Source organism: Nannobrachium achirus (assembly GCF_963921795.1).
Source record: "Nannobrachium achirus genome assembly, chromosome: 4".
In the NCBI taxonomy this organism is placed as follows: domain Eukaryota; kingdom Metazoa; phylum Chordata; class Actinopteri; order Myctophiformes; family Myctophidae; genus Nannobrachium; species Nannobrachium achirus.
In genome coordinates, this window is record NC_137813.1 from 29,485,306 (window position 1) to 29,617,805 (window position 132,500).

The window sequence follows — 132,500 nt, forward strand, 5'->3', positions numbered from 1 at the left end:
ACACACACACACACACACACACACACACACACACACACACACACACACACACACACACACACACACACACACACGCACGCGCACACACACACACACACACACACACACACACACACACGCATACACCCAAAATAGTTAAATAGTCTGGGTTACACAAACATGCACAGTCTGGGATTTACAGACACATGCACATTCAGAAGCACTATGCCTGTGTGTGCACACACGCACACCCACACTCCAGGCTATATATCCAGTAGACCAGAACTAGCCTGTAGAGTTCAGATGAGATATAACTATGACCTCAGTTCACTTCTGATGTGCTGCGCTGATACCAACCATGCTGTTACTCACAGCAGTCTGTCTGTGCCTCTGTGCCTCTGTGCCTCTTGTGTGTGTGTGTGTGTGTGTGTGTGTGTGTGTGTGTGTGTGTGTGTGTGTGTGTGTGTGTGTGTGTGTGTGTGTGTGTGTGTGTGTGTGTGTGTGTGTGTGTGTGTGTGTGCTTCCATCTCTGTGAGGGGCCGATGTCCCCACAAAGTTAGAGGTCCCAGGACCTCGCCGTTTTCTCTACAGAGCGTTGTCGTCTGAACATGGCCTAAATCTCCGCCAGGAGGCACGACCCAATAATAATTGCGACCGAAGGTCGCAGTTTAGTTTAGTATCTGAACCATCACATCTAGACCATATCTGTATGGGTAACGCTTGTCTTTTTTGTTGATTGACTCTCATGCTCTGACATCACTGTGATCTCAACGGAACCAAATCCCCTTTATGCCCATATATGGAGATATGGAGATCCCTGTGATGCCAGGGGAACCAAATCCCCTTTATGCCCATATATGGAGATCCCTGATGCCACATTTGGAACCAAACCACTTCCACCACCCATCTGTGTGTGTCTCTCTCTCAATGTGGAACTGACTACCATCACCTGGATCTCCATGTATGTAAAAGGCCATATATGGAGATCCCTGATGTCATCAATATTAAGTCCATATGTAACAGGACTTCATATGGGAATGCCCATATATAGAGGCCACATGGGCCACATACCACACTAACAGAATCCATATATGGCCAAGACAGATGCATGGCCAAGACAGCTCATATCTTTGTGGCCTAAAAAATGCCTAAAAAGTTAAGGCATAAGAGGTAAGGCCGCGTGTACAAATCTGCCTGCATGCGTGTTTCTGTGTGTGTTGGTGCATGTATAAGGCCGCTTTCAGAACGACTCCGTGGACACGGATCCAAGGCGTATAGAAAGTAATTCTGTCCGCCACTTCCCACAGCCACACATTATACGCACAGCAGTGCTGCTTTCATTGGTTTCACGGATCTCAAGGACGGATACGATTTGAATAAAGTTGGTTGAGATAAACTTTACTCAAATTAGATCTGTCCTTGTCAGTCTGTCAGATACGGCACATCAGCGAGAACGTCGCCGTACTGTATATCGTACTAGACGGACTGTCACGCACGCCCACATTGGAAATGAATGAGATGCATGCAATCACACGTATTTCACAGAGTCTGTCTGAAAGCGCCTTAAGAGTGTGTGTTTGTCTGTGTGCAGGCATGTTTACATGCATGCGTGGCGTGCGTGTTGGCATGCATGCGTGTGTGCGTGTGTGCGTGTGTGTGTGTGTGATTGCATGTGCGCGCGCGCGCGCGCGCGCGTGTGTGTGTGTGTATGTGTGTGTGTGTGTGTGTGTGTGTGTGTGTGTGTGTGTGTGTGTGTGTGTGTGTGTGTGTGTGTGTGTGTGTGTGCGTGCGTCTGTGTGTGTCTGTGTGTGTCTGTGGTCTGTCTTGGCCCAGTGTGGCTGTGACCAGTGGAAAGAGCTGGAGGGAAACTTTGACACTTTCCTCCCATAAAAGAAGCTGTGAAACCTGGAATACTGTTAACTTATTCCTGAGGTTACTGTGTTTGTAGTTATGTAAGAGAGACAGACAGACAGACAGACAGACAGACAGACAGACAGACAGACAGACAGACAGACAGAGGGGGAGGAGGAGGGGGAGGGAGACAGACAGACAGACAGACAGACAGACAGACAGAGAAAGATGGAGCGAGAGGGAGGGAGAGATTCCATTTTTAAGTGTCTTTATTTAAAACACTAATACAAACAACTGTGTTTTCATGACATCGAAAGACTTCTGCAGTACCACTCAGATCACAATTATTTCAAGACCTACCTAGCAATAGAATTATTGTAAATGTAAATGTTAATTAAACACCTGTCACAAACTACTGCATTAAAGCACCACTTTTCAATTATTTGGGTTGTTTTCCCCACTCAGAGCAACTAATATACAAACACTTGACACACAGCATGGCAGCTTTATGTTTCTTTTTTTTCCATCGTTTTTTAATCATAATTGACTCAATCTTTAATAAGAATAAAGAAACAAGAAAAGAAACAGGAAGTGTTTGTCTTGTTCTTCCTGCTGTGGATGGACAGTTTGGCCTCCCCTCCTACTGTCCTATGTGGTCCTATGAGAGAGAGTATTGTATGTATTATTTGTATTCTCATGACACAGTATATTATGGCATTATATGCGTTTGCGTTCTTTTGTGACATTACATTTAGTTTTTACTTTATATACAGTAGACAGACTACATATGTTTGACAATATATCCTATAGTAATCTAATGTGTTATTTTTCAGTTTGTCTAGGTCTCACCTAACTTAAGGGGTGAATACATGAAGATGACACTGACTCTGACAACAGTGGGGGTTCCATTCAGCACACATATCCAGTGATCCCCTAATAACATGTAAACCTATAGAGAGACTTTCCATAGGAAAGCTTAAAATATCCCAGAAAAAGAAATGGCTACTTCATTCTGATGAGTGGCCTAATCAGTTCGGCACTTGCGCTCCAAAGATCGGATCGAATTGTAGCCCCCACAGTTAGTACCAGCCATGAACCAGTGACAACAGCCCTGCTAATTGGGCCCTGTTAGCATGACTGGTTATGCGTTGGTCTGGCGAGTGGGAGCCCTGGGTTCAATCCCCACTTCTGCGTATCACTACACATGCATTTAGACACTGGTGTGCTCCTTCAAGGTTGCCTCAGTCTCAGTGGTTCAGTGAGTTCAGCACTTGTTCAGCGAAATACATTGTTGTACACATTGAAATTCAATGACCCAGGGCTAAGCTTGCAAAGCTCTCTGACAAAATGTTGATAGGCTGTTTCTCAATCGCAGGCTTGGTAACTGGGTCCTTGGGTCCTTGGTAGTTCAGACTTGCAAGTTCGCCTTGGGAGTAAGAACTTCCAGGGACGGGAGGACGCACGTCGCTGATTCTGGGTTTGGAACAGTACTTCCTGCAGCGTACTCGGTGACGATGGGGTGAAAGGCATGCTGGGTAATTTGCTGTGGAAAGTCTCCACGAGTCAGCTCCAATGCATCCTCGGTAAAGTGGGAGGATCAAGTTCACATCCGGGAATTTGGTCTCTACTTGGTCAAATGCAGACTTGAGATTGGAAGCGTACTTGGGCAGCAACTTATGACGTATCACAAGTTCAGGAGGACTCAAGTCTAGACAAGAATCCACATTGAGAAACAGCCATAGTGTCTGTTATAGTTCTGCATACCCTTTTGGTATTAATATATAGTAGATTATCACCAAGCGCTGCCAGTGACACAAATATTAGTTTATTACATATTGTACCCATATATTTATTTAGTGGCAAAGGCAATGATAGAATAGTATTTGAGCAAGTCAGAAACTGTGACCATGTTTGACAACAGTGACAGTTCAGGCCTGACAACCTTTCAGAAACAAAAAGATGCAATTCTGGGGAATTGCAGGTGTGGTTGCCCTGACGCAGGCTCAATATTAATCCCATATCTTAGAATGGCCATATATGGACATACTGTGTCGATCTCATGAGGTGTATGACATCAGACATCTATGATGTCAGTCATCTCCATATTTGAGAAAAATTACATTTTTGCATTTTCCCATTCAAGTCAATGGAGACATTTTATTCACGAATAAATGTATATAAATTAAACTATCTAGCGTATCTCTTAGCAACATGCACCCAGACATGTCCTGATGTAAAGCTGGTCGATTTGACATATGGCAGTATAGTAGCACGGAAAAATTACGTTTATCCGGAAAGAAAGAAAGAAAGAAAGAAAGAAAGAAAGAAAGAAAGAAAGAAAGAAAGATGGACAAATACTATGGTTGCCCTGTTACTTTTGAATTTAGTTTGACTATGTAGCAGTGAGTCAGAAAACATGTTAATACAGTAGCTATCCACTGATATTATTATATGTGCTATATCTGCTTTCTCTTCATTCTCAATAACAAGCATTACATCATTTTATAACACGATATTCACCACGCCTCCTCTATTGGGGATATACATACGTATTCATATAGCATGCAGTATGAGCAACCCTACCTGTATGGTCACAGGAGTTGCCTGTGCATTACCATTAATGGTAATGCACTTCTGGATGATGGCGACATCCACCAACATCACCAATGCTGGCACTGTGAAAAATGGAGGCAAGTGCCTGTCACCATGGTGCTATAAAATGGTAAATGGTGCATTTATATAGCACTTTTATCCAAAGCGCTTTACAATGTGCATTACATAAACCCATTCACACACACATTCATACACCAGTGGAAACCATGCAAGGCACCAACTAGCTCACTGGGAGCAACTCTGGGTTCAGTGTCTTGCCCAAGGACACTTCGACATGTGGACAGGAGGAGCCAGGATTTGAACCGCCAACCCATGGGTCATTGGCCAACCTGCTCTACCTCTTGAGCTACAGCCGATACAGCCGAAATCTGTATTGTTGAATAAAGCCCACCTCCTTTACGTTCTGTTTTCGGGAACAGTGGGTGTTATAGTGCTGGCATCATGTCTCTGTGGCTGTTTAGAGTTGGTGTAGACAATTTAATGCATGGGAGGCATTTCTTGGCACGTACATTCATATTGCCTGTGACAGCCATGGGTGCATCATGTATGTTGAGGTTAAGTGGCTAATCTTCTAGCATTTTCATATTAACCTGCAGTCCTTGAGTCACAATATGTAAAAAAATAAATAAAATAAAAAACTCCTGACTGCACTCCAAAAAACCATCATGAAGTATGACGACACAACAGTGATACAGATGTGCCGCTTCAACTCTTCAGTATTTACTTCTCTTTTCCTGAAAACTTCATATAAATGCATTTTGGAGCCTATTTTTGCAGAAACTCGCAAATAGCAAGAAACCACTCCATTCCCATTGAAAAGCAGAATCCACCTTCATAGGTAGATTTCAATGTTCTGCAAATCCCCTGAAAATCAGCTGTCTTGCCAATGGCAGGACGTGTGATGTTTTGAAATGGCACATCTGTAGGTCGGATTGTCAACAATGACGAGTCTGCCTATTGAGATAAGATCATCTCAGTGGCACTCTGGTGCCTGGAGAACAACCTCATACTCATTCACTGCCAAGAACATTTAACGAAAATAACCCTCACTGCCATAGTAGTTATAGTTCACAGAATATTAAACAAAAACATATCAATGACGTCATTTCTTATGTTCTGGTTCCGGTGTGATTCCACTGGATTCACATCCTCATCGATGGAGCTGCTGTCATTAAGGGATAGCGAGTTCAAGTTCCTCAGAGTAAACATCGAGGAGGAGCTCAAATGGGAGACACACACCACACACGTGAGGAAAAAGGATTAGCACGAGTGTACTGGCTCCGCCGCCTGAAGAAGTTCGGAGTAGGACACTGCATCCTCAGGCTGTACTACAACAGCTCAGTTGAAGGCAGTTGAAGGTTGAAAAACCTACTGTACAAACCAAACTAGTGATGTGTCGTTCATCACAAGAATGAACCGCAAACGATTCGTTCATTTCCTTAAACTTTTAAGTTCAAGCTTTCGTTCTGTCCCCTCCCACTAATATCCTCCGGCACACAGGACGGGAGGGCGGGATATATGCGCGACGTAATAAAAACGCTCCCGCGATAGTGTTTTTCACAGGTTGATCGCGCTATGATTGGTGAACATGAGCGAATCGTTTGAACGGATCATTACCAGGAACGTGAACAAAATGATTTGTTAACTGAAATGAACGGGATTGCCCACCCCTACAACAAACTCCCTCAATAGGTTTGGAGAAGGACATCGCATCCTCAGGCTGTACTACAACAGCTCAGTTGAAGGCAGTTGAAGGTTGAAAGGTTGTGTGTGCGTGTGCGTGTGCGTGTGTGTGTGCGTGTGTGCGTGCGTGCGTGTGTGTGTGTGTGTGTGTGTGTGTGTGTGTGTGTGTGAGAGAGATATTACAGTAATATAAACAAAATAACAGTTTTTTTGCAGACCATCTTTATTTGTGTAGGGCTGCAGCTATTGATAATTTTCTTAGCGATTATTCTATGGATAACCTTTTGGTTAATCAAATATTCGAGAGCCATGTTTTTATTTTATTTCATCTATTCATTTTATATCAATGACTCGATGTGAGAAAACTCTACACAATCATACTTATATATGTATGATTTCTTATAATCAATTAAATTGATACGTTCGACTAACGGTTCCACCCCTTACATTTGTGGGATGTCTTTTTTCTTTCTTTGCAAAGTGCAGGTGGTTGGGAGAGTGTGGGGGGGGGGAGGTTGCATATGTGCTAATGGCCAGCTTTCAGCGTTGGCAATAACACCAACAACAACAAAGTGGGAGCGCTGGAACGGGCCCCCTCAAGCATTTCCAAATGTGGTTCCCTGGGCCCCTGGTGTAATGGTGGCTCTGTGCGATGTTGAATCGTTTGTAATTGTTGAAAGAGGAAATGGATTGTCACCGTAGCTTCCTATAGTTTACCAGCTTCCTCTGCCCACGCACTTGTGTGTGCGCGTGTGTGAACATCTGTCCCGCAAAGCTTGCCCGAGCGGTGCGTGTATATGTCTGCGTATGTACTAGATGTGTGTGTGTGTGTGTGTGTGTGTGTGTGTGTGTGTGTGTGTGTGTGTGTGTGTGTGTGTGTGTGTGTGTGTGTGTGTGTGTGTGTGTGTGTGTGACTGTTCCAACATCAGCAACACAGGAACATTTGCCTAAAATGTGTCTTGCTTTTCTGTCTGTCTGTGTTATGTAGCGAGAGTAGGGCCGTGCAGAGAATGTTAGAGAGGCAGGGGCTGACATTTCTAAAAGGGCCTTTTTATGAAAATATTGAAAATAGCAGACCTCCAAGCTCACAACGCGTCGCAGCGCGACACCTTGTGAGGTGAGGTCGGCTATTTTCGGTGCTTGATACCACACTGAACTAAGGATTATCAAGTCAATACTGGAGATGATAACAGCCAGGATTTCTACACAGAGAGGGCAATTCTTTCAACATAAGATGCTGCATTCAAGTTCAGAAGAGTGCAAGGCAATTCTCTTGAATGCTGCCTTCGGGTATGGTATGCAATTCTCTCACCATAGTAAAAACTGCATTCATGGTCTGGAGAGGGCACTTTTTACAGACGTATAAAAGGGCAGGGGCTAAAGCCCCCTTTGATGTCTATGTGTGCACGTGCCTGAGCGAGAGGTTAGCAGGGATATTTTGGACAGGGAGGGTTGGGGTCAGAAGTGACTGAAGGCATGTGTGTGAGGAGGAAGGTGTGTCTGCATGTGTGTGTGTTTGTTTGTGTGTGTGTGTGTGTGTGTGTGTGTGTGTGTGTGTGTGTGTGTGTGTGTGTGTGTGTGTGTGTGTGTGTGTGTGTGTGCACGCGCGTGCGTGCGTGTGTGTGCACGTGAGAGGGAACGCCAAGACAGAAGATGTGTAAGGACATTGATCAACGTCCCATTTACTCCCCTGTCTTCAGTTTTGGCTGTGATGACCATTACTGTAATGGAGAAATGTGACTTGATTTATTGTTGGATGTAGGAGAATAAGTGCGTGTGTTTGCGTGCGTGCAGGGATGGGACGATAAGCGATATTATTGTTTATCGTGATGAAAAACACAATTGTATCGTGGAGTTTTAATTTATCGTGATATGCACTGGGATCAATTCCCCTTTTATTTGCCAAGCTACATATCAGGTACCATTTAAACCCTCTATTGGTTAAACGGATTTATAATATACATACTTGATACAGTCTTTTTTTCACTCTCTATCAAATCTCTTTGCCAAGAAATAGCCGCGCTTGTAGATCTGCTATTATTTGGAAAATGTTCCGCCCCGGGATAATGGATGTTGGGGGTGTTTTTGATTATCGCGATAATATCGTAAATTGCGATTTCTTTGGTCACAATAATCGTGATATGAAATGTTCATAACGTCTCATCACTACGTGCGTGCATGGATGTGTGTAACTGATATACCATAGGAAGTGGACAGGCCAGTTAGGATGGGGGGCTGGCGAGGGGGAACGCAGACATTTACCCTTGAAAAACTGTAGTGTTGTAATGTTCTCCCTGAGCATGCAGGGATCTGGGCTCAGAACAATTTGCACGTCATCGTCGATCCAACATCCCTGCTGAAACAATGCTGTGCTTTCGCCTGCACTCGCCTCTTCGATACCGTGGCCCCATTATTACATATACGGTCCAAGATGAGAAACAGGATCATTTCACGCCTTTTTGCAGCTTCTCAGGGAATAATACAGACAGCACTCTTCAAACTATTTGTAAGCAAAGGCCAGATGTGTAAAACTTTCTTCAATCCTACAGCTGAAGTTACAGGGAAATTGGAAACATATATGTGTTGTTGCGACCGAAGGTTGCAGTTTACTATGAGAAACGTCACAGCTTGTCCGTGTCCGTCCGTGTAGACGTGTACACATTTTTACGGTCTGGGTTTGCCGCTCTGACATCACGCTCTTGCTTCACTGTGATGTCACACTAACAGAATCCCTTTCATGCCCATATATTGAGTTCCCTGATGTCATCATTATTAAGCCCATATCTAACAGGATTGGAGGCCACATCCGCCACATACCACACTAACAGAATCCATATATGGCCAAGACAGATGGCCAAGACAGCCCATTTCTGTGTGTCTGGTTCTACAGACAGGGATCTCCATGTATGGGCATAAAAGGGTATGATGTCAGATGTCATAAACATCATAGGACTTTCACATAATGACAGCATATCTCCATGTACAGTACATGGATGGGTACCAGGGGTCTCCATATATGGGTAACTGGTCCGATATACATCACTGGAGTTCCCTGAAGTCATTGATCTGATGTCATCCCTGATGTCAGCGCCTGATGTCAGTATACTATACTGTATGTAGAATATATTTTCCGATGGCTAAGATCTTTAAGTGTTGTGCCTGCATAAAAAGAGATCTACACCCTCCCCAGGCCAACAATGTAGGGCAGTGCCAAAGAGAACACATGAGGGGACCTTGCAATGGCTATATTGGAAGAAATATAGTATCAGGGTAAAAGTTATACTAAAAGTACATTTTTTTTGCCAGTGTGTAGTCGTTCTTGCCAATATATCTGGCATTCAGTGTTATTGGGTCTGCCGTGTGTGTGTGTGTGTGTGTGTGTGTGTGTGTGTGTGTGTGTGTGTGTGTGTGTGTGTGTGTGTGTGTGCGTGCGTGCGTGCGTGCGAGGGTGCGTGCGTGCGTGCGTGCGTGCGTGCGTGCGTGCGTGCGTGTGTGTGTGTGTGTGTGTGCGTGTGCGTGTGTGTCTGGAGATCAGCAGAGCTGCAGGTGAATGCCTTAGGCTATCATAATTAGGGGTCAAGGCCATTAACTTCCCTGTGTGTGTGTGTGTGTGTGTGTGTGTGTGTGTGTGTGTGTGTGTGTGTGTGTGTGTGTGTGTGTGTGTGTGTGTGTGTGTGTTTGTGTGAACAGGTGGTGGTCTGGTGTTCAAAGAAAAAAGGAGAGTAATGGAGAAAGAAATGGAGAAATAGAGAGGGAGACAGGAAGAGAACGCTTGTGTGGAGAGAGTGAGGGATGCAGAGAGAGAGAGAGAGAGAGAGAGAGAGAGAGAGAGAGAGAGAGAGATCACAGAGTATTGACCTTATATCAGATAAACACAGCTTTAAACATTTGAACAAGTTCAGGTGCGCTTCATTTTGGACACATGGCCGGTACGATAAGACACATCAGACACTCCCGTGTCTCTGTTATTCAGAAAGGTACCGTTCCAAGAGGCATTTTAGAATGTTACAACCCTACTTCATCCCTTATTACCTCCAACTAGAACTAGGGGTGGGCGATATGGAAAAATATGATATCACGATATTTTCCAAAGCTGTATCACGATACACGATCTTATCGCGATTCTTTTTCAAGTTGGTTTTTTAGGGTTACTTAACAGTACAACCACCTATCACGATATATATACGATATCTCTGAAAAGGCATCGTGGAGACATTGTATCGTCTCAACGATATTTATCACCTTTATCACCATATCTCCAACATTAAATGGATCCAGTATGTAAGGATTTACTTATACATTTACCATCCAGTAACTTTAAAAAGAAAAATCCATCATACTTGTTTCAATATGTTGCATTTTGTCATTTGGTTGTCACATTTTGTCTCTTCCAACCATAAATGTCTCATTTTGGAGCAGAACATGTCTTTATTTTCTCCCCAGGTTCAAGGGTGACGCTCCCATTGCCATTTCTCTCTATTTTTAGCACAGAATCTAAAATGGCTGCCTTCTGTGCATTTGTGGCCCGGAGGGTCAGGTGTCGAGGGGGTCCAAAGGTCACTGAACTGAGATGATAGTTTATTTTTAGTGCAAACAGGGCTGCTATTTCAGGCTCCACGAAGAGGTCGGTCAGATAATTACACCAGCGTTTGGTAGACTGCTGTCTATTCCACCCACCCACCCACCCCACCGGTCAATTGCAGCCATATGCAGCCAGACTAGGGGGTCTGCCACACTGCCACCATCTGTGTGTGTGTGTGTGTGTGTGTGTGTGTGTGTGTGTGTGTGTGTGTGTGTGTGTGTGTGTGTGTGTGTGTGTGTGTGTGTGTGTGTGTGGTTTCAGTATGTAAATATTAGCATAGAACTAGAGTAATGTTATAACATTATAGAATGTTGTGAACGTACACCTCGTGTACGCGCGTGTGTGTGTGTGTGTGTGTGTGTGTGTGTGTGTGTGTGTGTGTGTGTGTGTGTGTGTGTGTGTTCAAGGTTCAAGTTCAAGGTAGTCTTTATTGTTACATCTTGTTTACAGGTACGTAAGAGTGTGTGTGTGAGAGAGAGAGAGAGAGAGAGAGAGAGAACATAATTTTGTTGTACAACAACTTGGTATTTGTGTGTCTCTGTAAGTGCCACCATGTGTTTCTATGGTATATGTTTGTGAGGACACATGTATGAGAGAATGGTAGAGCATCTTTCTGTTGGTGTGTTGCATGTGTATTTGTGTTCACCCATCATATGGTTCCCTGTGTGTGTGTGTGTGTGTGTGTGTGTGTGTGTGTGTGTGTGTGTGTGTGTGTGTGTGCGTGCGTGCGTGCGTGCGTGCGTGCGTCCGTGCGTGCGTGTTGTGTTTGTGTAATTGCTGTGTTGTAGGTGTGTACCGTTATCTCTGTATGTATGTATGTGTGTGTGTGTGTGTGTGTGTGTGTGTGTGTGTGTGTGTGTGTGTGTGTGTGTGTGTGTGTGTGTGTGTGTGTGTGTGTGTGTGTGTGTGTGTGTGTGTTCATGTGTTTTCATGTGTGAGCGTGTGTGTGTGTGTGAGTGCGCGCGTGTGTGTGTGTGTGAGTGCGTGTTTTATGATCTCATTCTGATGTGTCGGCGTGTGGTTTTCTCTGTGTAAATGTTAGCGTCCCTCTGTTGATGTGTTGTAAGTACATCTTTGTGTGCGCGGGCTCTTCAATTTGGGCTCAGAGCTCATAACACGCTGTCCACACGCGTCCGCCCAGCCTCCCACAGCGAGCGCCGGAGCGTACCAAATCCAATCAGATCCAATCCCTCTGGAAGCCTGTTTACACCACTCCTCTGAAACCACCCAGATGCCATCAGTGTTGTTTTTGACAGCAACATTTTGATTTAGTTTTAGTCATAGTCTTTTTAATAAATGTCATTTAGTTTTAGTCATACTTTAGTCAACTGAAAAGGTTTAGTTTTAGTCTAATTTTAGTCGATTAAATATCATAAGATTTTAGTTGACTAAATCTACAGTTGATTTAGTCACCTAAAATGTATTTTGGCAGGCCTTGATGGCATCGTATCGTAATGACTGATTTTACATTTGGTTGCGTGATGAAAATAGCCAACTACAAGCTCACAACGCGTCGCAGATCTGCTATTTTCAGCACGCAACACCTGAGAGCAACCAAGCATAAAATTACTTTCTCCTCCACTAGTCCCTCCCTAACGTTTTAGTCTAGTTTTTGTTTTTGTTGATGAAATTGTCAGCATATTTAGTCTTAGTTTTAGTCATCACAGCTTTTATTTAGTTTTCGTCAGTGAAAAAAACGCAGTCGACAAACATTTTCCGTCATAGTTTTAGTCGACGAATTCAACACTGGATGCCATTGCATGAAGTATACTGATAATGACAAATATCCAGTAAGATGCTGTGCGTAATAACAATAACACAAACATTTATTAGTGTTATTTTACTTCAAAACAGTTACAAAGTGCTTTACGGTCGAGCTATAAACAGGTAGAATATTGTGTCATGAAATAATAAGTCATAAATAAGACATAAAGAAGTACAATAAAGTGTAATAACGTAATAGAGCATCATTCAATTAAAAGCTATAGTCTGCAAACGAATGATTTTCCAATCTTAATTGGTACAAATGAATCTGACCCTCGTGGGTCTATTTGATTTCCACACTTTGTAAAGTACAAGTGTATATCCTATGTGTCAATGAGTGAAAAGAAACCACCTTATATACAGAATCATTCTGTATATTCTGTCAGAATGTCATTGGGGAGTACATCATGGGTCCAAATCTCTTTGGTGCCAATCTACAGTAAATACACACTTGAGTACATTTACTCAAGTACTGTACAGTTTTGAGAAGATGGGGCGTGGTAGGGAAACTGAAGGACATGAATTGAGGCTCTGTGTCTGCCCTGCCAAAGTGTCCTTGAGCAGGCATTTAATTTTTAACAGGCTCCAAGAGCTGCCACTCTAGGAGCACATGAGCGGAGCTGAGCGGGGGCCCGCTCCAACGCTCCATGGGACTGTTGTCACGTCCGCCCTCCGCTCATGTTGTATCAATACTTTAGACTAGACATCACTGACCAATCAACGTAACATTTTGAGAGCCTAAGACATTCCCAGAAGTCTTAAAGGACAACTCCGCCCTAAATCACTTCTAGGCTAATTTTCCTTGGTATATTGATCCAAAATTACTGTCCATGGGGTCTATTAGGCACAAATGCCCCTGTTGTCCAGTTTCCCCAGCAGAACCCAGCAGCTCTCATAGCATAGAGTGGAGCCTATAAGCCTATCGCTTTTTACACTATTTGTTGTGGTCAAAAGTGTTTTTATTTTTCATGAATGTGGTACTAGTTGTCATTACAAACACATCCATGCCATCGTTGTCCCACAAAAGCCATCACATTCTGCTAAACAGATGATATGCTTTTATATGTTTTACCAAGTCCCGGAAAAGATTGGTCAGTACAGTCACTTTGATTGGCAGTTGTGCCGAATGCTCACTCCAAAACATGATTTATGAGATTTTGGTGGCTTGTGTGGGACAACCAAGGCATGGATATGTTTGTAATGACAAATAGTAACACATTCATGAAAAAATAAATCACTTTTGACCGCAACAAATAGTGTAAAAGCTATAGGCTTATAGGCTCCACTCTATGCTATGAGAGCTGCTGGGTTCTGCTTGGGAAACTGGACAACAGGGGCATTTGTGCCTAATAGACCCCATGGACAGTAATTTTGGATCAATATAAGTAGGAAAATTAGCCTAGAAGTGATATAGGGCGGAGTTGTCCTTTAACGTTTACCCGCCGTTGAGTGCCACAGCCCGTTAAGACACTCAGAGGAAGGCACTTGCATGGAGGGCCCTGAATGGCATGGCCAGTGTATGGAACTCCAACCTCCCCCGACAAATCAAACTCAGCTTCTACTATGCGACGGTAGAGTCTGTTCTCCTATATGGCAGTGAATGCTGGACCCTGAAGCTAACTCTGCAGAAGTCTCTAGACGGGTGCTACACCAGAATGTTACGTGTAGTGCACAACATCAGCAAGAGTACACATGTCACCAACATGAATCTGTATAAGGGTGAGCGATAAAATAGCAGCCAGGAGAATGAAACTTGCAGGACACTGCCAAAGATACCAAGAGCTGCCAGCCAGTAAACTGGTGCTGTGGTAACCAACACATGGGCAGTTGGGCACCGGTTACAACTAAGGACGTCCCATACTAACATGGATGTAGTGACGATGGAAAAGAGAGAGACGTCACCTGGTTACCATAGTAACCACGGGTAAACAGGTGCTACGACGGCCGTTTGTCAGCAAAAAAACTTCATATCCCATGATGCACCACAAAAGCCGCTGCTGCCCGACTTCCACTTCCTGCTTCCGGCGTGCACAGAGCGACCAAAAATCTGGTAAATAACATTGATTTGATTATGGCAGTCAACCGCCCTTACACGGCAGCAGACCAAGCAGACCAATCCATAACGGATACCCCTATTCCACCTGGGTTGATCCGTTTATGTTCTTTTTTTCCTGCCTAATTTTTAACCCGTTCAGTGTGTTTCCACTATAACTATGGACGATGTGAGCCCCATTGGTTTTTAGTTTACAGACCTGTTTTGAAGCCACTTCTTGGAACCGGTCCCGAAAAGCAATTGGAAACAAATGCCATTGGCTGGAAGGGCAGTGAGGGCGGGTCTTCAGTCTGTAGAACCAGTAGAAGCCCTAGTAGCACCCTACTTTATCACACATTTTAAAAGGAATGGGACCATAATGTATAAAATGCATTTCATGTTAATTGAAAGTACTTTCAATTGTCGAAAACATTGCATATTTACAGTATCATGTTTACTAAGGTAAGTCAGGACAAAACCTCATTCACTTGGAGTGTTAGAATTCCTGCAGACAGCAGGAGGGGAAATAGTGACATCTGCTGGGCCATTAATGAGAACTGCAGGGGAAGCTCTTCCTTATTGGCTTAATTTAAAACTGATGCTGAATGCCCCGCAACTGGTAAAAAAAAAAAACCTAGCCCAGCCCTACCCTCCCCTTCTTTGTATATACTTACTGTTTGTTTAGACTTACTGTTTTCTTTTTTTAGTTCTTTCATTTTATTTTCGTTACATATCTACTGCATAGTACTGTGTTCTATTCGTCTGTCATTCAATGTTATATGAGATACCGGTAATTAAATGGTTTCCTGTGGAAATAAGCGTAGTCTTTTCTAGGATCTCCTTTTAGTAGACCTTGTACCAGTGAACTGTACCGTCATGAAACTGTACCTTTTCCTATGCAAACTTCTAATAAAGTCTTCAATCAATCAATCAATGCTTGTCGCCTGGTTTCCACTGAAACTTGATTTGTTCATAACCTTAAAAGTTGTTTCAAAACTGGAACAAAAACAAATTCTTGACCTGAACTGGGAACCAATGTGGGTGTGTCAATATTCTACAGGTTGGAAGATATATAACAATATAAGCCATATATATAAACAATGGCAAAACCAACAACAGTAAGAAATGAATGGTTAACATTAATCGATTTAGATTTATATAATGTAATAAGCACTGTTCACATATATTATCTTGTCTTTGTGAATTAATAAGGCATGTGCTTTGAATGAATAATGCTTCGTGATAGACAAATTATTACTTGGCATTTGTTGTTGCATCCAACCTCGGGCACAGGCACAATTGGCGCAAGCTTGATATGCCGCCCTCAACTGGATATGCTAAGTCAATACAAAATGTCTGGGTGATCATCTATATTTAAACCCCTAGTAACTTCATGCCATGGCAAGTACAGAACAACAAATACACAAAGTGATACTACACAGCAAAATCCAGTTGATTTGATCCATTCCTAATTGTGAGCGTAAAAGGGTCCATTTGGTTACATGTGTACACTCTCTTGTGTTGAATGAACACTGATTTTACTGTCCTGTGAGGCCTGCTCCGTCAACCTTCCACGGATGAACACAGGTCAAAAGCCGTGTTGAGGGCTGGATTCAAACTGGCCATTGTTCTTATTCGGTTGGGTCACAGTGCATTTGAGTGTAATAAGACAGTGTTGCATGCTGGGTCCAGATCCCAGAGTTTCAGGCTTGCTTTGGGGCATGCCGAGGTCCTATAGGGTTGCTGGTTTGGACACTGTATTCTCTCCACGCTCCCTTGACTGTTGATGCCTATCAAACACGCAGACGGCTGGCGCTCAGTAGCCGGGGCAATTACCCCTACTCACACACACACACGCACAAACACACACACACACACACACACACACACACACACACACACACACACACACACACACACACACACACACACACACACACACACACACACACACACACACACACACACTCTTCTCTGAGAGCCAGGGAGCGACCTCATGTACAGGCAAGCAAACAGGGAGGTGAACTTCTTTGGGCGTGTATGTATAAATGTGTGTGCTTGTGTATGTGATTGAACTCTGTATATGTGTGTGTGTATCATGTATAGGAATGTTTATGTATGTTTGTAGAGACCACAGTAGTAGGTCTCATAATGAACATACAGTATGGGGAGGAGTATGCATAAGAGTTTGTGTCCTACAATATATAACTGTGTACTGTATTTGTGTGTGTGTGTGTGTACTGTATTGTGTGTGTGTGTGTGTGTGTGTGTGTGTGTGTGTGTGTGTGTGTGTGTGTGTGTGTGTGCGTGCGTGCGTACGTGCGTGCGTGCGTGCGTGCGTGCGTGCGTGCGTGGATAAGAGACAAAGTGCATGTGTCCCTGTGCAGTGTGCATACTGTATCACATGTGCATGCACGCGTGTGCACACAGTGCACGTGCTCAGCTCCAGTATGTCTTTGCCAAGAAAAAAAGAAAACTGAAACCCCCTCTCACAAAACCGAAAATACCCATAATCCCACTGTGTGCCCGCACGGGCTATTGGGTTACCCCCTGAAAAATACCCCCCCAATTGGAGCCTGAAACACGATCCACTCTGAGGTTAAGACAGTCAGACAGCAACCAGTGTCAGAAATATATGATTTGTCATAATCGTACTTTTCTTGCCTCAGCCTTCGTAGGTGGGGACTGCCTCCAGGGTTAAACATGCCCTGTGATTGGTGGATTAAGTCCTAAATTGTCCAAAGGGGTGGGTAGTCTCAGTGGTGGGGAGTGGGGGTACAAGTTGGAGTGGGAGAGTGTGTGTGTGTGTGTGTGCACGTGCACGCTTGTGAGTTATTTGGCCTCAGGCCGAGTTCTAAACACTCTGTCCGTTCTCATTCTGGATTGGAATGTTATCGGATAGACACGACTACATGCACAGTCCCACACATATGCACACATGCATGTACGGTACGCATGCACGCGCGCACACACACACACACACACACACACACACACACACACACACACACACACACACACACACACACACGTGCGCAAATGACTGTTTTGGATATTAATGTGAAAATAGAAGTGTTTGACGTATCTTGTATCACAAACTGCATGTCCACTTTAGAGATGGGATCAAACTGCATGTCCATTTTAGAGATGGGATCAAACTGCATGTCCACTCTAGAGATGGGATCAAACTGCATGTCCAAACCCCAGCATGCCTATTCTGGGGGAAACATTCGCTGTTGCAACTTGTTGTACACTTGTAGCTCGCCATCTTTGCTGAAGAGATTTGGTATAGGCTGTAGACGTAAAAAAAAAAAAAAAAAGAAAAAGAAAAAAAAAGGTCCAATTAAAGTTGTAACTCAGGTCTGTTTTACTAAGAATAAACCGTTTAAGTGGTTATAAACAGCATGTGCACTCTATGGGATCCAACAGCATACACTCTGGAGATGGGATCAAATGCACCCTAATAGCAGAACAAAGTTTGACTCATATACCTTTAGGCTACATTTGACTGATTAAAGTGGCATATTTGAGGGAAGAATAAAGAACATTTTCAATATTCAGATTAATGAACAGGTACTGCAACTACAGCAACAGATAAAGGAATCGACAGAGGGGTGGGAGCAGCACAGAAAAAAAAAACAATCTGTCCTTTATTGTTTTAGCTGTGCAGTGGATGACACTCTAATAGACTAGTGATTAATTGCATGGAGCAACTTTGAGAGTGTGTGTGTGTGTGTGTGTGTGTGTGTGTGTGTGTGTGTGTGTGTGTGTGTGTGTGTGTGCGTGCGCGCGTGTGTGTGTGTGCGTGTGTGCGTGTATGTGTAAATGTATACAGTACATGTACTGTGTGTGGATCCGTATCTATCCCTCCCTCATACACACGAACGCATGCACGCACGCACGCACACACACACACACACACACACACACACACACACACACACACACACACACACACACACACACACACACACACACACACACACACACACACTATGTCTATGTCTTTACATGTGTTTTTGCAGTTCTAATCGGAGGGAGCATTGAGCGAAGGCAAGGCTCAAGGATAAGATAACCTCCAGGCAAGGAACCCACAGAAATCAAACGCTCATGTTAGGACACAATAGAAAAAAAGCTGTAGCTCAATGCATGCTGGGATTTAATCCTGTTTCTTCTATGGATTCTTCTTGAATTGAAAGTTCTGACTGGCCGTTCCTGTGACTTTCATGACTTTCTGAAAAATCCCACATCTTAAAAAGTCTACTCTTACGCTACTCCTTTGTTAATGAGCAAATGGCAATTGTTTGCATCTTTCCATCCAGAAAAATATCATTTAAATAAAATAACATTCGTTTTGTTGATACGGGTTCTTCATCCGACAGTGCTGAGAGGAAAAAGAAAACCCATCTGGTAACACTTCTGGGTAATTGCTGCTGAGAAGCCCCGAAGATCTGAGAGGAGAAGAAAATTCCAACGTGTTTTTGCTCCGTCCCCTTTTCCTTCTTCTTTCTTGTTCGCCTCGTGTTTCAATTTCACAAGATTTTAGGTGAAAACAAAAGAGACAGGCCTGCTCTGTGTGTTTGGTGTGTGGAAGGTTTTCCAAAAGGGTCCAGAGGTGTCGGGGCCCAAACAAGCGTTTTTTGGAAAAGAATAAAAGGGGTTTCCCACGTCACACTGGAGCAACAGGTGATGTCTTTTGACGGCAAACTTTTACAGAAATCTGTACATTGTTTTGTTTTTATGTTGTTTTTCCTTGCCTTTGTTGTTCTTGGCGACAGAAGGAGGGACACGCTCTGATATTTTTTTAATCATTGTGAAGCCTCATACTGTATGTCTGCATCAATCTCACCCATACAAAACTCCTACTAGATGAGCCTAAGTGGAGTCCACAATACAATGTTCACTGAAACAAAATACCTAAGAAGGAGGAAGTCTTTGAACCATTTTCAAACCTGGCCTCCCTATTTTGGGCATGTCATTATATTACATACTATGTTATATGTTAAAAAATATCTAAATAAATATATAGAAGGTCATGCCCACAAGAGGGAATAAAATTCAGTCAACACCACAAATCATTTCTCATTTTAGTGTCAGTGGAGAGGATGTCCATGCGTCGTGAATTTGTACATGGCTAAAGAGATTTAGCGTACAAGGAAAAAAGGAGGGGACCAAGTACAGACCCCTGAGTCACACCGGTCAACGAATATAACGATTCTACAAATTCTACAAATGCCTTCTAAATCAGTAGTTCTCACACTTTCACGAGTTGAAAAAATACATCACCACCAGTGTGAAGTGAGAGGTGCTTTTTAGGAGTTAATTTCATTAAAGGAATAGTTCACCCCCAAAATGACTTTTTTCTATCGATTACTCATCCCATGGATGAGTTGGTTGGTTTTCGTTGCATTCCTAAGCCAATAATTTGAGGAGGCTCTTTGTGTCTCCATAGGGAACAAAGGAGACTCTTTGTGTCTCCATAAGGAACCACTGCTGGTCATCAAAGTAATGGCTAAGGAATGCAACAAAAACAAAACAAATATCCATGAATTCAAGTCTCTGTGGGATGAGTAAGTGAAAAAAAGGTTATTTTTTGGGTGAATTATTCCTTTAATGAAATTAATTAATGAAAGCACTGCTCACTTAACCCTTTAAGTGCCTATCCCGAACATGTTCGGGATATTCGGGATCAAAAACAATTTTTTATTTGCTATTTTACTTACCCCGAGCTGCTTGGAGCAACGTGGGTGGTCCCGGCTCGCCCAGCGCTCACCAACGAGAGACGCTAGATGCTCCGACGATTTATTCCATTGAAAATGGTTTAAAATAAAGTTTAGACCCCCCCCAATGTTCACCGAATGTTCATTGTAGGCGGCGCGACGTATTCCAGGGTGCCTATCCCGAACATGTCCGGGATATTTAATAAAATGAATTATTTTATCGGAGGCCTCAACGAAGCCCCGGTCTAGACGTCCATCCTTGGCCGGGACTTAGACTCGGCCATCCACGGGCCGTATTCACGCTAACGGCCGCATCGCGCCGCCCACTCCAATAATAAATCACATCTTTAGACAGGATTTTCTCCGGATTGTGTCCCCAGACCCAAAGAGAAAGTTTTTTGCGGCTGAAATAGCTTTAGATCGGGCTTCTAAATGGGTTAGCATTTTGGCTACGTGTCAGCTAGCTTCCTCCTCTCGACACCCATAGCATTGACTGGAGTGAAAACACAAGCCAGTTGGGAGAGGGTCGACGAAAGCTATAAAGAAGGTCTATGGAGAAATTTCTGGCACTCTAGCACCCCTTGTGGCCGGATGGCACTGTATGAGTTAAAACTGGATGTGATATTTTTTTAAACTCGTGAAAGTGTGAGAAGTACTGATTTAGAAGGCATTTGTAGAATTGGCCTCCGGTCTTAAAGGAGACATCCAGACCAAAACACATATAGGGTTAAATCTGCCTTTTATCATACCCCTTCATACCTGCTTTAGTCGATTTTTTTCATAGCTGCCCCTGTTGCTAGATTTCGGCTGCCCCTGTTGCTAGATTTCGCGGGCTCTCTCATAACTAACACAGTGGATTGTCCTTAGGCTAGTGCGGTCATTTCTTGAGCTTCAAAGTTAGTATTTTTTTATTGGATTGTGTTTACACAACGTCCTGAGACGAACCACACCGCTGTTTTGACCTCACAGGCACCCTTACTTGTCAAACAGACCCCTCCCTTTCTAGCCTCTCCTCTCCCTGCTCTGGTGCAGAGCAGAAGCCGTTTGACAAGTAAGGGTACCTGCGAGGTCAAAACAGCGGTTTGGTTGATCTCAGGACGTTGTGTAAACACAATCCAATAAAAAAATACTAACTTTGAAGCTAAAGAAATGACCGCACTAGCCTAAGGACAATCCACTGTGTTAGTTATGAGAGAGCCTGCGAAATCTAGCAACAGGGGCAGCCGAAATCTAGCAACAGGGGCAGCTATGAAAAAAATTGACTAAAGCAGGTATGAAGGGGTATGATAAAAGGCAGATTTAACCCTATATGTGTTTTGGTCTGGATGACTCCTTTAATGGGTTAAACCCTATACATCATATTCCTTGAATGGTGTGCCTCAGGGGTCTTTACTTGGTACCCTCCTTTTGTCCTTGTACGCCAAATGCGGAAAAATATCCAATGTACAAATTCACAACGCAACGCATGGAGGTGTGGGATCTACGTATATACAAAGCCAGATGTAGGAGCGGTTAGCACCGCACTGTGAGCTTTTATATCTGCTATTTTTTAATGGGCAAATCTATTCAAAAAAAAAATCTAAAATGGCACAGATGCTTTTCCGGTTTTAATGGGTTAAGTGGTCAAATTAATTTATTAAAAACAGACCATAAGTAAGGGTCAGGGAATTGACTTTTCTGTGTCGACCACGGGGGTGGCATAAGGTACTGCCGTTCCTGAAGAGTTTATGAAGCTATACAGTAGACCAGGCCAAGGACCCCTTAGTTGAGAGAGAGATGAAGCAGGGACCCCCACGACCTTTTCATAGTTTCCATATAGTTTCATTGTTTGACAACACAATTTTGTATTTTGTATTCATGACAATTTGTGTTTTCAGATATTTAACCACTTGAACTGTCAATAATAAAGTTGATCTTTCACTATGTACTTAGTCTGCTCTTTTTCCCCTCTATACCCAACTTCTTTGCCAAAAATAGCCGATCTACAAGCTCACAACACCTCGCAGCGCCAAGGAAGTTCAGATAAGGTGCATAACATTGGAGTCTATGAGAGCCGGCTGGGACAGCTCATGAACAAAAAAATAATTCTGAACGATAAAGACCTTTATAAAATACTCAGCTCAGGAATATAAAAGAAAAAATGTCAAACATTGTTTTCTGCTGTGTTGCTTTTCGACGTGTACACTGTATAACATTATAGAGGCATCTAAAGAGCACAAAGTACGTTTCTGAACTAGCTAGTATCGCGAGACTCCACCATTCCCTGTCTGGAATCCAAATCTCGCGATATCTCTGAGACAGAAACTATACTTGCCGCTGTTTAGCTGCCTCAATAACATTATGTACTGTGCACATCGAAAAGCATGTGATTGTAAAAATACCTGTGATGTGTCTTCTTTTATATTCCTGGAGCGATTATATAACAAAGGTCGCAATCGTTCAGAATCATTTTTTTGTTCATGAGCCGTCCCAGCCGGCTCTCATAGACTCCAATGTTATTCATCGAACTTCCGGTGCGAGTTTTGTCACCGAAAGTGTCATGGCGCATAGCCGTGGTCACTGAGTGTCTTCTCCTCGTAGTCTTCTTGGCAGCGCGAGGCGTTGTGAGCTTGTAGATCTGCTATTTTTGGCTAAAGTTCTCAGAATATGGACACTATAGGGTTCACGTGGTTAATATAAAAAAGGTTCTATCACACAAATATTTGGAGGACGCTCTATAGTAACGCTGAGGACGCCCTAGGGGTCCCGGTCCCCCTGTTGAAGACCCTTGCAGTAGACTGGTCTGACTGTGGAGAGTATGCAGTACGAAATCAAACACAATGGGTGGCTGGCACAGTCACTTCAACTGACATCAGTCAGGCTAACTAATGAGTTGAACTGAAACCACCATACAATGCAATAAAGTCTGCCTAACGCTGGATGCAGCATGACAGAGTGTTTATCTGTGCCGATGGCTGCTGTACTCTAATCAAGTGATCATAGGGTTGGACGGGAAGGCTAGACCTTTTTAGACCGCCTGTTTAACACACACACACACACACACACACACACACACACACACACACACACACACACACACACACACACACACACACACACACACACACACACACACACACACACACTCCCTATCACCAGAATAAATACTTCATACCCACACAGAACCACATTTCACCAACATAGTCAACCACACCAATGGGCCCACCCTGTCTCTGCAGCTCAATCTACCGACCTCATCCACTCTAATTTACCTTTTTAAGTCTCTGGTGTGCCACCAGAGTGGCAGGGTGGCACACAGAGGGTGGGGGATTTAGAGGGTGTCTCCTATGCCAAGAGGGGCATGTGCCCTCAAGCTGTCTGCCTGACAGCTTCAAAGTGGTATTTTTCCCCCTTATTTTGTTTAATTTTGTGGTAATAAAAAAGAAAGAAAAAAAAGGGGGGGGGGCAGAACTACAGGGGCCTTTGAAAAGCATCGCGTCTGACAAATGATTTTTTGCGTAAGGGTTTTTTCGTTATTGTTTGTACAGTCGTGAGAAAGAATCTACATATGATCTGATATGTGTAATTGGAAATTTGGGATATGGTAATGCATTGTGTCTAGTTATATTACAGTGAAACTGTCTGCAAGAATGCAGTTTGAGGTGTGAAATATACCAAACAATCCTAGAGGATTGCATTTCAAGTGCAGCTATCAGAGTGGAAATGGCTTGTCACGAGATGTGAGAAGGTATAGTAGCCTATAGAATCAATCAAGAATAACTCCAGTCCCTTCTCTCTTCACTGTTTAATTGTATTTATGACTAACTAATATTATTCTACGTCTAATGTGTATATTTGTGCATTGTTTTATTTTTCTGAACACTAAGAGATTCCTACATTCAAATACTTACAAATAACCTAAAATGATTCTGCCAAACGCTGTCACATATTCCTGCAGTAAATTCAAAAGAATTTCACCCATAATACCCAAGTATGTGACCTGTGTCTTTGCCCAGTCTTCATTGTAATTGAACATATGTTGTAACCTGTGTCTTTGCCCAGTCTTCATTGTAATGACCGTATGTTGTAATATATAAATTCAATTTAAAAACGCATAATATAGCAATTTTAAAACCAGAAGTTTCCAACCGTTTCTTTTTTCCATTAAATACAAATAACCAGTTATTAGAGTAGAAATGTCCTTGTCATAAGGTTACTCTATAGGTTGACAATTCAACATGATACAACCTCATTAGTTAGTAGTTGAAATATATGTATTGTTTTGCCCTACTATTATTTTAACTTCAAGGAAAAACGTTGTAAAATCAGTGTTAACTTAATTCTGAGAGTGTACAAAGGTAATAGATAAATTAACCCAGAGGATTCTAGGACAAAGTTCAATCGGAATTGGTTTCAACCAAATTTTGTTGAATTGTATGTATGACTGTATGTTTTAAGCAGCCTTTCCTAGAATCAATTTGAACTATTTTTGACTAATGTAAAGAAAAGCACACATTGTGTTTTTGTGTGTTGAAAATGTGTTATTTTTGGCAAGTGACACTGTCGTACGATACCGTATGTATATTAGGCTTGTACAGAGTCCTGCCTAGTGTCTTAAAAAAATGAGTACATTGTACTAGCGTAAAATAACACGCTGCGACACTGTTTATGGATCTGTACACACCATCTGACTTCTGTCTAATTAGACAAAGACCAGAGCTGTAATTCAACCTGTCTTCTTGTCCCTCAGATGAAGGATGGACCACAGTGTCTCACACTGACTGGCCACCCACAAAGACAGACAGGCAAGCAGACAGACAAGTGGAAAGAAAGTCAGACAAGCAGATAAAGAGGATGGTAGGCAGTAAAATCCTTAATGTAAAGCTGGAATAGATAATGTCCTACGACAGGATTTTAACCAGAGTGTCGCGCACCAAGAGAGACCAAATTTCGATCAATGTTCAATGTTTCAAAACGGAATCTCTGCTTGGTTAAGGGAGATGTTACACATATGAGCTTAAGGCAGGACTACTTGTCAGCCAGTAGCTGTCCTACCAGACATCAGGATCTAACTAAATGTCTTAATGGAAGAGTAGGGAGACCACCTCCAACCACTGCAGATGTGCTAGTTGACATACTCGGCCATACAGAATCGATAAAATAATGTTTAATTAATTCAAATAAGTTCCAGGTTGCAGGTTTAATTCTGAGTTTAGAGATCTACGCTAGTTATATTAACATACTCTGCCATACAGATTGGATAAAATAATGTTTTATTAATTCAATTAATGCAAGCTTAACTCTGAGTGTAGAGATGTAACCAAAATGGACCATGCAGTCCATTTGGTCAATTTTGTCCAATATTATGTACACTCTCTGAGTTATAAATGGAAAAATAACAGAATTTATGTAGTAGACAGATGGGCAAGCAGGTACACAAACAGAGCTAGACAGGAATAGACAGATAGTCCGGCGAACAGACAGGCAGACAGACAGACAAACAAGACAGACAGTACTAATAAGCAAACATGCATTTTCAATGTTTTCTTTTGCAGCATTTAGATTTATGGACTGGATGCATCCATTTCAAGGTCATTGATCAGCAAACATTCCCTCGGTTCTCTGTCTCTCCCCTGACTCTCTGCAAACACAGAGTGAATCATGAGACAATGGATGGTATTGTTGATTTGGGGTGCTTTGTGGTCAACGTTGGACTACTTCAGGGTACTTTGTGTTACTTCAGACTGCTTTTGACTACTTTGCGATGGCTTGCGGTACTTCAGGGTACTTTGTGGTTCTGTTTTGTGTTGGCTGATGGGATACATCAGTCGGTGTTATTCACCAATGGCAAATTGAGTTTCAGCAGATGCTAGCCTCTGATGTTAAGTATGTTGATTATAACAGTGAGTCTTGAGAAGAGGTACAGTAGATGCAACTTCAGTTCTATGACCTTCAAAAGCCAAAAAACTATAGAAATTACATGCAGTGCATGGAGTTCCTCTTTCTATATCATCTAGATGTGCATGTTGAAGTAATATTCCCTGTTTAACTGTGCTGCTCCTCTTGCGTCTACTGCCATCTACTGCTCATAATCTGAGTCAACCCTGGTACATGGAAATGAACACTTAAAGTAAATACACAAACATTGCATATTTGTATGCCTTGTGGACATCCACAAGATATTTCTTACTCACAGTCGCACTCAAGGTCAAAACAGGAAACTAATCACTCAGTAAAATTCCTAATAATAGCCATCAATAGTGCTCAAAGCTCCTATGACCAGACAATTGAAACAATAAAGTATTGCAGGCATTATATTAATAAAAGCTGCAGTAATAAGATCTATTGTACTTATCTTTTGAGCAGCCATTTTGAATACAATGCACCTACCAAGCCTATTCTATTCCAACTAGATGCTTGTTGCGACCACAGGTCGCAGTTAACTATGAAAACCGGCACATCTTGTCCGTAGAGTCGTAACGCATCAATGTCAATGTCACATTGTTGTGACATAATATTGTTGATATTGTGACATCACACTTTTGTGACGACTGGATCATCACCTAGATCTCCATTTATGGAGCTGACCTCTACAGATGATGCCCTCTTAGGGCAACCACACTAATAGAATCCCTTTTATGCCCATCAATATTAAGCCCATATCTGGGAATGCCCAGATATGGGCTTAATATGGACATATTGTGCCAGTTTAACCAGTGTGGTTGCCGCAACACAAGTCACACTTGCAAATTAGGACATCTGACATCATACATACAATCCATTTTATGCCCATATATGGAGATCCTTGATGTACAGTTGTACAACATTTTTCAGTACTAGAACCGCCGATCCAACCAATATACCCATAAAAGGAGACAGATGCTGACACGCACAGACAAATAAATGTCTGGGGTCTCACAGCACACGGTTGGTTCTACAGATAGGGATCTCCATATATGGGCATAAAAGGGATTGTATGTATGATGTCAGACGTCATAGACGTCATAGAACTTTCGAGTAACTGAGTAAGCATGTCTGGGGTCTCACAGCACACGGTTGGTTCTACAGACTCCAACTTTTGCACATGGATAGCTCAGATTTTTGCCTATGTTCTTAGCTGCTTCCCCTGCCGTTACTGTACTTGCACAATGTACAGTTGAATGAAACACATTTTTATTGTAGAACCGCTGAAAGTAGATGTGTATATACTGTGTGTGTGTGTGTGTGTGTGTGTGTGTGTGTGTGTGTGTGTGTGTGTGTGTGTGTGTGTGTGTGTGTGTGTGTGTGTGTGTGCGTGTGCGTACGCGTGTGTGTGTGCGTGTGTGTGTACTACTGGGTACAGTTAGGGAAGTTTTTAACTGCTGAATTGGTGTCTGTGGGGTAGAGACAGGCAGACAGGAGGAAGCTGTCCGTCCCTCTCACCCCGAGGCACACAGAGGGAGGAATGTTTATGCCGTCGCACAGCACACCCCCTTTGATCTAAGACCCCCTAATCACTTCCTGGAGATTATACAGTATGTGTACCTCTGCACAGCACTGCTCTCACTCTGTGTGTGTGTGTGTGTGTGTGTGTGTGTGTGTGTGTGTGTGTGTGTGTGTGTGTGTGTGTGTGTGTGTGTGTGTGCGTGCGTGCGTGCACAGTTTTCTGTGACTGTGTTTGAGAGACAGAATGACAGGGAGAATGCGTGTGTGTGTGTGTGTGTGTTCGAGGTCAGCACAAGCAGGTCCTGCTGGTGACCATCCTGATGACAGACAGAGATAGGAGAGAAACAGAGACAGACGAATGATGTCATCAAACAGTGACGGCCCAGGCAGGGTTATAAAAACACGCATCCAAGCCATTATCACACACACACACACACACACACACACACACACACACACACACACACACACACACACACACACACACACACACACACAGTGATTACATCTCCTTGCGTATACAGCAACCTAATACTTATAACAAAAAGCTAATTGTGTGGACATTTTCTGTAGCCTAAATTTATTACATGTGTACACATGTATTACATGTGTCAACAGTAGACCTACTGGCACTGAGTTCTGTTCTGATTCCAATTTTGATAAACTCCTACTGGTTGTCAACAGAATCAAACGGATTTAGGAATCCACTTAACATCAGTTTATGGCAGGTTCTGTTATTAGTTGTTACTACACACTAAAAAATGATGGGTTGTTTTGGCTGGGTTAAGCCTATTGGGTTATTTAATTGGGTTGTTTTCATGCAAATGGGTATTCTGATAACCCAATTCGCTGAGTTATTTCTGTTGGGTATGGTGTTATTAGCTGTTGGGTTGTAATTTCCATAGAATTTGTTGAGTTATTTTGGACTACCCAACACGTTGGGTAAATACGTTGGTCACCATTGCTTTGCATAACAATGCAAAGCATTTGCATAGCAATGCAAAGCATGCTGGGTAAAGCATTTCCAGTGTCATTTTAAGCTTTCAGGAGCAAAAAATGCTAAATGTGTCCATTAAGTGTCTGCCAAGGCAAGCTGACTGACATTATGTCAGAATTTGATTTGTCAGTATTTGAGCTTCAACCATAATGCTAAAGTGCTAGGGTGCTAGGTTAGGGTTGAGCTCCCTCCCCCTAAAGTTGAAATTAGATGCAGAACCTTTGAGTGCTCTTGAAGGTTTAGCCTCTGGGACCATGCTATTCTTCCAAGTAGTGTCTCATTTTGGCAATGCCAATAAATTAGTTCATGTTCTAACTTAACAGGGAAGATTTGCATAGGCTGAATCGCTTTGCCCATGCTTTGTGATAATGTGATTATTTAATTAAATTGACAACTATCAGTTGTACCGATGAAATTTCAATTTAAAAAAGGAACCACCAACATAATAGTAATATATAATAATGAGGAAATATAATACATTTTAAATAACCCAACACATTGGGTAATATGAATAACCCAACATGTTAGGTTAAATTAACCCAGCGATGGGTCGGTCCAATATTTAACCAGTGTTGGGTTGGGAAACAACCCAAATTGGGTTGTTTTTAACCCAGTGTTTTTCTGTGTGTAGGTGCTTAAGTTCTAACTCTGACTCTAACTGAAGGAACAGAATGCAGTGGACAGAAAAGATAGGGAAGGTTAGACTCCCACTGGGTCCTACAAGTTTTGTACCATCCAACCATCAAAAACTGAATTAAATGATGCTCAGTGTGTTAGAAATGAATATGAAACATCCTGACTGCGTTTAAATCATTGCACTGCATCCTTTAACAATCAAACAGCCAGCCATGCTGCAGAGCTTTGCATACCATTAATTATATTATTGTTTAGCCAATTAAGCAGAAAAACCACCAACAAACCATAGTTCCAACACGGTATGCTTACAAGAAATTAACCAATCAAGGAGGAGAAAAAAAACATCATAACCACTTATATGGCCTATATTTTGTTGACTGGGATCCCCTTGGGGTCTACACTTGGTCCCCTCCTATTTTCCCTCTACACCAAATGTGCCTAAAATAGCAGATCCACAAGCTCACATGACGTGATCCTATCAGTGTAGGGACAATAGAGTTCCTGTGTTTAAAACTCAAAATACAGATAGAATTTCCTCTATTTGGAAAACAATTTGGGCAAACACACCGCCTGCCAATCACCAACACAAGCCTGTGAAACCCACCTCCCCTTCCTATGAGTGATTGACAGGTGCACATACAGTATGTCCAGGGAGGCCTTAGCTAATGTCTCTGAGCTTAATTTCAAATATCTCATGACAGAGGGTTTTACAGAAATTTTATGAGGCTATACTGAGAGATGAATGTGTATCTTTTTCTGTATGACAGAAAAATACAATGAGCTATTTTCTAGAATGTCTGAATGTGCTTTATGTTGTAATGTTGTAATACGTTGTCATATATGGACCAGGACAGAAGAGGGCAGCACATGCATAGTTGTGTCTAATCTCCTATTCTCATCCATTACATAAAGACTAACATTTCTATAGGGCTGTCCAGGGTCATTAGGTTCTCTGATATAGCCGAGGTACCCGATGTCTCTGGTTGACATTGCCACATTTCCTGGGGCAATCTGCCCAGATCATGCATGTCATGCATGTCTTCTTCTTCTTTTTTAGTTTTTTATTCTCAAAAAAGCATCTGCAATGTAGTGCATTTGAAAATACATTGCAGTGCACATCATGGGGTGATCACTGCTTGCCTCCTGTGAATTGTTTTATTTAAATTTGTGTTTATTTTATTTTATTTTTTGTTGCCGAGTGAGGTCAGCAGACAAAGTGACATGAGTGAGATGAAAAAACCTGAGTGAAATGTGCCAATATCAACCAGAGACATCGATAGGACAAAACAATCATCAATAGGAGGTGAATTGTCCTACAGCACACAATATGCTTCTGAATGGCAAGAAGTCAATAATCGCTGATATTCCTGTAAGTAGTTCAAAATACCTGGGTTATTACCTGGACATGACAGCATCAGGTTGGGTTTTTATTAAACATTAATTATTTGTTATATTGATGTCTATTACTGAGATCCTCAATACATTGTAAATGGCCAACAATGGCTGATGAACCCAGACAAGTGGATGTATTTTTTTGTTTTTATTTTTTAAAGGTTGACTCCTTATATCTCCATATAATCTCCTTATATTATTCACACAGAAAGTGGTAAAATAACCCTTTCGGGATCCGACATACAGTATGGTTTAAGCCAGTGGTTCCCAAACTTTTAGCTCGAGACCCAAAAGAGAAATTAGGTTTGCCTGGCTGGGACCCAAACTAGTGAAAACCGCAGATCTGCAAGCTCACAATGTGTCGCTTCCCGCCGCGTTGTGAGCTTGTAGATCGGCTATTTTCACTAGTTCTTAATAATTTGTGTTCTAATTTATGGAATTTCTTAACTTCCTTTAATTATTAATGAAATGACTGGGTGAAAAATCATGAAAAAAAAATGTTTTGGGATGTTTTTGATACATATTTGTAATAATAATAACCATTAAAACAAAAAACAAGGGAGCCATAAAAATGTCAAAGATCAAAGGAGGAATTCAATATGGTTTATTTCTCTCACTTCACCAACCAAGCAGAATAGTATACAGAATTAAACAAGTGATATATTGGTAGGCACAGACAGAGCTGTATGTGCTCTGGGCATAAGTAGGCACATGCAGTAAGTCCCTCAACCTCAATCTACAGTACTCCAAAAGGTTCTCCACTTCAAATCAGAAAGCCCACCAGAAACATAAATCTGTCCCACCTCTGACCTGAAAAGGAAAACTCAAGTGTTGCCAACATGGTATACATGGGGTTTGTATGTTAGCAACTCCAGGGCAGAAATTATTGTTTATTTAGGTGAGCGGAATGTCTCTAGAGTCTAGACTGTCACCACGTCATTACACTCTGTTTACCCTCCAGATTTGACTGTGCAGTACGCACCACTTTCATTTCATACCACTTGCACCACTGCTGCATTTTGGGCTCCATTCCCAAAAAGGAGATATTTGAAAAAACAACAAATACAAATCTAGTCGAGTTAAATATGACAAAATGTCATTCTAAATGTCCAACTCTGAAAATTATCCTCTACATCACTAATGCAAGATACATGCAATACAGTGCATGAAGGTAGAAGTCTACAACAGTTAATGCATTAGAGGACTCTGAACCCTTTAATACGTAACCAATACTGAACTGATGTTGACACATGCATTGTTTTTTTAATCCCTGGAGGTCAGAAGTCAAAGAAGTTTTGATTTGCAACATACTACTTTGGTTTTACTGTGTGACTTTCAACAAAGACGTGTTTGTAGTACTAACTTTACCAACTTAAAGCAACATAGATGCAGGATTAATGCATGAAGGGGCACTTTGAAACTATGGTACATACAGTACTATACTGTACAATACAACTGTTGAGTAATCACCTTGTTATCATGCATCCTGACTCTGAGCTATCCTTCAGCAGTGTCTTCTGAAAGCCATTCTCTCTCAAACATGCAACACTGTTGAACTGAGCTTTTAAACACTATCTGAATGACATTGAGTCCTTGTGCTGTCAGAAAAGCAAGCTAAATATGCATTAATTTCCAAACAACTCACCTCAAGGGGCATTAAAGAGCAAAACCTTTGCACAAATGCGTTGGAGGAGACCACAGGGCGACCATTGCAGTAACAAGGACTCCCACACATTGTCTTCTTCACTGGCAGATACAAATATTTATTGACAACGATTGGTATGCAGGCCTTCATCAGATTATTTCAAAAGTATCCTAACCTGATGAGTCTGTGTAGCAAAACATTCACAATGCCTATTTTTATAATGTAAGTGAAGAAGATAGTGTGCGGGAGTCCTTTCCTGTACCTCAAGGGGGCACCCTAAGCAGTAAGCATGCAGTATAGTAGGTAAGTACAGCAGGACATGTACGATAGCTATTTACCAGTCACTCCATCTGGCTCATGGCTCGCTAAAAATCATTGACTGCAAAATGTCAGGTCATATCTAAATATACATCTGATATATTAAGAGTTATAGAATGTTGTAAGTCCAGTGCTTAGTCAGAAAAAACACTCTTGAGATAGGAACACCAAATGCTAAGGCAAATCTCATACACACCAAGAGAGCAATATAAAGTTCCCTTAAACCCCTTTGTATCAAAGAAGGTTCTGGAAACTGGTCGTTGCAGCGGAGATGAATTTTCAGCACACAAACATTTCCAAACAAACTTTTCATAAAAATAAAAACTTCCGATATAGAACTCCAAAAAGGTTCCATATGACCCCGGAAAAGTTGGATCTGTGTGGTGGAAATCTTTTTCAGTTCCATATAGAATCTTCTTTTGGAAGAACTAAGGTACATGATCTCAACCATAGTAATATTAACAGAACAGAGTTCTACATCAATTCCTACAAAACTACAACAAAACAAAAACTATGAACGATGTCATTGTAATACAACTTAATCCGACAAACATTTCCTCTTTATTTTTTAACACATCTACTTTTTTGACACTCAAAACCAACCACTTAATTTGACATTCTCTCACAACTTTGAATACAAATAAACTCAGGGATCTTTTTTTCTGTATAGATACACATGGAAGGTAACAGAGAATACAAAGCTTGTAGGGTACAGACTAGCTAATGTCCATCCATAAAATAAAATAAAAACGTTCCTAAAAACAGCCATGTCAACATAACCTGGTTGTCTTAGGTGTTAATGGTTAAGACTTTTCAGCTTTCTAAGGCTTTTAATTCAAACTATAGAACTGCCTGTACCCTGCAGGTCGCCAATGCCTAGTTCACACCAACAGCGATAGTGCTTTTCTGCTAAGCAGTTTTCCATTTCCACCTAAATGGGTATGGTGTCAGAAATGTGCAAAACATGCCCGGCACCTAAATGTGTATTGTTTGCCTAGTTCAGAACACAGCCACGCAGCAAGGTCACTCTTTGACAATGGTCAGAAAGTGGAAGCAGAGTTCCGCTAATGGTGTGAGCTAGGCATAAAGGTTGTTGTGTATTCATCGGTCCACACCTATAGGTAAAGTGTTTCCCTCCATCTTCCTCTCTCCTGTGTCTCTTTCCAATTAATCTCCTACGTCCCGTTTTAATCCCTCCTCCTTCATGCTTATCCATCCATCTTTTCCTCTCTCCTCTTCCTCATTCCTTCCCAGCCACCCGAGCAACCCACCCACCCATCCTCTATCCCCTCCTTCCAGACCTCCACAGTTCTGTCCTCATGTGCTGACAGTGTGTCCTGACCAGGTCTCATGCTTGCTCTCTGGGTTGAGGTGGGTGATGGTCACCTCCACCGCCTGCTTCTTTGTGTGTTTGGGGGGGATGGTACACACCTTGTAGCTGACCTCGTCTCCTTCCACAGGTACATACTCGCCCTCCACACTGCACAAACGGAGAGGAGGGCGGGGTGGGAGAAGTGAAAGAGCAAGATTAATTAAGAACAGGGTGGTGAGAGAGAAGCGAGAAGAAGTCAAGAGGAGATTTATTGATGTAGCGTGAACATGACAGTCAGTTTAACAGGCATTATGTAAACGGCAGAACAAAACTAGCATGTGTAACATACCACACTAGTCATAAAACCAGCAATAAAAATGCCGATGTCACATGCAAACTAAAGTGCACATCATGTGAGAAATGATAGGCCAGAAGATTTACTACAGTATACCATTAACAGAAACATTGATACTGAAGGTCGCTGAGTGTGTTTTGTGTTAATTTAGTTCATCTCGAACCACACACACACACACACACACACACACACACACACACACACACACACACACACACACACACACACACACACACACACACACACACACACACGTCTCAAGGATTTGCTAGTTTTTTGTTGGCAGTTAAGAGTGGAAAGGAGCTGAGTGACATGGCATTGACGCATGCAGGCGTCATAGTATTGCTCAAGAGCACTTGGCATTGTTATTGGGGGTTTGAAGAGTAGGTTTTCAGAGAAATCCCTGTAAACCTGTTTGTGTGTGTGTGTGTGTGTGTGTGTGTGTGTGTGTGTGTGTGTGTGTGTGTGTGTGTGTGTGTGTTTGTATGTGTGTGTTCTGTTGATGTCTAAGCGTTTTAAGCCAGTGGGTGATAACAGACGCCAACTAGCGAAGGTCATCAGATATTGTCCTCTTTCATACTCCTACACATGCCTGAAGCCGCCTTTCCGTGTGTGTGGTGGTGGGAGAGAGAGGGAGGGGCTGAGGCATTTAACCCACTCTACTCCTATACAAGGGCCCCCGGTCTGATGATGCGCACACACTAATAAGCGATGCTAAGCGATCGACTTTAAGAGTTTTTTTTTTTTTTTAAAGCGAATTATTTGCCCTTGGTGTGTAAAGACCTTAAAAACCATATAACAAAACATGATGTTGTGAGGAGCAGGAAAATGGTCTTCACAATGTCTCTTTCTGAAATTCTACTATACTTGTGGGGACATTTGGTCCTCAAGTATAGTAATACACCCCCCCCCCCCCACACACACACACACACACAACACACACTCACTCTGAGATATGTACAAAGATGTCCGGTCCCCCGTCAGACGGTGTGATGAAGCCGTGTCCTTTGGAGCGACAGAAGCACTTGCACACACCACTAAACACTGGTCCTTGAGCCGCACGTGCTGTCCTGCAGGGGGGGTGAGAGAGTTTGTGGAGATAATAAGAGGGGCAGCAACACAACAACAGACACTGTGTACACTACAGTATGTATTAGTCTGGAATCTATGGGTGAACCTGCATTTACGAGGGGCGGAAAAACTAGGCCCTGATTGGTGCCCCACAACTTCGGGGGCAGTAAAATCCAATCACAACTGAGCCAGACTAATCTGCACAGTGTGTGTGTGTGTGTGTGTGTGTGTGTGTGTGTGTGTGTGTGTGTGTGTGTGTGTGTGTGTGTGTACAATGACTGATCCTTTATTGCTCCCCGTTTTGTGTTTGTCACACAGAACGTGGCAGGGGGCATCTCTCTGTTTCATGTGTGTGTGTGTGCGCGTGCGTGTGCGTGGCTGTGTTTAGAGCGCAGTGCAGGAGGGCAGTAGCCTAGTTGGCTGGTCTTGGGAAACCACACTGATGATTTGCCAGTCAATGTATGCTCATAGATTAACTTTAAATATATATTGTAATATTGTGTTAATTTCATAGCCTAATAATGACAATTCATTCACTTCTTTTTGCCGGCCACGATGGCCAAATAGAATATGTATATTTAATAGCCAAATTCTAGTCGGCCAATGACTGGCATATACAGACTACTAGTACACACACACTTGCACAGTCTGTATGTATGTGTGTGTGTGTGTGTGTGTGTGTGTGTGTGTGTGTGTGTGTGTGTGTGTGTGTGTGTGTGTGTGTGTGTGTGTGTGTGTGTGTGTGTGTGTGTGTGCCTACGCTGAGCAGGTCCTGGTTCTCCGTGTGGGCAGTGGACTGGGGATGAGGAAGCCCCTCATAGGGGAGGGAGACCGGTCTCTGGCTGGCAGCCGCAGGGATCCTAAAGGGCGCACATGCAACACACACACACACACACACACACACACACACACACACACACACACACACACACACACACACACACACACACACACACACACACACACACACACACACACACACACACACACACACACACACACACACACACACACACACACACACACACACACACACACACACACACACACACACTTCGTTGCTGTGCCTGATATACAGTTATGTATAGTTTTCGCATGATATGGTCAAACTAGTCTGGTAAATTCTCCTTCTACAACACTGCCACCCAGGTGTGGAATTCCTTGACTACCTCCCTTAAAACATGTAGCTCGCTGGCATCCTTCAAAACTGCCCTGAAAACTCACGTTTCAGAAGGCCAGAGAAGGAGGTAGTTATCACTTCTCAGCCCCATCCCCTTGTTTCCCCTATCTTGTACATAGTGTTTTTATAACTGCGATATTATTCTCTGGTTTCGAGGATCGAGAAACCAGAGCAAAGAATACTTCAGAATCTGTCCTCAAGTCACGTGATCATGAAGCGCTCAAAAAAGAAGACACAAGTGCATGGGCGTTGCGGAGCAAGGCTGACATCATATGACGTGTTTATTTGTATTTGGGTGTGCGCGGCACTGCAAAGCAAAATAAACGAGTGCTGTCACTATTTTTAGCTCTGTAGTTGCTTTCGTCCCCCCATGTCTGGTCCCCCCAGCCGTTCATTCGCTAGGATCCCGTCGTCACCGTTAGCTATAGGAGGAGCTAGGAGGAGCCGCTATGGGAATGCCAGATTCTATAGGTCACCATTTGCGGTGTAACAGCCCAGCCAGTACACACACACACTTTACCACGGAAAACAACTCTTCGCTCGCGTGTGTGTGTGTGAGAGAGAGAGAGAGTGCTGCTGCAGCCCTGCTTGCCATTGGTGTAGTCTACTTTACTTTTCTTTTTCATGCTCAACAAAAACGACAACGAAACCAGAGTAATAATGATTTATCATTTCTAGTTGAATGTTTTCTTTGCTTGCTATTTATTATGTCCATGAATTAAATACCGAGGACTTCCAACGTAAAAAAGGCTGTAAAAGGTCTTATTTGGGATGTTCCTCTTAGGCAGGTTAGGTTTAACTGTACTTTTACTGTACTACATTTCTATTGTATTGACTATTCTTGTACTGTTCTCCATTTTTGTCAAATAAAACAATCAATCAATCAAACAAACAAACAAATACAGAACTATAAGTTAGATTTGGTATTTTGTCAGCCCTCACTGAGCACATTAGACAGACGAAGACACCTACATTCACCCAACATTTTTGTCCCACTTGCCCTTTTCCCTTCATTTCGATTTGCAAAAGTATATGCAATAAAGACATTATATTTGATGTGTAAAATCTTTGCTTTACTTTACCCCGTCACAGCACAGCAAACATCAGCGGCTCATACCTGGGGACACTGGCGAAGACAACACTGGAGATCTGGCAGAGGGCAGTGGAGGGGTCACGGGTCGTGACCCCTGCATGGGCTCAGAGGACATGGTGCAGCAAGGGGAGACCAGAGGGCCTAGGGAGCAGGGACGTGCAGAGAGTGTTAGAGAGGCAGGGGCTGACATTTCTTTTCAATTTTTTTTATTGAAGTACAGTGTCGCATTGAGGCAGGTATACATAGTGAAGACACCCCAAATCCCATTCCCATCACAGTAATTATTCCCCATGCCCTAGTACTATATGCTAGATCTATCCCTGCTAATCCCCATAGTAGTCATTGGGAGGGTGAAGACAACAACGGGTCTCCTCCAGCACCTGACATTTAATTATTTGATACTTTGGCTATTGAAAAATAGCAGAGCTGTGAGCTTGTATATCTGCTATTTTTGAAAAGTTGTGAAAATGTGTGCAAATCTCAAATTTTGCTTCTGGGGGGTCCCTGGAACAAAATATTTTGAGATGGGGGGTCCGTGGCCAAATACATATCATTTTGGGGGTCGTTCACATGAAAAGGTTTGAGCACCACCGACATAGAAACATAGGTTTTTCAAAAACCCTTCAAAGACTTGCACAAATCTTCACTATTTAAAAAAGAAATACGCAGTGAATCCTTGTACCCAGGCAGGGACCCAGAATTTGGTGTGACACCCCTGTTCTCAGGGCCCTCTATTTACCATGGCAACACCAATCTATCGAACAGCCCAGCACTGCAGAGAGGAGCTCTGGGAGGGGAGCGGGCAGTTAAGAGAGAGAGCCCCCCCCCCCCCTCTCTCTCTCTTTTAACTGCCCACTGTAAGTGTAAGTGAGGGAGTGGCAGAGCAAGAGAAGGAACAGACTCTGCTTTCAGATATGCCCCAGCATTACATCATCCAATTACCTCACCAGCTCTGTGGACCAATTAGAGAGAAGATGAAAAACTCCCATTCATCTTTCCCATTACTGGCTACTAGAGAGCTTGAGAGAGAGAGAGAGAGAGAGAGAGAGAGAGAGAGAGAGAGAGAGAGAGAGAGAGAGAGAGAGAGAGAGAGAGAGAGAGAGAGAGAGAGAGAGAGAGAGAGAGTGTGTGTGTGTGTGTGTGTGTGTGTGTGTGTGTGTGTGTGTGTGTGTGTGTGTGTGTGTGTGTGTGTGTGTGTGTGTGTGTGTGTGTGTGTGTGTACGTACGTGAGTGAGTGAGTGATTGTGTGTGTACGTGAGTGAGTGAGTGAGTGAGTGAGTGAGTGAGTGAGTGAGTGAGTGAGAGTATTTTTGTCATTGTATTGCTCAAGAGCATTTTGACATTTGGCCTTCGTTATTGGGGTTCTGAGAGTAGGTTTTCACACATGTCCTGGAAAGCCAGCCTTGTCTCTGTGAGCAAATGTTAAGTATTTTTTGTGGTTACAGGGTCTGCATTGCCTTGATTCAATAAAAAACGACTTAATCTGATCACAACATCTCAACGCTGGGGGGCAGGCTCTACATTGTCATGGCACACAACACACATACCAACATTATGCACACCCACACACACACACACACCCACAACCTAATTTATAAAAACACAGTACTGTACATTCAGAGTGGGACACCGTATCCTACAACCACTCAGTTGACGGTGTTTATCAGACTTCTTCTTTCACACACTTTTTAACTTATGTAAACCTGTGATGTGACAATAAAGCTGAATACGAAAATTAAAGGCTTTTAAGTGCGCCTTATAGTCCGGAAAATACGGTAATTCTGATTCTAAACATACTACATGGAAACCATGAAAAAGATCAATTGCATTATTAAGCGATTGGCAGCAGAAAGTTCTTGATGCTGCCGACAGCTTACACTGTATAGTCTTCTGCACTACTTTATTATGATCACCTGCTCTATATGCATTTGTACTATCTACATTTTTCCATAAACCTTTGTCGCACTGATAAAAGTTGAACTTTGAACTTTTTGCAAGCCAGGAGCGTTAGAAACCTGTCTTTCCTTCTGGTTTATGATGTGAAAACAATCACTCACTGTACCGTCACCAAATATTTCTGACACCAGGCTGAGATGATCAGGATATTTATAAAAACCTGTCAACTTAAAACCAGAAAGACAGTAACGGGTGCATAGGAAGATGCTTAGGAAGATAGGTAGAACTTTATTGATGCCACAGGTGAAATTCAGTCGCCAGAGGTGGCACAGCACTTAAAGAAGTACTGTAAGATACAGCAATGGTGCATATTACACAAACAGTAAATGTTTATTTTGTGTTTATTTCACTCTGATTGCATACTAAATGTAAGGGTCCATTAGGCTACTTTGTACACTCTTACACTCTTACGAGTTACAAATGGATAAATTAACGCTCAGGATTGTATGTAAGTCAATGATACTGTCTTAATGAAAACTGTATAAATGAATAGGTCATACACTCTCAGTAACAGGCGAGGCAACAGGTCAGCTTAAGTTGGTCTCAGTTCCTGTTGTTCCTACTGTAGCTCCAACAGTGATCATACAATAGTCTGGGGTGTTTAGGCGATTCATTTATATATTTGTTACTTGGGTGATTGAGGTGACAGTTTCAGGGCAGTTTGGCATATGTAACAAACGTACTGTATGCATGGCCAGCAAATCCAGTTTGTAACCAAGATGACAGAAAGTAAAAAAAAAAAATCAGTCCACTTTCTTTCATCTTGATGGTAGCCTAGATCTGTTACAGTATGCTAATGGCATACAAAAAGAAGAAACAATAAACACAGTAACGCAGTCATACGAGAGGTGTAAGAGAAAGGGAAAGGCGATAAAAGACTGTCACAGAGTGTGGAAAGAGCTGAAGATAATGAGAGAGAACATGTGTGTGTGTGTGTGTGTGTGTGTGTGTGTGTGTGTGTGTGTGTGTGTGTGTGTGTGTGTGTGTGTGTGTGTGTGTGTGTGTGTGTGTGTGTGTGTGTGTGTGTGTGTGTGTGTGTGTGTGTGTTCTAGGAGGGCTTGGCCATACAGAGCATAGAAATGGAGACCCAAATGCTGCTTCAAATAGTTTGACAGAATTTACATTTGGGTCCTGGAACGAGCCTATATTCTTTCACTAGCAGATTTCCCAATTATGCGCTGTCCAGCTGTTTTATATAAATAAATATGTAGTATAATTCTGAAGCAATCTCATATAAATACAGAAATACATAAGATCCAGCTTATTTTGAAGGGTGACGATTTCCATATTAAATATTACTTTAAAGTTATACCATGTAACTTTTTTTATAAAACAAATCTTAAAATTGTCCTAACTGTTAAATCGCTAACGTTTTAGAACCCCCACTCCGTTATTTTCAGCTTCTAAAGCCTTCTCTTTATATGTTTTCTATGATCCCTACCGGGGACCGGTTTTCGCGGCAAAATTGCGTCATCACACTACCGGCCAATCACAGCGAGGGTTATACACTGCCGGCCAATCACAGCGCATCTTGGAGTGGGGTCGCTAGGGCGGCCATATTTGTAGTCTCCCGTGTGTCTCTATACTCGGGTGCACGGTGAAGCATGGGTGAAGGAGTGTATCTCCGGAATGGATGAACGCACAGCAACCAGGGACCCCTCAAAAGATAGATCTCGGCGAGGTGGAGGCAGACGCGGGGGTGTGAGAACCGAAAAACGACGAAAGACGCGGACGCGACCGAGGTTTGCTATAGAGCTACTGACCACAAGTTGAGCAACTTACACAGTATAGCTTTAAAAGTGTCAACTTCTGATAAACTGTGCACAGCATGCCAATGGCAACATATCTGAACTGTTACTCTATCACCAGGGCTATATTGAGCTGTGACCACTTATACAATCTCTTTGGGAAAATGTACACAATCACACATGTGTACATTATACCATACATAAGTAAACCAACCCACCTATGTATTCTGTATAATAATGCATCTATGCATGTGGACACTCATCCGCAACTTAACACTTCAACCTCTGTATTTACAAATCAACATGAGTTGATTTCTTTTTCCTGGTACTTCTGGGCACATATAAAAGAATACATTTTCAGGTAAAAAAGAACCTAGGCACCTAGGTTTGAGTCAGGATCCTGACAACCTTCACTGCGTGACACACCCCGACCCGTCTCTCTCTGCCTATTTCCTGTCAGTCTAATTTATACTACCCATAAAAGACAGAAATAGACCCCCCAAAAAAATGATAAACAACGTACAATCCAGAATTTCCTGAACCGCCAGACTAACATCCTGGCCCCACCAACACACACACGCACACCTCAGTCATGAAAACACAGTTTTCTTATGTAAACTTTCATTTTGAAGAAGCTTTGTAGCTTGTGAATGTGAGAGTGAAATGTGTGTTTGGGATTAGTGGGATAATGTTTGGAAGAACAGCCAAACCAACCTCATCATCATTAGAACCTATAGCAGGTGTGGGCAACTTTGATGATGGAGAGGGCCACTATATTTTCACACTCACTCCAGGAGGGTCACAATGCATATACAGTCAAAAATAGCAAAAATAGCCGATCTACAAGGTCAAAACGCGCCACAGTGCGATACATTTTGAGCTTGAAAAAAACTACTAGCGGGTCATGTTTGCATGTTTAGAATTGTAACACCTGAAATCTATCAGTGTTCCGATATTAACCTGCGGGCCGCATTAAGTGAAGATGGGGGCCGCATGTGGCCCCCGGGCCGCCAGTTGCCCATGATATGACCTAATAGTATACATAGTGTATATAGCAATGTTTTTGTATTCAAGTGATTTTATTTTTTTTTATTAGCTACGTGAGTGCCCAACTCAAACTCCTTATTGTAATAAGAAATGTCACAGCTTGTCCGCGTGTAGACGTGTACACATTTTTACAGTCTATGGGTTTGCCACTCTGACATCATGCTCTCATGTCACTGTGATGTCCGGCACATATTGTCCACGTATCTGTGTATCTCTGAAGGTCTCGCCTGACACTGTGTTTCCCTTGACACATCACTGTGACATCACAGGTGATATCACAGGTGACATCGCCTATGTAAAAGTCCATATATGGGTATTCCCCAGAATCCCTTTTATGCCCATATATGAAGATCCCTTATGTCAATCGATATATATCACTGGCCAGATGGCAAAGACATGGCCCATATCTGTGTGGCTGGTTCAAATGGAGATCTCCATGTATGGGCATAAAATATATTGTATATTGTGATGTCATGGGAACCACTCTAACAGAATCCCTTTTATGCCCATATATGGAGATCCCTGATGTCATCAATATTAAGCCCATATCTAACAGGACTTCATATGGGAATGCCCATATATGGAGGAAGACAGCCCATATATCTGTGTGGCTGGTTCAGACAAGGATCTCCATGTATGGGCATAAAAGGGATGTACTATATACAGTGCATGGATCTCCATCACTGGCCAGATGGCCAAGAATTGGCGCGTAGGGCAAGGTCGCATGTCGCCCTGAGGCGTCTTACTAGTAATAATTAAAATAATATATACATGATGGGACGTAGAGATGCCTTTCTCATGTAGCAATACTTTAACTGTCTCTATAATCCCCTGTATCTCTATCCATCTCCTCAGTACCCACATCCCCATCTCTGCTCCGTCAGCTTTTCTACCCAATCCCAATTTACTAGATTTATTTGACAGTAATGTATAAATAAATTATGCTTATACTGTAGATGAAACTATATCCCAGATACTTTTATATGCCTGTCTCGATCTCTACGTCTCACTATCTCGTACTAAGCTAAAACCACTTGTCAATGCAGGTTCATTTAATCTCACTCACAAAACCACACACGATCTCTCACACAATACAAACATATGCTGGACCTTTGGTCTCCTCTGTCTGGAATTTTCCATGTTGGTGTTCTCCGACCAACACACTGCCCAGTAAGCCTGCTGATACAGCAAATACCCAGCCATCAGGCCACAGCACAGGCCTGTAATGGTCAACTGAAAGTGAGGATTTTGCTGTCTAGCACAGTTTTGATCATGTCCAGTGTCCACACATATCTGCAAACTTCTGTCTCTGTTTCTGTCTCTCTCTCTCTCAGCTCGGTCGCTCGCTCTCTGTCAGCTTTTCTGAAACAAGTTGTCTAGTGTTTCTCAGTGCCAACAGTGTCTCAATTCATCAGCAAAAACTAAAAATAAAATATCATCGAACACATGGGATGCCCAACACGTTCCCACACCTGTTAACGATTCCCCCCGTGAAGTGCCGCTCCGTTATCACGTTACCTGTCGTGTTAACTGGTTACCATGGTAACCGATAGCCCCCAGCTTGTCCAAAAGAAGTGCACTGACCAACAACTTTTAAAGATTGTTGCCTTTTACCTTCAGAGGATTTCTCTCACAGCTTACACATGTAAAAATTCAATGCCTACTTTTTTAAAAGGCAGACAGTGTGACTGTGAACAACATGTGCTTTCTCACCATTTCCCTCTCTCAGCTCCTTCCTGACAGGTCACTCTCACCTCAGGGAAAAAGACACGAGAGAGAGGATAACGACAGAAACACAATTAAATCGTTTATTGCAATTATTTGAGGGCCAAGCTCACAATGTGCTGTGAGTTTGTAGAGTGGCTATTTTCAACTGCACGTAACTACCGATAAGTACTGAAGAACTCAAGCTTATAAGGGTCCCAAAGGCAGTGATGTTGATCAGTTATATCCAGGCAGAAGGGCAAAAGCAACATTCTGTCCTAATTCTTTCCCAGCCATCAGGGACTAATTTGAGCACACACAGAGGTTGCACAACAAACCAAACAAATGGCACGAGACAGATCACAGATGGCACAGTACGCATGGGACCGATGCCATGTCATGATTATCCTGGCCAAAATAATTGTGATTGACAAGATTATCTAGATAATTTTTATCTAGATAATTTAGCTATTTATCTATATCTATACATATATTTCTTTTGTATCAGTTTCTGTTTAAAAAGAAAGAATGAAGAATGAAGTAAAGAAAACTTGTAAGATACTATGGATGAAATGAATAACATGTATTGTACGAACCTGCAATAAAATATTTAAAAAAAGATTATCTAGATAGATACAGTAAATAGATTTTTTGATTATAGTGTCCTGCACCACAAGATGCCCAGCCCACACGGGCTCACAAGACACTCACAACATTTACATAAATTATATACAACAAGTTATACCACACATAAAATACGTGAACATATTGATTGTTCAAGCTGTGAGTTAAGGATACAATGCTCTCCAAAGCAACTGCCATGTGTTCTCTATGAATTCTCCTAAAACAAAAACTTCCTTATTGAACAGCCAATAAGGCTACGGTAACATTCAGACATCTAAAACAAATCTGGATTCTTGTCTTGCATGAACTCAATTTAGTCAAAACAAGTACGCCAGTGGACTAGACAGATTTGTCAAGTCAGTGTCACTCATAATGTACGGATATTCATACTCATTGGAGGATATTCACAATTGTCCTGATAATGGAAATGTACCACGATAATTATATTTCATGACAACAGAGTAATCTTATATCCTCCCAACCCTATAATGCAATGTCACTCACACACACACACACACACACACACACACACACACACACACACACACACACACACACACACACACACACACACACCTGACTGTGGCAGGATGTCCTTTCCCCTCCCATCCTGTTGAGAGGTTTCTAGTGATTACTGGAAGAGGGGGGTGGGGGGCAGTGACTCAGCTAATGGTTACATGTCCATTACTGGCAAATACTAATATTGTCAACTGTTAGCAATTCTCGACTGCTGAAGTGGGCACTATGTTGTCTGTGAAACCACACGCACGCGCGCACGCACGCGCGCACGCACGCGCGCACGCACACACACACACACACACACACACACACACACACACACACACACACACACACACACACACACACACACACACACACACACACACACACACACACACACACACACACACACACACACACACACACACACACACACACACACACACACACACACACACACACACACACACACACACACACACACACACACACACACACACACACACACACACACACACACACACACACACACACACACACACACACACACACACACACACACACACACACACACACACACACACACACACACACACAGAGCTGATGATACAAACATCATTGACAAGGAACAGAGATGAACGACTGTAATTCAAACTAATATTAGTCTGTATTTTAGCCTTGCATTGTGACTAATACTTCTGCCAATATCGCCATGGCCATGTCAAATAATGAGGAAAGGAATAAGCACTAGCTTTGGTTTCTTTTTTTCCTTTTTATTTACAGAAAAGAAGGAGGCTTGTGGTGGCAGCGGGCGTGGGTGCACGGTGGCAGCTGATAAAAAGCAGTCCACATCATATCCACATTTCTCAAAAAGATTAACTATTGTCAACTTTTGAAAGCTCAGCTTGTCCAAAAGAAGTGCACTGACCAACACCTTTTAAAGATTGTCACCTTTTACCTTCAGGTAATTTCTCTCACAGCTTACACACATAAAAAGGCAATGCCTACTTTTTTTTAAAGGCAGATGGTGTGACTGTGAACAACATGTGCTTTCTCACCATTTCCCTCTCTCAGCTCCTTCCTGACAGGTCACTCTCACCTCAGGGAAAAGGACAGGAGGAGAGAGGAAAAACTGCTACAGAGAAAGAAGAGAGGCGGGGGGTTGAGAGAGGTGGTGTGGTGATGAGTGAGCTTCAGGTAATTACAGGTTGGAGGGATTCTACAACGTGTGGTTAGAACTGCGAGGCCATTACAGTGGGCGACAGCTAGGGTTGGGTGATAAGCCAAAGTTCAGCGGTTGGCGATATATTCCCAGAGAAAAGCCCTTTTCATCCCAGTTGTTATCCAACAGTATGGGGGAAACAAGAGGGTAGGCCTGCAGTACCTGCTGCAGACAGTTCTCACTCCGATTGAGTCAGTCAAGTCAATCAAATCTTGCTGTTATATCATGGCACATATCCATTCCCTTCCTTGCCGAGTGCTGACATCAATCATGTCCAGTAAACACACACACAATGCAAAGTAGATGATGATACTAGCCAATTCTACTTTTCTCTATGAACTCATTTTCGCTAAATTAAGTTTTCCATTTCGGTATTATGGGACATCTACGATCTACCGCAGATTATCTGCATTACAACTACAGTACTTGGCGTCAGTTTCATCCGAGCCGGTATTTTCTCACTCCCCTCAGAATCAAGTGTGGGAGGAGCGTTCTCAGTGTGAGTGACTGTTGAGTGAGTCAATGACAAAACAAAACAACGTTCACGCTGCCAGCTGTTATTATACCAATGAAACATGAGAATGACCTTGATTGCAAAATATATGCCTGTAGGCTGCTTGGCAGTAGCTGCAATCTATGACAATGAAACAGGAGTTTTACAGAGTGATGTAAATGACACATACTGTAGCCTACTCTGTAATCGCTCTCACAAAAAACAGACAATTTTGAAAAACATTTTAAAATACTTCAAATAGCCGATCTACATTGACACATTGTGAGCTTGTAGATCAAGTATTTGAAAGATTTAAAAATGTTTTTCAAAATAGTAATAAATGGCAAAAAGAGTTTAGGGATAAGGGATAAGGCATGGACGAAAATAAAGCCCATAGAGAGAGAGAGACTGTTGATGACGTCTGTGCCTGCATACGTATGCCTGCAAATTATATTCAGAACACAAGGCAACATGTATTGTTTTGGGCGACTGACGGGGGTGGGTGAGTGTGTGGCGTGCAAGTGTCTGGACTGGAGTGGGTGGTGGGGGGCAGATCGTACACTTGATGACTCACCCCTCCACTAGAGTGCCGCCTGCGTCAATGTGGCGATCTCTGTGATCTTTTACAAGACAAGACCATTTACAAAAGGCAGAAAGAACAGAACAGTGTGGTCCTTGCCGCTCACCGGGACCTTCTCGGCCATTTAGTTACTACTACTACTTAACTAATAAATATAAAAAAACAACTTGTATGCAGTGCATTTCATACATAGAATGTAATGAATGTAATGCCTGATAGTGTGTCGCGGGTTCGAATCCCGTACGCGACGACCTTTGCATCCATCTCTCTCTCCCCATATCCTGTCAGTCAAAAAAAAAAAATCGAACCTCTGTTCGAAGTGGAGCTGTGTGTGTGTGTGTGTGTGTGTGTGTGTGTGTGTGTGTGTGTGTGTGTGTGTGTGTGTGTGTGTGTGTGTGTGTGTGTGTATTGCAGTTGATGCTCAGGGCAGGCTAGACTCAACAGCACCTCTCTGGTCACCCAGGGTTACTACATACAGGCTACATACAGACCCACAGACCCACCCACCCACATACCCACATACCTACACACACGGCCACGTATAGGGAGCTTGTGTTCCACACAGCTCCAAAAATGAAATGACTAAGACAAGGGCCAGAATACAAAGCATGGAAACAACACAAATGCGGTTTAAAATGAATAATGCATGGGGCGCCCTGTGGAGTAAGAATGCATACCACATATATAACAGTGTGCTGTTAGTTATGTTGCCAAGTCTCTCCATGTCTCCCATGCCCTATATGGGGCGTGGATTACTTCTTGTAACATTTTAGGAGAAATAGGTAATGTAATTACTTAATTTCCCATTTAGAGTGACTAGTCTGTTATATTCATTCTTTATTAATTTATTTTAATATGTATGTTGCAAGGCACCTAAAGTATGAATTACTCAAATCTTAGTTACCCGTGATATTTTCATCACTGTTGCAGATATGACACACAGTAATGTAAAGTCTATATTTTTTGCCTAGAGCCCCCCACTCCCTTGTAAAAGAGAATTTACTTCACATGGGCAACATTTTGTACACCTAGTTTTAATGTAATGACAAAATGATTCAAAATGCAGTTTTGTTCTAGGTGTGATGTGGAGTTCAGATACTTGTTTCTATCCATCTCTTTAAAGAAAGCATTACAGTAAGTGCACTTGTGTAACCCTAGTTACGTACTAGTAACAGGAAGTACAGGTATGTAGTGTTCAATGGTGTATATCATTAACTGGACTAGTATCAGAAGTATTCTAGATTTTTAAGAGCCAGTATTGCACATCAATAATGACACAGACAACGATTAACTGAAATAGTTGAATGGCCACTTGTATTACAAACAACATGAAATTACAACAGTTACAATATAGAAAATAACAAACAAAAAGAAAAGCCGGCATAAATGTGAAACCCTTAGTTCCCAAAGTTTTAGATGTGAGTTATCGATCGATTTCGTTGGGGCCCTTTATCTGAATCGCGATATCGGTTCGAATCTCACGGTCCTACCTCACTGTCCGTGAGGGAGGGGGATCACCATCAGTGTTCAGACTCTGGGTAGCTCGCCACCCCAGTACAAACTGGGGAATCAATGGTTCTGGGGATCAATGGTGTCGCTGGGTAATGGAGACAGTCAAGCCTCACATACAGTACTGTACACCTGGCTCCTCAGTAGGTGGAATGGGAAGAGATGTCCTCTTCTCCACACAGCTCCAGGGGATCGATGGTCTGAATCTGAATCACCCAAAAAACCTGACCTATAGTAGGTCAGACAAGATCCAATTGTATGTGTTATTCACACACACCATGTAAACCATGTTTCTAAATCTTCATGAATTGGCATGAATTAATACCCTTTAACTTATATTAATTAACCCAATCATGTCTCTTCTCATGAATTTGCATGAATTGATATCTTTTAAATTATATCAATTATCCCAATCATGTCTTTTCTTGTAATCATGTACTGTAAAAGTACATTGAAAACATCAAAAATATCTAAAGCGCTTATATTCTTTTCACAGTCTTTTAAATATTCACTATATTCAATGAACTGTTTTCTTTTTTTAACCCAAAAATAATTCTACGAAATGCTCCTTTAATATTCACAATAAATTGGGGTAAATTGCATTAAAGTGCATAAAAGTATCCAAATGAGTGTTTTTGTGCAGTACTATGGGGATATTAATGGCTCAAACATCTCTCCCTGGCTAGCAACAGGTGAGAGATGCACTAATTAACTCCTCAAACACTGAACCCAAAATACACACTTCTTCAGTAACAAAAAGTACAATAATCAGTGCTTTCAGCATGTAACATGCGCACAAAATAAACTCTGCCAACTTTGTGTGGCTAATACATCATAAACATCAGCATCAGTTTCTTAAATCAACCATACAGTCATGCATTGGTCTCACTCACCGATGATCAAAGCAATCAAGGCACAGAATGCATTCACCTGGCTGGACGGTGAATTGCAACAACTCGGTCTCACACTGCTCTACAAAGTTAAAATGACACAATATTCACATCAAGAGTTGTCTTACAACATTAGAAATGTGGATGTTTCGAAATGGAAGTTTATCTTTCATTCTTACCAAGCGGATGGCAAAAGATTGTCTCTCTGTGTTTCTCTGTGTACAACAACACATGAGATGCAGCAATGTGGTTCTGGCAGGAACAGGAAGTTCTCTGCTTATTAAGGACAGGAAGTCCATCACTAAAAGGGCTGGGCATAAGAGGCTCAGAGCTCAGTGATTGGCCACTTAGGATGGCAATCACAGAGCCAGGTAATTTTAACCTTTGCTGACTCCTGCAAGACACCCTGTTTGTTTGTTTTGAAATCTTTTTCCCTTCCATGTATTCAGCTTGTTCTTCCCATTTTAACAACTTGTATAGCAATAGATCAAGGTATATCAGTATGACTTAAATGTATTAAATCAAAAAGCACTTTTAAATCGTTTTTAGCACCTTGTAAATCAACTTAAAATGAACTTATTTATTCATCCCATTTTCTATTTTCTCCATTTTAAATCCAGGCATGGTCATTTCAAGCCTGGGTTACACCTGCGTCTCTTCTTAAAAGAATAAAAAAAACAGAGGTACAGTAGGCTAGTTCATTTGAATAGATGATTAATTAATCCTGGTGCTTTTAGTGTAGGAGTTACAGTAAAACCTGATCTGTCCTTTGACATCAATGGAAGCTTGCTTTCAATGGAAATGAGTCACCATCCATTACACAGACATGACCAGTGTCTTTTGTCAATCGCCAGTGTCCACTAGTGTTGTAGTCGAGTCCACCTAAAGCGAGTCCAAGTCAAGTCCAAGTCATATGGGGTTCGAGTCCGAGTCGAGTCCGAGTCAAGAGCCCCTGGGAGGGGGCCGAGTCCGAGTCGAGTCCGAGACCAATGGGAGGCGAGTCCGAGTCGAGTCCGAGACCAATGGTAGGCGAGACCGAGCCGAGTCCAGTTTTCTTTTTCTTTTTTTCTTTTTGATAGGTAGGCTGCAGAAAACAATATATATATTTTTTTCGGACACACACACACACACACACACACACACACACACACACACACACACACACACACACACACACACACACACACACACACACACACACACACACACACACACACACACACACACACACACACACACACACACACACACAATGCAAGAACCCCCCGTTCATGTGCATTCACCTGTCTGGTGTTTCCTACCAATACCTTTCAAATTAATGGCTTGTCTTCAAATTAAATCAATAGGTCTCCCCAAATTACCTTTGGTTGCTGTCAATACTGTGGTTTAGGTTTGAGGGAGTTTTATTTTAGTTTTTTCCCATAGGCCCTACAGTACCAATATTCTGTCTAAGATCTAGACATTTGAGTTGCTACAATTACATTTTCTCCCAGGCAGAGAACAGAAGGACCCATGCACCAAAAGGCCAAGTGATAACAAAAATAATATTATTTAAAAAGAATTATGTCTACTACTGTAATCTATAACATTTTTAAACATTGCTGTTATAGTTGCATTGAAATAGAGCATGCATGATTTTAGCAAAACGTTTTTCAAACAAACTCTTATCTTAATATTTTATTTTGACTAAAAGCTAAAATAAATAAATAAGGTTTTCCCATTCAAACACATAGCAGTACGTGCCTGTCTTCATTTCATTGTTTAAGGTGAGAAATGTAGGCTACCCTATGTCATTAGTCTGATGCCTTTCAAGTAAATACAAGGCAAAACAATACCCCATGTCACTGCTTCAAGTTGTTTTGATTCGTTTTAACCTCTGTACAGGGACTTACAATGTTACACTTCTCTCTGTTGATCAGTGCACTTTAAAACTTTCGGACGAGGCTTGCTTAACGAGTAATAGACTACACCTGGAAATACAAAAAGACGTAAATTCTTAATCCAGCTGTGCAGGTGGATTAAACTACACATGATCACAAAGGCTTGTGTTTGGAAGCTGTTAGGACTTATTTATTTGGGGACACAAGGATATCCTGCAGGTAAGAGGAAAGTGGACTGTTGTGCTGTTGTCTGTTTGGCGAAAAAAATAACTTCTGGGAAGATTAGATGCTTGCTGCTGTGCTGAGGGGGGCTCTACGTGTGTGTGCGTGTGTGCTACTACTGTGTGCCTATCAGATGCGCGTCAGAATGCTCCGTTACTTAACAAGGCAGCTCTCTCAATGTCAACGTGAATGCGCTCCTCATATGGATATAACATTAATTCCATTGCATTGTAGTGACTTGACTCGAGTGGACTCGGTGGGGGGCGAGTCCAAGTCAAATTAGACCGAGACCGAGACGAGTCCAAGTCAAATTAAGGGCGAGACCGAGACGAGACCGAGTCAGTGAAAATTTGGACTTGAGTCCTGACTCGAGACGAGTCATTGACTCGAGTACTACAACACTAGTGTCCACTGACGAAGGCTAGATAGCCGAAACGTTTGTCCTTCACTGTAAAGACATGGAGAAGAACTAAAACAGTTCACTTCCTTTAAAATTGTTCTCTTCCTTTGTGTGAGTCTCTGAATATATTGATTGAAAGCATCAATATTTTGGCTTGTATTGTAATTATGTTATTTTCCCAGAGCTTGCCTTGGGAGGTCTTCACAAAATGAGTTGACTTAAGCCCGGGTCATGCTTTGGACATTGGCTTTAGCTGTATGGCTGAATCGGGTACACACCTCCATTCCGAAACCCCACCATTCCGAAGATTGACTTCCATTATTCGGAATGGTGGGGTTTCCCATTGTTCTATAAGACCCCACCATTCCGAAAATCAGAAACACCACCATTCCGAATATGCAGTTTCATTTTCACCCACCTCCATCCACCCCGACCAACCTCCACCCACTTTCACCCACCTCCACCCACCCCCACCCACTCTCAACCTCCACCCAATTTCACCCAACTCCACCCATCTCCACCCACTTCCACCCACCTCTACCCACTTTCACCTACCCCACCCACCCACCTCCATCCACCCCACCAACCTCCACCCCCACCTGTACCCACATCCACCAAGTTTCACCCAGCCCCACCCACCTCCAGATCCCTCCACCCACCCCACCCATCTTCACCCGCTTTCACCCACTTTCACCCAGGCCCACCCACTTTTACCCAACTCCACCCACTTTCCTGCCCCTTGGAGTTGGGTGAAAGTGGGTGGAGGTGGGGGGGGGGGGGGGGGGGGGGGGGGCAAAGTGGGTGGATGTGGGAGAAAGTGGGTGGAGTTGGGTGAAAGTGGGTAGAGGTGGGGGGGGGGGGGGTAAAAGTGGATGGAGGTGTGTGAAATTGGGTAGAGGTGGCTGGGTTAAAGTGGGTGGAGGTGAGTGAAAGTGGGTGGAGGTGGGAGGAAGTGAGTGGAGGAGGGGGAAAGTGGTTGTAGGTGGGTGGGGGGGTGAACGTGGGTGAGGTAAAGTGGGTGGAGGTGGGTGAAAGTTAAAATAATTTAAATTTCGGAATGGTGGTGTTTCGGAATGGTGGTGTTTCGGAATGGAGGCCCGTCCCCGGCTGAATCATTTCCTTTAGTAAGCATTTATAGCCTATTAGACAGGAAACTGAGGCAGTGTTAAGCCACTGCAAAGCCATTACAGTTCAAAAGACACTGCCTATCATTAGATAAACAGGACACAAAAGCCATTCTGGAACAATTCTGGGATTTTAAAGCTTCTAATAGGACCACTGAACTCAAAGAATTAAAGAAACTGCAGCTCTAAATGGAGCAGTTTTCCAGAGTATATGGCTGTGACTAATAATAAATAATGAAGCCTCAAATAATCATAGACTTTGGGGGTGAAATACGCAATCTGATTGTAAAAATAAAATAAAATAATAATATATAGTTTAGGATACGATATCTAATACTAAACCGACTAGTCTTTTAGTACTTTTTACAAACTCTTCAGGCTTCTGCTGCACCAGAATGTGAAAGTGGTTCTAGAGACATTCTGGAAGCATAGGCTCAGGTTAAGGAGACCCTACGTATCTAATGTTCCACATAATGTCAGTAATAGAGAGAAAACAACTACAATAGTTTCAGAGCCATTATGACCCAGGCCATTTTGGGTAGAAAGTAGAAACTCCCATTCTGCAATGGTCTCACAGATACAGATCAGCAACAGCCACGAGAGGACAACACAGAAGGTGTTCTGTGCAGTGTGTAAATGATGCTTGCAAAGAGGGAGAGAGACACAGTGAGAGCGAGAGAGAGAGCACAGAAGAGAAACGGTGTGACAGACACAGAAGGGGATTATTTGGAGATCCTTCTGTCAAGAATCAATGGCCTGCTTGTTACTGAAGCAGCAAACAGATCATTCCCCTCACAGGCATCGTTCTGGCAAACTATATCACAATGTTTCCTCTCTCCATCTCAGACTTGTTGTCAGCATGACTTGTTGTATTTAGATGATTGTTGGGCAGTTCTAACACTCAACATTTGAGATTTAAATCTTTCTGGAGTAGGGACCCCTTGTCCAACTTGCTCTCCTCCCATTAGCATGACTGTGTGTGGCTATGTATCACCCGAAATAATTGAGTAAATAAAAAATGTTCTTGAGACTACAGTAGTATATGTCACGCTTGTCCTTGGCTATGGAGAACTTCAAAGATGGTGCTCGGTACAGTCTTTCTATCAGTAGTGCTTTCGAGGCTGGATGTGACCGGACGCTGTCATGCCAATACATTTCCCAGGCCAGTCTACAAGCTCACAACGCCTCGTGCTGCGAGGCGTTGTGAGCTTGTAGATTGGCTATTTTCGGCAAAGAGCTTTGATGTAGAGAGGAAAAAGAGCACACTAAGTACAGAGTGAAAGGTCAAGTTTATTAAGTATTGACGGTTCAAGTGGTTAAATATCTGAAAACACAAATTGACATGAATCCAAAATACACTGATGACTGTGCTGTCAAACTATTAAACTATATGGAATCTATGAACAGGTTGTGGGGGTCCCTGCTTCATCTCTCTCTCAACTAAGGGGTCCATGGCCCGAAAATGTTGAAGACCCCTGCAATTTGTAATGTGACCTGATAAAAAGAGAGATTGATAAGCACAGAGAGAGAGAGACACACACAAAGTGACTAAAACAATGCAGCGAGAAAGAGAGTGAGGTGGGGTGAGCCTGAAAGTGAGAGAATGATAGAGAGAAACAGAAGAGACAAAGCTGCTAAACAAGGGCCCAAGAGATGGAGACACACACACACACACACACACACACACACGCGCGCACAAGCACTCGCACACGCACACACACACACACAGAAACCTGATCTTGTGTGTCCTGTCCTGTCCTGTCCTGTCCTGTCCTGTCCTGTCCTATCTAAAGTACCCATCACCTGGTTCACCTCACATTTCCTTGTAGATGTATTTACAGCAAGCACAGGGTAGTTCATACTAAGCTGCAGTGTAAGGACTCCTCTAATGGTATTAGCTCTAGTGTTCAGTTCAAAATGTGAAAAACATGACACAGAATGGCAGAATGATGACCCATCCAAACCCAACCCAGGAGGGTTAAGCTCCAGTTCAAAGACCTGAACGATAGTTCAGTCAGTCTTTTCACAAAACAAAGAATGTGGGTATTGTGGGATCTGACCGTCATACCGAGTTACCAATTCCAGTTTGACCATGGTGTAACGTAACCCCACAATACCTGGGCATCATTTCTCTCCTCTTCTTTTTGCCTTTTTTAAATTGGAGTTGGGTGTATGTGGAGTATCGCTGAGATGGTAAACGAGTGAAGTTGGGTGACAGCACAGATGCTAGCAAAGTGGGGTAGATGGTAGAATGACAGCTGTCAAATGGTACCGCTAAAGCTCATTTAAAGTACTGGTTCGACAATGTGTGACCCGTGACCTTGCCCTAGCCCACACCCACCTCCCTATGTATAACCATGGAAAATGTAGTGAAGAGACATGCCTACAGGGCCAATTCCAGTCATATTTCAGAACTTTGAACTAGGGACGCGCGCGCGCACACACACACACACACACACACACAACACACACACACACACACACACACACACACACACCACACACACACACACACACACACACACCACACACACACACACACACACACACACACACACACACACACACACACACACACACACACACACACACACACACACACACACACACACACCATGTACAATGTACAGTACACACAAAATGTCTCTCCTGTTCTGTCTGCTACTGTGTCACCATTCCTCTGGCCTCCCTCTCTCACCACTTACTTTCTACTGCCTCTTGTTTTGTTGTTCCAGTTTACATTCTGTCAAGTTAGGACAGTTTTAAACAAAGCAGCTGAAGTCACAGTGACATGGATTATCATTTTCCCCCTCTTTCTTCGCTCCTTTTTTCTGATGAAAGCTTCAGTTTAAAGGAGTAGTTCACCACCAAAATGACTTTTTCTATTGATTACTCATGTTACTCATGCTATGGAGACTTGAGTTCAATATTTTTTTGTATTTGTCGCATTCCTAAGACAATAATTTGATTACAATAAATTCACCCCCACTGATTCCGGATGGGGACCCAAATGCATTCGGGTCCCCATCTGGAATCAATGCATGGGGGTACATTTACTAAAATATATATTTTTTGTCTTAGGAATGCGACAAATACAAAAAAGGTATTATGGAACTCAAGTCTCCATGGTATGAGTAATCAATAGAAAAAGGTCATTTTGGGGGTGAACTACTCCTTTAAGGTGAAACAACAAAAAGGAAACAATCAATTTTGTTTTCTTCTTTAAATTTTGTTTTGGGGCTTTTATGCCTTTATTGATAGGAGAGTAGACTGACAGGAAATGGGGAGAGATATGTGGGAGTGACATGCAGCAAAGGTCGTCCGGATCGGGAATTGAACCAGCGACACACTGTCAGGCATCAGAGCCTATGTGGTGTGCACCTGGACCAGTAGGCCAGCGGGCACCACAATTTTGTCCATAACGTCTCTACTCATCTCAACTTAGTCCTTATCTCTCTCTCTCTCTCTCTCTTTCCTCTCTCATCAAAATCCAGTTGGTTCCCTTAACCAATAATAGACTAACTGCACCACAGAGGAGAACTTGGAACCCGATATCATCCTGCCTGCACACTGCTTGGTGGCGGTCGGTGACATGGGACACTGAAGCTGCGGTGCACTGCACAATGCTCAGCAACGCAAAACCATCAATGACAACTGCCCTGCTAACCTGTTGTTAGTTCTCAGCTGTGTATGTACCTTCAGTGGGCACACTCTTCCTGTAGACCTGTCATCCCGGTCCCCAACTGCAGAAAATGTCAATCACCCAGCTCTACTCTCCCTGTGTCTGGCTGCCTCCTTTCTCCATCTCTCATCATGTCCTCTATTTTCCTCTTTCTAGTAAGTCTTTCCCTCTTCCAAATATCTTTGCCTTATTTCCTACCACTGGCAGTCACAGAGGACTATTACACCATATACACCAGCTATTGCAGATTATTGCATACAAACGCCCTCAAATAACCCAATACTGTCCATCTCCCCTCGACTACATGGCAGTAAAACCTTGGCCATAATGATAAGAAAAAACAAACACTATTATAACGGTGTAATGAGGGGGTTTGAAAGCAATTTATTACTACATATGACAAACGTCTGTTTCTAAAGCTAGGCCTTACTCTTCCTGTTGGTATAGCTCACAATGACAGCTTTGTAATGCCTGCCAACCTTTGCTGAACTACCTGCAAAGCAAGGTGAAGTAGGCAGAATGAAATACTTATACTGATTCTGTTTATCGGCAGTCTAGATTATTCTAGATCAGGGGTTCTCAAACTTTTTTAGGCTGTGACCCCGAAAATAAACATATTTGAAATGGGGACCCCCCACCCTGACAAGCACTTGGAATTGTAGGTATTACATTTAATGTGACTTGGTTCCACAGATAAATATTGTGAAAATAGCAGATCTACATCGCTTCACAACGCCTTGCACTGAGAGGCGTTGTGAGCATCTAGATCTGCTATTTTCACAATGTTTGCCTCTTGCTTACTTAATATTTGACAATGTTTGATGTTTGATATTAAAACAGTCTTGGAAGTCCTTAAATTGTCACTTTATAAATGTGCAGATACCCTGTATAAGCTAATCATCTGGGGACCCCACAAAATAATTTGGGGGACCCCACTTGGGGTCCCGACCCCAAGTTTGAGAACCACTGTTCTAGATTAACCCTAGATCTGTGGCAGATTCTACAAATGCCTTCTAAATCGTAGTTCTCACACTTTCAAGATTTTTCAAAAATGTTCAAAAAATAGCAGATTACAAGCTCAGAGCGAAATAAATAGCTGTTATTATCCAATGGTTTCTTCTGGAACGGTCCCCCTTTCATTGCCGTTACGTCAGACCTCGGAATCCCCAACCTCCAAGCCCCTGCCATCTACCATCACTGCTTATTTTCCTCCATCAACACCTACTGTTCTACCTTAATCAACATGCATATCATGTTAACAACAGACACTGACTAGACAGTCTTGCTTTCTATGATTTGCACACCGACGCTCACATCTCCTGGACGCCTCTGGCATTCACTAGCCTGATTTCAGACTCAGCTGACAGTCCACTCAGAGAATGGGCAGGTCTATGGGCTGGAGCCTCAAATGTTGTCATTTGCATCTTGTAATTGTATTTGTGGGTCCTGTCCTGTCCTGTGTGCAATCAATGGTCATGTACTACACCATATCATTTTCCTAGTATCTGGCAATAAAGGTGTTTGACTCTCTGACTATCAATAAAGGATCACAGGAATATTATCAATATTCTGTGGGTCTGACCTTTGTCCCCATTACCACAATTGTACCTGCAATGCTGCAAAATGTATAGCAAACTGCAAACAATGCACTCCATTTAAGTCTTTATCAGTTGATAGTTTATCATTAAGACAGGAGGTAATAAGGTGCGGATGAACAGTCTTAACACATCTCTAAAACACACTATTGTTGAATAGATAGAATAGAATAGAATAGAATAGAATGCTAATCATTCCATTTGTCTGCTTGGCTTGTCCTGTCTGTCCATTAATATTTCAGTGATGCATATTTTGCCATGGGAATTAAAATAGGCCTGGTAGGGCAAGTTATATATTCTGAATGTGTACACGTCTATGGATCTGCTCAAAGGCCACACTGTTCATAGGAAATGTGTGGGTGTTAAGTGTTATCATGCACAGGAAGTAAAACACACACACACACACACACACACACACACACACACAACACACACCACACACACACACACACACACACACACACACACACACACACACACACACACACACACACACACTTTTGTATTTCAACCAATAACAGTCCCAAACTTGATCAACCATGAGCACAAACCAGCATCCAGTCTACCCCCCTCCTTCACAAGATAGCGGAGCGGTTATGTGCTACGATCTTTCAATTTATGATAAAAGCGTGAAATTAGCATGAGCAGTCTCCATGGGTCACTTGACAAGGAAAATTGGCCGAGGCAATTGAAATTTCAATATGGCGGCCGTTTTTCAAGATGGCCGACACCTTAGTGCAGCATTTAAGTAATATAATGGTTTATTTGGTGATACAAGCCATGAAAATTGGCATGAGCAGTCTCTGTGGGTCACTTGACAATAAGCCACCCACAGCTACTTGACATTTCAAGATGGCGGCCATTTTCAAGATGGCCACCACCTTAGAGGAGCAGTAAGTGATATACTGTTTTTTTTGGTGATACAAGCATGAAAATTGCTATGAGCTATCTGAAAGGCTCATTTGACCAAAAAAAAACGCCACAGCCACTTGAAATTTCAAGATGGCGGCCATTTTTCAAGATTGCCACCACCTAAATTGAGCAGTTAAGCAATATAATTGTTTTAGTTAAGTGACACAAGCATGCACATTGATATGAGCAGTCTTTATGACAAGAAATCACTTCCAGCCACTTGAAATTTCTATTTTCAAGATGGCCCCCTGGATCCTCAAAAGATACATTTTCTCATAGAAATGTATGTATTTTTCATAAGGACGATTTGATGTCATTTTAGATTATGTTAAATAACAACTTTTAACATCAAAATACAACTGTGTTGATCATAGATAGATTAGAAAAGTGTGAATATCTGCACTACCAGGGCACACTGGTGATATATCACTGCTGTTAAACTCAGAATGGGGTTCAATGTCAGCGAATTGAAAGTTAGTATTAGCCTGACACTCAGCCTGAATTGACATTTCGTTTCACCTCCATTATTCATTCTGAACTCGCTTCCATCGAAGGCGATTGCAGGATGGGCGTTGCCAAAAAAGAGGCAGTCTTCAGCGATTGGTCACCGACCAACACATGACTGGCTGGCTAGTGGCTAGCCTGTTGCTTGCTAGTGCTACTTGCTAACCAAAGAAACAGGCAGAATAGGAGCACTACGAACTAGTAATCAAACACAACATAACATGCCTGCTACTGGTGTTTTCATAACAAGATCGATACGATCGCATTTTACCACAATTTACCGCATTTTAACCGCGATGCGCGGTACGGTAACGGCGGCGGTGCTGTTTACTTGGAAACGCACATGAGTTCTGGGAGACCCCCACCCACGCTGACACAAGACGCTGATTCACGACGCTGATTCGCCGTACGGATTTTCGAACGAGGAAGGCCTCTTAAATGAGAGCCCTGCTAGACCCCTGAATCGGCCAAACAAAAATTTTAAGGGGTGGGGCTAGCGATTCAGGGTCTGGAACTAGGCTAAGTTAGTATCCCAAATGCTGTCTAATTTACCCAAAACAGTTAGATAGCTGCACCTGAATTGACAGGTGTGTGCCAGTGCGGGAGAGACAAGCCAAGGTTAATGGGGTTTTAGTTAACCGGATGGTGTACAGATCACACAGGATTTAAATGGCATTGGAAGAACGACTGGCTAAGTGTAGGGTTAAGCATGTTGTAGGGTTAAGGCATGTTGTATCCCATACATCAAAGTGCTTGGTAAAAGGTGTAAAAGTATAAACGCTAAGACATGGCAGAAGCCATCGTAACAGTTGAGAAAACAAACTGGGACAGATGTTTCATTTGTCAGCAGGTCACCAAGGAAAAACTAATTCAGCCAAGTTTATTCAGCAGAGAGCACGATCGTACTGGTTATGATCTCATTGCAAAAATGTTCCATTATTTCATAACAAAATAACATCGCATGGATGCACCTGGGACGTATCCTCAGTGATGTAGCCCCAAGCTCATCAGTGTTTCAGGTCTAGCAACATCATGCCCCTCACTTGTGTGACCCAGTCGGGGTTGATGAAGTCCCGACTTATGTCCCAGTGGCTACCCTAATTCACTCCACCGCTCCGGAACTACTCTGCAGAGACTGGGAGAGGCAATCTGGCGCATGGAGGGACTAGGCTGAGTGGATTGACTCCTGTCCGGGCCCCTCCTATGTCTCACCAGGTCCAGGACCTGTGCGTTGCACCAGACTCCAGCCCCAGACATTTCACTCAGGAGTGGTAGATTCTTGAGCTGGTACTGCAGGCTCCACCTGGCCCAACGGTGGTGCTGCATGCAGGCTCCACTTGCGGCTTGAATGGCCCTCCTAAAGGCCTAACCGTGGGTTTGTTGGCTGAAGGCGCTAACCCAACCTGCTCCCGGGTGCCGTCTACATTCTGGCTGTCACCCGTCTCTCCGGTGGTCACCAGACTATTCCTGGTTGTCACATAGTCTATTCTATGAGTCACTATAAATAACATCAATGCTCTGCCTATCTTACTTAGTCCAACACGACTAGACGAAGGAGATACAATAGAAAGCACATTGACAAGACACAGGGCAAAATATCATTCAAGCTGTAAACTTAAGTTCAACAACACAGAGCTGGAAAGGGCCCAAAAGAGAGCATCTACTGCTGCTGAAGACACCAAAGATACCAAAGATATCCATGTCAAGAGGCCAAGAAGATCCCAGCCCTCAAAAGCTTTGTGCTTTATCTGTGAAGATGAGAGTGCAAAGTCCCCCTTACAGGACGCAATGACAATGAAACTTAATTAAAGTTAAAATGAATGTGCTAGGAATCTAAGCGACAAGAAGCTCCTTGCAAAGCTTGTCATTGCGTCCTGTAAGGGGGACGTTGCACTCTCATCTTCACAGATGAAGCACAAAGCTTTTGAGGACTGGGATCTTCTTGGCCTCTTGACATGGATATCTTTGGTATCTTCGGTGTCTTCAGCAGCAGTAGTTTATCCTTTTACCAACTTTTACCAAGCACTTTGATGTATGGGATACAACTAAGTTCATGCCTTAACCCTACACTTGGTCCGATCGTTCATCCAATGCCATTTAAATCCTGTCTGATCTGCACACCATCAGGTTTGTGCCCTGGTAGTGCAGATATTCACTCTTTTCTAATCTATCTCAACACAGTTGTACTTTTGTGTTAAAAGTTGTTCTTTAGCATTTTGATCTTTTGAGGATCCAGGGGGCAGCCATCTTGAAAATAGAAATGTCAAGTGGCTGAAAGTGATTTCTTGTCATAGACTGATCATAACAATTTGCATGCTTGTGTCACTAACTAAACAATTGTATTGCTTAATGCTACATTTAGGTGGTGGCAATCTTAAAAAAATGTTCGCCATCTTGAAAGTGGTTGTGGGCATTTTCTTGTCAAATGAGCCTTTGAGACAGCTCATGGCAATTTTCATGCTTGTATCACCAAATAAACCATTATATCGCTCCACTAAGGTGGTGGCCATCTTGAAAAATGGCCGCCATCTTGAAATTTCAAGTAGCTGTGGGTGGCTTATTGTCAAGTGACCCACAGAGACTGCTCATGCCAATTTTCATGCTTGTATCATCAAAGAAAACCCTTATATCACTTAATTGCTTCACTACGGTGTTGGCCATCTTGAAAAATGGCCGCCATCTTGAAATTTCAATTGCCTCGGCCAATTTTCTTGTCAAGTGATCCATGGAGACTGCTCATGCCAATTTTCACGCTTTTATCACAAACTGAAAGATTCTGATGAAAAAAAGCAGTTAGCCGCTCCACTAAGACAAATAACAATGGGTATAATACTCTTCTACCTACACCTCTTGAACAAGACCAGTAAGACTCCCTAATCGGGAGATAAGCGACCGTTGGTCGCTTATCTCCACACACTGCTGACATCAGTATGACATCACACCGTACACAAATGACCCTTATATAAGACCGGCATTGTCTGACCTCACAAGCCCCATATTTGGACACGAACAACATATAACTCCATATGTTAAACAGTTGGTTGCTAGGGTAAAAAACATGGTTGCTATGGTAAACAGCTGGTTGCTAGGGTAAACAGTTGGTTGCTAGGGTAAAAAACATGGTTGCTATGGTAAACAGTTGGTTGCTAAGGTAAAAAAAAACATGGTTGCTATGGTAAACAGTTGGTTGCTATGGTAAACAGTTGGTTGCTAGGGTAAAAAAACATGGTTGCTATGGTAAACAGTTGGTTGCTAGGGTAAACAGTTGGTTGCTAGGGTAAAACCATGGTTGCTAAGGTGGTTGCTAACGTACACTAACAGACCAGCAACAACAGACTGTTGCCACAGCAACGTACACAAAGGTTTGTGTTAGCTCCTTTCGGAACCCCTCACTCCACTGCTACGCAGCTCCGAGATGGGGTTCCTACTGGTCGGCTGCCGAAATCCTGTTGTTGGATCCACGATCCGCCGTTAGCGATCACTTCTTACCTTTGTTGAACACTCTATCCAAAAAGTAACCGGCCTATGTGAAAGTATAATCGTTTAACTTTTTAAGCGTGGAACAACCTCGATGTACTGGGGTGAAATGAAGACTTTATATCGCTCGAAAGACCAGCCGGCTCTGTTTTCCCGTGTTTTCCCCGTTGTAGTCTCGCGTGGCCAGACTGTTGCCTCCGTTTTCCCGTATTTTCCCCGTTGTAGTCTCGCGTGGCTGTGAGCATGTTGCCACTGGAGCCCGGAAGTAGCAGAGAGCGAGAGAGGCTAAAACAGAGAGCCGGCTGGTCTTTCGAGCGATATAAAGTCTTCATTTCACCCCAGTACATCGAGGTTGTTCCACGCTTAAAAAGTAAAACGATTATACTTTCACATAGGCCGGTTACTTTTTGGATAGAGTGTTCAACAAAGGTAAGAAGTGATCGCTAACGGTGGATCGTGGATCCAACAACAGGATTTCGGCAGCCGACCAGTAGGAACCCCATCTCGGAGCTGCGTAGCAGTGGAGTGAGGGGTTCCGAAAGGAGCTAGGTTTGTGTACACATCACACTGCTGACATCAGATGTCATACTGATGTCAGCAGTGTGATGTCATACTGATGCGGAGATATGAGCAGGGCAAAGGTGTGACGTGTGACGTGACGGACGGCCGGTGGAGGTTTTGATTCTAAACTGCGACCTTACGGTCGCAATTATGGCAACAACCCAATATTCAAGGCCCTTCTCCTCTCTCATTGCAAACTAATGCCAACTTCATCATGTCAGGAATTCACCACAGGCTATGGAAAGGAAATAGCTAATAGTTAGTTACTTTGCTCAGCGCACGGAAATCATTCAACTTTGAAACTGTGTTGAAAAAGACAAACCAAACACCAGTTTTATAATTTGTATACATTTGAAAACTTGTAAAATGCGACATTCTGCATAATGAATAGGCTACTTTCTACTTTTGGTACTTAAAGTAGCCTATATTTTGATACAGATACGTTTGTACTTTTACTTAAAACTGTTATGACACGCAAAAAAAATAAAACATAAAATAAAATAAAATAAATTAATTTTGAATATCGGAAAGAACGTGAGTAGGCCTACTGTTTCCAGCACTGTATAAACAGCGATAGACAGTTCGCCAGTAAACGTCTATTATCAATATATAATTGTATTCAAATGGTAAACCTATTTTAAACGACCCCTACTGTGGCCATCATGTGCAAAAGGAAATGAAAGCAGCAGCATGCCATGCATGCTTGCTTGGGAATCCAGCATCTGTTGTTCAGTTTGTCTGTCCGTCCGTCTGTCTGTCTTTTTGTTTGTTGTCTCACATAATAGTTGGAACAAGGTTCACAAGGTTCACTTCACAGGCTTTGAACTGTGGCCGAGTGCAGAGCTGAGCAAGTGTAAGCATCCCTCCTCACCTTTGAAGAAGTTTGCAGACGGCTCTTCCTTCCTGGTCCAAGGAAAACGATGGTGAGAGTAAGTTATTTCCTGCGACGATTCTCGCAAAGCTCTAAATAAAAGGGTGGGAGAGGTAACAATGGCAATCCAATAACCTCTCTCTGTCTGCAGCCTGAGAGCTCTGGAGGCTGTAGTCAGTATTACGTCCGAATCCCAGTCACGCTCAGGCACACTAAATGGGCGTATATTCTGGTGTCCCTACTTATCAATCATGAGCAGCATAGATCGTAAAACATGAGGTTACCGTAACTAACGCCATGGTGCACTCACGAGAGTAACAGGGCGGGCAAAGAGAAGGGTTACAGGTACCGTAACTATTAGAAAATGAGCTCACTTCCTTAGGTCACCGCACATCCCACATAAATTATGCATATTTACTATTTTGTCTTGCAGACAGTACATTTATCTGGCAACAAGTAGTAAATGCATAATATGAATTTACAATTAAAATAATCTATGACGTTGGAGAAGACGATCATAAGTAGCCTATTTTATGGCAGAAAAGTATTGTTACACTGACCTCTATGGGTTGAAAATGTCAAATCTGTTGCGCTTCGACCACACCCCAACTGCCAGATGTGGTGTTTGACTATGAAGTGCAACAGAGTTGAAACTTTCGACCCTTAGAGGTCAATGCAACACTGCTTTTCCGCCATAATATAGTTTCATTACTGTGTAATAACCATAGGGTAATATAACACAAGATAAATGCATTATTTAAAAATGTCACTAGTGGGCGCCATAACACAACATTGCAATAATGGAAATAAAATGTCTTTGGCCTATTTTATTTTGCTGTTCCTTTGTTTACGTACTTCTCATCCATTGCAGTATTGCAAAAGTAAACATTTTCACCCTCCATTCAATTTGAAAGGGTGCACTGTGTTTGGGTAGCCTAGTAAACGGTTTCTGGAAGAGGGGCAGGTACGAGGCTAGTGTTTGGGGTGATGTTGTATTTTTCAAGGCCAGTCATCACTGAAATGAAATCTAAATGTTAATGGTTTCAACTCACCTATAAGTCATAAAGGCTTTGCTTGTAGCCTACACTGGTGGTGGGAGCATCATTTGTCCTAATTTCGTAAGTAAGTGTAGGTTGATAATGTGTGTCAACGTGTCTGCAATGGAGTCTAGTGACTATTTCTCGTTTAAAAGAAAACACAAACGCATGAAAGATATAACATTATTGTATTGAAAGGACACCTTCAGTGTACAAAAAAGTTCCTGCCTCCACAAACTCAAATGATTAAATAACAGTGATTGATGTAAAACAAAAAAACAAAAACAGAGAAATCAGCTAGACATGAAATCAAAACCATCTTCTGATTGAAAAACAAGGACATTTACCTAATAGATTTCTTATTTACATTAACTACATCCTTGTTTTTGAGTTGCAATGGGTCATCATCGTCATCATCATCTGTAGCCATGGTAGAATAGAAGTCTCACTTTTAACATGCTTGCTGTAATGTTGTGCTGGTGCCATGTCCTGGTGTTCTGAACTTCTGTCACAGAGAGGAAATGTTTGGAACATCCCATAGCGCTGATGCAGGTTACATGCGGAATGCAGTGGAACTTGCAGTGATTACAACAGGCACTGCAGTTCAGTAATCATGTAGGGGCCCAAAAGTAGCTCTTCAGATGCTCTGGCTGTGAACCTAAAAACATCTTTAATTTAGGAATATTGTGTTATTTATTTAACATGCTGGATCCTGACCACTTTGTGATCACGGCACCACATGGGCCCGATGTGTTTTCAATAAAACAGCATATACATGAACACATTTTTCATTACATATTTTCGGATATAATATAAACATCAAGTCAGGGTTAAAAGAGGTTAAAAACTATGTTGCTTTAAAAATATATATATATTCCAGCATACCTGGTTCTTGACAAAGGCTGTGTGCCAGGCTCAAGCCCAGGATACTATAGTAATATTCTTTCTCGTGATTTGTTTAATATTCCGATATGGGCATGTCCATATATGGGTATCGGTCAGATCGGTGGTTCTGGACAACCGGATCAGTCCATATACTGTATATAGGCTAAATGGGCGTATCAGTCAGATACCTGGTGAGATAGAGAACTAGCAGTGGCTTGCATTCACATTCACCTCAGATAACTTTTGTGTTATTTACAAATTAACTATAAACCAGCGATTTCTGTGTGTCACATCCTTCACTGCCCACATTTAGCACAAGATACAAATTTTGCCTCGACAGGTGATGGTCGTCTGCCTGTGTGACCGGGCCCTAAATCAGCCCTCCCCACACACTTGAGGAGCCCAGGTGTCCAGACAACAATACATCTCATCTCTTTATCATTATCTTATTTCCATGGTTGCTGTGAGTATACCTGATGAAACATGGCAAGCAGCAACACATTGGAAATAAAATGAGTTTGAAAGGAAAAAACCTGATACCATCCGTTCCCTCCTAATGAGCCCTGCCAGACCCCAACCTAGCCATGACCTCAAAGTTCCAATCTCTTACACTAAAACTAACCCCAACCCTTCTCCTTACAGGTACAAGAACAATGTCCCCAGTCCCCACAAGGTAAATGTTTCTCTGGTTTTACTCTCCTCGAGTGGAATTTTAGTCAAAATTGCTTTCATCATGAGTAGTACAAAATAAAAGGTGGAGGCGGAACAGATCAGAAATTATGCCTTTTCACAGTTCTGACTCCTTCTCAAAAGCACTGTGCTGAAGGCAGAATAACTGAAACCATGATATATTGTCAGCAGAAAACAAGGCTTGGTTTTAGGCCCCGAAACACACTAGAAGCATCAGCTTAGTGTGGCGTCAGCATTGCAGCAATGGCAGCATCGTGCAAGAGTCTGCTGTCCACAATGGCATTTCAGCATCTATATTGCAGCTAGAACAACTAGCCATGACGTCAGATTGCAGTGCATGTGTCAGTGCAGAATACGCACCAGAGCCACGCTGCACATGCGAGCGATGCGGTCGTTCTGACCTGTCAACACGAACATTACATTGTACACGCTGTAGACTTGTGTAGTGTGTTTCGGTCCTTTACAGTGCAATATAAAAACACACAAACTGGGGTTGCTACATTCACTCCTACACTCACATCAACATAAAATTCCTGTGTATGTTTGGTGTGCAGAAAACTACGCACGCATACCACATCCACAGGACTGTGTATGAATCTGAAGTTGGGACCATTTTTACTGCCTATCTCCATACAGTATCTCTTCTTTACTACAATCAGTCAGACCTCCGTTAAGAATCTAATCTGGGCCATATAATTTTTTTTTAATCTAGAGAAATCAATAGAAGGCTCTTTAAAGTAGCAGCAATATTACAGCCAAGGAGCATCAGCAACCAGGGCTGGAGCCAATTACAAAGTCACAAACTCCATTCATTTCAGAAGTCTAAACAATTTCTCACCACTTTCACACACAGTAAAATCCTTAAGTTTAACAAAGGATTTTACTGTGTATGAAAGAAGTATCGGCAACATTCAGAGGCAATGGGTCATTTGAAAAAAAAAGAAAGGTTACTGCCTGGGCCTATTTCTATATAATCTATAGTACATCTTGCACTGTTCAGTAAAATCCTCAGTGTTATTTTATCAATTTGTAACTCTATGAGAGTGTACAGATGTAACCAATCTATACTGTACATTCTCAGAGTTAAAGCTCCACTATGTAACCTTTTACTTTTAGTGAATAACATTTAATTTTAACAAATCTGTATGGTAGAAAATGTTAATACACAAATGCTGGTCGTATTTGGTCTCCCTGCTGTTCTATTTATAAATGTAGATCCTGTGGTAGGGTATGACCACTACTGGTTGACAAGTGGTACTGCCTGAAGGCCAAGTTAAATTTCTTCCTGAGTAAGGAGAGTAGCTCAGTGGTAAAAAGAGATTCAACACATGCACAGCGGACCCGGGTTCAAATCTTGGGTAGGACATGACATTTACATATTACAGAGTTAAATTAACACTCAGGATTTTACACCTTTCCACTCACTGTACATAAGGTCCTGTTATTACTAATCCCTGTGTGCCAGCGAGACTAATTCCTGTGCATCCATTGTACCTGGCAATTATATCCATTCTTACACTGTCTGATCCCGTCTTCAGAATTATATATCCCCATTGAGGGGTAAATATTGCCCACCAAAAACATTGCTTCAAGAGTTCGTAAATGAACACGTTCCATATTCTACCCTTTAGTGACGGTTTGATTCACAAATCCAATGCTGATGAATCCGTCCTTGGGAGCAAATATGTCCAACTCAAATGGTCCCGGGCGATGATTCAGTCTGTACAGTGAGAGGGCATAGTCCAACTACTAACAGCATAAAATATACATATACATGTGGATAAAGTTATATATTAGTTTATGTATGTAATATACACGTAGTATACATAGTCTCTGTGATGGTAGTAGGTGGACACAGACAGACAGGCAGGGCTTAACCCCTTAGTCTTCATGGGGTTCTCTCTCTCTCTCTGTGTGTGTGTGTGTGTGTGTGTGTGTGTGTGTGTGTGTGTGTGTGTGTGTGTGTGTGTGTGTGTGTGTGTGTGTGTGTGTGTGTGTTGGAGTATCTGGGGGAAGACTGGTGAAAAACACATGACTGCACTTCTGAAAAGGGGAGGACAGAGAAAGAGGAAAAGGAGGGGAATTAGAAACCCATTCTTTAAGCATACACTGGGTAAAATAGTGATGCACATACTTTCTCCCCGATTAACAATGTGTTGTGTGATTAATTACGAGAATTACTGACTGAACGGAAAAGTCTAGCAGGCAATAGCATTCTGTAATAAAGCTGGGGTTGGAGCATTTTCACTTAAAATAAAAACATACCATATTGTGTCACATAGTTCTGCTGTACTGTATGCCAGTCTTGGAGGCGATGTTGGACCAGGGGAGCAGGGAGCGGAGCAGAGACTGGGCCTGTCGGTACAGCCTCTGTGGGATCGAACAAGGACTCAGGCTGGCCAGGGCCGAACCGATGTGCTGGATATAGTCAGTATGACTGGGAGTTAAGGAAGTAGGAACACACTCTTTTGTCTGTTTGATCTATTCATAAATGGGATTGCAAAGGTTCCTTTGCCACTACATATTCATGACTATTCCCTGGGCCTGGCAGAGTGTGTAATATCCAACCATGAGCAAGAATAGATGATCTGAATGAATGAAAACATCAGAGCAGTGAGTGGTAGTATTTATCAGGAGCCTCATCAGCCTGTTTTTTTTTGACTGTCTGTTATGTTAAAACATGTAAAACATCAAAAATATGTTAATAGTAAATTTCAAAGCAATTAGCAATTTTCAATAACAAAATACGTGATTATTAATCTTCTCAGAGAATACAGGAAAATCACCCAACAGCAGTTATGGTCTGAACATCTAGCTATTGAATGTGCTAAAACCATAGAGTTATAATAAGAATAGAGAGGACACAAATATCCCTGCCCGTCCACTTGCATTGAGTTGCTCACCCAGCGCATGAGGCGTTTTCACCCCTCCTTCCGGGGAGTAAAACCGTGACGTAGTGGGTCTACTGTGACGCATTTTTCGTCATAATTTGTGTTCATGGACGCGCTTCATGAACGAGCACTTCCGGTATGAACGCGCGTCAATACAAAGAAGCCTAGACGCGCGTTCATGTGAGTAGACCCAACTGCAGTACCTCAAAACGGCCAACATGTCCTTTTGGTTTCAGGGCGCCCCCAGGGTTCTGGGGGCTTGGCTAAAACTGGTTTCCCTGTTTCCCGTTGGAAAGATTACTTATCAGGAGCCTCATCAGCCTGGTTTTTCTTGACTGTCTGTTATGTTAACATGTAAAACATCAAAAATATGTTAATAGTAGATTTCCACCCAACCGCAAGTATGACAATAATTTAAAAATAGAAAGTTCTCACACACACACACACACACACACACACACACACACACACACACACACACACACACACACACACACACACACACACACACACACACACACACACACACACACACACACACACACACACACTACATCAAATGACCTCAAAAGGATATAATATTGTCCAGGGCGGATGGCCTCCATTGATATACAGCACGTATGTGAAGCCGTCTTTGAGTACACCTCGTATAGAGTAATAGTATGGCAGGTAGTGGTGCTGCCTGAAGTCCCTGTTCTCATAGAAGTGGATGGCAGTGTTGTTGGTGGTCAGGACGTGTAGGTAGATGGCCTTACAGTGGTCCTGGGCCATGGTGGAGATGTGCTCCTTCATACTGTCCAGCAGCAGAGAGCCTGGGAGGAGGGAGGGATGGAAGGGCCAGGGGGAAAAGACACAAAAGCGCGAGCAAGCGAGAGAGACAGAACTGGTTAGAATGAAGTGGTATTTTAATCCAAACTGTGTAAGCAGTGAAGAGGCTGGAAGAGTAAAAAAAACCAAAAAAAGACGAAAATATGGCAGCTGAGAGAAGAATAAAGACCGAATCGTACTTCATTGCACTATGGTGCCGTGTGCTGCAGACTTACAAGCTCACAACGTATCGTGGATAAGACGTGTTGTGAGCTTGTAGTACTGCTGCATATGGACCTACTACTGTTTAATTTGCACATTAGGTGCACATTAGGTCAAACCCTGATGAAGACTGGCAACAGTCAAAACGTTGGTTAAATAAATTATTTGCATCGTGGCTGAAGAGTTGTGCGGCCTCTTTCTTCTCATTCAGTGTTATCTGCGTGGTCAGCACCTCACTCACTTAGGTGTGCGCTCCTCCTTATGTGCTTTCTTCACATTAGGTGCAATAACATGCTAATCGCTCATCATAACAGTGGAGTGAAAATGTCACTATCGGAACACACAGCCGTGACAAAAACAAGTTCTCCTCTGGTCAATCAGCGGTTGTATTTTGGAAGTACAGTAGTTTGTTACTAAACAAACTATTATGTATTCATAATAATGATGTATTAACATACATAATTTAACAGATTGTCTGAATTCAAGACTTATAAACGTAAAGGCATAAACAAACTGACAAATGAGAGAACAGAATTTGAGACATTTTTTCAGCACCTACAGGTATCTTGAGCACATGGCATAAAGAACGTAGCATTGTGCCAAATATGGACACAATATAATAGAGCTTGGAAATGACTAATGAAAGTCTTAAGACACACATAAATCACACTACACAAGTGCACAAACAAGAAAAAACTCTAAATAGAATGCTTTGAACTGACAGATCCTGAAGTCCATGGGTGGGTGTGTCAAGAGTTTTAAATAGCATCAGACACAGAAAGAATGTGTGTGTGTGTGTGTGTGTGTGTGTGTGTGTGTGTGTGTGTGTGTGTGTGTGTGTGTGTGTGTGTGTGTTGCCGTGGTCTAGATTTTCACACCAATTAATCAATGCATGTCAACGCGGCTAATACCGATAACACCGGATGCAGATATAGACCACTTTAATTACTTTAATTAATTAATTAATTAATTAATTGTGTGCTGTCCATTGATGTGGTGTGGTTGTCTGCTCATCTGCTTCAAATTGCCCACCAGTAGGTGTTCTACTCAATACGCCTAGCAATGAGCCAAACACAAACAGGAAATACGCAGTGAGTGAAAGAGCCATTCTAAATGTGTGCCTTTTGTTCAGTTAGGCAATTAAAGAGATAAGGGGAACAGGTGCAACAAGCCAGTGAATTGCAGGTATAGGCACAAAGTGAGATCACATGTTTTTTACCGTTGGGATTGATTTCTAATAACAAAATACATGATGTGGTTAATCTTCTCAGAGTATACAGGAACATCATACAACAGAAGTTATGGTCTGAACATTTAGCTATTGAATGTGCTAAAACTGTTTTCCCCGTTTCCTGTTGGATCATGATAGTCTTTACAAGTAGCAAGATTACTTCAGAGTGCATTGTCTACAGGTTGTAGTGTAGTAAATAATGCATTTGGGCTCATGCAGAAGTTCAAACACTTGTCTATGTGTACTTTCTGTATTGACATCATGCTTACAAGAACATGGGTGCCAAACTAATATGAATTAATACTTTGGGAATATTTAAAATGTAAAATGAAAAATGATTTAAAATGGTCTTGGTGGCTAATTGGTGGGTAAATAACATAATGGGTGTGTGCCCGCACACCGTTTAACACTAGTGTACCAGTATATATATATATGTGTGTGTGTGTGTGTGTGTGTGTGTGTGTGTGTGTGTGTGTGTGTGTGTGTGTGTATAGTACCAATGCCGTGTTTCCTGAAGTCCTTGACCACTCCCAGACTGAGGATATAGGCAACCTGAGTGTCCACAGGAAAACTGGAGGCCAAGATGTCCCCATCCTAAAACAAACACACACACACACACACACACACACACACACACACACACACACACACACACACACACACACACACACACACACACACACACACACAGCAAACGATTACATTGATGTCATCTTTTGCAGACACATTTACACACAGGAGACAACCAGTGCCCGGTCACCTGATTTTGACACTGGATGGTGCTGTTCACTAGCTTATGGGTCACCAATTATTTCCGGGATACCTGGAAGGTCACCTGACACGTTGATGATGTAACCGGAACGAAAACAGCTTTCCCCCTTTTTAGGGGAAAATTAGTTAAAACACCAACCTTCCAGTGCATTTGTCGCTCTGTTCATCAACCCTGTGATCTGTCATCTTGTCCCCATTTTCCATCCCTCACACCATCCTTATCTATGGCCCCACCTTCTCCTTCCAATCATTCCTTTTCTTCTACTCCCTCTGCTCCTGCATCCCTCTTTCCCAACCCAGTCAAGGACATCTGTTGGCGTCTAATTAGCAACGGACTAAAAACGGAATCTAGAATGTTCCATTTTTAGATTCATTTTCGAATGGCAGACTAGTGAGTGAGCGAGGTTGAACCACACTGGCAAAGCTCATTGACACCATAATCAAATTGGAAATTAGGCACAGGCCCCAGCCAAATGCTTAATGTAGTTAATACTTTAAGTTGGTCAAATCCACCAGCAACATTTGACAGGTAACAAGCAATTGTTTGTGTTTATTACAGTGACGCTGTATCTTGAAAATCGGACTGATTGTAAAAAGTGAATTGGTTACTTTTGTGATTTAAATGCTGCAGTGGACAACTCAATTATCTGTTTTGGTAAACAGCTGTACAAAGACTACATTCTCTAACCATACAACAGTTTAACAGCCTTGTATTCCGTGAACGGTACAGTGAATATGTGTTTATCACAAATGAACTTGGTACCTCTTTGTGTACTTTGGTCCGGCCTTTGATTTCGGCCACAATCATTCCCACAATGCCTCCTTTGAAGGTGGCTGCCAGGGAGAAAAACTTCTTGTTGGAGGTGATGTCCTCGTACCATGAGTCTGGGTACCTGGAGGGCAGTTGAGGGAGTTTATCAGTGTGCATATTTGTCTCTACCATTAGACAATCCTTCTTGCATTGTGTTTATGCAGATATTTCTCAGTTGTATTCTCATTTCTCACCTATGTACTGTATATTCAGAGCCATGCCAGAGTAGACTCAGCTCTCTTTCACTATAATTGTAATTAGTGGTTAGAATAATCGAATAATCGTTTTTGAGAATAAAAATCAAACATTAAATCTATTATTTACTATTTTAATCATTCATTTCTGTTGCAAAGACTATATCTTCATCCAAACCATGCCCATAGTAACTACATTTTAGAGGATACCAAGTATGGGTGTAATAGCCTATTTATTCTCTTCTGCATTAGCATTGTCATTGCCAGGACCATAGATATAAAAAGCTAGATGCCACATTGGCCGCTACAGTCCATTGGAGCGACGAGCAACAACTGGAGTGTGGACGTCAGTGATTGCCGAAGACGCTGCCAGTCATGTGACTACTGGCCAATCACAACACATCTTTTTCGTGACTTATCAATCCATCCATTTCCTGATGTTGCGCGGCTCAGCTGTTCTTACAGGCTGCGTGTGTAAAGGCTCACCCCCACCTGCCTCTGATTGGCCTTAGCGACTTCCGGTTTCTGTGACGCACGATCTCACGCCTCAGAGCCGAAGGAGGCTTCTACCTTTCTATGTCTATGGCCAGGACCATAGGCATAGACTAGGAGGAACAATAGGTCAGGACACAGTTTCAGTAGGAATGTGGGACTGTCCAGCGTCCGTCAGTCAAACTATTCCCCCAGGGTCCTGTGAAGCAAAGTCCTATGAGGTGGCCTCACCATGTACAAATCTTTTTATTATAGTAGTAATAACTGATATAATATCAGGTTTTACTGCTGCGCTGCTCCGCCACCGCCAGCAGAGCGACACTCGCGACTGTTATTCTGCGGACGGCCGAGAAATCCGCGGATGGCAGAGAAATCGAGTTACACAAGGAATGAAACCCCTCACACTTGAGTTATTAGTGGTATGGCCCAGAATGCACTGCAGCTGGAATGTTTTGCCACAACATGAGCAGAATAAAGCTGCAAGCCGGGAGAACAAATTGTATGTTTAACATATTGACTGCATTTTACTCACTCAATGGGGAACCAATCGCCACAGAGCAGCTTGACACTCTCTATGTCATCGTGGCAGAGGAGCCGGAGCTGGACTTCGCTGAGAGCAGTGGGAGGCACCACGTCGGTCATTCACCTAGACAAACCAATGGAGCACATAGTAGGCGTTCTGACAGTAGTGACAGACCAATTAGGAAGCCTTTGCTATGCATAGTAGTCAAACTCAGGACCATGTTAATCATTCACACTGGCATGAATCAATAAGACATTAATTAGATCCATTTGATCCCGCAGGGGAAATACAGGATCCGCCCAGCTGAGTGCTGTCCACTGAGGAGCTCAGGGGGAGCAGATAGGATTAACTGATGGACCCTTTAACAGTAGACACATTTAGCCAGGAATCGAACCTAGGACCTTCTGCTTCCCAGGCAGGCTCTCTGCCTATTCAGCTATGGCTGCCACTAAATAAATAGCCTAAGAAAAGCAGGCAAGGCCAGGCATTATCATCTGTACAAAACACTTGAATTGCCTACATGGCATGAATTAATCTATACAGGAATCAAAAGAAAGCTGATGCAATTCATGCTAAGACATATCTACAAGCTTGCAGAAAATATCACATTATGTTGATGCTGTCTTGAGATCCATAATTAACTCAGGAAATGCACTGTATCATCCATCGGTCTGTCTGTAGCTGACTATTTCACTTTATCACTATTGGCTCTTGGCTGTATGACCATGTACACAGTAAAATCATCAGTGTTAATTTATGCATTTGTAACTCGGTGTAAAAAGAATACCAAATTGAACCTTCTGGGCCCATTTGTACACTGTCAAGGGTAGCTGTCAATCTATGACAATAGGACACCCATACTTTGGATACTGTAGTGTAGTGTAGTGGTATTGTACATGGAACTCGTGTTATGGGTGATATTCATGTTGCAGTTGTCATCAATGAAAATATTCGATGTATGTATAGCCATTATGTCGATAGTCCCTAATTTCTCTACATTCTTTAGGCAGTTCAAAGATGTATCTAGCTATTACATAGCCTCCATGTTTTATTTTGTAACGCTAGGTTATAGGTATCGTATTGAAGACATATCTGTATATGTCGCAGCTTATTGCATTGGAATATAGATGGGTAATTTTGTTGAATTATCTTCTCATTAACCTCTCAACGTTAACAAATTGATGTTTTAAAACTTACATAATAACGTCGCGAGCACCACACAGCTAATAGTGTGTTGCTAAGCTAACGTACCTTGTTTCAGCGTCCGAACCAGAGGAACGTCAGTAAATGTAGTGTGTTTGGGGGTATCTCCTTGGTACTCTACTCCGGACGCACCATGGTGACACACAGGTTGTTGTGTGCTCAGTGTATTGCATTAATTCCAGTGTAGAGACCTCTGGACACAAGCTGAAGCGAATAGCTATGTAGCAGCTCTCCTTCTGCCTGCCTGGTGCTTTGACAGCTGACTGTTTACTTCCTGTTTGTGCTCATTTCCCGGAAAACGTCGAGCTAAACGGAAGCATAGTTCTAGTTCATCTCTTCATTTGAAAACAGCAGATCTGCAAGTTCACACCTTCACACTCTGTGGCATCCGAGGTCACATCACGAAATTTTTTTTTTTTTTTTTTTTTTTTCAAAGTAACTAGTATTAAAGTAGTTTTCAAATAATTGTAGTGGAGTGAAAAGTATAATATTTGCCCCTGAGATTTAGTGGAGGAGTATTTCCAATGTGTACAAGTATTACAAATTGGAAATACTCCAGTAAAACTCAAAATTGTACTTATATTAAAGTAAATATACTTTACACCACTGCTCAAGTCCTCATAATTTTGTTATGGTTGCTAATAACCTTTACTGTCTGTCTCTGTATGTAAAGTATAATAATAGCAATAACAATAACTGAGAATTAGTGATGTTTGTAAGACATTGTTCCGTTTCAAGAATGTTTATAATGTAATGTGGCCGTCTTGTTGTTATGACCAATTAAGCCAGGCATAAATTATAACTCTTGTAAAAGCTTTTAATTTGAAGACGTTTTATCTCAAATGTCTCAAAAATACCGAAGACTAACGAAGACCAATCACATTACAGATTTCAGTCCTTGGTCACGCCTTACGGAAGTAAATCGCTCACTGTTGGTTGTGTTTTTGTGTGAACTTGACGGACGAGATGGCCAGTGCTTTAAGAAATTCTGCAAAGTGCGGCTTCTTAGGTACGTTTGCATATTAAACCAAGAACAGCTCGCCTGAATTAGTTTAGGAGCCCGTGTCATTGAATGCATGGCTAACGTCATGTCTTAAAAATAACAGTTTCCCAGTTGACAGTGCTAGTCTGTTAGCATCCTCTCCCTTGCAGCCATGGATTTTAAACTGGGTCAAAGTTCGTACGTATAGAGTATGCGACCTGGATTTGAACAGGATCTATCCAATAAAGTTTGTAACTTTACGAAATGTTTCACTTCGACCTTTGAAAGCTTGTATACTTTTTGCATGAAACAATTAATGCTTGTGGAGGCATCAGCTGTGATAAGAAGTATTGGGATGATGATTTACAATAAGCCTTTTGGTTTAATGTAATAACAATAAACACACTAGGTTTTATTTGTTGACAAATACTATAATACTTTCAGCTGTACAGTATATGCCATACATTTGTAGCACCATGGTATGACTATATACTTGCTGTACAGTACAGTACAGTACAGTACAGAATAGAATACTGTAATGTAATTTCATGTGTTTGTGTGTTTTTTTCTGCCCCAGGTCTCTTGTCTCAGCTGTCTTCTTCCAGCAGACATGGCAGAGTGTGTGTGTCTCCCTACCTCCTGTCTCAGCAGAGGAACAGCAGCACCTCATCCAAGATCAAAGTGGATTTTGACAGCAACACAGGTACTTGAGCAAGCTTCTTTTTTTAACCCATTAAGACCTGAGGCAGATTCTACAATTGCCTTCTAAATCAGTAGTTCTCATACTTTCAAAAATAGCTGCAAGCTTGTGTTCTGTATCTGCTATTTTTGAATAGCCAACGCAAAACATCTAATCCCTGTTTTAATGGGTTAAAGTGAACAATTCTTTCCTGTAAAGTGAATGAATTTGTTGCCACCTAATGTCCCTTCTATCTCTGATTCTGTCCCATATTCTTACATCTCTCCTCTCTTCTCTCTCCAGGTGTGGCAACAATGCATATGCAGAGTCCTCCGGTCAACAGTATGAGTCTGGACTTCCTCACAGAGTTCAGCATCAGCCTGGAGAAGCTGGAGATGGACAAGGGCTGCAGAGGCCTCATCATCACCTCGGTAAAGGATCATCTCAGCAATAGTAGGCTTTTGTCCACTCTGTGAAACACATTGATTGGACAAGGACAAGCACACAATTACTAATAAACGTTTTTGTACAGTCGCAGTTGACTTCACTTTGAAGCTATTCCAAGAACTGCATACAGATACTAGATGTGTATGAGTGTCCCATGTGTAGGCTATGCGTCAAATTCAGTTCGGGGGCATTTTCTTAATTGTGGCCCAAATAGTAATTCCATTACCTTCTTTGTGTGCATGCACATATTTCCATTCAGAGTCTACCGAAGGTGTTCTCAGCAGGGCTGGACATCTTGGAAATGTATGGGAAGACCCCAGAAAGCTGCGGAGTGTTCTGGAAGGCTGTCCAGGAGATGTGGCTGAAACTCTATGGATCCAATATGGTCACCATAGCAGCAATCAATGTGAGTGACTGCTTTACATTCTGTGAGTATGTGTGTTTGTGTTAGAGATAGAGATTTTGTATGGCTGTTTAGATCTCATGAAGTCATTCTTCTTTGTTGGAACCTGCAGCCATAGAATCCTAAATGCCAACCAAGACTAATTTTCTCTCCCATCCGTCCTTCTGTCCACAGGGTTCCAGTCCAGCCGGAGGTTGTCTGATGTCTATAGCGTGTGACTACCGAATCATGGCTGAAAACCCTCGTTATAGCATCGGCCTCAACGAAACACAGCTGGGCATTGTTGCGCCATTCTGGTGAGGCTTAGGACAGAATGGCTTCTAGCTAATGATGGCTTAGGCTCTGGTAGCAGTGATCACCATATATATATATATATGTATAACTTATTGGCTGCTGCTACTCATTGTAGCAATCTGTCATCCCGGCCGCCATGTTATCCAGGTTGACTGTGTGTCGAAAGCATGTATGCCCCATTTAATATTCCTAAATGTCACCCACAATTAAAAACTCACTGAATTCTCAACAGATTTTAAAACAGTTTGGTTTGTTGACATTTAGTTATTATTATGATATAGGATACTTTGTAAAATAAAAATGTGGGGTTTTCCATAACAAAACACCTCATCAAAGATGGTAACAGTCATGTTTATAACACAGAAAAATGTTTTAATCTCATGCACTCAGGCATATGTCTTGCAGTGGAGTTTTGGCAAGCTGACCTGGATAATATGGCAGCGACATTTGGCAGCGACATTGATGTCCCAATGGCCAATGACGTGTCTTTGTATTTATGTCTGTGGTGGCCACTGGCCAGGCCACACCACCCTTGTCTTGTGCCATTCTATTATGTGTGTGCTATTCACAAAGATACATGTTTGTTGTTAAGTGTGATGTAGATTCAGGTAGACTTTATTTATTCTTTGTTGCAGTTGCTGATAACATTGTTGGGAAATAGTAAGAGAAATAAAAGTGGCTAAACCTCATATGATAAGGAAATAAGTTATCTAAATATAACATTGCATATAATGTCCATAAAAATATTAAATAGTTTTTGATTATTCACAGTTGTTTTAGCAACTCTCTTTCCCTTACCGCTTCTATCTCAGGTTAAATACACCGGGGCTAATATCGTATAACTCACAGTATCCAGTTTTGACCTGATAATCACATGGGAGTAGATTTTTGGAGCGGTGAAGCAGCTCTCTACAAACTAGTTTGTGTGTCTCCTTGTCCTCAACCCTGTCCGGTAGAGTACAAATAGCTGAAATGTAGGCATGGGTCACCAAGTGGCGCTGTTGAGCAGCCGAGACACACACACACACACACACACACACACACACACACACTATGCGTGCTATGTTTCTTTAGTACAACGGTGCATGGCCGGAATTATGTTTCATTAGTTCAATGGTGCGTGGCCGGAGTTATGTTTCATTAGTACAACGGTGGGTGGCCGGAGTTATGTTTCATTAGTACAACGGTTCGTGGCTGGATTTTTAAACTATGAAAACGGGAACCGATTGAGAAGACCACTGTTGTGCAGCCTAGACGCGCACACACACACACACACACACACACACACAGGGTATAGCTGTTCAAATTCACCGCTCCACTTTGAACTGAGTTTTGATTAAATGAATGTAATCAGAATAGAGCTTGGAGATCGCATAAACCATACAATAAAAACTACATCAGACGTGTTTGAACAACGTTTCTTGTCTCATGTCCGTTTCAGGTTCAAGGACACCATGGTGAACACGGTCGGCCCTCGGACCACAGAGATAGCTCTAGAGTTGGGCCTGCTGTACAGCGCTCCAGATGCCCTGAAGATCGGCCTGGTGGATCAGCTGGTTCCGGAGGACCAGGTCCTCGCTACTGCCACTCAGACCATGGCCAAGTGGCTGGCCATACCAGGTAGAACACAACAACTCGCCTCAGCCATGTATGTGTTAAAGCTAGCATTTTAAGCATTTATTCAGCCTTGGGTGTTGGAGATCATTGGACATGAGGGTCTCAACCCAGCAAATCTGTCTGGGATTGGCCCTCTAGATCCTGTACTGCCACCACAATCTCTGATTTAGTTGTTCTAATCTTTGTCTTACTCTCTCTCTCTCTTTCTGTTTTTCCTCAGACCATGCCAGACAGATCAGCAAGTCCATGATGAGGAAGCCCACCATTGACAAGCTGGTATCCAATAGGGAGGCAGACATCCACAACTTTGTTAGCTTCATCACCAAAGACTCCATCCAGAAGTCACTTCGCATGTACCTGGAGATGCTGAAGAAGAGAAAGGCCTAGAGGAGAGAGCAAGACCATACACATGCAATATACTCAGCCTTGCATACATGCATACATACAGTACATTTTGTACTCACTCTTGCATACATATAATGTATGTAGTAAGAACTTGGAGGGCAGAGACTACATTTAAAAGGTTATATTAATTATACAGGTGGTAGGTTACTGAGCAATGCCCTGTCCCAAACATGCATATCTTTTTGTGTTAGGAAATTGCAAACTCCACAGAGAAAGACCCTACACAGCACCACGTTGGAATTGTATCAATGGATGTTTGCTGTAAAGCGCAAACCACAGAGCCACCGTGCCACCCATTCAGAGAAAACGTACCTTAAAACAAAAGTGATCTTACTAGGACATATTTTTGTCCGATTGGCAGTTTTTCAGCCAATACTGATGTGCATTATTTTCTTCTTAGTTATTAATACTATCGTCAAATCCTCTGATCTGCCTTCTACATGTACCTGAGTTTTTCCACCCTGGTTCTTCTGTTGTTTTTGTTAATAACGTTCTATCCTTATTGTTCTACTGTATTATCAGAGTGCCAGCTGAATACGATAAGAATGATTTTGTCTGTCGATCTTAGTTAAAACTGAGTAAAACAATTATAACAGTTCAAATGTCCCTGAAGTAATCAGAGTGTTTTATTGATAGCTACAACAGTGTTGAAAACAGTTAAACAAGTGATAAACCAGGATAGAGACAAAGTCATCTGTATTGGCAGAGTCACAAGGTCTTTAACATTGTGCTTCAGAAAGAGTATCTCGGAGCACAATGCAACAAGTACTTTGGGGTGTATCTCTATAGCATGTGGTGGCCAACTCTTATCTTTCAACAGATGTATTACATTGCTTCAACTGTCTGGACTAGAAAGTGACAGGGTTATTTGTCAACTACAGTACATTCACTTCAACATGTTCAAAGACGAGAATTAAACAGATTGAGTTTGACCTCCAATCATCTCTGCCAATCTAACGAGTTGTGATCCTGGGCTGAATCTAAAGAATGATTACTAATTGCTATGCCCACTTCACTGTGAAATGTTGTCATTGGCTTGTCTCTCATGACTGACAAGCATCGGGGAGTGGGAATGCTGGACCTGCTCAGTTTGCCCCTATTTATATTGTATTTACTACTTTTTTACCCCTGTATGATGTGACAACTTAAAAAAGGTTTTATTGCAGAATACGCTTCATTTTATAGAATACTCACACTACAAGTGTGCCCAGTCCATTATCTCAATCATCTCAAAGAGAAAAGACAAAGAAGACGTACATTTTAAACTGCTGTTTTGTCCACATTCTGAAATACTGGTTGGAATTGAAGTTGTATTTTTGTCTTATGGATCAAAATACAGTAGCTTATAACCACAAACACACACCACACTGTCTCTGAAGACAAGGTCAATGTCATAACTCTTTATTATGAAGTTTCTGTTTTCCTGGTGTGTATTGCAAATGAACCCCTTTGAACATTACTTCCTTGTCATAGACGTATAGTATGTTGTCAAAATGGTCTAATATTGACATTGTCATTTAGGAATGCTTGATTTAGATTTTCCTCTGTATTTGGAAATTTGTCAACATGTAGGTATTCTATTCAGGAGGAAAATATCCTGCACATTATCTTCACTTACAGCAAATATGTATTGCAGAAAATATGGTTCAGTTGATCTGACCCTCAGGGATAGCTGATGAAGGTCAGTTGGTTGTTCACTCGCTCCTACACACCTTGTCCTACCAAGTACAAGTGTGGGTGTGCAAGTAGATTTCAGTTAGGTATTCTATGAAAAGAAATCCACTAATATACTTGTGTTGCTATTTACAGTATAATACTGGCAAATAGTGACGATAATATCTTAATATTGATTACCGTTTTAGCCATAAAAGCTACCTGGGGCCTAGTTTAATCTTGAGTCTTGAATAATAACTGAACCATTGCTCCAGCAATGATGTTGGAACTGACGTTTTAGGATCAACACCCAAAGTTTAACAATATATGAGAGGTGCTCCTGGAAGGAGCTAAGCTCCAACATCTGGCAATGTTCGGGCTCTGAAGCGTGGCCTACATCTTGGCGCGAATCGATCAAAGTTTGTTGTACGCCCAGGGTCGCATTGACCAAGCTTCGCGGGGCGCTTAATGATATTAACTCATAAATATCACTGCTATTTAGTATGATCACTTCACACTACAGTAGCTGTGATTTTATTTATATCAGTGTAATAACAGTAAAAGCACAATTGATTGAATTTTATTGTCATGTAATTTATTGCGCCTGAAGAGAACAAAGTCGATTCAAATTCATTGATTGGTTGTAAGTGGGCTCAGGCGGCAGGGGTTTAGCCAATCAACTCCACCTCTACAGGGAAATGGTCACTGACAGCCAATGCCTGTGGGGAAGAGAAAATACATTAGCCTATGTCTTCAGACAGAAAATATAATATGATTATCGCTGGTTACTCCCATCATCCCAAACACCCAAGTGTTTATAGTGTGTAAACATGCATGTACATTATTTAGGATACCAGATTTCTTCTTTTTTTTTTTAAGATCCAGTGATACCTGGCTGTGGCTGAGATGCAGGTCTTGCATGAAGTCATAGACTTGAGCGCTGCCAGGCACAACTCCTTTCATCATCATGTCGGTGGTTGCCACAATCCTACAAACACAGAGGACAGAATACAGTATACTACAAATACAGCCTACTAGTATGTATTTATGTTTGTATGCACGTGTGAGTGATTTGTGTGTGTGCATGCGTGCGTGCGTGCGTGCGTGCATGTGCCTGTCTACCTGTCATAGGGACAGTTTGTCTGTGTCACAGTAGTGTCAGCATCGTCATTGATCAGCCAATAGAAACTCTTGTCCGTGAAGAGGTGGATCTTGTTCCAGTCTGCCCCGTTCACATAGTTGCAGCCTGCGTTGAAGTCACCCAGTAGCAGTATGTCCTGTTACAAAGATGACAGAGAGAGAGAACATTATAGGACATAAAGGCCAGGGACAGTCATGTGTGCACACTCATGTGTGCGTGCCTGAGTGAGTGTTTCTGTATAGACTATTAGAGAGCAGTAATTACATTGGTTTTCCAGCGAGTGCGGACATCAACCACCACATCATACAGAGCATCCGTCTCCTCTACAGCCATGTCTGGAGAGGTGTGCTGGGGGATCAACACAAAGTTCCTCACAGCTAGGAGGGGGGGAGGGAGAGGGAGGTATGTGACAACTAAACATTTTATGAGTGCGAGATAATACATATAGGGACAATGGAGATTGCAGGGTGAAGGAGAGAACACATGGGTGAGAGACCGCAGTGTGTGTTTAGGGTTTAGGGTGGATAAATATGATTTGATAGTGTAAAATATATCCATATACAACAAGACAAAAACCGTGCCATGTGTTACCTGGATGGATGGAGTTTTTGATTGATTGAAGAATTTCTTAGAAGTTTGCAATAGAAAAAAGTACAGTTTCATGACAGTACAAATCACTGGTACAAGGTCAACTAAAAGGAGATCCTAGAAAGCCGAGGCTTATTTCCACAGGAACCACACTTTAAGTATCTCATATAACATTGAAAGACAGACGGATAGAACATAGTACTTTATCTAGGATAATATCAGTTTCAAAAGCATAACATCAAATACAAAAGGCAGAATACAAAGAAAAAGGGGGGGGGGGGGGAGCATGGGGGCTTAGTCTATTTACAAGTCACGGGTAGCTGCTGTCTGAAGGTGACTTTTCATACCAATTTTGAAGGAGGCTAGGGATTTGCTCTCCTTTAGGGCTTGTGGAAGGGCGTTCCACATGTTGATGGTATAGCAGGAGAACGAGTTAGCGCCTTGTTTAGTGTTAAATCTACGCTGATGATGATTAGTGGAGCTGCCTCTGGTGTTATGATCGTGAACATCCTTGACCTTTAAGAAGTAGTTTGTCAGGTACATGGGAATCTTGGAGGTGTAGTGTATCTTGTACACCAGGCCCATTGCAAGATGCTGTACTCTGTCAGCTACTTTGAGCCACCCCACGCTTTCGTGGTGATGCTCGGTAAGGTGGGTCAGAGGAGGGAGACCAAGCACAACCCTAATTAGTTTGTTTTGGGCTGTTTGGAGCTTTAGCTTTAAGGCAGCTGGGGCGTCGCGATACCAGACAAGGACTCCGTAATCAATGAGGGGCCCAATAAGAGCACCTCCTAGTGTCTTTCGGGATTTAATATTGATCAGTGGGGCAACTCTTTGCAAGAAGCGAATTCGTTGATTGACTTTATTGATTACCTTGGTGGTCATTTTTTCACTGGATAGGTTAGCCTCCAGGATGCAACCCAGGTAGCAGATGTGGTTTTTTCTTTCTATCACAGTGTCACCTACTTTAATTGTGAAGTTCTCAACTAGGCTAAGTTTCTGACTAGATCCAAAGAGGATACATTCAGTTTTGCCTAGGTGAATTGAGAGTCTGTTGTCATTGAGCCAGGTGCAGATCTTGTTAAGTTCACAGTTAAGGGCCTTTTCAACCTGCAAAATGTCTCTGCCTGAGACTAGGAGAGCCGAGTCATCCGCGAACAGAAACAGATTGCAGTCACAAGCAGATGACATGTCGTTTACGTATATTAAGAACAACAGTGGTCCTAGTATACTCCCTTGAGGTACTCCACAGTTTACTGGGAGGGGGGGGGACAGGGTTCCGTTGACTTCCACCATCTGTTCCCTCCCCACCAAGTAAGAGTGCATCCATCTCACTGCTGTGCTATCAAGACCAATAGCTTTGAGTTTTTCGATCAGAATAGAATGATCGACGGTGTCAAATGCCTTCTGGAGGTCCAGCATGACCATGCCACAATATTTGCCATCGTGAATTTCACGTTTGATGTAATCATTCAAATAGATGAGGCATGTATCTGTGGAATGGGACTCTCTGAAGCCAGACTGGAACTCGTAGATCAGTTTATTCTCTTCAAGATATTTAGCCACCTGTTCATAGACAATTTTTTCCATTACCTTAGAGATGGAACTAAGGATTGAGATTGGCCTGTAGTTGCCAGGGTCAAGTTTACTGCCTTTTTTGTGCAGGGGGGTTACCTTGGCTAATTTGAAGTCCTGGGGGACATAACCCTGCTTGATAGATAGATTAATAATATGGGTAATGATTGGGGCAATGGTGGCAGCTGAGTCTATGAGAAATTTGGGGGCAATTTTATCATGGCCAGCGGCCTTGAATTGAGGTAGGGTGCGCAGTTTTTTAAACACTTCATCAGTTGACACCGTGGCAAGTTTAAAGTTGTCTTTGCATACCCCAAGGTTCCTGTAGAATTTCAAGATGTGCCTAACACCAAACAGCCCAGATGGAGCGGGCAGTTTATTGACCAGATTTTTGGCCATGGAGGTGAAGTAGATGTTGAGATTTTTGGCTACATCAAGACTATCCGTGAGGAGGGTTATGGGAGTTTGGATGGATATGTTGCTGGCTATGGATCTGAGTTTAGCACCACAGCCTAGCTGGGTTTTAAATAGCTTCCATAGGTCTCGTGGTTTGTGGATGTTTTCCTCAACTTTGATTTATGATAATAACCTTACCATAAATCAAACTCTTTAACTACTTAACCTTCACCACGACATGCCTAACCCTAAAGGAGTAGTTCACCCAAAAAATATAATAATTTGAATGACCGGCGGAGTCTCCGGTAGGAGACTTGCAGACAGAGTCTCCATTGAGGTCATCAAATTATTGGCTTAGGAATGCCACAAAAACAAAAAATCTCCATGAATTCAAGGCTTCATGAGGTGTGTAATTGATAGAAAATATAAGAAACGTGTAACCTATAAGTGTAATATTGTCTAATATTAACCATCACCACTACATCTCTAACTTTATCCCCAACCCCTAAACTGAAACTCCATAACTTTCATGTCCCACTCAGGATTTGAACCCCAGTACCCCGCACAAGCACTGAAATATATACTGTTGAGCTATATCCGTCTGTTTGAACAGAGGCTAAATTACGTTTTGTCTTAGTTTCAATAATGTTTTGCAATACCTTTTGTCAACCAGTAGCGGTCCTACCCAACCATTTCTAAATAGAACAGCAGACATACTACGTAATCAAAACCACATACAGTACCGGTATGTCATTCTAGGAATTTCCCTCATTGATCTACACACACACACACACACACACACACAAACACACACACGCACGCACGCACACACACACACACACACACACACACACACACACACACACACACACACACACACACACACACACACACACACACACACACACACACACACACACACACCAGGGCGCTTACCAGCATAGTTGGAGGAGAACATGACAACAAAAGGTTCTCTCTTGAAGGTATCATTTACACAGGGATCATCATGGCTGTCATCATATGTGTAGTTCTTAGCTACAGACACTGTCTGCTCTCTGACAACATGAAGAAGAGGGTTATGCTTAATAGAGTTGTACATTTTGTCAAACAGAGGAAAGAAATACTATTGAGGGGTGGCTTGTGGCTATGGTGTTACTTATATGCACAGATCATGTCATGAGTCATGACACAATGTGTAACCTGCGTGTCACTTCGCTGATGCCTATTCCCTACACCTCCTCACTCCTGTCTGTCTCCACTGTGATACCTAAAAAAGTAGAATAGGCTAAACGTTTTCTGTTCTCTGAATATGAACTAGTGCAGTCTGCAGTGTCCATTCAGGGGAGTGGCAGTTGGATGCATATGTAGTGCCTATGCGAGTCGCCATTCGGAGCAGTGTGATTGCTTATCCCCCAAAGGAGCTGCTTCCAGCATCCAAAAACACTCATCTAATAACCTGACACTGCTCTTCCTTGGCTTTGCAACAACACACCCGCCAAGTGTGATATACAGTATGTCTGGATGAAAGCCAGACATACAGTACATACTGTAATGTACAGAGATTCCTAGAATTTGTAGATTCGGTTACTTGGTTACAGGGTGTATGAAATAACAACAAAATGGAGGCCATGTGAACACAGTCAATTACAGTTGTTCTTTGTATAACATCCCCCTGGGAGAACATCTTACAGATCCTTCATATGTATCACAGTAAAATCCTCAGCGTTCATTTATTGTTCATTTATCTAAAAGAGTACACTCTTCTGAAATAAATGAACACTAAGGATTTTACATAGTGTGTTTGCAGAGTGATCCATGTGTGTGTGTGTGTGTACCTGTAGAGGAAGAGGTATCGTTCCTTGTAGGTGGTGCGACCAAGTTGCTCACTGATGATGTGGCGGTACTTGAACTCTGGAGAACCGCTGGATAGGAATGAACACACAAACACAGTTGCAGACACACACTGACACATCACTGATGATGTGGCGGTACTTGAACTCTGGACCTCTGGATAAGAAAATAAACACCCAAACACAGTTGCAGACACACACAAATACTGTATACTGTACATAGCCACACAGGTGTAGTTGTCTCCGCCAGGCCCCGAAGGCATGGGGAAGACTATGTTTTCACCCCTGTCCGTCCTTCTGTCCGTGCGTCCGTCCGTCCGTGTGTGTGTCCATCCGTCTGTTACAAGCTAATTTCCGTCGCTGTTGGCCCAGTCGCGGCCAAACTGCACACAGCCAAACACACTCCCTGGATGCCAATTCAAAACCTCTGCCCCACATGGGGCCCTGTTCTAGCGCCACCATGAGGCCGATTTCTGCTAAACATGTTTTTTGACAGTACTCCTACAGATTTTGTCCGAAAGACAGTATCTCTACAGTCATGGGATCGACATGGATCTATCCTGATTGGCTATGAATGCCTTCCAAAGTTTGCAGGATTTGTCAGTTTAGAACAAAATGCCACACATCCTGAACACGCAATTGCAATTTTGTAGAAATAGTGCACGCACATTCCCACTAGGCTGAGGAAGAAATGCTACTTTTGAACGGCCAGCACCGCTCAAAAATAGAATTACTGAAATACACTGATGGTCTCACTTGTTGACGTGCTCCATCAGTCTCTTGGTTGCAGACAGGTCACCGTCTCTGACCTCCTGGATCAGAATGACATCATAGCGATGGACAATCTACAAAATAAAATGTGAAGGAAATTACATCGTTTTTGCCAATTTGATATCTTCATCTTTTCATGTCTATTGAGTTAGAAGCAGAAGTATCTTCTGTTCAGATAATTTAAGGAGTTATCCAAAAAATGTACATAGGCCTATACATAATAAAATAATAAAATATAATCAAGATGTACACCAACATTGTAGTCAAAATGTATGTCAGTTAATTAAGGTTGTATCCGATTGTGCGAAAGAGCGCTGTGTTTCATACCGTGGAGATGATATCCATGAGGGCGCCATTGGAGGACTTCTTGTCTCCAAATGACTTGATGTTGAAGGCTCCCAGCAGCAGAGAACTGCCCAGCTGCAACACACCCAGCAAGAGGCACAGAGAACACACCAAACGCATCTTGTGGGGGATAACTTCCAGTAAGAACTAGTCTTGCTGGTCTTGCAAAGCCAGACTTTAAGAGATCTCTGCCTACTGATAAGTCTGGTGACGTCCTAATCCAGTGTGGGCTAGAGGTGAGGGGTGGGTGGTAGTAACTCAGAGAGGGAAAAAAAACCTTTCAGAACCAATAAGAAGGACAGCGGGTGGTGCTTCTTAATCCGATTATAATTAAGAGAGTATAATTTCAATAGCGAGGAGGGAAATATTACAAACCCAACCGTTATTTTCATACAATGTTGCAACGCAAGAACTTACGATCGACTTCCTCCAAAGTGTAGAGAAAAGAAACAATGCACCAATGCTTCTTGTTAGCTACTTACTAGTCCTTTTCAAGTCGGGTTATCCTGAAGTAGCCATTACTTCCATTAGTCATATAATATAAGATCAAGGTATAATGTGTTGTGAAAAAGTAGAGTGTTGCTTCCTTGCCAAGTTGCACTGCTAGGACAAATGACTATTGTCTCATCATGGAAGGGTATAGTTGATTTATAACTGATGGTCAACGGTCAAAGGTCAAGGATTTTCCTGCAAGTGTGTGAATCAATAAATAAAAATAAAACATTGTTATTTCAAGTGAGAAAGAAAGTGAAGATCTGAACTGCGAAGTAAAGTAAAAAGCATGTACTGATATTTTAGACTGGCCATGAAGCCTTCCCATTTTCACTGCGGGAATGGAAATCAGGGAGAGCGGCTGGAAACTTGACATTATGTGAACACATACTGTAACTGCACGGTGCCTGTGAGTTTAACCCAAGTCTAGCTTTGGAGGGAGGTTAACAATAGTTATATAAAGGGTCATCATGGCACAATAGAAATTTTAACATGATTGAGGATTATTATGTTGAGGTTTCCTGTTTTAAGCAGCCATTTGTACACCTTTGATGTCATTCTTCCATGGTTGCATGTTCATGATGTTCCTCACACACCAACCAAGCATTCTGTGACAGGGTTCTATGTAAGTTATATCACATTTCACATAGTCTTCCTTACCAACTTCTTATTTCCACTATTTAGTTTAGTTTAAATAATCTGAAGACCCAAATGTGTTATCTGTCCCAAAATACAGACAGCCCATTCAACATCTAACCTTATCAGTGTAATCCACCAGTTAAACTGAAAGTATTTTATTGTCTTGTAATTGATTGCATCATGGTCATTGAGTGTTTCCCCACTGAAGAGAACACAAGCAATTCAAATTCAAAGATTGTGATGATTGGGTTGCAGGGGCTTAGCCAATCAGCTCCACTTCCACAGGATAATGGTCACTGACAGCCAATGCCTGTAAAAAAGAGAATGACAACTTTATACAACTTAATATAATACCATGTCTTTCTGCAGTTTTTTTTTGGACATTGGTATTTGCCAGACCCATGAAATGGGTAGGCCTACATAAGCAAATGTCTGTCCGGGGTTTCTATATAAAGGGTATATATGATGATGACATGATGATGACATGCCTACAAAAGGCATGATGTCATAAATGATGATGACAGACAGGGGGTCTGGCACAACCAGGTTGACCTGGTCTAGTTTTAGATATACTTTGTTTAACTGAATAGAATTATTTTGAACAAAATATACTTTATACCTTTGTTTCTATATTGTACAACATCATGTTTTATTGTGTAAGTTCATACTCTCAGTGTTCATATCATACTCTATTCCTTTCTAGTCCTTTCTATATATACATTTTCTTGAGTACAACAATTTCTTTTTCCTGGGGACAATTGTTTCTAATTCATTTTATATCACATTTCACTATCACCATTATGCTTGCTGAATGTCTCGTAGCAACGAATGTCTCCTTGTTGTGATTAGGATAAAAGAGCAGAACTGTTATGATATATTTTAGGCTTGACGTGCTTTATCTACTGATTCACTCTCATCTACATAAGCATATTAGATATCATAACCAGTTGGCCACTGCTTTATCAGATACTGTTGAAGCACACTATTCTACATTGTAGAACATCATGTTTTATTGTGTACTTCATATAATACTGCATTCATTTGGTGTCTGTTTTTTATATCTGTTGCAACTCATATCTTCTCGTCACGTAATGTGAACCATACGACAAAGCCAGATGCATCACAATGGATTGGAACCCACACCCTCTATGGTGGCGGGCACTGCGCTACCCGAGCGACCGAGCGTCTGAATGTCCTCAACTAAATGAATCATATACTGTAAAAACGTATCAACATTTAACATCAGCCTATGTATGACAGAAACTAATAGCCTATATTCAGTGCGCTGGTTACTCCCATCAGGTCTTGATCAGGAGAACCTGTTGGGAAATGTGACGGTACATTTATTAACAGTTTTTCAGATCCAGATGCAGTTACCAGACTGTGGCTGAGATGCAGATCTTGCATGAAGTCATAGACTTGAGCGCTGCCAGGCACAACTCCTTTCACCAGCATGTCGGTGGTTGCCACAATCCTTACAAACACAGAGAGGACAGGAAATGAGGACTGTGTGTTTCTGTACGAAATGTATCTATGTATGTACGCAATCTACACATGTGTGAGAGGGTAACTGTGTTTATTCCCTTTAGTGTGTGTGTGTGTGTGTGTGTGTGTGTGTGTGTGTGTGTGTGTGTGTGTGTGTGTGTGTGGGTGTGTGGGTGTATGTGTGCGTGTGCGTGTGCTTGTGTGTGTGTTTGTTTTTGCTACTTCGTGGGGACAGGCATCTGACAACACAGTCACCTACAGGGGACCCAAAACGGTGTGGGGACCCAAAAGCGGGTCCCCACACCGTTTATCGTTTAAATCGAGAGTAAGCATTGCTGACATGCCTGTTGAGCTCCACACGGTTTTTTAGAAAAGTCCCCACAAAGATAGAAAAACATGAAAAGAGTGTTTAAGGAGTGTTTATGAATCTCCCTCTACCTCCCCCCATTGACCAAACCAATGCAACTGCAGATCAGTGTGTTAGCGCTGCTTTCACACTCCTATAGCCAATCATATGGCGTGCTGCCTATCACGTGCCACTTTAGCCAATCTACGCGCAGCATTCAGCAGTGCATTTCCACAACAAGGAAGTAGTCTCATGGAGGAAGGCAGGAGAAGAGTCTACACAGCATAAGGTAATCTTTCAAACGATTTGGTATATTTGTTTGTAACACAGTGATGTTAATCTATATATAATATAAAGTCGGAAAGAATGTCCTGTCTATCTGCAACACTGCAAGACAGAGAGCATAGCTGATGGATGCGACATCATGCGATCATTGAGGCACAGAGCAGTAGGCTACAGAGGCACACATGGGTATGGTACCATACCTTGATTACAGGGGGAAATAATAAAATGTACTTCTTAAAATAAATCCATCGTGCATGTAGCTAATAGTTTGGCAACATGACTGGTGTGTTGCATGCGTGCCTTCACGTAAAAGACCAGACATGTTGCCATACCTTAGCTTTTGCTGAACTGACGCCACTGCACTGGCGAGTGCAGTGCAGCGCAGCGCACTCGCTCATTGACACCAGCTGAATCTGATTTCGTTGATTAGCTGAGACGGGGATGGGCAGTAAGCAGCTGGATGTGTGGAGAACTCACACTAAAACTGGGCTGTGGTGTGTTTTGCAATGTTGTGTGTGTGTGTTTGTTTTTGCTACTTCGTGGGGTGACTTGTCCTGCCAGCTTTGTAATTAGCATGAATTTGGGGTTGAATAAATGGAGTCTGGTGTCAAGGCTAGGATGATTGATAGTGTTTGATAGTTAGGCCAGGGGTCTTCAACAGGGGGTCCGCGATCCCTAGGGGGTCCGCGGAGGTACTGCAGGGGGTCCGTGAAAAAAAAAAAAAAAAAAAAAAAAGATTAAAAATGTATTTTAATTTTTTACATTTATGTTAAAAAATAAATCAAGATTCTATCCATTTTGAATAGCTTTAATACATGATTACTATGCAATTGACAGATTGCTGATATAATTGACATTGGTTTTCAGTTAACCCATTTAGGCCTGAACACAATATGACGCAATATTTTATGCTTTAAATATAATAGCAGAAGAAAAATAGCAGATATACAAGCTCACAGCGTGGCACCGAGTGCAGCGCTGTGAGCTTGTAGATCTGCTATTTTTGAAAAAGTCGTGAAAATGTGTGCAAATCTTTGAATATATTTATTTTCAAAGCGAACATTTGTAACTCAAATATTGCTTCTGGGTGGTCCCTGGAACTAGATATTTTGAGATGGGGGTCCGTGGTCAAATAAATATCATTTTGGGGGTATTATGAGAACCACTGACATAGTAGTCTCTCAAGAACAGACTAACTGAGCTCCAGTGAAGTGAAAAGGACCTTTTCTTTGACAATGACTGGCCAGATTGCTGACATAGAAACATAGGTTTTTCAAAAAACCTTAGAAGGTTTCAAAAGACACTTATAGAATCGGGTCAAAATTCTAATTTTCACGATTTTTCAAAAATAGCAGATCTACAAGCTCGCAGCGCGGCACTCGGTGCCACGCTGTGAGCTTGTAGATCTGCTATTTTTGGAAAAGTCGTGAAAATGTGTGCAAATCTTTGAATGTACTCCATAAAAAAGCCTGAGATGCATTGTTGTCACATAATTTGACACTTAGTTTCATATGCAGACATATTAGCACAGATCTTTATAATCCTAATAAGGAGGATATACACAAGATATTTCTTTATGCTCTTTTAATACCAGGTTGTTGAAAAAGATAAGGATTAATAAAACAAGATAGGCCTTTCTGAAACGGTCTAGTGCAGTGGTTCTCTTGACCTTGTACCAGTGAACAGTATTGTCATGAAACTTCCTTTTCCTTCCAATAGATTCTTCAATTAATCAATAAATAAACCACTAGGGGGGGCCCAAGTAGCACCAGTGGTACATGACATGTGCCAAAGGTTATTATAGATTAGTGTTTCTCAAGCTGTCAAATTTGAAGGTCCTTGACTCCTTAACTCTGACAGTGTATTGTACACATGGAACCAAGCAGACAGACAGACAGACAGACAGACAGACAGACAGACAGACAGACAGACAGACAGACAGAGAGAATGCCTACTGGTAAATCAAACCTGGTATCTTCACGCTGTGTTGGGCTCTGTTAAGGCAGTGTTTCACAAACTTTAGAATTCCAATGTCTCCCCTACTCTGAGTACATTTAACCTCTCATCATGAGACTTAGGGTTCATTTGGTTCCATTTGTACAATGTGTTATGTGGTTGTAGATCTATTATTTTTGCTAGCCTATTTGATCTAAACATAATTGATCTTTTCTCTTTTATATAGTTCTTGTGAGCTTGCTTCATCTCTCTCAGAGCGAAGGGGTCCCTGGCCTGAAAACTTTGAAGACCCCTGTTTAACCCATTCAGGCCTAGAGTTATTGAATGCTTTAACCAGTGAAAAATAGCAGATATACAAGCTCACAGCGCGGCACTCGGTGCCGCGCTGCAAGCTTGTAGATCTGCTATTTTTGGAAAAGTCGTGAAAATGTGTGCTAATCTTTGAATATATGTATTTTCAAAGCAAACGTTTGTAACTCAAAATTTGCCTCTGGGTGGTCCCTGGAACTACATATTTTGAGACGGGGGTCCGTGGCCAAATAAATATCAGTTTGGGGGTCCTTGACATGAAAAGGTTAGAGAACCACTGACATGGTAGTCTCTCAAGAACCGACTAAAGCCTGTATCAGAGTGTACGGTGGAGAGCTATCCACCGCAAATTTGAGGTGGAAAGCTTTCCACCTCAAGTCAGAAAATAAGTGCAGGCCATCATAGTACGCCACGGTGGAGTCCTATTCACCGTGACTGACTAGTCTAGATTGACCAATCAGTGAACGGGGTGTAGAGCCTGTCTGTCTGATAGTAAAAACAGAGAGATGTGTTGGGACTCACGGTGTAAAGCTCTCCACCGTGAGGAATGATGTAACGTTGTAGTTTCATGACTCAAAAAGACTTGAAAAGACTACACCGCGGTGTAAAGCCTTCCACCGCGGACCCGACTATGATACGGGCTTAACTGAGCTCCAGGTGAAGTGAAAAGGACCTTTTCTTTGACGATGGCTGACATAGAAACACAGGTTTTTCAAAAAACCTTAGAAGGTTTCAAAAGACACTTATAGAATCGGGTCAAAATTCTAATTTTCACGATTTTTCAAAAATAGCAGATCTACAAGCTCGCAGCGCGGCACTCGGTGCCGCGTTGTGAGCTTGTAGATCGGCTGTTTTCACTACTTGGGTCTGTAACTCAAAGCATACAAATGTAATCAAATGGACCCTTATGGGTATGTAACTGTGTACAAATGTAACCAAATGGACCCTTAAAGCTATCGTATGTAACTGAGTGTAGAGATGGACCCTTATTTACCTCTGAGAGGGTAGAAATGGAACCAAATGGACCCTTATGAGTTCCATTTTGTACACTGAGTTAAATAAATGTTGATTTTACAATACATGTTGGGGTCTGGTATAGAAATTCCATTAAATGGGGGTCCGTAGCCTAGTGCAATTTAAACTGGGGGTCCTTGAAATCAAAATGGCTGAGAAGCACTGCTAGAGCCATGAAAATCATGGCATCTTTTCAAATGGGGGTCCGTGGGCTAATTTGGGGGTCTTGACATGAAAGCTGCTCTAGCTGTTTAGACTGTTGCAACATCAACCATTGAACAGCCCATACATCCAAACAGAAAAGTCTGATTGTAATAAACAACATTAAACTCACCAACATTTCAGCAATAGGCTATAGAAAGCTTGAATTATCATTGAATTATTCTCTATCTACAGTGTTTGTTTGGTAAAATCCTTTGTAGAGATGTTATGAGTTAATTTCTGTCAAGAAATTCCATGCAGGTGATTTTCTTCTTCTTTTTTTCTGAAGTGTTGGGAGTTTGAAGTGGGAAATCAATGGTCCTGCATACCACATGCACTGCATGTTTCTAATTGCACATAATGCAGGAAGCCACTATTCTGTTTGGATTCATGGGCTGCCAATAGTATGTTGCAACTAGATTCAAGATATTAAAACAATCTAGAGTTGCAATTTGCAGCTAACTAAAGCTGCATGTTAACTGTTGTAGCTGAGTAGAAAGTACAATATTTCCTCCACTGCTGTTTAGTGATGGGATGTAATGAAAATGTCATTAATTCAGCGATGTGTGCTATTGTCATTCTTTTTACTCTAATAGGTCATGCCAGATTCTCCCACCGTAGTAATCTATCTGCCTTGGAATACCTGTTTCTCTGGTCACTGCGAGGACTCTTAGACGGTATGTATAAGCTATGTTAATATTTATATATTATGACATTGTGAGGTTAATACTAAAGCATCAATTAGTATGCAGCATGTTAACTTGGCCATTGTCAAATAATTAAAGCTGTCTCACAAATGTATTGGAGTAGAATGTACAATATTTCCTTCTACCTTCTCCCTCAGACAAAAGGAAGTAGTCTGTGATCAACCACACGTCTCCACAATCAGGAAGATGGCCAGCCCTAACTTTGTTCTAGATCTTTGATCCAACTCTGAATTCCAACTCAAAACCTTTAAGATTTTAATGCATCTTGTTATCTCCCTCTTTCTCCTCATCTGTGTGTACGGACGAGGCACCAGCGGTTGACACCGCAGAAACCCCGGCGTCGGAGCTGATCGAGGCCGACACAGAGCTGGTGGCCAGGCCGAGCGACCATCAGTTGTAACCACGAGCACAACGGCACCGTCTACCAGGTCACCATGGAGAAGCTAGACCTCGGCTGGCCCTGGGGAGGCGGCGGTGGCGGAGATGACAGCAGCCAGGGCTGTGCCGGGTGGTGGACGGGGGCCTGGTGGGCGAGGACTACACCCAGCGGGGCAGGGTGAACTGCACGGACACGCTGGACATCAGCCTCCAGCTGACGGAGGTGGTGGAGGAGGACCACCGTGCTCCTCACCGTGCCCAACCCAGGTGTGATGTCTCGCACACACATGCACGCACGAACACAGTGGTACTCTAAACTTTGAAATTTGAAGGTCTCCCCTTAACTTTGACAGCGTACACATATTTGTACACTGTCAAAGTTACAGACATGTAAGCCAGGGTCAATTTAGACTCCCATAAAGAAATTCCAGGGTCTCTCTAGAACCTAGTAACCACTTGAACTCTAATGTTCATATTCAGAGAACTTTAGCCAAAAATAGCAGACCTACAAGCTTGTAGATCGGCTATTTTCGGCAAAGAGGTTTGGTGTAGAGGGGAAAAGGAGCACACTAAATACAGCGTGAAAGGTCAAGTTTATTAAGTATTGACGGTTCAAGTGGTTAAATATCTGATAACACAAATTGACATGAATCCAAAATACACTGATGATTGTGCTGTCAAACGATGAAACTATATGGAATCTGGGGGTCCCTGCTTCATCTCTCTCTCAGGGGAACTTGGACTGAAAAGGTTGAAGACCCCTACCCTAGAGTCCCTGAAATCCACTTTGAGAAGCACTGCGCTAACCCATGCCACGGACACACACGGATGCATTACGCTGCCCCTGAAACTTATAGTAAAGGTGCTAACCTAGTAAGGCTGGACTCAAAATATCAGATATCGGTATACAGTATAGTGCAGGGGTGCCCAAAAGGTAGATCGGATCACAAAGGCTGTGCAGGTAGACCATATAACATGCCACTAATATAAAGTTTTGGAAATCTCAATGGAAATTTGTTGTGGCACAAGTAAAGCATGCTCGCTGACATACATGTCCTATGTTCCTAATCTTTAACTTGTGTTCTTTTTATGTAGACCACAGTTCGAGCCAGGCACAGACGGTGGCGCTCACACGTCTGCAGTTTGCGAAAATGATCAAGGTAAATCAACATTTCAGGCATCAAGAAAAACACATCTCTCATTGTCATTAGGGGATATTTCTTAATGTTCATTTTTTTATGTGCTCCAATCTAGAGAGAGACTATGTGGACAGGCACACCAGTGGCGTCCGTATGGGTATCCTGGAGATCGTGGCGTTTCAAGGAGGCCCAGACTCTGCTGAAAGCTGGAGGATGAAGTGGTCGTCGCCGGCCATCCAGATGTTCGAAGTGCCTTCGCTGTGTTTGTCCATAATGCTCTCCACAGAATATCCTCCAGGTTGGAAGTACTTCTTTGAGACTGTGCAAAGCTGTTCCTGTATCTGGATCGGGCCCGGCTCCATGGGGGGGCCTCAGGGGGCTTTGCCCCCCGAGTTGCAAGTTAGGCCCCCTCAGTTTATATTCTAAATGACGGTCAATGCGTCCATCAGAAACCCCCTCTCACATTGGAGCCCCCTTTCGCTAACGCGCTGGTGCTGCCTAGTTCCTGTGGCCAGGGGGGACTCCGACTGCCGGTAAATCTCAGTCCAAATGATGGTCAATGCAATTGACCGTCCATCGGAAGCCCCCCTCAATGGAACCCCCCTCTATCACACTGTGTGACGCTGCACAGCGTTCGGTGCACCCAGGCGCGCGGTTTATTTGTACAGTATATGTACTATAAATGGATGGACTGTCAAAACAAGTTGTTATTAGTTAGAATACATCACAGACCCTTTCAAACGAGAGGGCACTTGTGAGTAAAGTTGGCAAGTTGTTCAACCACTAATTAACAACAATGCACGCTCATTTTAAGATGACAACAACAAACATGGACGCAACACTGGTCTGTCGCATCCAGTCAGATGAAACACGGTGGACAGCTGGACACGTTAAACGTTACCTTGAATGGAATATATATATGAGGAGCAATTATGTCAACTTCCCCAAAAGGCTCTCCTGTCCTATTAAACCAGACGCTGGGACAGCATCCACTGCTTGTATCCACAATATAACTTGTGAGTACCTATCCTAATGTATTACCTTAACATGTCACGCCAATGCGCAAATGGTAATGTGGGTACAGTAATTAATATACAGTATTTGTGCAAGTTGGTCCTAACATTTGAGTATAGCCTATATGCATTATGTTCAGACAGTTCAATCCAAAACATAATGCTTATGGTTGTGTAAGGCTGCTTTTATACGGACCTGGTTGTCATTAATGCATACAGATATCTATGAAAGGTCTTTTTATTAGATGTCTGGTAGATTGTAATCGTGCCAGGTCACGCTGACCAGCAGTTTAAAATACTAGCACGATCTCTGGTAGACCTACCGGTACAGTATATCTTTAGAAAAAAAAAAAAAGATAGATATATATATGTTTTTTATTATAAGCGACTTTGGTCTTGTTTTCCTGTCTTGTTGCCAGGTTTGCTTATTATAAGAGACTTTGATTTTGTTTTCCTGTGTAGTTGCTTATTTGGCATTGCTTTCAAGATTAATTCTGAAACTAGCTGATGTAATAGAGCTAAAGGGTCTTTTGGGCTTGTTTTCATAGACCTGTTCAGTGTTCACTTGTTTCCCTCACAGAAAATAAATGTTGCAACTCTCTCAGTGAGAGAAAGTGAACACATTGCATATTATATAGCTGATTGATTGATTGATTGAATACATTACTCACAGTTGGCAGATTGTACACTTAAATGCTATTTAATGGCACTCCGTTTTATTATTTATATCAGCTATTGTGTTGTTAACCAAATTAACTATAATGTTCAGTAAACAGTGAAACACCAGGCATGGATTACAGACAGTTTGGTATAGTTTAGTGGGTACACAGCAGAGGAGTTGTTCATATGAATGACTGGCATGATGCTGATGGTAGCTGGCATGAGCCCGACTCATGCGCACCGGGCGGGCGGGCGGGCGGGGGGGCGGGGGGGCGGGGGGGGGGGGGGTTAACTTGCCCCCTCACAATTTTCAAAAGCCCCCTTAGTCATTTCATCCTTCAGCCGGCCCTGATCTGGATGCTGGAAAATCTTCAGCACGCGTTCAGACACTGAGAACCAAATTTTCTCAGTATTGGAGGAGACAATGTTTTGGACCTGATGTTTTGAAAATGAATCTCAGACATCGACATTGAACTGAATGACTGAATGTCTCAGGTCTAGGTTTGTTTGGCGTTGATTTACCTGAGCGGTCATAACATTTGGATCATCTTCCCAAAGCAAAAAACTGCAGTCCTTAGAGTATCATCACTCGTCTGTGCCGGTCTACATACAGTTGGAATTTGATTACTTAAAATAAAAGCTCAATATTTTTGTAAATTTTGAAAAATAAATGGTGGTACCTGTAAACCAAAAATATGAAGAACTGGACATGGTTTTAGTGGACAGATACAATGATACTTATACACTTAAAGTTCTAGACATCCTGTTTAGGTTTAAACTAAATGTCTTCCCAGAAAATAGAAAGTCTACAAGCTCACAACATGTCACAGGCTGCGCGTAGTGAGATTGTAGCTGCTATTTTTGGATTTTCTCTTGTTTTATTTATTTTTTGTAATGGATGTGCTGTTTGGAGTCTCAGATACTGAGAGCTTTATAGGTTGCATATTGCCTTACCCCCAATGCCTAAACTTCAAAGGCATTTGATTTATTTGACCATTTCAAAACACATTTTAAAGTGATGTTCATTTTAAAATGTCTGTTTCTGCATAAGGGGCAAGGCCATGGAACCAAACCATGAAATCAAAGGTGTACTTATTATTTGTTTGACGCATTCATGCTGTTTTGAGGTTAATTACAGTGCAATTTATTGCTGCCTTTGTTGATTATATTTTTGTACAAGTAAGTTTGTAATGGCTTAATTTTAATTTGGGATCCTCAAATGAAAATGTTTGAGAACCACAGAGACTTGAGAAACACCTGCACTGAATTTATGGTTTACCTAGTTTAATTATTGTGAAGATATTGAACATTGTTACTGGCACATGCAGAAAATGCAAAAAATATAAATGTTTATAATTTTATATAAATAAATGTAAATTTATATAAATTGTCTCAATTATTTCTTAATGTAAAATAAATAGTTTTAATGGCTAAATAACCAGTCCTAGTTGAATGAACATATTACACAAGTGACGATAAATAATTTGTTTCAATTGGCTGAATATAAGTCAACAGAGTATGTCGTTCACTCAATGTAAAAAAATTAAATTGCAATTGGCTGAACTTTAAGCCAGCAAAGAGTTTTTCGTTCTGTCAACGAATAAGTCAACGAAGAGTGTTTCATTCTGTCAATGTTTTGAACTTCAAAATTGAGTCAACTCGAAAACCGACTCGCAACAGGTTGCCGAAAGATAATCAATTGGACCAATTTAAAATGTTTATCAGTGTACAATGCTTGCAGTCCATAGGGTGGTTGTAATCCATTCTCTAGCCTTCTATCGCAACAGTACACAAGTCTTTTGTGCTGTCTTCCCACATTTTTTGTATTTCTTCCTGTAGGCATGTTCCTAGTGTAGCTGAGTGTCTCAACCTCAACCTGATGGCAGAAATATCTACCTTGAATCATTACTAAGTATAACTCATTAACTTGTCTGTGGGTACTGTACCATAATGAATCATGAATGAATGATTGTTTGATACAAGCAAACTGACAACTTCACTCTCTGTCTGGTCTGTGCTTTACTGAGCAAGTTTTCTACTGGTAGTTCATTCTGAAATGGACAAACCTTTTTGTCCAGTCCAGTCCAGTGTTGCTCGACGAGTCAGTAAGTTGCCATTTTAATACAGCGGCACATGACTAAGTTAGTGATTTGATCTGACCTTCATCATGCTTTGTGGCGGTCCCAAGACCAACACAGTCTATCTCTGCAGTCTGTCAGGGTGAATAACTGATCTGGATACTCTGGTACTTGTTTATGGGGGTTGAACCAATAGTGACCATGATCAATTATTAGACTCAAGCTTCCTCATACTCAGACAGAGCTGGGCAAGACAGCTTTCTCTGTCAGTGGCCCAACTTCGTGACATGATCTCCAAACTCTAAAACGCAGCTCCCTGACCTCCCTGGTGTCCTCAGGAAGACATTAATCTGAAAGTGTGTTATGGTGTCCCCAGGAAGACATATCTGAAAGTGTGTTATGGTGTCCCCAGGAAGACATCTGAAAGTGTGTTATGGTGTCCCCAGGAAGACATCTGAAAGTGTGTTATGGTGTCCCCAGGAAGACATATCTGAAAGTGTGTTATGGTGTCCCCACGAAGATGGTTGTATCTGACGTCCCCACGTGGGACGACCCAGTCAGATCTGGGAGAAAAAGTATTGAATTTTGATAATTTAAAGTCAGAAACTTGTTCCTGATTTTTTTCTGGTCATGCCTGATTTTTTTCAGAGCTGTAGCATGTCTAGAAAGGGGGGTCCCCAGGAGGGACGCTGTTGTCTGATTGTCCCACGATGTAGCAAAAACAAGTGTGTGTGTGTGTGTGTGTGTGTGTGTGTGTGTGTGTGTGTGTGTGTGTGTGTGTGTGTGTGTGTGTGTGTGTGTGTGTGTGTGTGTGTGTGTGTGTGTGTGTGTGTGGTGTATGTGTGCGTGTGCGTGTGCTTGCGTTTGTTTTTGCTACTTCGTGGGGACAGGCATCTGACAACACAGTCACCTACAGGGGACCCAAAACGGTGTGGGGACCCAAAACCGCGTCCCCACACCGTTTATCGTTTAAATCGAGAGTAAGCATTGCTGACATGCCTGTTGAGCTCCACACGGTTTTTTAGAAAAGTCCCCACAAAGATAGAAAAACATGAAAAGAGTGTTTAAGGAGTGTTTACTGAATCTCCCTCTACCTCCCCCCATTGACCAAACCAATGCAACTGCAGATCAGTGTGTTAGCGCTGCTTTCACACTCCTATAGCCAATCATATGGCGTGCTGCCTATCACGTGCCACTTTAGCCAATCTACGCGCAGCATTCAGCAGTGCATTTCCACAACAAGGAAGTAGTCTCATGGAGGAAGGCAGGAGAAGAGTCTACACAGCATAAGGTAATCTTTCAAACGATTTGGTATATTTGTTTGTAACACAGTGATGTTAATCTATATATAATATAAAGTCGGAAAGAATGTCCTGACTATCTGCAACACTGCAAGACAGAGAGCATAGCTGATGGATGCGACATCATGCGATCATTGAGGCACAGAGCAGTAGGCTACAGAGGCACACATGGGTATGGTACCATACCTTGATTACAGGGGGAAATAATAAAATGTACTTCTTAAAATAAATCCATCGTGCATGTAGCTAATAGTTTGGCAACATGACTGGTGTGTTGCATGCGTGCCTTCACGTAAAAGACAGTCATGTTGCCATACCTTAGCTTTTGCTGAACTGACGCCACTGCACTGGCGAGTGCAGTGCAGCGCAGCGCACTCGCTCATTGACACCAGCTGAATCTGATTTCGTTGATTAGCTGAGACGGGGATGGGCAGTAAGCAGCTGGATGTGTGGAGAACTCACACTAAAACTGGGCTGTGGTGTGTTTTGCAATGTTGTGTGTGTGTGTTTGTTTTTGCTACTTCGTGGGGTGACTTGTCCTGCCAGCTTTGTAATTAGCATGAATTTGGGGTTGAATAAATGGAGTCTGGTGTCAAGGCTAGGATGATTGATAGTGTTTGATAGTTAGGCCAGGGGTCTTCAACAGGGGGTCCGCGATCCCTAGGGGGTCCGCGGAGGTACTGCAGGGGGTCCGTGAAAAAAAAAAAAAAAAAAAAAAAAAGATTAAAAATGTATTTTAATTTTTTACATTTATGTTAAAAAATAAATCAAGATTCTATCCATTTTGAATAGCTTTAATACATGATTACTATGCAATTGACAGATTGCTGATATAATTGACATTGGTTTTCAGTTAACCCATTTAGGCCTGAACACAATATGACGCAATATTTTATGCTTTAAATATAATAGCAGAAGAAAAATAGCAGATATACAAGCTCACAGCGTGGCACCGAGTGCAGCGCTGTGAGCTTGTAGATCTGCTATTTTTGAAAAAGTCGTGAAAATGTGTGCAAATCTTTGAATATATTTATTTTCAAAGCGAACATTTGTAACTCAAATATTGCTTCTGGGTGGTCCCTGGAACTAGATATTTTGAGATGGGGGTCCGTGGTCAAATAAATATCATTTTGGGGGTATTATGAGAACCACTGACATAGTAGTGTCTCTCAAGAACAGACTAACTGAGCTCCAGTGAAGTGAAAAGGACCTTTTCTTTGACAATGACTGGCCAGATTGCTGACATAGAAACATAGGTTTTTCAAAAAACCTTAGGTTTCAAAAGACACTTATAGAATCGGGTCAAAATTCTAATTTTCACGATTTTTCAAAAATAGCAGATCTACAAGCTCGCAGCGCGGCACTCGGTGCCGCGCTGTGAGCTTGTATATCTGCTATTTTTTAATATTTAAAGCATAAAATATTAGCGTCATAATGTGTTCAGGCCTAAATGGGTCAATAAGTAGTACGTTTAGAAATGGTAGTGGTAATAAGTATGTTTGTCATACTGGCACAGTACCGACTCGAGTGCCGCGCTGCAAGCTTGTAGATCTGCTATTTTTGGAAAAGTCGTGAAAATGTGTGCAAATCTTTGAATGTACTCCATAAAAAAGCCTGAGATGCATTGTTGTCACATAATTTGACACTTAGTTTCATATGCAGACATATTAGCACAGATCTTTATAATCCTAATAAGGAGGACATACACAAGATATTTCTTTATGCTCTTTTAATACCAGGTTGTTGAAAAAGATAAGGATTAATAAAACAAGATAGGCCTTTCTGAAACGGTCTAGTGCAGTGGTTCTCTTGACCTTGTACCAGTGAACAGTATTGTCATGAAACTTCCTTTTCCTTCCAATAGATTCTTCAATTAATCAATAAATAAACCACTAGGGGGGGCCCAAGTAGCACCAGTGGTACATGACATGTGCCAAAGGTTATTATAGATTAGTGTTTCTCAAGCTGTCAAATTTGAAGGTCCTTGACTCCTTAACTCTGACAGTGTATTGTACACATGGAACCAAGCAGACAGACAGACAGACAGACAGACAGACAGACAGACAGACAGACAGACAGACAGACAGACAGACAGACAGACAGACAGACAGACAGACAGAGAGAATGCCTACTGGTAAATCAAACCTGGTATCTTCACGCTGTGTTGGGCTCTGTTAAGGCAGTGTTTCACAAACTTTAGAATTCCAATGTCTCCCCTACTCTGAGTACATTTAACCTCTCATCATGAGACTTAGGGTTCATTTGGTTCCATTTGTACAATGTGTTATGTGGTTGTAGATCTATTATTTTTGCTAGCCTATTTGATCTAAACATAATTGATCTTTTCTCTTTTATATAGTTCTTGTGAGCTTGCTTCATCTCTCTCAGAGCGAAGGGGTCCCTGGCCTGAAAACTTTGAAGACCCCTGTTTAACCCATTCAGGCCTAGAGTTATTGAATGCTTTAACCAGTGAAAAATAGCAGATATACAAGCTCACAGCGCGGCACTCGGTGCCGCGCTGCAAGCTTGTAGATCTGCTATTTTTGGAAAAGTCGTGAAAATGTGTGCTAATCTTTGAATATATGTATTTTCAAAGCAAACGTTTGTAACTCAAAATTTGCCTCTGGGTGGTCCCTGGAACTACATATTTTGAGACGGGGGTCCGTGGCCAAATAAATATCAGTTTGGGGGTCCTTGACATGAAAAGGTTAGAGAACCACTGACATGGTAGTCTCTCAAGAACCGACTAAAGCCTGTATCAGAGTGTACGGTGGAGAGCTATCCACCGCAAATTTGAGGTGGAAAGCTTTCCACCTCAAGTCAGAAAATAAGTGCAGGCCATCATAGTACGCCACGGTGGAGTCCTATTCACCGTGACTGACTAGTCTAGATTGACCAATCAGTGAACAGGGTGTAGAGCCTGTCTGTCTGATAGTAAAAACAGAGAGATGTGTTGGGACTCACGGTGTAAAGCTCTCCACCGTGAGGAATGATGTAACGTTGTAGTTTCATGACTCAAAAAGACTTGAAAAGACTACACCGCGGTGTAAAGCCTTCCACCGCGGACCCGACTATGATACGGGCTTAACTGAGCTCCAGGTGAAGTGAAAAGGACCTTTTCTTTGACGATGGCTGACATAGAAACACAGGTTTTTCAAAAAACCTTAGAAGGTTTCAAAAGACACTTATAGAATCGGGTCAAAATTCTAATTTTCACGATTTTTCAAAAATAGCAGATCTACAAGCTCGCAGCGCGGCACTCGGTGCCGCGTTGTGAGCTTGTAGATCGGCTGTTTTACTACTTGGGTCTGTAACTCAAAGCATACAAATGTAATCAAATGGACCCTTATGGGTATGTAACTGTGTACAAATGTAACCAAATGGACCCTTAAAGCTATCGTATGTAACTGAGTGTAGAGATGGACCCTTATTTACCTCTGAGAGGGTAGAAATGGAACCAAATGGACCCTTATGAGTTCCATTTTGTACACTGAGTTAAATAAATGTTGATTTTACAATACATGTTGGGGTCTGGTATAGAAATTCCATTAAATGGGGGTCCGTAGCCTAGTGCAATTTAAACTGGGGGTCCTTGAAATCAAAATGGCTGAGAAGCACTGCTAGAGCCATGAAAATCATGGCATCTTTTCAAATGGGGGTCCGTGGGCTAATTTGGGGGTCTTGACATGAAAGCTGCTCTAGCTGTTTAGACTGTTGCAACATCAACCATTGAACAGCCCATACATCCAAACAGAAAAGTCTGATTGTAATAAACAACATTAAACTCACCAACATTTCAGCAATAGGCTATAGAAAGCTTGAATTATCATTGAATTATTCTCTATCTACAGTGTTTGTTTGGTAAAATCCTTTGTAGAGATGTTATGAGTTAATTTCTGTCAAGAAATTCCATGCAGGTGATTTTCTTCTTCTTTTTTTCTGAAGTGTTGGGAGTTTGAAGTGGGAAATCAATGGTCCTGCATACCACATGCACTGCATGTTTCTAATTGCACATAATGCAGGAAGCCACTATTCTGTTTGGATTCATGGGCTGCCAATAGTATGTTGCAACTAGATTCAAGATATTAAAACAATCTAGAGTTGCAATTTGCAGCTAACTAAAGCTGCATGTTAACTGTTGTAGCTGAGTAGAAAGTACAATATTTCCTCCACTGCTGTTTAGTGATGGGATGTAATGAAAATGTCATTAATTCAGCGATGTGTGCTATTGTCATTCTTTTTACTCTAATAGGTCATGCCAGATTCTCCCACCGTAGTAATCTATCTGCCTTGGAATACCTGTTTCTCTGGTCACTGCGAGGACTCTTAGACGGTATGTATAAGCTATGTTAATATTTATATATTATGACATTGTGAGGTTAATACTAAAGCATCAATTAGTATGCAGCATGTTAACTTGGCCATTGTCAAATAATTAAAGCTGTCTCACAAATGTATTGGAGTAGAATGTACAATATTTCCTTCTACCTTCTCCCTCAGACAAAAGGAAGTAGTCTGTGATCAACCACACGTCTCCACAATCAGGAAGATGGCCAGCCCTAACTTTGTTCTAGATCTTTGATCCAACTCTGAATTCCAACTCAAAACCTTTAAGATTTTAATGCATCTTGTTATCTCCCTCTTTCTCCTCATCTGTGTGTACGGACGAGGCACCAGCGGTTGACACCGCAGAAACCCCGGCGTCGGAGCTGATCGAGGCCGACACAGAGCTGGTGGCCAGGCCGAGCGACCATCAGTTGTAACCACGAGCACAACGGCACCGTCTACCAGGTCACCATGGAGAAGCTAGACCTCGGCTGGCCCTGGGGAGGCGGCGGTGGCGGAGATGACAGCAGCCAGGGCTGTGCCGGGTGGTGGACGGGGGCCTGGTGGGCGAGGACTACACCCAGCGGGGCAGGGTGAACTGCACGGACACGCTGGACATCAGCCTCCAGCTGACGGAGGTGGTGGAGGAGGACCACCGTGCTCCTCACCGTGCCCAACCCAGGTGTGATGTCTCGCACACACATGCACGCACGAACACAGTGGTACTCTAAACTTTGAAATTTGAAGGTCTCCCCTTAACTTTGACAGCGTACACATATTTGTACACTGTCAAAGTTACAGACATGTAAGGGTCAATTTAGACTCCCATAAAGAAATTCCAGGGTCTCTCTAGAACCTAGTAACCACTTGAACTCTAATGTTCATATTCAGAGAACTTTAGCCAAAAATAGCAGACCTACAAGCTTGTAGATCGGCTATTTTCGGCAAAGAGGTTTGGTGTAGAGGGGAAAAGGAGCACACTAAATACAGCGTGAAAGGTCAAGTTTATTAAGTATTGACGGTTCAAGTGGTTAAATATCTGATAACACAAATTGACATGAATCCAAAATACACTGATGATTGTGCTGTCAAACGATGAAACTATATGGAATCTGGGGGTCCCTGCTTCATCTCTCTCTCAGGGGAACTTGGACTGAAAAGGTTGAAGACCCCTACCCTAGAGTCCCTGAAATCCACTTTGAGAAGCACTGCGCTAACCCATGCCACGGACACACACGGATGCATTACGCTGCCCCTGAAACTTATAGTAAAGGTGCTAACCTAGTAAGGCTGGACTCAAAATATCAGATATCGGTATACAGTATAGTGCAGGGGTGCCCAAAAGGTAGATCGGATCACAAAGGCTGTGCAGGTAGACCATATAACATGCCACTAATATAAAGTTTTGGAAATCTCAATGGAAATTTGTTGTGGCACAAGTAAAGCATGCTCGCTGACATACATGTCCTATGTTCCTAATCTTTAACTTGTGTTCTTTTTATGTAGACCACAGTTCGAGCCAGGCACAGACGGTGGCGCTCACACGTCTGCAGTTTGCGAAAATGATCAAGGTAAATCAACATTTCAGGCATCAAGAAAAACACATCTCTCATTGTCATTAGGGGATATTTCTTAATGTTAATTTTTTTATGTGCTCCAATCTAGAGAGAGACTATGTGGACAGGCACACCAGTGGCGTCCGTATGGGTATCCTGGAGATCGTGGCGTTTCAAGGAGGCCCAGACTCTGCTGAAAGCTGGAGGATGAAGTGGTCGTCGCCGGCCATCCAGATGTTCGAAGTGCCTTCGCTGTGTTTGTCCATAATGCTCTCCACAGAATATCCTCCAGGTTGGAAGTACTTCTTTGAGACTGTGCAAAGCTGTTCCTGTATCTGGATCGGGCCCGGCTCCATGGGGGGGCCTCAGGGGGCTTTGCCCCCCGAGTTGCAAGTTAGGCCCCCTCAGTTTATATTCTAAATGACGGTCAATGCGTCCATCAGAAACCCCCTCTCACATTGGAGCCCCCTTTCGCTAACGCGCTGGTGCTGCCTAGTTCCTGTGGCCAGGGGGGACTCCGACTGCCGGTAAATCTCAGTCCAAATGATGGTCAATGCAATTGACCGTCCATCGGAAGCCCCCCTCAATGGAACCCCCCTCTATCACACTGTGTGACGCTGCACAGCGTTCGGTGCACCCAGGCGCGCGGTTTATTTGTACAGTATATGTACTATAAATGGATGGACTGTCAAAACAAGTTGTTATTAGTTAGAATACATCACAGACCCTTTCAAACGAGAGGGCACTTGTGAGTAAAGTTGGCAAGTTGTTCAACCACTAATTAACAACAATGCACGCTCATTTTAAGATGACAACAACAAACATGGACGCAACACTGGTCTGTCGCATCCAGTCAGATGAAACACGGTGGACAGCTGGACACGTTAAACGTTACCTTGAATGGAATATATATATGAGGAGCAATTATGTCAACTTCCCCAAAAGGCTCTCCTGTCCTATTAAACCAGACGCTGGGACAGCATCCACTGCTTGTATCCACAATATAACTTGTGAGTACCTATCCTAATGTATTACCTTAACATGTCACGCCAATGCGCAAATGGTAATGTGGGTACAGTAATTAATATACAGTATTTGTGCAAGTTGGTCCTAACATTTGAGTATAGCCTATATGCATTATGTTCAGACAGTTCAATCCAAGTTCAATGGTTGTGTAAGGCTGCTTTTATACGGACCTGGTTGTCATTAATGCATACAGATATCTATGAAAGGTCTTTTTATTAGATGTCTGGTAGATTGTAATCGTGCCAGGTCACGCTGACCAGCAGTTTAAAATACTAGCACGATCTCTGGTAGACCTACCGGTACAGTATATCTTTAGAAGAAAAAAAAAAGATAGATATATATATGTTTTTTATTATAAGCGACTTTGGTCTTGTTTTCCTGTCTTGTTGCCAGGTTTGCTTATTATAAGAGACTTTGATTTTGTTTTCCTGTGTAGTTGCTTATTTGGCATTGCTTTCAAGATTAATTCTGAAACTAGCTGATGTAATAGAGCTAAAGGGTCTTTTGGGCTTGTTTTCATAGACCTGTTCAGTGTTCACTTGTTTCCCTCACAGAAAATAAATGTTGCAACTCTCTCAGTGAGAGAAAGTGAACACATTGCATATTATATAGCTGATTGATTGATTGATTGATTGAATACATTACTCACAGTTGGCAGATTGTACACTTAAATGCTATTTAATGGCACTCCGTTTTATTATTTATATCAGCTATTGTGTTGTTAACCAAATTAACTATAATGTTCAGTAAACAGTGAAACACCAGGCATGGATTACAGACAGTTTGGTATAGTTTAGTGGGTACACAGCAGAGGAGTTGTTCATATGAATGACTGGCATGATGCTGATGGTAGCTGGCATGAGCCCGACTCATGCGCACCGGGCGGGCGGGGGGGCGGGGGGGGGGGGGGGGGGGGGGGTTAACTTGCCCCCTCACAATTTTCAAAAGCCCCCTTAGTCATTTCATCCTTCAGCCGGCCCTGATCTGGATGCTGGAAAATCTTCAGCACGCGTTCAGACACTGAGAACCACATTTTCTCAGTATTGGAGGAGACAATGTTTTGGACCTGATGTTTTGAAAATGAATCTCAGACATCGACATTGAACTGAATGACTGAATGTCTCAGGTCTAGGTTTGTTTGGCGTTGATTTACCTGAGCGGTCATAACATTTGGATCATCTTCCCAAAGCAAAAAACTGCAGTCCTTAGAGTATCATCACTCGTCTGTGCCGGTCTACATACAGTTGGAATTTGATTACTTAAAATAAAAGCTCAATATTTTTGTAAATTTTGAAAAATAAATGGTGGTACCTGTAAACCAAAAATATGAAGAACTGGACATGGTTTTAGTGGACAGATACAATGATACTTATACACTTAAAGTTCTAGACATCCTGTTTAGGTTTAAACTAAATGTCTTCCCAGAAAATAGAAAGTCTACAAGCTCACAACATGTCACAGGCTGCGCGTAGTGAGATTGTAGCTGCTATTTTTGGATTTTCTCTTGTTTTATTTATTTTTTGTAATGGATGTGCTGTTTGGAGTCTCAGATACTGAGAGCTTTATAGGTTGCATATTGCCTTACCCCCAATGCCTAAACTTCAAAGGCATTTGATTTATTTGACCATTTCAAAACACATTTTAAAGTGATGTTCATTTTAAAATGTCTGTTTCTGCATAAGGGGCAAGGCCATGGAACCAAACCATGAAATCAAAGGTGTACTTATTATTTGTTTGACGCATTCATGCTGTTTTGAGGTTAATTACAGTGCAATTTATTGCTGCCTTTGTTGATTATATTTTTGTACAAGTAAGTTTGTAATGGCTTAATTTTAATTTGGGATCCTCAAATGAAAATGTTTGAGAACCACAGAGACTTGAGAAACACCTGCACTGAATTTATGGTTTACCTAGTTTAATTATTGTGAAGATATTGAACATTGTTACTGGCACATGCAGAAAATGCAAAAAATATAAATGTTTATAATTTTATATAAATAAATGTAAATTTATATAAATTGTCTCAATTATTTCTTAATGTAAAATAAATAGTTTTAATGGCTAAATAACCAGTCCTAGTTGAATGAACATATTACACAAGTGACGATAAATAATTTGTTTCAATTGGCTGAATATAAGTCAACAGAGTATGTCGTTCACTCAATGTAAAAAATTTAATTGCAATTGGCTGAACTTTAAGCCAGCAAAGAGTTTTTCGTTCTGTCAACGAATAAGTCAACGAAGAGTGTTTCATTCTGTCAATGTTTTGAACTTCAAAATTGAGTCAACTCGAAAACCGACTCGCAACAGGTTGCCGAAAGATAATCAATTGGACCAATTTAAAATTTTTATCAGTGTACAATGCTTGCAGTCCATAGGGTGGTTGTAATCCATTCTCTAGCCTTCTATCGCAACAGTACACAAGTCTTTTGTGCTGTCTTCCCACATTTTTTGTATTTCTTCCTGTAGGCATGTTCCTAGTGTAGCTGAGTGTCTCAACCTCAACCTGATGGCAGAAATATCTACCTTGAATCATTACTAAGTATAACTCATTAACTTGTCTGTGGGTACTGTACCATAATGAATCATGAATGAATGATTGTTTGATACAAGCAAACTGACAACTTCACTCTCTGTCTGGTCTGTGCTTTACTGAGCAAGTTTTCTACTGGTAGTTCATTCTGAAATGGACAAACCTTTTTGTCCAGTCCAGTCCAGTGTTGCTCGACGAGTCAGTAAGTTGCCATTTTAATACAGCGGCACATGACTAAGTTAGTGATTTGATCTGACCTTCATCATGCTTTGTGGCGGTCCCAAGACCAACACAGTCTATCTCTGCAGTCTGTCAGGGTGAATAACTGATCTGGATAATCTGGTACTTGTTTATGGGGGTTGAACCAATAGTGACCATGATCAATTATTAGACTCAAGCTTCCTCATACTCAGACAGAGCTGGGCAAGACAGCTTTCTCTGTCAGTGGCCCAACTTCGTGACATGATCTCCAAACTCTAAAACGCAGCTCCCTGACCTCCCTGGTGTCCTCAGGAAGACATTAATCTGAAAGTGTGTTATGGTGTCCCCAGGAAGACATATCTGAAAGTGTGTTAAGGTGTCCCCAGGAAGACATATCTGAAAGTGTGTTATGGTGTCCCCAGGAAGACATATCTGAAAGTGTGTTATGGTGTCCCCAGGAAGACATCTGAAAGTGTGTTATGGTGTCCCCAGGAAGACATCTGAAAGTGTGTTATGGTGTCCCCAGGAAGACATATCTGAAAGTGTGTTATGGTGTCCCCACGAAGATGGTTGTATCTGACGTCCCCACGTGGGACGACCCAGTCAGATCTGGGAGAAAAAGTATTGAATTTTGATAATTTAAAGTCAGAATCTTGTTCCTGATTTTTTTCTGGTCATGCCTGATTTTTTTCAGAGCTGTAGCATGTCTAGAAAGGGGGGTCCCCAGGAGGGACGCTGTTGTCTGATTGTCCCACGATGTAGCAAAAACAAGTGTGTGTGTGTGTGTGTGTGTGTGTGTGTGTGTGTGTGTGTGTGTGTGTGTGTGTGTGTGTGTGTGTGTGTGTGCGTGTGTGTGTGTGTGTGTGTGTGTGTGTGTTTGTGCGTTCCTGTCTACCTGTCATAGGCACAGTTGGTGTGTGACACAGTAGTGTCAGCCTCGTTAGTGATCAGCCAAAGGAAACTCTTGTCCGTGAAGAGGCGGATCTTATTCCAGTCTGCCCCGTTCACATAGCTGCAGCCTGTGTTGAAGTCACCCAGTAGCAGTATGTCCTGTTTCATACAGTATATAAGCGAGAGAGATGGGGCATACATATAAAGGTGGACATGGAACTGTAATGTACTGTATCACGAAGGTGCGTGCGTGCGTGTGTGCGTGCATTACATTGGTCTTCCAGCGAGCACGGACATCAACCACCACATCATACAGAGCATCCGTCTCCTCTACAGCCGAATCTGGAGAGGTGTGCTGGGGGATCAACACAAAGTTCCTCACAGCTAGGGGGGGGGGGGGGGGGCAGGAGGAGAGACAGGGATATACAGGAGAGGGATGGAGGAGGAGAGAGTGGAGTGGGTAATGAATGTGAGATAACGTCATAAGGGCATTGGAGGAGCACACACACGCGCACGCACGCACGCACGCACGCACACACACACGCACACACGCACCCACACACACACACACACACACACACACACACACACACACACACACACACACACACACACACACACACACACACACACACACACACACCTCGGGCAGCTTACCAGAATATCTGGAGGAGAACATGACAACGAAAGGCTCTCTCATGAAGGTATCAGTTCCACAGGGTTCACAGCCATCATCATACGTGTAGTTCTTAGCTACAGACACCGTCTGCTCTCTATAAACAATGGAGAAGAGGCACAAATGAATCCTTCATACTCACTCAAAAGTGTGTACTTGCAGAGTGATCCGTGTGTGTGTGTGTGTGTGCTGTGTGTGTGTGTGTGTGTGTGTGTGTGTGTGTGTGTGTGTGTGTGTGTGTGTGTGTGTGTGTGTGTGTGTGTGTGTGTGTGTGTGTGTGTGTGTGTGTGTGTGTGTGAGTGAGAGAGAGTACCTGTAGAGGAAGAGGTATCGTTCCTTGTAGGTGCTGCGACCCAGTGGCTCACTGACGATATGACGGTACCTGAACTCTGGAGAACCTCTGGAGAGAGAATAAATACACAAACACGGATGCAGAAACTCACATGCATGATACTGTACATGTGTGTACAGATATAGTGTAGTATACTTGAAAGTATAGTTCTTGCTTGCTTGTGTTACATAGGACAATTAAGCACTCCTCTGACCTACAGTATGTATAACAATATGATGTGTTATTTTTAGTATAGGCTAACTGACAGCGTCTAGGCACCCAATCACTGAAATACAGTGATGGTCTCACTTGTTGACGTGCTCCATCAGTTTGTTGGTTGCAGACAGGTCACCGTCTCTGACCTCCTGGATGAGAATGACATCATAGCGATGGACAATCTACAAAGGTGAAAAAATATTTGATTGATTATACCATTTGTTGAGCTTTTGCCTGTAATAACAAATGTGTTAACTGTACTAAATTAATAAATATAAGTGTACACTGTTATTGTAGTTTAGATGCTTATACAGAGTAGACTATGTCATATGGCTAAGGAGTTAAGTAAGTAACTGTGGTGGACATTAAGTAAACTAAACTAAAAGGTTCTGAAACTTAAATTCAGTTGATTTCTACCGTTCAAAAATACCAATTGGTATTGCCAGCTGCAAGTCGCTCAAAACTTGAACGAATACGATTGGGGGATTTTGGCAATGTTTGGGGGGTTTGCAACCCACACACGTTTACCTGTGTCGCTCATTCCAATATTGTACGAAGTTATACCTTGTCGCAAAGGTTACTAATCAACGATAACAACAATATAATATATAATACCAATTGGTATTATTGAAGGTGAGACATAATCGACCAGTTAAGATTCCAAAAACATTTTTGAGTATTCTGTATGCTTGTTTTGGATACTTAAGACAAATATTTTATTTTTTAATCCACTACATTTTTAGGAAGGCTGTGAAGTACTTTTTTTCCCTTTCCTAACATCCAATAGGTCACATGCTGTCTCAGGTGAAAACCAATCACACTACCCGCTCTCAACTGGGATTGATGTAAAATCAGAAATACGTCATCCAGGGCAATCCATTGATGCCTTCCCTCTTTCATTCACACAAAAGGCTATAATCCTCACAGAAATTATGCCAAAACCTGACCTCAATACCCTGTCCACCTGGGCGAAACACCAGGAAAAGAGAGTCTCCTGTGCTAGTCTGACCAGCTCAATGAGTCTGACAAACCAGACAAACCAGAACCAGATCTCAAGTCAATATTTGAGATTTTGTATTTTCAAAGGTTTAATATGTTTACTGAATGTTTACTGCAGGTTACTTTACTTTTGCATACTTTTGAATACTTCAAAGGTACATTTTTGGCAGAGCAGTTTGACTGTGGTGTTGAGTAGGCTACTTTGTCCGCCACTAAACATGGGAATACGTTTATCTAATTGACATACACAGAACCCAGGTCAATTGTATCAGTTCAACTATTTTGATAAATGCGTTTGCCCAGAGAAAAAGTGGCTAAAAAAGTGTGAAAGCATGTAGTGTTTCATACCGTGGAGATGATATCCATGAGGGTGCCATTGGAGGACTTCTTGTCTCCAAATGACTTGATGTTGAAGGCTCCCAGCAGCAGAGCACTGCCCAGCTGCAACACACCCAGCAAGAGGCACAGAGAACACACCAAACGCATCCTGGGATGGTGTGTAAGAGGTGCACAATAAAATTGTGAGTGTTCGTTTAACTCTGAGAGTACACAAATGTTACCAAATGGACCCATATCAGTCTACTTGGTTATAGTTACTGTAACACTGAGGATGTTTACTTTGTGAGGGAAATAGGGTCATTTCAAAGCCAGGTCCAGGATAAAATAGTTAGAAAGGAAATATCACAAACCAAACTTTTATACAAAGTTGCAATGCAAGAACTTAAAGAAGAGAACTGATTATAACTAAAAAATGTAATATAAAGGAAGCAGTTAAGTGCATCACAATGCAACAAAACATGTATTTAACTACCTTGCCTTCTTCAAAGCAAGTTAAGCAGAAGTATTTATTCCACTAGCCATAGTACAAGATAAGATTTGGTAAAGGCACAGCTGTGCTTCCTTGCCAACTTGTGCTGCTGAAATAAAGAACATTCCTCTCATGGAAGTGTATTATTTGATTTTGCAATGTCACATTTAATAGGATACATGGTCACAGCAGGGCCGTTACTGTGGACAAGGGTCAAACGTTTGACCGATGAAGGTGAAGTCATTAATCAAAAATAAGAAATTGTCACTTCACTTTGCTGTCCATGTGAGAAGTAAAAAGCTGAAGCGCTGATATTTTCACTAGAGCAGTGGAAAAGAGAGAGAGAGCGGCTGCAACCATAGTTGACACGTGAATGCACAATGCCTGTGAGTTCAAGTCTAATTTAGGAGGGAGGGTTAGGCACTGTGTTAAGACAAGGAGGACAGACAACAAAAGAGAGATTGTAACATTATTCCCCTCTTGAGGTTTCCTGTTTTCTACAGTAATTTGAACACTTTGCCATTGCACATTTTGTCACAGAGGAAGAGGCATTCAATTTACCATCTCTCTCTTTTTGTTTTATGTCATTCCTCCAACAGCAACATGGTGGCATGGCCCTCATAAACATGGACCAAATATTCTGTCAGGGATTAAGTTAATATCATGCTTATATCAATTGAATATTATTAATCACCACATATACTTTTTATTTCTGTTTTTTTGTTTGGACAGTAGGAGTGGGCACTGAATACAAAACACTGATGCTGACCTTCAAAGCAGCCAAAGGTATGGCTCTTCCATACCTCCAAAACCTGATCAGCCCCTACACCCCCACCCGTTCACTTAGATCAGCCAACACAGGGATGCTGACAGAACCCTCGCTAAAAACCCCAGGACAAAAATCCACTCGTCCGAGACAGTTTGCCCTCCTGGCCCCAAAGTTGTGGAATAAACTCCCTGTTGCACACTGAACAACGGACTCACTCGCTAGCTTTCGCCGTGGACTGAAGACTCACCTTTTCAGACTCCACCTAAACCCTTAGCACTACTGAAACACTCAATGACCATACATGAAGCTAATTAGCATTTTTTTTTAGGTTTTTTAGAACCTTTGCTATTGACTGATTATTTTGTTTTCTAGATAGATATTCATTTGCATTTGTTATTTTGCTGTTGATGTACTGACATATTATCTTGTTTATTATTGTGATGTTTTTATCTACTTATTGTAAGTCGCTTTGGATTAAAAGCGTCTGCTAAATGCCAAAACTGTAAACTGTAAACTGAGTGGGATGCAACATAGGAGTATAGTTTATATATCTGAGATGCAAATCTGTAATTTATCCCACAATGCATCAGTTGTTGCATGAGTGAAACTATGTCATCTATTGAATTTAAATGAGAAAGCAAGTGCATATATAGGCATATTGTTCCTGAAGGCATAGGCCTATTGGAGTTTACATTCAAGAACCACCTTATACTACTTTGATTTGCAGAAGTTTCGAAACAAACATATGACCCAATTTGAACCATTTTGTGAATAAACAAATGACCATACATTTGTTGAAAAATAAGCTTAAATAAATAAAAATAAACTTCTTCAATATCTTTGTCTGCATTTTGTTATTGTGTTGCAGGTTTTCCTCCATGTAGCAAACTGCACCAACTTTTGTCTAAATGCAAAGAATGTGAGGTCAGAGCTACAATACCTGCTCCTGAAAGTCTGTCCTTCTCTGGTCACAGTGTGGAAATGAATCCCAGTCAGTTCTGAGGCACCACCCAAGGTCTCTCGTGGCAGGTTTTATTTACCTGTGCTGTGCTGACGAGTGAAGACTTTCTTATTGGAGTAGACTGAAGGCCGGGGGGGGGGGGGGGGGGGGGGGTATACAGAGCAGGTGTGTGTGTGTGTGTGTGTGTGTGTGTGTGTGTGTGTGTGTGTGTGTGTGTGTGTGTGTGTGTGTGTGTGTGTGTGTGTGTAAAAACACTGTACATCGTCGTTGTCGGGTGGGAACCTTGTATGTCCAAAAATATTTATCATTTTAAAAATGATTTAAACTAGTGAAAATAGCCGATATACAAGCACACTAATGCCTCGCATCGTGAAATGAAAGGGATAGTTCACTTGAATTCATGGATATTTTTAGTTTTTTGTCGCTTTTCTAAGCCAATAATTTGATGACCAGCAGTGGTTCCCTATGGAGACACAAGAGACTGCTTTGTTCCCTATGGAGACACAAAGAGTTTCCTCAAATTATTGGCTTATGAATGCGACAAAAACTAAAAATAATCCATGAATTCAAGTCTCCATGGGGTGAGTAATTGATAGAAGAATGTTATGTTGGGGGTGAACTATCCCTTTAAGCTAATCCTCTGGGGACCCCCCAAATAATTTGGGGACCCCTTGGGGGTCCCGAACCCAATTTTGGGAACCACCAAGATAGAGGAGGGGGTATAGAACGGGAGGAGTGGAGATCAGGATGGGAGGGGGAGTGTTTGAAGTTCAGGTGAGGTGAATGTTTTATTTGTTGTTAATGTAGCAGGATAGGCTACAACTGTGCATTAAAAAAAACTCACAAAAGAGAGATTTTAATGTTCTATTATTGTTATGTCAAAACATTAAATGTCACTGACTTAATGTCAGCATACATTAGCAACTCCTGCATACATGTGTTGCACAAATGATGTGCTGGGCTGTCTATAAGAAAAACATTATCAACTCTCCAACTGTATTTTCCTTTTCTTTTCTTTTTTACATTCTGTCCAGCTTCTCTTTTTTATGTGCTTTGTTCCTGTGAAATGTTGCACCTGTAAAGGACAGCTCTGTTGTTTCTGAAATTTCTGTAAAAAAATCATCTTGGCTTGACTTCATTTAAATGGTGGTGGAAACTATCATAGTTTAGCATGCTATGAGAATCCAACAGGTGCTGTAAACAGACTGTTGATGATAAGGGGTGAACTGTTTGTCTTCAGACCAAACAACATGGACATTTCCTTTCATTTGTTTACAACCATATATCAGTGAGAAAACATGGAGATAAAAAAGACCAACATGTTGGACATAGTGCACACAGGGCATTGTGTGTTTCATATGAAAAGCACACAAACAATCGGATGTGAGAAAAGTAGCTACATGAGCAAGAAAGATCTTTGTACAGTAGTTGGAGGATATAGTGCAGCTGGTGGACAAGGAGTGCAGTTACATAACAGTTTGCAGTAACATCATTGGTTATAGCCTAATTTTGATATATAGTTGAGAAATGTGGGAACAGGCACCGGTATCATGTCTTCAACAATGAGAACAGGGGTGATGACATTGTAACGCTCTCCAATCTGGTGTGCCGAAAAGTTACAACTAGGAGAACTGGAGAGAACTGGAGAAGCAGCCTTCAGTTTTGATGATCCTCACTGTGGAACAGCCTGCCCGTAAACCTGCGTCTCAATTCTGATTTGATTTTAAAACAGATTTGCTATGTATGCTATAATATTTTACTTAAAGGTGATACACCATGAAATTTCACTTTTCCTATTTTAAAACCTTTTTTTGGGGTCCCACTAGCACCTTCTATCCTCACAAAGTCCCATTTCTGACTGTTGTGTCTTTCTCTGGTTTTGAGAAGGCGAAGGTTAAAAGTATCCCACGGGTTCTCAAAACAGGCTATCCAGATTTGCTGCCGATTGTGACGTCATCTGCCAATTGTGACGTCATCATAAAAAATCTAAAAAATCACAAAAAACTAGAAGCAGTGCTCTTCCGAGCACAGGTCTCCACCAGGCAAACTTGGCATATGAAATATCAGACGGATCGGACTTGATCACATGACTATAGAGATACTGTGTACCGATTTGCGTGATTTTTGGATAAAATCTCAAGGAGTAATATCCAAAAATGTGTTTTACATAAGTCGGCCCAAAGGTGGCGCTATAAAAGGCTTATGTGAAAAATGCAGGGCAAAGGTTTATCCTTAGCTTCTAGGGAGTGTGCTTGCAAAGTTTGAAACTGATCGGTGGAGTTATAGGTAAAACCACAAATCGGCCTGTTATAGCGCCACCATGAGGCTGATTTAAAAAAAATAAGTGGCATTTCTTCCTCGGCCTAGTGGGAACGTGTGTGCGCGATTTCATGATAATCGCACTTTGCGTTTGTGATTTGAGGCATTTTGTTCAAAACGGCTCGATCCTACAAACTTTGGAAGCCAATCTTAGCCAATCAGGATGGAATATGCAAAATCGGACAGATCCGCGTCGATCACATGACTGTCGAGATACTGCCTACCGATTTGTATGATTTTTGGACAAAATCTGTAAGAGTAGTGCACAGAAATGTGTTTTGCGAACATCGGCCACTAGGTGGCGCTAGAAAAGGCCCATTTAAAAAATTTAGGGCAGAGGTTCTAGATTGGCATCCAGGGAATGTGTGTGCTCACTTTGGCAGCGATCGGGCCAACGGCGACTGAGATTAGGTGCTCACAAACTGCGAGGACGCACGGACGGACGGACGGACGGACGGACGCACGGACGCACGCACGGACGGACGGAGGGGAAAACATACTCTCCCCCATGCCTTCGGCTGGTGGAGACAAAAATGTTTTTCAAAAAGATTCAGGCCAAAGGTGGTACTGCAGCTGAAATGCTCTGAGAGCCATTCAAAAATTAGAGAGGCTCTCTATTCAGGAGTGGTAATTTAGCCTCAAACCTTTTGAAAAACGTTTTTTGGGACATAAACAATATGACATAAATACTTTTTAAATGCATGGTGTATCACCTTTAATGTGGTGTGCTCAGTTCATTTTTACATTGTGTTGTGACAACTCTTTATATTGTGTACCTATTGTTGTGTCTACGATAGTTCTCCACAAGACAATATGACTTACTAAAAGATACCAATTTTTTGAAACATTTTATGATATGAAATCTCATTTTGCATCGTATTTTAGTGAGTGAGGATGACTTGCAAGAGAGATGGTCTTGTCATCAACCCTCTATGGAACCAGTTCAACTTATGGTTACAACTCCCTAATATGGTGTCCATGATGTATGAGTTTGCATAAAGCTCAGCATCAAGATAGAGGATGAAATTAGGTTTCCTCAGAAAAACAAGAATTCTGACATTGTGGAGAAAAGATGAGCATCCACAATGAGACACAAGCTGTTTTTTTCTGCATTTACTGCATTCCAACAGCTTGTTTTATCCTTTGTACAGTACTTTGATAACGGCTGTGATCTTCCATTGTTTTATCAAATACAGTATGTGGAAGAGTGATAGTTTTTGTACATTATGTTTGTAACACAGTGAGAAGTCATCTTCGATTGGAAATCTTTTCCAATGGAAGATGACTTCTGTGTTTCAGCTGATTGGTCATTTTACCAATCTGTATTTGTGCAAAAAGTAAGAATCACTTTAATTGTTTGAGACTTTCATCTTTTGTGAGTTGCTGCACCCAGGAAATGCAGAGACAGGAGGTTCCTCAGGGGATAAGAGCTTATTTGAGCTGTTTTGAAATATTTACCGTAATATTAATGTATAGGGGCTATGTAATCAGTTTTGATTGATTTTATTCTGTAAAATAAGGGTATAGAGACAACGAACAATCCTCAATGAAAGACTCTCCTTTTTCAAAGACACCTTTCTTTTCATAAAATACATTTATTGAGAGGAGTATGTGAGTGTGCGATCGTTTCCATTTGAATGAACAGAAAAGACTACATGGCTTCTATGTAATATGCTTCTATGCTCCAGGATAATAATGGCTCTGGCACTCATCATGGCTCTGTCAAGAATCAACATCCCCCCAACTCTGTTTATTTTAGTTTAAAGGTTGAGAGTAGGTCATGTTTGATATCTGTTCCCATAAGCACTTCATTGTGTGGTTCATATCCATGTTCAAATCTTGTTCATACAAAAAGAAAAGAGAAAGAAGGAAGATTTCTATAAGTCTACAGGGTGTAGCTAGATAACCATTACATTTAATGAAGCTATAGCTGGCAACCATGTGTTGGGTAATTGATCACATCCTGCTCTCATGTTTGCAGTAATTTTACACAAGGCAGTAAAATCATGTAATGCACCTGTGTTCATTTCATGGTTGTCTAATAGACAGGGCCGTAGCGCGTCTAATCGGCACTCTAGGCGAGCTCTCTCGAATGCGCCTCCCCCCACTCCCGCGCGCATGATTTTTGCGGGTTTTGCCGTGAATTTAGTCGGTTTTGGGCCGGTTTGGATGACTGTTCAATAATATGAAATTTTCTCGCGTTTTGGCGTGATTTTTGCCCGTTTTGGGTCAGGTTGGGTGGATCATTAACTGTTCAACAACATGATGCAAAAATGTCAAGCCAGCCAGCCTGCTGGAAACAAGATCACTTACCCAACCGTCGATGCTTCAGGGCAGGCAATTCACATACTAATGAACAACAAGATAAATCCGTTGCGATTCCAGGGCACTGGTAGGCCTAATTATTAGTAACTTTACAAAACAGTGACGCTTCACTTCAAGCTCCCAGCCCTGTGCTGTGCGGCGCCCCCTTTGATGAAGAGTGCAGGGGCGGGGGTAGTACCAATCTCATTCACCTCGCCCTGTTACGGCCGAGCCGACTCGAGTGAGTGCACAGGCAGGCAGCAGGCTGCAGAGTGCAGACACTGAGAGCTCTGCCTCTGACGCTCGAGTTTTTATGATGGATAAAAAAAAATTGACACACATAGTAAGCAACTGGGTCGTATTGGTGAGATAATACCAATAGAGGGGGCACCGAAATGTTTTTTTCTTTTTTATAATATATAAAAAAAAAAACACTCCATTTCGGCAGGCGCCCCCTTGAGATCGGCGCTCTAGGCGACCGCCTATACCGCCTATTAGTCCATGGGCCAGACGGGTTGTCGGTATCAAAAAGGTGGCAAAGGTTATCATGCATTTTATAAAAGCTCTATATCTGTAGATTATATTTTGATATGATAACCCTTTCTTAGACACAGCTAAATTGGTGTTATCAGCCTCTAGATTTGTTGTCCCATTAACTTTACATTACAGGGGAAAAAAAGCAAAAAATGAATCTGCTTTAATTAGCATATGAGGGGTCAAACTATGGGGTTTTCATGATGCTGAATCCATTGCAAGCATCTGTTTTGCACAAAAAACATTCATTGGGCTAAAAACTGTCCCACAAGACTATGGTTTAGTGATGAGTCATCACTTTTCACACTGTTGTGGGGGGCGTTTTAGCCCCACGGATGTTTTTCGTGCAAAACAGATGCTTGCAATGGATTCGGCATCATGAAAACCCCCTAGTTGGACCCCTCTTATGCTAATTAAAGCAGATTCATTTTTAGCTTTTTTTTCCTGTAATGTAAAGTTAATGGGACAACAACTCTAGCGGCTGATAACACCAATTTAGCTGTGTCTAAGAAAGGGTTATCATACCAAAATATAATCTACAGATATAGAGCTTTTATAAAATGCATGATAACCTTTGCCACCTTTTTGATACCGACAACCCGTCTGGCCCATGGACTATATAGCTAAAAACGGCCCTGCTAATAGAGAAAAGAATGATTGTAATCTGATTTTCATCAGAGGATCAGATCAAAAACAGATAGGCATTACCAGTTGATAATATCATATCAATCCACTTTCCTTGTAATTTGGTGTTTACCACTTACATCTTACAACGGTCAAATAACCTACAGAGATAGATAGATACAATTTAGTATCCAATGAACAGAGCGTGAGACTGATGCAGTGTACTGTGGATTTAATACTTCATGAAGCATTATCTTTCAATGCAAAAAAAACAAAACAATTATTAACAGGTTTACTTTGAAACGAAGGATCTCTTTATTTGGCTTAAATTGATTAGAGCCAATATGATTCCACTGTGTGCACCTACTGTCTACGATGACTACGTGAAGTAATATCTACAACAGGCAAAGTCTCACAGCTATTATTCAAAAAGATGTTCTAACTCAAACCAATAGGAGCATAATAACTCACAAACAACAACTGCTTTGATTTCTGTTCACTTTGTACACCACCCTTTTAGTATAACCATGGTGTGAATGGGTCATTATTATTACACCTAATTACAATAAATGCAAAAGTTACATAATACGACCATCCTTGGCCAACAAATTTCAACAATTTAATCTCAGTAAAAGCGATGGGGTTTGGTTTAAAGATAAACACAACATGCAAAGACAACATTGTAATTGTGATTAGAAATGAATCTTCACACAAATAGAGGATCGATCTGTCCCTCAACAGAAGTCACATCCTCAACCTTCTGTGTTGTTTTGATCATATTCAAGTATCATTTAGCAAAAAAACAAGACAAGAAAACAAAACTAAAACATCTTCAATCTTTTAATAATCGTTATAGGAACGCTAACAAGTTGCCAGCCACAATGGCCATCCTATCCCTGTGGTCATGGTCATGGACTCCAACCTAACAAACAACCCAGAACAGTGTAGACTGAAGTACTCAACTAGCCTCAGAATCTAGCTTCATGCCTATGCTACATGTTGTCTAGAAACAGGGTTCATTCTAGAATCTGTAAGATAAATACAACAGGTCCAGACAAAGGAGGCAGAACGATGCAATGTAGATATTAACAAAATATACTATAATAGTTTCGAGAAAATATTTGATTATCCAACGGTATGTGAAATATACAGTAAAGTAGTGAAAATCTAAAGAGTCCATAAATATATTAGCGGGCCATTCTTGTGTATGTTTTGAAGAATGCATGTGAATATTTCATGCGTTTTTGACACGGATTTGACCTTATGACACACAGAAACAACACTTCACCTGTGGATCGTTTTCGTATTCTTTAGTTGGCCATGAGATCAGGGTACAACATCAGACTTTCTGTCACGGTGTAAAGACAGCTGCGATGTGGATTCAGAAATTGAATTTAAGTGGCAGGACACAGATGTTAGTTCTATCAGACATAATATGAACATAGAGGACTGTCATGGGTGTGGTTGTTGTTGGTGTCCAAATGAAAGAGAGAGGAAGACTATACACATTCACAAAGAGGTTCTGATGACACGCACAGAGCTAAGGATGTGTCACTTCAGTACTTCATACACACCGCCTTAAAAACTCTTGATCCCTATTAGTGGTTTCAAACAATAAATAACTTTCATTGTTTTTTCAGTGAAGCCTTGAACACGATTAAAACATAATAATAATAATCACTTCTCTTTTTATTCTGATTTCAAGTTCTCTTCGTTTTTTTCAATCCCAAACATCACAGCACACCTCGGAGTCATTGTCACAATTAAAATACAAGAGTCAGCAACATGATAAAAGCAAATAAACAAAAGGTGTTAAAATCCTACATATCATAATCACTACTACAGCTTCTTTACACTTCCTTTATTCTACGTGGTTAACATAAGATTAATTTTTTTTTATTTATTCTTTTATTTTTTTCCAGCAATGTTTTCTTTTTGTTGCCATTTACTTGAACTATACATACAAAGTGAATATGTACAAAATAGAAAACAGAATGGACCCAATGGAAAGTCCTGGGATGGATTCCAATAAGGTAAGTCTCCTTCCTTTCTTTCCATTCGTTGGTACTGATTAAGAACCAGTTCCTTCCTATAAGTGAGATGCAAGGAAGCAAGAGACAAGGAGGGGAGAATAATCCATTTGTTGGAACACAGCTCATGTCCTGTGCTGAGAGGAAGAGGAGAGAGGAGCAGGTGTCAGATGAAGATGGTTGGAGGTACGATGGCTGGGGACTGAAATGTGTGCGCACATGCATGCGTGCATGCATGCGTGCATGCGCATGTGCATGCTGTGTGTATGTGGCATTCTGTCATTTGGTTTTGAACCTGAGTTTAGGAGCTAATGGATCAACCTCCTGTATACGCAGCCAATTGCCTTTATTTAATTGTGAGAGTGAAAATGTGTTGGATCCATAATGGTACATTTTGTAGATTTGTGTAGTTGTGCAGAAAAATCCCCATAAATGGTGGATCAGTTCATGAACCTGGTGTTTTTTTTATGGCCCATGGACTATTTGTGCTATTTGGTGGTATTGACACTAGGTGGCAGCATCGGACTGAGATGTGTGTGTGCAAGCTGTCTGCCTGCTTGCCTGCATGGGTGTGTGTGAGAGAGAGATGAAGAGTCCAGGTGTGATGTACATATGTGATGAACACCCGACCTGTACATCAAACACATTTACAGGCCCCAACATCCTGTGTCTATTTACGCTTCCTGAGCACCAGGTACATGAGGCCGCTGATCAGAGTCATGGGGAAGCTGACCCAGGCCAGGATGTAGGAGGCACCGTAGGAACCCTTCTTAATACTGTCCACGTGAAAGCTGTCCCTCTCCGCCGTGTAGATGGACGCCGCGATCATCACACACAGAGCTGAGGAGGGGAGAGGAGAAGTAAAAACCAGGAATGATTATTTTTGTTTGAGTATCGATGCAGCTAGGCTTTTGTGTGTGTGTGTGTGTGTGTGTGTGTGTGTGTGTGTGTGTGTGTGTGTGTGTGTGTGTGTGTGTGTGTGTGTGTGTGTGTGTGCGCGCGCATTACATACAGGCCAGTATCTGGATGATAGCAGTGAAGACAAATCGCTCTCCTTGTTTCAATCTGAAGAGCTGGAGAATGAACACGAAGAAGCCGACACAACACAGGATGGTGGCGAGGATCATGGTGGCCTGGACCGCCTGGAGGTAGGCTAGAAGCACGCACACACACACACACACACACACACACACACACACACACACACACACACACACACACACACACACACACACACACACACACACACACACACACACACGTATAAACATATTGGCTCTACCTTGTGTACAATAACTGATTCGGTCACATTACGGCTACAGTACCACGTCTGAAAGACTGACAAACAGTACTGTACTGTACTGACTGGAACAAATCTCTGGGACTCTGTAAAGAAATAATACTGTAAATAAGACACGTAAGGGTCCACCTGGAACCCTGGTGGTCCCCGGACCTGACGTTGAGAAACAGTACACTAACACAGTCACAGCTTGGATACATCCAGGAGGTGTGGACTGTGGAGGTAAATATGTCAATATGTTTCAATGATAAAATCTATCTTGCTACAGGGAAAGGGCCAGGAGAAGGAGAAAAGGAGAGAGAGAGAGAGAGAGAGAGAGAGAGAGAGAGAGAGAGAGAGAGAGAGAGAGAGAGAGAGAGAGAGAGAGAGAGAGAGAGAGAGAAAGAGAGAGAGAGAGAGAGAGAGAGAGAGAGAGAGAGAACACTTGTTACCTGCATCAGCAGTGTGGCTCTTCTCCACAGGGTAGCAGGTGGCATTGCAGGAGTACCACAGGTCAGAATAGATCACATCGAATCCAGGCGGTGACACCACCCACCACGCCTACAACACAGACAGACAGACAGACAGACAGAAATGGGGAAGAGGGGAAAAAAACAGAAAAGAAGAGATGGTGGGACAAAGGGAAACATCGTCAATTAATCTCAATAACTTTCTTAAAACCTCATCTAAAAACAATTCATAAAAGAGCTGTACATTCAGAGAAACCCTTCATGTCCACGCTAGGCTGTATTCATACGTGTACTCACATTGTATATAGTGGCGACGAAGAGCAGGACAGCGGAGACCACATGGAAGAGGATGATGAAGGCTAAAACGATCAACATGGCTGTCCTTCTGAGTCAGGCTGAATTCTTCAACTGGTACTTTGTCACACTGCTTCCTGAGCAACTGGGTCTCTCTGCAGGCTGCTTAATTCTGTCTGGCTGGGTGTCTGACCCGTTGTGTGGCTGAGTGTCTTGTTGGATGACTGGTTGAGAGGCGGGCAGGGTAGATGGTCAACAGGCTGGTTGCTGGCTGAGGCTGCTGTAAGACAGATTGTTACATGTGTGAGTACTGCAGGCATGTGCACACATAGACATGAAAGGGGGCTGGAGCCCCTGCCCTGCCCAGTCTGTGAAAAGTGCATTTTCACTAAGGTGAAAGAAATGCAAATGCCCTCTTTCCATGCTGTACCTGAGGGCAGCATTCAAGAGAATTGCCTTGCCCAAACTCTCCTGAACTTGAATGCAGCATCTTATGTTGAAAGAATTGCCCTCACTGTGTAGAAATCCATGCCGTACGCAGCATCTCCAGTATATGCTTAGTTTAGTGTGGTATCGAGTACTGAAAATAGTCGACCTCCAAGCTCACAATGTGTCGCAGCGCGACGCATTGTGAGCTTGGAGGTCTACTATTTTCAATATATTTTTTTTTTACCAAAAGTCCCTTTTAGAAATTTCAGCCCCTGCCTCTCTGCACGTCCCTGGAGTACTGTGTGTGTGTGTGTGTGTGTGTGTGTGTGTGTGTGTGTGTGTGTGTAATGGGATGGTGTGTGAGTGTAGCCTGATACTTCAGTCCGCACATCTCCACCCCCTGTTGGTGGGTGGTGTGTAGTGTGGACTGAACCCGGAGATATTTTATTTTATTTCAAGCGCGCCTGAAGAGCGGGCGCATTGAATGGGCCAATCAGGGCTGTAGACTTGAGGCACGTGGTATGCTGGTCCGGTCCCAGCCCCCTCCCTTCGGAGCTGTTCTGCCCACGTGAGATTCCGTAGTGGACTCTGATTGGTGCTCTTCTGCCCACATGAGCCGCTAGTGGACTCTGATTGGTCCGTGAAAACTGTCATGGCGGAGTCAGACTCGACTCGAATTCTTTTAATAAACAATACAATAGTGCCGTTTCATTACGTTTTAATACCATTTTGCACTAACGTAAACAAGCAGTCATATAGTATGTTATGAGAAATATTTTTGCAATGTCACACCGCGTCGCCGTCGGCGACACACGGGGCTGTGTGTGTGTATGTGTGTGTGTGTGTGTGACGTCAATAGGCTTTACCCCGCCCCCGCTGAAGTAGAATCTCCGTCCCCAGGCTCAGACTCAATCCCAAAACGAAGTGTGTGATTGAGTCTGGCGCTTGCAGTCAGGCTAGTGTGAGTGTGAGCGTTCACTTCCAGGTGCTGACCATCGCCTGATTGCTGGCTGCCAGTCACCACTGCCTCCGGTGATTGGGTGTCAAAAGACTATTTAAGTGAACAGCTCTCTAGTAATTTAATGTGAGAACACTGGGCCACACGGAGGCCAGCTTTTATAGGTCTGTTATATTAAATTTGAGTAGAGAATAATTAGGATTTGGTTGTACCTTTGTTTTGTGTTTGTTAGGTTAGTGGTCAAAATCAAGACTAGATTTAGGATGAGTATGTTTATTTGAGTTTAGCCTCCGTGTGTCATTTATGATGTTGTGTCTTTAAGTCTAAAAATAAAAACGGGGATCACTCCAACTTTTTGTTGCATCCCTTTTTACCCTAGACACCATGAACGTGTCAGAGAAAAGAAAATGTCCCTGTATGACAAAAAAAGAAAAAGAAAAGAAAACATTTTGTTTGGTGTAGCACTATTGCTCCAATCCCAACCACCTTCCAGCACAAAATTAGATAGTTAAACCTTCAGTAAGACAGGGTTGCCAAACTACCACGAAAAAATCTCCTGAATTCTGACTGTCCAATGTTGAAAACCCTGCAGTAAGAGCTATCATCGTATAGCATTGTATTGTGTGATTTCATAAGCAAATTTCAGAATGCACGATCAAAAGAAAGCCAAGTTCCTACTGTGAAACCAGCTGAGAACCACTGAATAAAGGATGTGGGTCTCTTTCCCATTTCAATCCAGACCGGGGGAGTTCAAACCCATGGAGGGGGGGCAATGCTATATGGACATTTCAAAGGGAATTCCCAGTCCCATCCACTACAATGCTTACATCTGCAACCAATTACCCAAATATTTCAAAACAAAAGAAAACTGCCAGGATAATGATAATGCCAGGGAAATATTTACATTATGATACCGCCTCGAATTACACAAAATGCTGCTGACATGTTAATGTGTGTGTGTGTGTGTGTGTGTGTGTGTGTGTGTGTGTGTGTGTGTGTGTGTGTGTGTGTGTGTGTGTGTGTGTGTGTGTGTGCGTGATTGTGTGTGTTTTGTTTCATTGTATACACAACTTCAGTTTATGTGGGACGTGGGAGTAGAGTATTTACAGGGATTGGAGGGTGAGAGTTAATGACAGAAGGAGTTGATTATTTACATATCTTAAGAAGAACACAGAAGCTCTGCTACGCTGTCATGAAATGACACAACGATGTCGGTTGGATAGAAACCTTTCAATACAGTGTATCTTCATCAGTGGTTACGAAACGTTTTAGCTGGAGACCCAAAAGAGCAATTACCGGTAGTTGTCTCTCTGGAACCCAAATAAATAAAAACGAAATTCTGCACAGCGTGTAATTTCACTAAACTTTTTAAATGTATGCAATTTCTTAGATATTCTATCCACGAAGGCTGAATAGCTGAAACGTTTGTTTCCATTTCTAAGACATATTATGGAGAAATAATAACTCCTTGTCACTCTGAGTGCGACCCTTCACTTTCCGTCATGTTTGCAACGGGACAACGCACCAGATGAGTCAGAGCGAGTTGCTTAAAAGATTTTAAAATATTTTAAAATATTTTCCTTTTTTTAAATGTAGGGCACAACGGACCCATAAAAAAGTTTCCACGGCTGATAGTGAAATGGATCATGATCTACATACATTATGTGTTTTATATTGGTACTGCATTGATACCATGCCCTACTAGTGCCATGTGATGTGATGTGACAGAATTCTGCAAAAACATTTCTAGGCATTTACAGTGTAATTTAAAGGGCTACCTCCCAATGTGACACATCTAAATGAATGGGAACATACTGTCTACTGTCTACTATAGAATCTAAGGGCTTTACAAGCTGAGTAGGCAAAGATACACAGTAAAAAGCATGAGCGAAGGAACACAGACACATACACATGCGCACCCGTGCACGCAC

At 42.1% G+C, this 132,500-nt stretch overlaps 6 protein-coding genes and 2 long non-coding RNA genes across 8 annotated transcripts; 3 read left to right on the plus strand and 5 right to left on the minus strand.

Annotated features, from left to right (window-relative positions):
* Positions 1 to 31,240: 31,240 nt before the first annotated feature.
* carhsp1 (calcium regulated heat stable protein 1) lies at positions 31,241 to 65,327 on the minus strand. Its single transcript, XM_080724067.1, has 5 exons — positions 65,130 to 65,327; positions 37,652 to 37,768; positions 36,115 to 36,214; positions 35,231 to 35,353; positions 31,241 to 34,096 (listed from the first exon to the last, which is right to left on the minus strand). Exons 2-5 carry the CDS (start codon positions 37,740 to 37,742, stop codon positions 33,934 to 33,936), a joined length of 477 nt encoding a protein of 158 aa, XP_080580193.1. The 5' UTR covers positions 37,743 to 37,768; positions 65,130 to 65,327; the 3' UTR covers positions 31,241 to 33,933.
* Positions 65,328 to 66,394: 1,067 nt separating this feature from the next.
* naa60 (N-alpha-acetyltransferase 60, NatF catalytic subunit) lies at positions 66,395 to 77,119 on the minus strand. The gene is made up of 7 exons (XM_080725040.1): positions 76,935 to 77,119; positions 75,693 to 75,806; positions 74,427 to 74,556; positions 73,390 to 73,486; positions 71,210 to 71,444; positions 70,007 to 70,172; positions 66,395 to 69,784 (listed from the first exon to the last, which is right to left on the minus strand). Exons 2-6 carry the CDS (start codon positions 75,800 to 75,802, stop codon positions 70,016 to 70,018), a joined length of 729 nt encoding a protein of 242 aa, XP_080581166.1. The 5' UTR covers positions 75,803 to 75,806; positions 76,935 to 77,119; the 3' UTR covers positions 66,395 to 69,784; positions 70,007 to 70,015.
* Positions 77,120 to 77,798: 679 nt separating this feature from the next.
* On the plus strand, positions 77,799 to 82,619 carry eci1 (enoyl-CoA delta isomerase 1). Its single transcript, XM_080724722.1, has 7 exons — positions 77,799 to 77,895; positions 78,446 to 78,571; positions 78,851 to 78,978; positions 79,254 to 79,400; positions 79,572 to 79,693; positions 81,133 to 81,311; positions 81,529 to 82,619. Exons 1-7 carry the CDS (start codon positions 77,853 to 77,855, stop codon positions 81,693 to 81,695), a joined length of 912 nt encoding a protein of 303 aa, XP_080580848.1. The 5' UTR covers positions 77,799 to 77,852; the 3' UTR covers positions 81,696 to 82,619.
* A 1,351-nt stretch (positions 82,620 to 83,970) lies between these two features.
* LOC308282816 (deoxyribonuclease-1-like) lies at positions 83,971 to 90,560 on the minus strand (the record flags this gene model as incomplete). Its single annotated transcript, XM_080723202.1, has 9 exons — positions 83,971 to 84,085; positions 84,258 to 84,354; positions 84,489 to 84,643; positions 84,772 to 84,884; positions 88,003 to 88,121; positions 88,902 to 88,988; positions 89,673 to 89,761; positions 90,015 to 90,107; positions 90,555 to 90,560. 9 exons carry the CDS (start codon positions 90,558 to 90,560, stop codon positions 84,035 to 84,037), a joined length of 810 nt encoding a protein of 269 aa, XP_080579328.1. The 3' UTR covers positions 83,971 to 84,034.
* An 854-nt stretch (positions 90,561 to 91,414) lies between these two features.
* On the minus strand, positions 91,415 to 117,276 carry LOC308282578 (deoxyribonuclease-1-like; the record flags this gene model as incomplete). The annotated part of the gene is made up of 8 exons (XM_080722968.1): positions 91,415 to 91,473; positions 92,541 to 92,637; positions 114,573 to 114,727; positions 114,840 to 114,952; positions 115,226 to 115,341; positions 115,558 to 115,644; positions 115,885 to 115,973; positions 117,139 to 117,276. The coding sequence occupies 8 exons, from the start codon at positions 117,274 to 117,276 to the stop codon at positions 91,423 to 91,425; spliced, it is 846 nt and encodes a 281-aa protein (XP_080579094.1). The 3' UTR covers positions 91,415 to 91,422.
* On the plus strand, positions 97,488 to 100,895 carry LOC308282579. Its single transcript, XR_013961900.1, has 3 exons — positions 97,488 to 98,111; positions 98,940 to 99,004; positions 99,099 to 100,895. It is a non-coding gene; the product is annotated as an uncharacterized lncRNA (long non-coding RNA).
* On the plus strand, positions 108,420 to 111,038 carry LOC308282580. Its single transcript, XR_013961901.1, has 3 exons — positions 108,420 to 109,043; positions 109,868 to 109,932; positions 110,027 to 111,038. It is a non-coding gene; the product is annotated as an uncharacterized lncRNA (long non-coding RNA).
* Positions 117,277 to 127,494: 10,218 nt separating the features above from the next.
* Positions 127,495 to 129,263, minus strand: emp2 (epithelial membrane protein 2; the record flags this gene model as incomplete). Its single annotated transcript, XM_080723833.1, has 4 exons — positions 127,495 to 127,979; positions 128,152 to 128,292; positions 128,871 to 128,979; positions 129,186 to 129,263. The coding sequence occupies 4 exons, from the start codon at positions 129,261 to 129,263 to the stop codon at positions 127,810 to 127,812; spliced, it is 498 nt and encodes a 165-aa protein (XP_080579959.1). The 3' UTR covers positions 127,495 to 127,809.
* Positions 129,264 to 132,500: the final 3,237 nt, after the last annotated feature.

Coding starts and splice junctions, on each gene's coding strand:
- naa60 (XM_080725040.1), bottom strand. CDS start 75,802: ATGACCGACGTGGTGCCTCCCACTGCTCTCAGCGAAGTCCAGCTCCGG. Junction 73,487..74,426: donor GGACCAAAGTACACAAAGAG/GTACCAAGTTCA, acceptor TGTTTGTTTTAG/GATGGGGACATCTTGGCCTC. Junction 70,173..71,209: donor CATCCGCCCTGGACAATATT/ATATCCTTTTGA, acceptor TCCCAGTCATAC/TGACTATATCCAGCACATCG.
- eci1 (XM_080724722.1), top strand. CDS start 77,853: ATGGCCAGTGCTTTAAGAAATTCTGCAAAGTGCGGCTTCTTAG. Junction 77,896..78,445: donor TGCAAAGTGCGGCTTCTTAG/GTACGTTTGCAT, acceptor TTTCTGCCCCAG/GTCTCTTGTCTCAGCTGTCT. Junction 81,312..81,528: donor CAAGTGGCTGGCCATACCAG/GTAGAACACAAC, acceptor GTTTTTCCTCAG/ACCATGCCAGACAGATCAGC.
- carhsp1 (XM_080724067.1), bottom strand. CDS start 37,742: ATGTCCTCTGAGCCCATGCAGGGGTCACGACCCGTGACCCCTCCACTG. Junction 36,215..37,651: donor GTCTTCGCCAGTGTCCCCAG/GTATGAGCCGCT, acceptor TGCGCCCTTTAG/GATCCCTGCGGCTGCCAGCC. Junction 34,097..35,230: donor ATCTTTGTACATATCTCAGA/GTGAGTGTGTGT, acceptor CCGTTTGTGCAG/TGTGGAGGGCGAGTATGTAC.